The sequence below is a fragment of the Drosophila kikkawai genome, chromosome X, assembly GCF_030179895.1.
Source record: "Drosophila kikkawai strain 14028-0561.14 chromosome X, DkikHiC1v2, whole genome shotgun sequence".
NCBI classification, from domain to species: domain Eukaryota; kingdom Metazoa; phylum Arthropoda; class Insecta; order Diptera; family Drosophilidae; genus Drosophila; species Drosophila kikkawai.
In genome coordinates, this window is record NC_091733.1 from 22862093 (window position 1) to 22987201 (window position 125109).

The window sequence follows — 125109 nt, forward strand, 5'->3', positions numbered from 1 at the left end:
GAAATGATTTTTATTATTATTAGATAATAAAATTAATAGCTGATAAAGGGAAGTGAATTTATTAGTAAATTTTTATTTTAAATTGTTTAGGAACTTTATGAAATATTTTAAAAATATTGTGAAGCTCTTTTTTATATTAAAATTTAATAATTGGCTAAGTAAATTGGTTATTTATAAAAGAAAATTTAATTTATTAGCGAATTTTTATTTTAAATATATTAAAAACTTTATTAAATATTTTTAAAAAATTTTAAAAACTACAAATAAGCTAGTAAATTGATTTTTTATCAAAGGAAGAGAATTTATAACTTAATTTTTGATTTTAATATATTTAGAACTTTTTTTTTTTCATATTTTAAACAATTTTTTAAAGCATTTATGAGCTGACTTTTTGCATTTTCCAAATTTTTGCACTTTTTTAAATTTTAATTTTTTTTTTTTTAATAGTTTAGAGCTTTTTTAAAGCTCTTCCTATTCCTTAAGGAAATATGAAGTTAATAGTAATCAGCCAGCTGCTCTCCCCAAAATATTCACCAAAAACCCGCTATCAAAATCCCCTATCCAAAAACCTAGATAATCCAATTAAGTCACAGATCATAGCTTCGTTTTTTTTCTGCTCCGCCAACACTAATTGATCCTCATAATCAAATATCCAGCATCCGCAGGCATCCGATGTGATCAAGCGATCACTTAACAAGTGGCGACCAGCCTCCTCCTCCTCCTCCTGCTCCTCCTCCTAACGGAAATGAAAAACATTTTCAATTAAGTTAAATTTCCATCTCGCCTTCAATTGAATTGATGCATTCACACGCCCTTTTGCCACACGATCGAAGCGAAGGCGAAACAAAAAACAAATAAAGTTGAGATGCTGATGAGCTGCCGTTGATCATATTAAAAACACCAAGAGGAGTGGAAATGAGATGAGATGCGATGCGATGCGATGAGATGAGATGAGTTACTCCCTCCACAATAGTAGTCATATATCCATATGACAGAGTCCAGCAATTTATTGAAATGTCACTTTCAATTAAAGCCAACTGCTGAGCAAACATAATTCAGGCGTCGATCTTTTGCATTAATTGACGATATCAAACCGAAGTGTCTCCGGCGCATTGGCGCATTATCGCTTTTTGTAGAGGCACTGAGAGAAAAGTAGGGGAGTTTATTTGGGTTAATTAATTAATTAATTAATATTATTTTATAAATATATATTTAAAAATTTTAAATATATGTTTCTCCAATTATTTATTATTTTATTTATGTTTTATTAATTTTTTTAATTAGGCTTAAGACTTATCCCTATTTTGTACTTATATTTTAGTTAATATATTTTCCTTTTAAGCCTTATTTTCCACACAAAATGTATTTTATACATGTTTAAAAATAATATCATGTTATTTTCTTACACTTAAATATTTTTTTTATAACAAATTACCTCCTCAGTGCCTATGTGGCAGTTGCATTGACCTTATTTTTCTTACAAAAAATATTTAATAAATGTTTATAAATATTTTTATGTTGTTTTTCTATACTTAAGTATTTTTTAAATATTTATTTTATAACAAATTATCCCCTAATTGTCCCTTAGTGTTTCTGTGGTAGTTGCATTCGCCTTTTTTTTCACGCAAAATGTTTTTTAAGATATTTTTCTATACTTAAATACTTTTAAATATTTATAAAATATTTAAAAAATATTTTAAAAATATTTTTTTTTTATAATAAACTAACCCTCAATTTATCCTCAGTGCCTCTGTGGCAGCTGCATTGGTCCAAGCTTGACCCCAGCACAAAAAAGAGAGAGACAATGCCCGTCTTGGAACTCATTAAGCCCAGAAGACAGGGTCTTCTTCTCCGCTTCCCCTCTCTCCTCTAGTCCCTACCCTCTTCCCCTCCTATTTTCTGATATTGACTTATGGCATTTTTATTACCAGAAACCAACAGCAGCAGCAGAAGTTGGAGTTCCCCCGCCTCCTTTAAGCTGTGGTATTCCGGGAATTTTTCAGGCTTTGTATCGCTGCTGGTGTGGGCCGCAGGAGCCACCAAAAGGACATCATTATCATCATCAATAAAGCATAATTCCCGGCAAACAATTCTATTGAACAACGCACAGCCACGACATCGTCGTCGTCGTCGTTGTCGTTGGCCACCAAAAGTGCCATTATGAAGCCAAAACTGAGACTGAGAGACTGAGCTGGGCCTCTGGCTCGTGTTACAGCCAGAGTCCAAGTTCCAGGTTCCAAGTTCCAGGTTCTAGGTTCTAGGCTTTAGCTTCTATGATCAGCGATCGCCGGGCTGCATACACAATAGGGGTCACAATGAATGGCAATTTTTTTCAACTGTCAAAAATTTATAGTTCGAGGCTGCCGCGTGTCGCTGGCAGAGGCAGAAGTCAGAAAACAGGAGCGGTTTTGGATTTCGGAGGGGTGAAACAGCTTTTAAAATTTAATAATATTATTTTATTGTATTTTTAAGGGGTCTAAAATTTAATACTAATTTTTAAGTACCATTTTAAGACGTTTAAAATTTTATGAAATTATTTAAATACTTTTTAATGAGTTTAAATTGAAAAAATATTATTTAGTTGCTTTTTTTAAGTCTTAAAAAATTTAATAAAATTTAATAATATTTTTTAATTGCTTTTTTAAAGTGTTACAAATTTTATTATATTAATTAAATAGTTTTTTTAATTGGTTTAAATTTTAAAATATTATTTGATTGCCTTTTAAATGGGTTTTAAATTCAAGAATATTATTTAAATAGCATTTTTAAGTGATTTAAAACTTAATAATATTATTTAAATATTATTTTAAAGCGTTCAAAATTAAATAATATTATTTAATTGCATTTTCAAGGAATTAAAACCCCTTAATTATTATTTTTCAAAGTCCAGAATCTTGAAATATAGGTTACATATATATTTTTTAAGTTTAGTACCCTAAAATATAGCTTAAATAAAATAAAACTTAATATAACTTTACAAAAAATGTATTTTTAAAGTATTTTCAAGAAGAAATACAAAGAAAATCCATAAATTCAAGAAGATCCGCCACCTTTTTGATCTTTAAGTGGCCATCGGTAGTCCCAGGCCCACCTACTGAGGGCGTTTCTCGCCCAGAACCAGCTTGGAATTTTCCCCCAAGCCTGAATCTGAGCTCCTGGACCCACTCCCACCTCCCCAGTGGCAATAGACAAATAGACAGGAGAAGCGGGTGCGCTGGTCGATTTATAAAGGTGGCTTATTATTGCAATTTAGCCACTGGTTTTGATTTTTGCCCAGCAAAAGGAACAACAAACGGCCCAGCAAGGGGTCGCCCAGGGACGAGAGACACCAGAGACAAATGTCATTTGGCAGCCTTCGAGCGACTATATAGGCTGTCATGATCATTATCGCAATATATATTCGGCCTACCGAGAAACGGCAACGGCAACGGCACGCACTGTAATCCCAGCTCATCTCCAGATCGCCGTGGTTGGTCCAAAGAGATCCCAAACCGTCGCTCTATGGATGAATTGTTCGGAGGCGAAAGTGAGTTATGCCCGCGACGCGTGCACTGGGCCAATGTCCTGCTGTGTGTGTGTCTGTGTGTGTGTATGACGGGGTTCAGGTGGGTTCGATCCGATCGGGATCCTCCTCCGCCCTACCCCCTACCCCCTCTCTCTCTCTCTCTCTCATTTGTAATTTATACTTACCAGCCAAGCAGTCAATAAATGTCATGTTTGTGTTGTTGATTGTCCACACTATGGGCCTTGGAGTCGGAGTAAGCCAGAAAACCAGACTCGAAGACCCCGTCGGGAAGGAGGCGTTGCTCCAGTATTCGAAATCGCAGGCATTCCTCTTGGACCTGGCGGCTCTCCAGAGCTCACCAGCTCTGTGGCTCTGCGATTTGCATACGCAAGATCAATTGCAGGTGATTTGTTTAGCTGTCGAAATCGTCGTCTTATCGTAACTCATTACGAGATTTATTTTGTTCAACAAATGCAGAAGGTGTGATTTGTCTTTGTACCGATCACAGTCGCGGTCGCCGATCTTGGCATTTATTTTTTATTGAGTGAATCATGCATCAGCAAAGGCAGTTCCGTTGCACAGTGAGAAAAGAGGGGGTTACATTTTGTGATTAAAAGTAAATTTAATTGAAGGAAATTTTAGGTTATTTAAAGGGGAATTTTTAGGGAAATTATATTATTTTTAAGTAGGAATTTAGGGAATTTATTGTTTGCTAAAAATGCAACTACATTTTGGATAAACAGGAAATTAAATTAAAGGGGAAATTCTAGGTTATTTAAAGGGGAATTTAAATGAAAGTTATATTAATCCTTAAGTAAGAATTTAAGAAATTTATTAGTTAATAAAAATTAAACTACATTTTGGATCAAAGGGCAATTTAATGAAAGGGGAAATTCCACCTTTTTATAAAAAGGAATTTAGGAAGGAAGGAACTTAGGAAGTTAATTTTATATTATTTATCTATTTAATGTTCTATATATTTATTGGGAAATTTTAGAACAAAGGATTTATTTCTTAATTACGATTATGATTAAATTTATATAATTTAAGATTTTAGGATTTATTGAAAGTAGGAAATTTCTGAAGAAAATTTCACTAGAATTCCCAACTGGTTCTGCTTAGAAACAGTAACATTTTCGATTTAAATACACATATATCATAATTATAATTTAAATTAAATTCTATAAGAAATTATTTTATTTATTATTAAAGAATGAAATTTACTAACAAATACATTTTTATAATTATTATACATAATTTTAAAGTTTTCTTTTAACATTTTTGAACAGTGCCTATCTCTTTGTGGCTCTGGGCTTTCGGCTGGTGTCGGCTGAATGGACTTTTAGGCAATGGTTCAATAAATTCTCCTCGCTCCCAACGCACTTGGCAGCATCATTAACCGTCCGCGGACACAAACACGGACACGGACACGGACAGGGACAGGAACTGGGATCAGAGTGAGAGAGAGAGAGAGAGCAAGAGAGAGAGGGAAGCAGGTATTGGGAGCAGGAGAAGTGTACAGTGGACCGTGGCCGCCCACAAAGGCACGATGAGCAGCTTCTAAATGCGACCGCAGCCAGAGTTGGTCCACAAGCGAAGCGATAATGTGATTTATGCCGTCCATTAATCTGGTAATTCATTTAAGCCCAGGAAACTGAGCCGCTATCCTATGGAAGTATTCCAGCATCCAGTGCCAGTGCCAGTTCCAATCCCAGTCCAAAGAGCAGTCGTCGTCGCACATATTTTATGGCATTGTGCATATGAATCTTGGCCGGTTGCTGCCGCCTGGCATTGCATCGCATCGATTGCACTTCGACTGCTGTTCATCTTGCCACAGGTGGGGGCAGGAGGCAGCGGTGCAGGTGCAACAGGTGGGCAAGGGGGGTGGTATGTTCATGCTGGCCCCTTGCTGTCTCTCCCAGCGGAGGGCCAAAGCTCTCTGGCAGCGATCGCTTGTCGCTTGTATTAATAAAACATTAATTACACACTTGATACTCGCTCAAGTCGCTGGTTTCGGTGTTGCAGCGGCACTGAGAGAAATGAATGGGATAGAAAATAAAAGAGCGGGGGAAAGGGAGCTTAAAATGGGGTAAATATAAAATAAAATAGACTTTATGCTTAAAAGAATGCGCTAAAAATTGAAAAAGAAATAAAATCTTGTAGGTAAAATTAATTATTATTAGGGATTTCTTAAATTTTATTATTTAATAAGGTTTAATTTGATTTGATTTTAATATATTATTATTTTTACCAAATTATAATTTATTATTTGTTTAATAAATTATATGTTTATAATTTAAGGTATAATTTGATTATTTTAATATTTATTTACTTGAGAATTTAATAGTATATTTATTTTTTGATATTAAATATTTTATTTTATTTTATTTTTCCAATACATTTAGGCTTTTATTTGACCTATTTATTAATATTTATATATTGATAAATATCTTTATAGATTATAACCCTATTTTCTTGCTGTGTACCCTGCTTGAATGCTCTTCTGCCTGGTTGCCTTTCTGCTCGGATGCTGCGTCTATGAGGTGTCGTTGTAGGTGTTGCCTGGGCTTGGCTGGTGGTCCACACGTTAGAGGACGCGCCTGCTGATGCCGATGATGATGCGCAAAATTGATGGGCAACCAGCCACCGAATGCTGTCGCTTGTTTAGGAACAGGAAAAACAGGGGGTTCAAGGGTTCATAGAGAGGCCCAGGACTAAGGTCCTTGGGATCAACAAAAGCGTTTAAGAATCAAGAATGTATAGGAAAGATTATTTATTAGGTTTTTTTGGGAAAGTGTACTTAAAGGTATGTAATTTAAATGAATTTGTGGGTTTAGAAAATATTAAAAAAAATATTATGAGAGATTTAATAAAAAGTTATGTTGATTTTAAAATGTTCTAAAAATATAAAATATACATATTGTTTACTTTTAAGAATTTATTTTAATTTTTTTTAAGTATCCAAAAATAATTTAAAGTTTCTTGATAATATATACCAATAAGTTAAGCAAATAATTGTATTTATTTTGATAGTCAAAAGTCATTTTAAATTATTAGTATTAAAAAATGTACAAAATAATATATTTATAATAGTAAATATTTATTAATATATTAAATAAATATATAAAATAATATATACAATAATCCCCTTTTATTTCACTTACAATTTCCATCCATTAAACCATTCAATTCACTTTACCTGGCACTGTGCCACGTCCAAAGCTGCTCAGGAATCCCCACGAAATTGATGGGCACGTCGTCATGCTAATTGTACGTGTGATTATTTTGACAGGAGAGCAACTTCCGATGCCTGCGGAGGAGATGCAATCATGCGTCCAAAATGTCAAATTAAACAGCTCGGAACTGATTTCAGGCAACAGTTCCTCCATCCTCCATCCTCGAACCCCTATACCCCATTTCCCATTTCCCATTCCCAAAAGTCGCATGAGAGCGAACACCCACTTAACTAATCGCATGATTAATGATGTCAAGCTGACACTTGAGGCGAACTCCGGGCACATCCACATCCCCAATCCTCATTCCCATTCCCATTCCAAGCCAAGATCTCTCCAGTAGGTGCATGTCGGCCTGCCAATCGCAACGGCGACGCTTGAATGACAGGTGCTGACAGGTGATAGATTATTGCTGGCTGGCGTGCTGCCGCCGCTGTTCCTGGTCCTCGCGTGATTTATCCCGAAAAAGAAATCCAAGGCGGAGGCAGGAGGCTCGAAATTGTATGTGTGTTTCCCGATTATGCAGGGTACACGGCGATAAAATTTGGGAGGGTGAAAAGTGGGAAAGAATATGATGATCAATGGAATTGTATAAAATATAAATATTAAATATATTAAAAATGGTATATTTACATTTTATAAATTAATTAAGATGTAAAATAAAATTAATTAAGACGTCAAATAATTAATAATATTTAAAATATTAATTAAGAGGAATTAAAAAATAAATTAAGATGTAAAATTAAATTAATTAAGACAATAAATAATTAATAATTTAAAAACAATTAATAAGGATTAATTAGAAAATTAATTATGATGTTAATTTATATTAATTAAGACGTAAAACAAAAATTTATTTACGAAATAAAAGTATTTTACTCTTACGTGTTAATTATTTTATAAAATGCCAATTCATCATGTTTTATAATATTTATTTTTTATAATTAATAATTTACTCTATTATGGCTTTTATTTAAAATCTAAAATCATATAGGAATCATGGTTATTATAATAACATTTTTGTTATATATATATTTTAAGCTTTAATTTATAATTAAAAATAAATAAATTTAAAATAATAAATATATTGATTCCTGCATATAATGTCCCTTATTTTCTCTCAGTGTATTGACAGGCATCGCAGCATAAATGCCTAAAAGCAGGGAAGCAGAAAAGCAGAAAATCAGAGGAGCAGAAAGCTGGGAAGCAGCCAAGCATCATCCGGCAGGGGTAATTGATCTGTTCAATCCACGGCGATCGGCCACGCCGGACTGGGACTCCCCATCAGGTTATTGGTGGGCTGAAAATCCGGGTGTAATGTGTGTGTGTGTGTGTGTGTGTGTGTGCGTACTCCCCCCGTGAGCATTATTAATGATGGCATCGGTTGCCCTATTAGCCGATAACTCAATTCATTTCGGCTAATTGAATGTCGGGAAACAGGACGAAAGGATTACTCGAGGCAGGCTTCCGTTTCGGTTGACAAGGAGGAAGGGGGAACCACCACTGAAACTGATTGAAAAGGGCAAAGGTCATTGATTGACTTGTCCTTTTATTTTGGGGGTCTTTTAATGAGTGAAACATGGAATGTTTTACAAAGAAAATATTAAATAAATTATGAGGCCTGATAATACTAAGCAATTAATTTAAATATATTATTTCGGCTTATTAAAATTTAGAAAAAAATATATATTAAAAATTTCAAAGGAATATAAAATATATATAAACAATTTTCCTTTTCCTGCCATAATTCCAATCCGTTAAGAGGCATTCTCCAATCCGATCTCTGATCCCACGTAGCGACCGCAGGCGCTGACAATTGATTTGTCATCACAATTGGACGTGGCCCAGGCCTCGATCTGGCCCGAATCTCGTCCAGAGATTTGCCATAGTCGAATCAATCGGAGATCCCCCTCCACCCGTCCACTGGCCAGGCAAATCAAATTGCGCGGCCAAAGCAAATAAGAGCGTTCCGCCGATCGTGTCACGTACGTGGAATTGGGTTGAGGGGACCGAGAGACGACTGGTCTGGTCTGGTCTGGTCCACCGACGAGATGTCGAAGCCAAAAAAGCTTACCTAGAACGAATCCCCTCAGCGTCAACGTTAATTTTTATTGTGATTTCCTAGAACCGAACCAAAAAGAAGTCCGCCAGACAGAAGAGTCTTTGGGTTCGGTTCGGTTTCGGCCTGGTAAATCACGAAAAAGTGTCGGCGGACACGCGCCTCTAAAATCGAATCGAAATGCAAATTATGCAACGCCGCCAAATGAGGTGGAGGAGAGGTGCTCTGCAGTTAATTTTTAACGACGCCAGATTTGTGCATTCAGGCGCTGCAAATTGTTTATTGTCGGGGGAATGGGGATTCCCCCAGTGCCCTGCCAGAGCGACGACATCCATCAGCAAATCGAATTCGATGTGGTCAGTCCTTGTCCCAGTCGTCGTTGTCTTTTATCTTTTCCTCACTTTTTTCCTAGCAGTTTCCTAATATTTTCCGTTGCCTTTTCCTCACTCCTCCCCCTTCAACCGATCAACATTCGATTTGGAAATTGACAAAGTTTTTGGCTTGCGGGAAAAATGTTAAGGAAGTAGTATTTGCAAGTAAAGTTTTTTACCCAAGGTGAGCTACTCTTTCAAAGTGAGATCGGTTAAGAACCCCTTGTGGCAGCCACTCCTTAGGAGACCTCCGCCTCCTGCTCCATTGGAGTGGTAGATGAAGGAGGAGATGGAGAAGGAACCCTAACCAGCTCGTTTCTGGCGGCTGTTTAACCATGCAAATCACGGACGAGCTCGTGTTGAGGAACGCGCGTCAGCATCATAAAAATGTCACTCCAAAGTGGCCCAGGGATGTAGGGAAAGCCAGCCGATCACATATCGTTCTTAAGTCTCGTTTAAAATGAATCGAAAAAGGTTATCGAAGAGCGTAAAATAATGAAATTAAAGAGATATATGAATTAAAAATAAATTTAAATTTATTTAAAATTTAGAAGGTAAGTTTATATAATTTATATTTTCAGAAAACTAAAGAAATCGTTCGTAAATCGTGTTAAAAATGAATAGAAAAATGGTATCGAAAAGCGATAAATAATTAAATTAAGATGGATTTGTTATCGAAAGCTTGAATATTGAACAACATGTTATCGATATCATTTAATTTTGGTTCTCAAATTAAACTAATAGTAAAAAATTAAATAAAAATATTAAGGATATCCTAAATATCTTAGTTAAATCTATGTATTTTTATTTAATTGTTTACCACTAGCATAATTAAAAAAAATTGTTTATGCTTAATTTTATGGTAAAAAATGTAATACAAATATTTAAAATATTCAAAATATTTTTAATTTAATTTGTTACCATTAGTGGTACCAAATCTCTTCATTTTTGTGGGCTCTCTTCACCTATTTTGTCCACTGTGCCCAGATCGCAGCGAAGAAGCCGCAGAAGCAGGCAAAAGAATGAACGATTTGTGTGTTTTAGATTGAAATCAAAATAAAGCTCAAAGCCAAAGCCGCCAACAGCGATTTCATGCACTACCTTTTCACATATATATATTCTATATATGTGTGTATGTTTATATGTGATTTGTCAAAACTGTTACGATCGCCAAATTGCAGATAAGTCCCCTCAGTCCTTCTTCACAGATCCCAATTTAAGGCGGCAGGCCGTCTTTTATAATTATATTTTGTGCTTTTATTGTTGTTTTTTTGTTGTTTCACTCTGTTCTCTCGGTGTCATAAACTTATTGAATATCTTGATATCGTCGTGGTTGAGGTTTCCCCTCTCTCCCTTTTTCCCCCATATTTGCCTGGTTCGTGTTAATATGAATTAACTCTGCGCCGGCTAATTGGCAGCGGCCCTAAAAAAGCTGACTGCTGCGGCACCAAAGGGGCTCTGGAGACACTGAAAAATATGTATTATTGGTTAATGTACATGTGTATGTGCTTTAAGTGGCTGTCTGTTTTACATATATACATATATATGGCCTACGTGACCCTAGAAATGCTCCAATCCAGGTGCTCTCACCCACACTCACCTACTCTCACTCTCATTGTCCCTTACCCTCACCCTCTCCCTCTCCCTAAGCATCACTCACTCCATTACCCTCTCCCTCTCCCTTAGCATCTCTCACTACCTCACCCTCTCGCTCTCCCTTAGCATAGCTCACTAGCTAACCCTCTCCCTCTTCCTTATCACTACCCAATCCTCTCCTCTCCCACTAACTCTCACTCTCCCTTGACCCATGAACTTCCAGCCTGATAGAGCTTTCCAATGCGCTCTTCTTAACCTATGATCAAATTACCCGCAGTTAGTACCGATTAAAACGCCGAACCGATCAATACACCACCCGCACGTCGCGCAAAAAACCGAAAGTATGAAAGTATCTAGTTAAATTTCAAGTGCATCTTTCTCAAACATACAATATATAACGTGTACAATCGCGTTTCTCTCAGTGTTTTCTTTCGTTTTCAGTGCCTTTCTCCCACTTGCTTGACTCGTGTGTCAATAATGTCAAACGGAATGTCAACAGGCTGGATGGATGGCTATGGCCACGCGTCAATAGCAGTTCATATGGGACCCCCTCCCCCTTTCCCTGTCCATGACCATGGCCCGCCCACTTTTCCGACAAACGATCCGATACGAACACGGGCCTCGGGTTCGGCACTCATTAACATAACAAGTAAAGTCAACAATGGAAATTGTTGTCTAAACAAGACAACGTTTCAATAAACGAAGCCGGCCTCCCTTTCCCCTCTCTCTCTGATAATTTTTTTTCTGTGTATGTGTATATGTTGCATGTGCATTTTTGTTGGATTTTCGTGGGGCCCTGCAAGGCTGCAGAAATTTATTGAGGCTGCGGTAAATATTCGGGGCTCGTTCAAAAGAAATCAAACAAGTAATTTGTTTATTTGGCGGCGGCCATAAAATGAGTAAGCGGGCAGGAGAAAGCAACAATCAAAAGGGGAAGAAACTCTTAAAAAAAATTGGAAAAAAAATAATAAATATATAAATAAAGTGCAACCATAACAAAAGTGAGTGAAAATGAAGAAACAGAAATATTTGCAAGCTGTGCGAGAAATTAAAAGACTGCAGAAACGAACTTTGCGAGGTAAGTTTTTCTATTACACTATATATTTTAATATTTAAGAGCTCTGGGTTGAATTTAAATATTTTTAAAATATTTATGTAGATTATTGAAGAGTTCTGGTTTGATTTAAAATATTTTTTAAATATTTATAAATATTTTTTTCGATTTCCGATTGATTCAAAGGTAATTACCCAACTAATTGCTTGTTCACGATCACTTTATTTTTATTTTTTCTCTTTGTGATACTTTTTGTATCACGAAGTAACTCAAAAATTATCTTAAGACCAAGAAAACGATTCGTTATTTGGGGGAGAACCCAATGCTGAAAGATATTTATCTTCGATCTGCTGACTGGATCACGTCTCGGGTGCACTAAGGAGCCAAAGTTCATGGAATACATGGTAATACATATATGTGCTGAAGATGGATGGCGATAGGCCATGTCCGATGCTGACAAATCGCCTGTAATAAGTCAAAATGTGTTGCCACTATTTTAGTTTCCAATTTTCCTTTTTGAGCCATTTTCCTGTCCGTTGCTTATTGATGGCCCGGCCTGCCCAGCCTGCCTGCCTGCCTGACTAGCTTCTCCTGCGAGCGGCACTTTCACTTTTCTTCTTTCTAATGAGCATCCTTTACCTGTGCCTGGTCTGCACTGGGAGAAAATGTTAGCCATAGACTGAGTAGAGATATATTCTTCATTTTTAAGCTAATTTTGGGGTATTTTAAAGTATACATAAAAGGAAAACTGCAAAGATCTCAGAAAGAATTTATAAATAAATATTTGAGATATAAGTAAACATTCAAAATAATTAAGAAATTATTTTATAATACTTTTGTATTTTATATATTATATTTATTAAATGGTTTAATATTAGTTTTATATATATTTTTTTATATAAAAATGTAGTAAAAGTAAAGTAACCCCTTATATTTTTTTAGTGCCTATCTTTAGACTAGATTTTTCCTAACAAATTAGTTAGAAATTGCTGGCAAATCGATTTGATATCGATGGACTAGCCTCTCTAGTGTTTTCTTTGTTTATTTCTTTTTTTTTTTTTTTTGAGTTACGGTTTCGGAAATCGATCTGGGATCTGTGATGTGGCTACCTAACCCCCAGCCATCTATATATCCCTGGGTATTCCCATGCCCCTGTCCAATTCTGTGGTCGCTCATTCCCCCTCTTGTTTATCCCGACGCTCTGGTGGGTCCCCTCTTCTTTTCTTATTTTTCTTTGATTTTGTTTTGGTTTTTTGGTGCCTCAAATTTTGATTTATCTGGTGGATGCCTGCCTCTGCTGTGTGTCCTCCTATATTTAGACCCTGCTCGGTGTTCACACCTTCTGGCCAACAGCTACTAACTGGCCAACTGGCGGGCAAACAGACAGCGACAAATTCGTTACAAGTTGCTAGGGAGGAGGTGGAGGAGGAGCAGGAGAAGGTGAAGGCTAGAATGCTGGCCATTGTTCAACAAGAAAAGGCAATAATTGTAGCTGCACCTAGCAAAAGAAGAAAGAATGATTAATAATTATGGTTAAGCTAGGGAATAACATAAATTTAGGGTTTTTAAATAAGAAATATTTAAAAATATTTTATAAATATTAAATAAGATAATATTATATTATAAGTATATATTTTTTAGATCTGGCTTAATACTTGTTCTAATTTTTTTAAATTAATTCCTATAACAACCCAGTTTCCCAGGATCTTTTATAGAAATCCGACGTTTAATAAAACCTATTTAATAGATATTTTAAGATCTTAAGCCCCTTTCGACCAAAAGAGTGTCCTTCGATTTCGTGGTGCTTTCCCTTGCTTGATCCTTGGGGTGTTGCCCAATTCCCAACCCAATTCCCGTATCCTTTACGCTCCATATGCCACGTGCAGGCGCACAAAAGTCGTTTTAAAATTGAAGAAAAGAAAGCAAGTCAAATTCCTGGTATAAAATTCATTGACAAATTTTATGCAACATAAATTTTGCGTGCAGGATTTGCCCAAAAAAATAGGAAAATGGAAAAGGAAAGGCAGGACCAAGGACCGAGGGTTGAGGGCTGAGGAAAACTCAATCACATACAAGTGGACTGCCCTGTGTGTTGGTGTGTGTGTGTGTGTCTGGTTGCGTATCATTTCAATTTTAAAACCAAACGAGCGTCGACCCCGTGACCCTTCCACCACCCACAGAAAGAAAGGAAAAGAAAAAACCACAAGTACCAGAAATTTTGGAAAATATTTTCAAAAACGAATTTCGGTATACACTTTTTAGGGATGGGGTTTTACAAATTTAATTTGATATGTCTTTAGTTTCTCGGTAAATATTTTAATATAAAATTTAATTAAAAAATATTTTAAACTGCTTTTATATTAAAAAAAAACTTTAAAATATAATTGTAATTATTTATCTATAAAATAAATCCCAGTAATTTATTTTTTCTTTATTATTAAACATTTAACAACAGCCTTAAAAAAATATATACAAAATATATGAAAATAGTTTTGTTACTTTTCATGCCCGAAAATTTAATAAATATTTATTAAAAATTATGAATTTGTAAATTCCCCAAGTAACTATTTTTTAAATATTTAAAAACTTCAAACAAGTATTTATCAAATCTCCCTGAAAAAACCAACAACCTTTCGGGTAGGAAGAGTGCCACGAAACCCGCCCCCGTGTAACTGTTTCAAGGAGCTAAAGGAGGCACACGGCACACTCACAAACACAGGATTGAAGGACGACAAAACGGGACACTCGCCGGGTTGTCCGTTTTTTGGTTTTTCGGTCGTTTGTCGGTTTTTATGGCTTTTTGATTTGCCATTTCTGGTAGCAAATGATCAAAAATTGAATGAAATTGTTATTTTCAAGTGGAACATGTCCCTTTTTTCGAAGATTGAGGGCTTCGACATGGCCGCTTTGTTGCGGGTTGTTAGCCCTAATAAGAGTCCTGCTCACTCCCCTCTTTTTATACCCTTAAACATATATATATATGTTTATATATATATATATTCCGAGGGAGTCTGCCTAGCTGGCATTTAAATCTTCATTTCCATATCCATAGTCGTTTCATTTGAAAATTGAAAAATTTCCAAGCGATAAAATTTTATCCAAGACTCGCCCGAATTGTCACATGTGAGAGGGAGGATGTTGTGGGTGGCCAGGTGCCGTCGCCACCGCCGTCCTGACAATGACAATGCTGCGCTCTCTCTCTCCTTTGGACCGAAAACAATTAAAATATTTGCTTAAATTACATTTTGGTGCCTGGGGAAAGGGGTTAAGAGGGATTCCCGGGGAGAGCATTCATTATTACACCCACAGTCGCAGTCGTATTCGTTGTCTGTCCCAAGAATTCGCCCCACAATATTAATTATGAATTTATGATCCAATATTTATTAGCAATAAAGCCCAGCAGGCGCGCTCAAGAAAATCCCAGATAAAGAAAATCAACCCCTCACCGGATGTGTGTGTGCGTGTGTGTGCGGAGTCCAGCACTGCTTAACCCACTGAGGCGTCGCTAATGAACTTTTGTCATCACATGGCCAACATGTGGGTTAACTCGCCTCAGTGGCCAAAGTGCTCGTCGCTGGCCCTTGAAACTAATGAAAATCAATTGGAAGTTTCTGGCTGCAAGTGGGGGTCCCCTTTAAGTTGATATTTGCTAAAAAATAATACATAAATTACCCACATAATTTAAATAATTTAATAAGAGATCAAGGGAAAATTAAATATAGATCTTTGAGTAATTTTCTTTTGAAGTAAACTAGATTTAGTTAGGCTTTTAAGACTGTTAAACCATTTAAATTTAGCTTAAACCCAAAATTTTTGTGGTTATTAATATTTAATAATAGTAATAATAATTGTAATAATAATTATTAATATTTAAAAAATGAGTAAATCAAATTTTAAACCAGAAAAACCTGTTTAGTTTATTCAAATATTTTTAAAACTTTAAACTTTTTATTTTTAAGGGTAAGAAAATATTAATCAAAGCATACTCTTAATTTTAAAATAACATTAATTGTAAAAATAACAATTATTAATATTAAAAAAAGGGTTTAATTAATAAAAAACCGTTTAGATTATTCAAATAATTTTTAAAAATTTCAAACGATTATTTTTAATTTAAAATAATAATATTTGTAATAGTAATATTCGTGTATATTTTAAAAATCAAGAATTCAAATTTGTAATTAGAAAAGAATTTAAATAATTTTAAAAATTTCAAACTATTATTTTTTAAATTAAATTTAATTTTCAGTGTAATTTAATTCATATTTAGAATTATTTAGAAAAGAAGTCAAATAATTTTAAAATTTTCAAAGAAATAATTTTTAAGGGTCAGAAAAGGTCAATCAGAGCAATTAAAAAATTGCCTCGCAAGTGAATGATTTTTTTTTTCTACTTTTATACCCTTTTGGCATTCCGTCAGTTGGTCAGTTTGTACATCAGTCATTCGGTTTGGCTTTGGGCCGGTCTTGTTTGGCCATGTTTTATGTGTTTCGTTTCCATTGAAAACCCCAAAGAGCCGAAAATAAAAAAAAATACAACCAAACCACGCCGAGCAGCCACAGAAATTATTTGTTAACGGCGGCTGTGACAATTTTTTCAGCTTCTTTTTTTTTATTTCCGTGGAAGTTGCTGCTCGGCGGCCACTAAAAACCAAAACACAAGCCGGTGAACAAAAATTAATTGGAAATTTTTATGTCTCAAACATGTTGTAGCGGCAAGTTCGAGGTTAATTGTTTGATTTTCTAACAAAAAAAAATATATAAATAATTTTTAAGGCCAATCTCGGGAGAGCTACCTGGAGAGCACAGGAAATGTTTGAATTGTTTTATTTTTTTTTTGTTTTTCTGTTTCGGTTTCAGTTGTTATACATTTTTCTCTGTTGCTCGCGTTTCCGGAGAGTGTAAACATTAAATGGGAAAAATTTATGGTAAAAAAAAACTAAATAAAATGTTAAAAAAAAGAAAAGAAAAGCAAAAAGGTTTTGGCCTTATTCTTAAGGGAATTTTGTATAAAATAAGCAAAGGGTAACTTGAACTTGAATTTGGCAACTAAAACAAAATTATAATTTTCTATTAAAATTAAGGCAAGGTAGCTTGACTTTTACTTTATTTAATTTAGTAGTTAATTTCTTGTAATGTTAGTTAATTTTACAAGTCAAAAGCTTTTTCTTTTTAAGCCGTCTGACAACCCTTCCTACTCGATAATAAGCCACTGCATATCGATATTACTTAGATTGCAGCTTTGGCAAACGATTGCCAATCGATAAACCTCGGAAACCTCAGCTTTCAGTCCCCCCCAGTCAATCGAAGGCTTAAATCAAATAGAACGAAGGCGGCTTTGGCAACGACAAGTGTCCCAGTTTCAATCGCCAGTGAAGTGTATACAAATTTTAATTAAACTCCAAGAAAATAAACAACAGTGGCATTCGAATGGTGAGTGTTGAAATTCGATACCCAATAGAAGCACAGATTCCACGGAAGTCTGTTGCCCAGGCAATAGAATGTTCAAGTATTTCGCAAAATATATATATCACTAAATATTAGAGTATGAAAGGCGCCAGCTACCAGATCTAGCCACGTGCTTTGTTCAGGGGCATGGGTTGGGGTAGAGAACAGGTCAGGGGGGAACACAGGAACGACGAGATGGCGTCTACGATTTCCTGTCCCCATAAAAACCATAAAAAAAAACAAAAAACAGGCGACGAATACTCGATAGTTGAACAGGCGCTGATCAAACAATTCTAGCTACTTAGCATAATGCCAAAAAGGACCTACTCTAGGTAATCAAAGGTATATTGATTCGAAATGATTCAAATAAGCGGGGAAAAATATAATAAAGCTTGCGAATTTATAACTACATATTTTTAAAATGTTTATTATTGATTTATTTGGTTTTTTTATTTAATAATTTATTTATTCATTTATATATTCATTTATCTATTCATTTATATATTCATTTATTAATTCATTTACCTATTCATTTATTTCTTCATTTATCTATTTATTTATTTATTAATTTTTTTAAATTATTTATTTTCATTTGATTGCAGCTCAACCGAGGCATCTGTTCTTTGTGATCAAGAACCCACTGGGAAGTGAAGAAACCTCCTTGGATTTTTGGGTAAGTGAAGTCACCTTAAAACCTGGTGCGTAGCGCATTAGCCTCTCTTCTTTTTTGTGAATGACTCCCGAGAGTTGGGTCTCTGTTGTTTCGGTTTCGGATTGTTTATTTAACTCGCTGCTCTTCCGGCTGCTGCTGCTGCTGCTGCTGGCCACTGGCTCCTCTTTATGGTTATGGAGGAGAGCTGCAGCTCCAGCTTCAGCTCCATCGAGGAGCCACAGTAGCAATGAATTTGCATGTAGTACATGAAAACCGTGATCTCCAATTTGTTGTTTGCTTTGCCGGAGGATCGGTAGGATCGCAGATCGGTGGTGTTGGGGTTGCAGCTGGGGTTGGGGCTGGGGTTGGGGGTCTGGCATGGCGTTGCCTCGAATTGGTTACAGGGCCGTACTTGGCCAAAAATAAAAAATAAAAATAAACTGAAGTTTTGTAACATTATTTTAAGGTGCCGGCTTTAGCGACTGCATTTGCTGAGTTGCTTTCAAGCTTGCCTGCTTTTCTGCTTACGCTCTTCCCTGGTTTCCCTGCTTTTCTGCCTTGGAAATTCTTCTGCTTTTTGCACCGCAAACAATTTTTTTTATTTTTTAATTTTTTTAATTTTCTGTAATTTTATTTTTATTATTTTCTGATTTTTCTTTATTTTTTTAATATTTTCTGTAATTTTTTTTTTTATTATTTTTTGTAATTTTATTTTTTAATATTTTCTGTTTTATTTTTTTTTATTTTCTGTAAATTTTATATTACTATTTTCTCTACTTTTAGGCTAATTTTTTTTTGTATTTCCTTCTTTTATATTACCTAAATTACCTACAAATTTAGCTCAGTGTTTTTTGGGGCTGACTCCTTGCTAGTTGTCAAGCTTGCCAAGGCAAATTTGCGATCAAGCGACAACAACAGTGACAACAAGAGCCGGTGACGGGACGCCCGAAGACCCGATGTCCCGCTGTCTTAACCCCCTTCCCTCCCCTAAGCCTATATGCTCTTAACACCCTGCAGCCTGGAGCCTGAAGCCTGCAGCTTAACCCCCCACTTGCATATGCAAGGAGTGTGATCTGTGAGGCAGGCTTCTTGGGTTTCAGTTTCAGCGCTGTACATCACGTTGCCTTGTTCGACTCGAGGCAACCTCCCCCCTCCTGTACCCCCCTTGAGGAGCCAAAAAAAAACCCCCTATAGGCCTGAACTTTATTGACCATATTGATTGCTGCTGTATTGATCGCTTGTCGCTGATAACCCCTGGGTTCTGACTAGGTTTATGCCAGTCTAAAAGAATTTAAATATTCAAATAAGGCTTTTTTTCTTTAATACAATTATTTTTCCAGCATAAATAATACATATATAAAGTGGGAAACTTGAGCATCTTTTTCAAGTGATTTTCTTGACGCATAAACATGTATATATGGGACCCTGTCTAGGTGCTGGGCTACCGACGACGACGACAACCTGGCTTAAAGCCAGCGGGCGGTGTCGAGAGTCTTGGGAACTTTGGGGACTTTGGGCTGGAATCTCCATCTTCACCGGCACGTTTGCATATTCATAATTTCCAGTTTTCGGTGCCAGGATTTATCAATTGCACATCTCAGTCATGAAAAGGCATAAACATTTCAAAATCCTGGGCGCGGGTCAATAATTTGACATGAACGAAACAATATGCAGACACGTTCGGGTTTTGTGGGGGGGAAATAAAATTAAAAATAAAGAAAAAACACAACAAAATAAATAAAGAAGAGAGAAAAGTAGGTGCTAAAACTTGAATATATACAAATTTTTCTGTGTAGCCCATTGATGATGTGTGAATAATTGAAAGCGGCAGCAGGTTGTATGTAGTTTCTTTCTTTTACTAGTTATATATTTATATATATCTCTTTTTTTTTTTTTTTTTGGTTATAATACTTTCTGTAGGAGCTTTCAACTTTCAAGCCTAGTGGCTGAGTTGTCTGCCAACAACAGGCTAGCAAACACTTTATAAAAGACCCCTCAAGATCACCGCTGGCAGGGACTACTGCCCCCAGGCTTTGACTATCACCCAGGAAGAGGAACAGGCCCTTGTATAAAACACTGCAAAAAAAAAATCTCTTAAAATTAGAAACTAAATAACTTTACCCAGCAGACACAGAGACCGAAATTAGTGCGGATGGATCCGAATAATGTCCGCTAAAAATATTAAATACGGACAAAGAATCGGACGAATAGCGGACGAGTATCGCGAATTCTCAGGGTTATACCCCAAAATGATGTAGTAAAAGGTTAAGATTAACTTTATTATCGTTTATGAGCCTAAATCTTACGTTTTGTCCGCTTGAAACCCACAAAAATATCGTTTTAAATATCATAAACAAACGTTTTTATCTGCTGGGTAGTCACAGCAACATTAAGATTATTTTTCTCTGTGTGCCTTGAATTGTTCTGCGGTGTTAAAGAGCCAAAGAAAGAGATACGTGGACTGAGGGAAGACGCCCACACAGACACAGTGTTTTCTTTCTTTTCTTTTTTTTTCTTTGAGTGTGCACACACACACACGCCCACTGTAAAAATCTGGCAAAATCAGAAATCCGCCAAAATGCCTTTCAGGGCTTTCTCCGGGCTCTAAACATTTTTTTCTTTTCATTTTTTTTTTGCTGTAATTAATTTATTGCTGAAATTGTCGCCCGGACTTTGCTATGTGTCAAAACTATTTTTAATTGGTGTCGCTAGTCGCAAGTCGCATGTCTCCAGTTAGTCGATCTCTTTTTGCTGATTCTCGAGAAGATCGTAAACCAGGCAGAGAGATCAAAGCGCTAAGAATTCACTTTCTATTTTCTGCAATTTAATTGATATTTCGCGGCGTTGTGTCTGTCGCCTGCGGCCCACGGCTGGCCACGTGACTAATGTCCTGCTCAATAGACACTAAAGATGCATTACCCACTGGAGGGGGTAAAGGCACTGAAAGAAATATCTTAGCTACAAGTACATATATACTAACAAAATATAGGGTATATATTTATATATTTTGGTATTGACGTTTAAGAAAGGTTTTTGATATTCAATATTCTGAAAATGCTTTGAAATATGTAAGTGCAATTGCAATATGGATATAATTTTTTTTTGCAAATTTTGAAAAAATGTGTTATTTTTTTTAATACATTTAATTAGGAATTTAATGGCCAATCGGAATATAAATGTTTTTCTTTTGCAATCACTCTTTTTGTCCATTAAATTCCCTACAAAGGAACCCGAAAATTCGATTTTTTAGGAACTTTTAATAGAGATTTATCGGAAAAAATTGTATTTAAAAAAACCTTTCAAAGGGGCCTGAATATTGAAACTTTTTTTTTAGAATTTTTTAATATAAATTTATAATGTAAAATGTATAAAATAAATAAATATATTTGCATTTTAATGGCTTAAAATGTATTATAATCGATATAATCTTATATGCTTTCCAATTTGTTTGGAATTTCTCTCAGTGTATAATGGCAAAGCGAAGCAAACTGAGACGAGACTCGTCGCCTTGCGAGTTCACAATTGCATTTTAATGCAAATTTGGTGTCAACGCAATATCGACCATGACAGACGCAGTTCTTCGCTTCTCCAGTCTTCCAGTCTTCCAGTCTTCCAGACTCCCGGCCCTGTCTCTTTCTCCACGCTCACGCACTTCTCGCAGCCCCACTCTCTCTCTCTCTGTCTCTCTGTCGCGTCTTGGCTCTCCCTCGCTTACCTTTGGGGCACACAGCTGCTGTCAAAATAATAGCAGCTGATTTTTTAAATATTTTATATTTATTGTTTATAATTTTGCAAATTTTTTAAAATTTAAATTTAAGCAACTAATAAATTATCCATGATATAAGCATACTTTTTTACAGAGCTTTTAATTTGTATTTATTTTTTTTATGTAAATATCACTTGATTTTAAAACTAGCTTTGAATGTGCGTTTTATAATTAAAAAAAAATATTTTTAAACGTTTTTAAAGTTTATGTGAAGCTATAAATATACAAGCAATTTGTATTAGCTTTCTAAAATAAGTTGTTTTGTTAATATTAGCTAAAAACTTAATGTAAATTTGTTAAGCCTAAACTAAGATTTATTTTAAATGGAATTGCCTTAAAACTGATCTCTTAAGCACTATAAAAACATGAAACTTTAACAAAAATGTAATATTTTAATGAATAAAAAATAATATAAAATCATTACTATTCCCTTGACCGCGACTATACTTGTGCGTTGCAGTGTGCAAGTGGCGGCTGCTGGGTGTTAAAGTGACTGATTAAGTTTGTGTAGCCGTTGTTGTTGGCTGCCTTTTGACGCTAAACGAATTATACGCTTACGTAGGTGGCAGACACTCGCAGAAATCGGGGGGCAAAACCAAGGGGGGGTTAGGTACTCGAACACACGACAAATGAATTGAGACGCGCGCCGCAAAAAGTTATAAATATTGTCCCCCTGACCGAAGGCAGGGATCCGAAAGTAAAGTACAAAACTACGGCGAGATCCTTGTGTGGGCGAAAAAAATCTTTAAAAAAAAAGAAGATATATACATATATATAAATCCAGCAGGAGCAGCAAAATCAGGGGGCAGTAATGGGCTAAATATTGGAGGAGGAGGAGAGGGGAACAGGAAATTGGCTGAAGGGTATTATGATTTACAGCCAAGAGCCAGAGACTGAAGCTGAAAAAGGGGAAATGTACCTGGGATCTTAATTTTACTTAAATTTTATTGTAATTTCTTTAAATTATAATTTAAATTTATATATAATATTCTACTTGAATTTTATATATTTATATATTTATTATGTATTAAATTCCCAATCAAGTCTTTTTTATACTTTCCCTTCAATAGGCCTCACCTCTTTCTTCTCCATTTCCCATTTTCCCGAAAAAAAAACTATGACATCTAATAATAATAAAGTCGTAAATATATATATAAAGATATATCCCTAGCCCTCGTAAATGTTTCCCACGGATTTACGAGTCTCAAGCAGAGAGTTTTATGGCGCCGCGGCTACTGTCTGAGGATCAATGATACCTCTTTCTCCCCTCCCCCCACTCCTCTGGCACTTCTGTCTGGAGGTATCAATATACTCAGTAGTCCCCGAACTGGGTGTACTTGCTGCAATTGAAACCTTGCCTCAACAAACAGAGATCGGTTTTATGGCGATCGTAAAGCCAATGCTTAGAGATCGGTTTCGGGATCGAGTTACCTGCCAGCTCATTGATTTTTATCGGTAGTATCGGTGAAAGTTTTATGGCCAGTTACGCTCGTAACTGCTTATCCTGGGCGCTACCTATAAAATCCTATCCTGGATGGTATCTGTAATCTGGCCAAGGTCAAGAGCTACTGGAAGTCGTTCGGTATGGTACTTATAGAAGGAGTTACTTGTTTTTTATGATGATATTTTTATTATTTTCTAGTTTTTTTTATTATAATTTTTATATTATTTTATAGTTTATTTTTTATTATATTTATATTTTATTTTATTGAATGATTTATATATTTTTATGGGTTTCTTTTGCGTTAGGTAACCTTTTTTATAGATATTTTTCAAAGAGTTTAGGGAGCGATTATGTTTCTTAAAAATATTTTATATTTATAATATATTATTGTTACCTTTGTATTAAAATTTTTAAATTATTAATTAAATTTTTATATATTTTCTATACCTTATGTGAGTTGATTAATTCTCTTAAACTTATTTTTCTGGAATTTTAGTAACCGTTCCTTCTCCCAATAATATTTCAATCCTATAATATTTTCATTTTATATTTTTATCCTTAGCTAAAACCTTTTCTCCAGAATTTTACCTTCCCAAACCCGCCCATGTCATTGGCCCTATTGTTATTGGCACAGGAAGGCGGCTTTCAATATCTTGGCCATATTAGCTTGGACCAGTCATTTCCGATGGCTCCCTCGCCTTTTTTTTATTGCTTCCTGTCGCGCTTTTCCCAGCTTCCTGCGATTTGGTTTGTGATTTTCCCCCTCCAGCCCAGCATTTCCTTTGCCTTTTCCTTTTCGATTTTATTCAGCTTTATTTTTTTTTGTTGCTCTCCCCTTTCGTCTTGAATCGCATTTCAAAAGGCAACTTAATCGAGCAAAATAAACCGTTTTCATATGCTCGAATTGAGGCAAACACGTCGCATTACACAGAGGCGGAGGCCTGTTGTCATTCGGTTCGGTTTTTGGTTTGGTTTTGGTTCTTTGGGGAATTTCCAAACCTCCAAACCTCTGCCCTGGAATCGCTCGTTTTTTGCATGGATTTTCTTGTTCACTTCACGCGCAAAATCCTCAGGTTCTCCTTATTTTTTTTTTGCAGGCTTTTGTCAAAGGATTATCACTTCCTTTCAAAGGGATATATGTATATATATTCCGAGAGAAAGAGAGAGAGAGAGAGAGAGAGTGCGGATTCGCTGGTGCTAATGAGCTGTACCCGTAACTGACTCTCTTTGGCACTTGCAGAAAATAATAAGGGTAAATATTTAAATAAAATATATATTACAAATAAAATATTTAAAGTTCTTATTTTATCTTTAGGAATGTATAAAAGAATATATCTGGTAAAGAAAAAAAATATACATAAAACTAGGACAAGTTTGGGAGGTATTTTTTTATTTTTATTTTTTTATTCAAAAAATTTAAAGAAAATTTTAATTTTCGTTCTGGCTTAGGTATTTTATAGTTGGGATTTCAACTTTAAATTTTTAATAAATTTTAATTATTCATAAATATTATAAATATCATAAAATTTAAAACAAACACAAGAAATCGTGTAAGGTATTGTTAAAGAGAGTTTATACAGACCCTTTTTCATAAATTATTTAAAAAATGAAAGACATATTGCGGGACAGCCTCTTTTTAAAATATAAATATAAATTATAAATATTCTTAAAAATCTGCCGCACCCCCAAAATTTCTCTTAGTGCTGGTTTTCTCAGTACATGAGGCCAAGATGCTTTTTGGATTGACAGTGTGCAATATGCGTTGATTTTTTATGGCCTTCAATTCGCCGTGCCGAACTCCTCCGTCGGAGTCTTCCTCGGAGTCGGAGTCGGCGGAGTCGGTGCTCTGCCGATCTCAAAATGCAGATAATAATTATTTCAATATGTGTGACTGACTTGCTCGAATGACTGACGGGACTGAGGGACGGACTGGGATCGGGGCAGGGCAATGCCAATGCCATCATGATCTTCATTATCATTATGCGAGTGGATCAAAACGGCGACGCCGCCAAACAACATTTCAGTTTCAGTTCAGTCTCGAATGCTTATTTATTTATTTATTTATTTTGTGTTTTCTGTTTTTACTTGTGTTTTCTTCTTTTTTTTTTATTTTGCGAACTTTAAAGGGTATGGCGAATTTGAGAAGAGGCTTGTCAATGGAAGAAAGTGAGAAGTTGAGAAGTTCATGAAAGTGTTTTTAAAAAAATTGAATAAGCTTCAAATGGTTTCTAGGGAAATTGAAGAACAAACAGCAGATATTTTTTTACATTTTTATTTAAACATTTTTTAGACATTTTTCAGTAAAAGTTACAAATTTATACTTTTTTAAAAGCTTTGTTTTAATATAATTGAATATTTAATTAATTTTAATAAATTATAAACTAATTTAATTTAATATTTAAAAAATAATAATAAATTTAATATTTATATAAGAAAAATATTTAAATATTTGCCTATAAAAAAATTACGATGATATACTTTTAAAATATTTCTTAGATATTTTTAGTTCAAACTACAAATTTATAATTTTATAAAGGTTTTTTCAATATAATTTAATATTTAAATATATGAATTTCATGGGAAAAATATAAATATTTGCATATAAAATATTTAAATAATATAAAACTAAACAAATTATATAAAAATAATTATCAAAGAATTTTATTCACTCTGTTATAGTGTATTTCCCACATCGATCTCACTTGAGTTTTCTCTCCGTATCTTTTTTTTTGTTTTTGCTTTTCACTTAATCACTTGCTTCAGCTGTTTTTGTATTCCTTAAGTTGAAAATTGAATTTCTAAGAATTACAAAACAGCGGCAAGAGCAGCCCCCACAAAGTGCCGTTGGCATGTCAGTCCCCCGCCCCTCCAAGTCCGGGAAAACAAGGGACGCACTTGCCATATATATTCCCATTTGATCTGGATACTTTATCCCCATATCTGGCTTCGTTTCATTGCATTGCATTAATTTTGCCAATTAAAAAGTAAATAGAGCCTGCATCCTTTTTCGCCTGCGACTTTTTCGGGGGGCGCGCAAAACTTTTCAATACAATTTAATTCAATCTGCACACACACATATGGTGAGGCGGAGGGGGGGCGGATGGGCCTCAGGGCATGTGCCACGCCCCAGCCGCCCCCACGAATAAATTCTGGAATTATTGCCCCAAGTGCCTTGGCTCAATTCAATCAGTTTTTCCGGGGAAGCCGTATCATCTCTCAGTAGATGAAGAGATGGGTTATAGGTAGAAGGGATATAGGTGGAAGAGATATAGGTAGAAAGGATATAGAGAAATGATTATGAAGAGTTGGAGTAGGAGGCAAACCATGGTAACCGCAATAAACCAAAGGGCAGGCCACAGGTGCCCTTTCCACCTGATACAGGCAATCATTTTGGGTTTTATTTCAAAAGGGATGCTTCCGATTATAGGCTATAAAAAGTAGACTAGTATTTAGTTAAATATATGTTATATATCTATAAAATAAAATAATATTTATTAAGAATATTTATAATTTTATTTAAACTTTAATTAGGTCTTTCATTGCCTTACTTTTTCAACCAAAGACAAGTTCACTGAGTTCATTCTTTTCTATTCTTTTTATATTTTATTTTATTTTTCTTATTTTTACTTTAATTTTTTTTTGAGGGGGCGTTGGGTTCTTAGTCTCCCCACATTACTGTGGGGCATCCCAAAAAAAGGGGGGCAATCTTCTGGGGCATCCAGTCGCAACCGTTTTGTGGCGCAATTGTCTCAACCGTCGACGCGTCGCCTGCGTATCGCATATCGCACCTGATGGGCTGGTCCGAGGCAGGGCTAAAACAGCCAAGAGCCAAGAGCTAAGAGCCAACAGCCAAGAGCCAAACCAGCCAAGACCGCCCCACCCTTGGCCCCATCTCCATCTCCAAGTGGCAGCGGCAGCGGCAGCCAGCCATTCGTATAATTGTCGATGCGTTAAGGTAATTGTACACCGAGCCAACAGCTCTGGCGGCGGCTTGGTGGCTTGGCGGCTCAGGCGGACCTGGCCAAAAGCAGAGCGGAGCAAGGCCGAACCAAAGGCGGCACTGAGATAAATTTTTTTAAATTTAATTATATATTTTGTATGTAATGAAAATAATAAAAAGTATAAATATATATAATAATAATTTTTGGTTAAGCAATTTTTAAAAATAAAACTCCTTTTCCTCCATTTTCTACATTTAAATTTCTGTCCAAGCTTAGCTTTCAATAATTCCTTTCAGTGCACATGTGTATCTGTATCTGTTGGCTTAGTGTATCTGTATCTGTAACTAAAGCGGGAGGAGGGCCCTGTGTATCTCTCGGATAGATAGATAGCTTGCCTTCTGTTCAATGCCATCGTCGTCGATTCACTCAGTCGTTGCCAAGTTTGCGTTTGTCGTCGTTTGCCATATTGATGGCACGCTCCGCCGCCTGTCGCCTGTCTCTAGTCGCTAGTCGCCCGGCTTTTCCTCGACTTTCCTCCATTTCCCAAGCCAAAAAAACGCCACCCACCCCGCCCCCACAGTGTCTGGCCTGGAGAAGGCATTTAAAATTTTAGTTTCTGCTGACAACTAGCATTTAGCATTTAGCCAGAGAGACAGACATCGGTCTTAGTTTGGTTTTCGGTGTTTGGTTTTGGTCTGATTTGCTAGATTTGATTTCAGGAAATCCATCTCCAGCCACCTGCCTGAATGCACTCTCCTCGCATATACATATGTATGTATCTTGGTTTTGGATTCCGATTTTGCCTCGGCTTTAGCCTTTTGTCTCCGCCATTGTCTCTGTGTGGGGCCGCCTTTTGTTGCAATTGAAAAATTATAGCAATTAAATGCAATCCCCGAGACGAGTCTGATTTGACCAAGGTCCAGATTGGCTTCGGCTTGGATTCACCTGCCGACTCTGCCTCCTCCTCCTGTTGTTGTTGTTGTTGTTGTTGCTGCTGCGGTTATTGCGAAAACTCACAGGTTTTTCCTCTCTCTAAATTTCCGTCACTCGATAGGTTTTCAAGTGGCTTTCCAGTTGGTTTCCCTGGGAGCTGAAAACTTCTGATTAATTTGTGATTGTCAACGGAGAAGTTTAGACAGATTTTTTTTTAAATTATTTTTTTGTTTAATATTCAAATATTTTAAATATTTTTCAAGTAAAGTTTTAAGTCAGAAACCCCTTTAAGATACTTTTCAAACCAAGTTCTTAGCCTGAAACCCTTTTCCATATTTTTCAAGTTAAGTTCTTATGCAAAAGATATGTTTTAAAGCCAAGTTCCTTCACTATTAACCTTTTAAGATACTTCTTTTCATTCGCCATAAACCCAAATTCCCTGAACATTTTCGATCAGCTTGTTTCGGGAATTATTCAGAGGGCCTGTTCCAGGAGTTACCGACACACATATATCGCACATATCACATATATCACGCTATATCCGAGAGAGCCTTCGTTTTGTATCATTTTTATATGCAGTCATCAACAGCTCATATATATTTTTATTGCCCCGGCGCGAACAGCGATATGCATCTGAGGCCTCTCTGGAAACAAGAAAAAGATGCGATGCGATCCCGAGACCAAACCCAATCCCAATCCCAATCCCAATCCCAAACCGAACAGAATGATGATGATGATGATGACTATTTCTGCGTACAGATTTCCAATAAAAATTTTGTTTGAGCCCGGCTCTCTCTCCGTATTTCATCTGGATGTGAGCGAGATTTACACGCAGATACAGATACGGAATAACAGCAGCAGCAGCAGCAGCACCAGATACAACAACAGCTACAACAACATCCCAGCTCTCGACTTAGTCACTCTTTCGGGGTGTAAAGATTTATTTCTTTATTTTGGCAGCCAGTCTCTGGCTGGTCTCTGTTTTATTACCAGGAAATTTGTATTTAATACGTTTTTTCCGCGTTCTTTTTCTTATTTTTTTTTTCGGGTGCGACAATGTGGCCTTTCGAGAGTCGAGTTTAACCCACTAACCGGTGGTTCTTCGTCGACTAACCGCCGGTTATCTCAGCCCCCAATCGCAACACGAGTCTAGTTTAGGGGAAAGGGGAAAGGGTAAGGGAAAGGGCAAGGGGAAAGGGTAATGGTAATGGGTGTGATCTAGTTTGGCCAAGTTGGTAGCCGATTTTCAATGGAAGCCACACACAATCAATCGCTTCGCAGAAGTCAGCCTATATAGTCTCGATTTCTGGGTATTTTTTGGGCCAGAAGGTTTTTGGGGGGAATTATGAAATTAGATAAATAAAAAAAATATATAAAGCGAGAAAGGTCTAAAAAAAAAAATTACAATTTTTTAGACAAAGTTAAAGTAGGATGTCCCAGAAAATTAACTATCGATAAGCCTTAAGTTGTCCCAAAAAATAATGGGGAAACTACACAATAACTCTAAAGAGTTACTCTATAGGAACCCAACAGACATTCATTTATGATATTAAAAACGATACGGGCTTCAAGCGGACAAAACGTTCAATTTCGGCTCATAAACGATAATAAAGTTAATACCTTGTCTTGGGTTTTGTGCTATAATTTTCGGAAACCGAATAGGATTTCGATTGCGGACCTCTTACGACATCATTAGCGGCTATAATCCTCAGAATTCGCGTTACTCGTCCGCTATTTGTCCGTTTGTGCGTCCGTTTTTGAGCAATTAGCGAAACTAATACGGAAAGTCCCATAATTTATCCGTATTAAATATTTTTAGCAGACATTTTTCGAAACCATCCGCACTAAGTTTCGCTCTTTGCCTGCTGGGAAGTTCGCAAGATATAGGATAGACAACTTCTCGGACTATTAGAGAGTTTCTCAGGTTGTATACAAGTTTTCCAAAGATATATTCATATAAATATAAATACAAAAATTAATAAAAATTCACAGTTAATTAGTAAACGACCCCCATACCGGTAGATTTCACGCAATTAAAATAAAGACCAGCAGTTGGAATTAGGGTAAAATGAAATTGTAACAGGCGGCGGCAGGCCCATCGATCAGTTGATATTAATAAAATACTCAATAAATGCGCTCACAAAAACGTGTGCAGGCAATCGATCAATCAGCATTTGACAGGCACGCCAAATCGAGTCCGAAACTGGGATTGGGTTTGGGATTGGGATTGGGTCTGGGGGGCTCCGAGTTGGCTGACAGCCAGTCTGCTACCAATCTGCGAGCAGAGAGACTTCAAAACAATTACACAGCAACATTTCCCAGAGCGGCGGCACTCGAGTATCTCCAGCCACCGGTCTGAGTCTGAGTTGGAGTTGGAGTTCGAGTCTTGAGTCTTGAGTCTGCGAATCTGTATTCAAATACGACTCGCAGCTTGGTGCTGTTGATTCAAGCGATTAATCGATAACAAATAAAAACATTTCGACAACTACTTCCAGTGAACGCAAAACAGCAGTGCCAACTGCAGAACAAAACAGAGAAGAGGTCCCAGCACCAGCTCCATTTGGGTACACTGGGAGAAACTAGGGGTTAAGAAGTGTTAAATATAAAGGAAGAAATAAAAAGGTATTTAAAAGCATATAAAATTGATTAAATAATAATTATCAAATGAAAATAAATAAATATTGACTATATTTTCTACTTAAAATTAATTAATTTAGTTTTTTTTCCAACTTAAATTAAATAATTTTTAGTAGAAAATAAAGATTATTTAATAAATGTATAAAAATGTAAATTGAAGTTTCCGGATTATAAAATTTTTAATATAGTTTCTTAATAGAAAAGCCCACATTTTTTTTAAAATACATAATAATTATAAAATAATTTAATAAGAAATTAAAAAAATATATATAATAAAATAAAATAGTAATAAAATACAGTTTTTAATTTAAATGTAAATGTAAATGTAAAAAAATATATAGCAACATTTTGGTAAAATAAAAAACTTCCAATGAAAGAGGGCAAGGTCACACTTTTTAATTTCATTTTTTAATTATTTTTTAATTTTTAAATTATTAAATACTTCTTTTTTTGCCTTTTAAATGATAAGTGTTAGCTCTACCCTTCCTGCCTGTACATAATATATTTCATTTTCCAAAAGCTCAGCAAAACTTATTTCTCTCAGTGCACCCCCAACTCCTTTGGAGGCTGTCAACAACTCGACATTGTGTGTATGAGTGGCGTGGTACGCATAAATGCCATGGAAATTTTCTTTTTAATCAATTATGAGTATTAAGCCGAGAGGGGCTGCCGCTGGCCATTGGGGGATTTTCGGAGGGACCTCTTTGGGGCCGTATATATCTGCGTATCTTGTAGTTTGTATCTGCGATCTGCCGAATGCGAAAGGGCGAGAGTGCGCAAGAGAGCGCGCGCGCGGCGTTTTGCGAGATAAAAATCGCAAACATTCTTTATTGAATGCTGTGGATGCCAACGCCAGATGGGGATGTGTGTGTGTGTATAATCCCCAGGCCCAAGTAGCACTTCGAGTGCCACTCCAGCTGAAGGAGGTGGAGCAGGAGGAATAGATCTACGCCGAAAAGGGGGGCCTGGATTATTGGGAATTCTCGTAACTTCAAGTAGCTCTCCGAAGATCATACAAGAGAAATGAAAGAAAGATATGGTATATTCATGAAATTTTTATAACGAAATATTAATTTAAGAATTTAAATTTAAATTTAATTTTTTTTAAATAATTTAAAAACTAAAAGAAAATATCTATCCTTAAAATGTAGTTTAAAATTTGTTGCCTGTAATATTTATTTTAAATTCTTATTTTATATAGCCTACTTTTTGGTCTAATTTTTTAAGTAATTCGAAATCTTCCAGTTTTTTTATTTTTATTTTTTTGGGAGAATCTAAACTCCCTTTTCTTCCTGGGAAAGCGCACAGCCACAAATCATAATCGGTGGCTGGTAGACAGTAGCTGCAAACGCTTCAAACGGTCGACAGTTTGTCTGTCAAATTGACATTACGCGCTGCGACGCGACTGCGACGCTGGCAGAGGGCAAGTCAAGTGTCGGCAGAGCCACCAACAAGTTGCATTTACATGAGCTGGTCACACTGAAATAAAAAATTTTTTAATTCAAAGCGGATTTGTAACCTGAAGTGTAAAGAATATTAGAAACTGTTAAATATATATTTATATTTGTTAAATAAATATTTGTTTTTGTTAAATTAATATTAATAGTTATAAAATAAATATTTATATTTGTTAAATAAATATTTTAAATAATTTTTCAATAAAAATTATCAAATTAACTATTAATAATTAGTAAATAAACTTTTTATATGGGTTAATAAATATTAATAATATTTAAATAAATATTTATATTTGTTAAATAAATATTAATAATTTTTAAATAAATATTTATGATTATTAAATAAATATTTATAATGAGCAAGGCTTAAATCAAGGTTTTGGCTTCTGTTAAAGGCTTCTCTTCAGTGAAAGTTTTTGTAAATTGGTACAAATTTATTTATTTATTTAAATAAATATATTTTATTTATTTTTAAATTTATTTATAAATTTACGTATATTTTTTTCTGTTTTCTGGGAGCCTTGCCCGGGATTTGGACTTGGTTTTGAACCTGGTCTTGGCCGAGGTCTTGGAGTCTGGGTCTGGGTCTCGGCCCGCGTCTGAGCCTTCTCCTGGGTCCGGGCGTAGGCCGCTTGACTGACTGACTGAAGGGACTTGGCTGTTGGCTTCTGTTTGCGGCGCTGACTCAGCTGAATCTGCATCTGGATCCGCCGCAGATGGAGCCAGGAACTGGGAGCTGGGAGCTTCAAGCTTCAAGCTGAACCCAAGCCCGAGGACGAAGCCGAAGCTGATGATTTTCCGCTTGGCTTGGCAAAGCCTGTTGGCAACCTGTTGGCAACTCATTAAATAATGCCGATGACTGGACAAATTTATATATATATATATATATATATATGATTTTTTTTTTGCTTGAAACTCGAATGAAAAGTGATTAAACAAGCGCAGCGTAATCCTTGTTGGTGCTGGGGAATTGCATTTGGTGGAACGTTGGCGTTATAATTCAGAGCCAGAGCTGGAGCTGAAGCTGAAGCCGGTGCCCCATCTCCAATCTCGATCTCCTCCAGCTGACAGATTCTCCTCTGCCGTCTGGCTTCTGTTCCCTGGTTTCCCCTTTACCCTGGTCTCCCTGTTTGTGCCAAAGTGACACTTGTACAGATTTTCTTAATGCGCCAAAGTGCCACTTGTCGTCTGTTGAGGCTCCTCGTTCTCGTCCTCGTGCTCGTGCTCGTCCTCTATACCAAATCGAAGCCGTTTTGTACGTGTCTCTGCTGTGAAATTCTGTTAAATCAGCGCTCTCCTCGAAAACTTGTTCTAATTGCTGGCCAACGCACAATTTGTCACATGCCAAATTAATAAGCGACTTTGTCCAAGTTATTTGCATCTGATTTTTGGGGATGATGATCCTCGAGATCATCATCATCCTCATCCATTGGTAGCCACCTTGATTGAGTGGATGAGTTGTTGTAAATTTTCGCACAAGTGTGGGCTTTGAAGTTGAAAGTAGTTTCTCAGGGACACTTGACACTTGAAATGTGTGAGGTCCCAAGGAACTCTGCTTAAAATATTCATAAGAAAAGCCTGTTAAATAAGATTTTTATTTATTTGTATTATTTAATTACCTGTTTTCAATCTCTAAACATTTAATATAAATCCCAAAAGCGGGGGGCGTAGGCTCTTTAAGAAGCCTCAGCGAATCAGCGAATTACTCTTAATTGCCGCTAGTTGGTAATAATTATTCCCTTGGGTATTATCGGGGCTATTAAGGTATATGGGTTTCGGGGAATCATTTGTATTTTCCCCACACCATTATAGCGATAATATTTGTATTTATAATTTGGAGAGTCCGATATAATAATTATATTTTACCCTTGGGAAAAATCAATGTTTAATGCGATTTGTTTGAGTGATTGGGAAAAATTCAGACTTGCTTTATTTTTTTCTTTGAAGTTTTAATTAAAATATATATGGTGTTTTGGTTATTATTTTTAAATATTTAAAAGAATATATCTAAAAAATCTTGTGAAAGTTAAAGACTGCCTGTGACCAACATTTGCTGAATTCTGCTTATAATTCTCAAGTTGCTTTTTAGGCAACTCTAATTCTCCTTCGAGAATTAATTCTTTTAATTTTATTTTATTAATTTCTTAAATTTATTATTCTCTTATTTTTTATAATAAGTATTTTATAGTCCTTTCCCTTTCTTAGCCAATATTCGCACTTGTTGCTGTTGCCTTAATAGGGCCAAGCCCTGGGGCAGTCTTCATTTCTTCACATTTCTTGTCTTAGCTTTTTCCCTTGTTTTTTATGCTTGTTTTTTTTTTATATTATTTGTTATGTTTTTTTTTTGCTCGAAGCTGACTGGCTTCCCTCTCTGGTTGAGGCTGCCACTTAATTTATTTGTCACCGAACCGAAGCGCAAATGAAGTTCGAAAAAAGCGACATGCAAAGGCAACGCCGAGAAGAGTCCACGGAATCGTTTGAATCGCTGAGGGGAAGCGAAGGCAGCTGAGGAAATAATTACAAATTAAAATGAAACACGGAATGGGACAGACACACACACATACATACACATATGAGGAAGAAGTTTTTACCAAGTTTTACCAAGTTTATAAATAGCTGCGTTGACGACGATGGCGATGCCGCTGGCCACGCATGCGCAAAGATTTGTCATAATTGATAAACGACAACGGACACAGAGGAAAATTAAGAAAAAATACACAAGTAAATACTCCTCCATTTGGAAAAATCAAAAAAAAAAAAAAAAAAAACAAGAAGACTAGTTTTAAGGGGTGGACCCAGCGGCGATCTCAAGAACCTCCCAGCCGCTCTGAACACGCCTCGTCGAGCACACAAATCGAAGAACAGAGGGCCAGTATTTAGATATAAATCGGAATGGAAAACAAAGGGAGAATGCAATTTAAAGTTCATTGAGATTTAAAAATTAAAAAATAAAAGGTTTAGTTTAATAATAAAATTAAAAATTGAAGGGGAAATATATTTAGGGAAATTAAAGGTGAATTGAATTGGTTCAGGTGTCACCTACTAAATGAAGATATAAATGTTTAAGTAAAAGCTAAAATATTTGTTTAGATTTTGGTAATCATTATAATTTCAATTTTAATCTATTTTAAATTGTTATAAGCATTTTTAAAATATTTTAAAATATTTCTTTATAAATTCTTTTTAGAGTTAAAGTCTTAGAATTTTTTAATATTGTAAATAATTACTTATTATTATTTGTTTGATTTTTTCCCATTTTTTCTTAAATTGTAATAAATATTTTAAAATATTTTAAAATATATTTTACATTTTGGTAAATTTTTTAAATATTTATTTATAATTTATTTTTAGTGTTAAAGTGTCTTCGAATTTTTTAGCTTGTTAATAATTATTTATTAATATTTTCCTTTTGCATTCTTGCACAAAATCATTTCAAATTAAAATTTTTAATTACGGCTAAAATATTTTAACGTGATGCCCTTTTTCAATATAATTTAAATTTTTATTTATTTAAAATTGTTATAAATATTTTAAAATATTTTAGAATACATTTTACATTTGAATAAATTTTTAAAATATTTTAAAATATTTATTTAGAATTTTTTTTAGAGATAAATTGTCTTGGAACTTGTTAACTTTGTTAAAAAATAGTTATTATTATTTTCCATTTGCATTCTTCCATTATAAATATTTCAAAATTATAAGTTTTAAGAGTTTATAATTTTTTTAATTTTATTTTTATGCGTTTTTCTTTCCGCAAAGGATTAAAATTTAATATTAATATTTATCAATTGTTATATATATTTATATATAAGAATAATATATATTTTAGTGTTTTGTTTGTATATATCCCCCTTTTTATTCTCCCCTTTCAACCTTTTGCAAATTAATTGACTTTCAATCTGTGCATCCAGCAGATTCGCAGATAGCAGATATCCAGATACAGCAGCTGCTGCTGCTGCTGCTGCTGCTGCTGCAAAAAATAAATCTGAAAATCTGTAAAAAGGCACAGGTGACGATGACAATGACAATGACAACTTCAGCAGTTCAGCCTTAACTGCAACTTTAACTTCAACTCCAACTCCGACTTCGACTCCGACTTCAGCTCAAACGATGACGCCAAATTGGCAACGCGTTTCTGGTCGCTGGTCGTTGGCCAAGTTGGTATCTGGCGTTGGCTTCTTCTTTTTATTTTTTTCAATGCTTTTTTTTGTGGCCCGAACGTGAGAACCAATTGCTATGTATGGTCATTACAAGCCGACCAGTTAGAGCGAGAGGTAACCCATAAATATTTTAATGATGATTACATTTTAAAAACGAGCAACGGCGACGGCACAAAATCGAATGGGAAATCACACAAACGAGGGGGGCAGGGCCGATTCGGGATCGGATCTGGATCCCTGAATCCCCGGATCCCTGGATCCTCATGTGTGTATGATGAGCTACTACTCCCTGGACTGGGCGACACTGACGACATTTTTCGAATCGCATTGACAGGCCCCGGACTGGGGCTAAAAGCGATAATTATTGGCCTTAGCTGAGCGAGAGCCTGTAAGTGTCGGCGATCGTGTTCAGCGGCAGCTGTTCTTATATATATATATATCCCCCGACCCGGAATGCCCCCTCAAGTACCCCTAATGCCGATCGACGGCGTCTTGCCAATGTAATTTCAATAATTTTATCTGCCGCCGCTCGCGTCTGCCGTGATTCGATTGGCGAGCGGTGACAGATCAAAGACGTTAAGTGCACTCAGAGAAAATGCATAGTCTTAAAAGAAAATTTGTAAATTTTAACATTTTAAATTTCATAAGAAAACGAAATTTAAATGAAGAATAAAGGGCAGATATGGTAAGGGGTAAAATTTTTAAAATTTCTTTGCCAAAAAGGGTTTGATATTTGTATTTTTAGAGTTGCCACAGAACCAACTTGGGAATTATAAGGTAAAATGTATAAAACTTCTTCCAACTTGGGAATTATAGGGCAAACATTGATCAAGCACAGCAACCAAGGTATTTCGGACTTTTAGAAAAGCTTAAGGATATATAGAAAACACTGAAAATATCAAGTTGTCTAAAATTTCTCTCTCTGTACATGGCGGCAAAAGATCAGTGATCGGCCAACCGATGGGTGGAGCTGCCTTTCGGCCTGCTCCAGATGTTTAGCCGCTGAGGAGAAGCTCCAGCTTCAGCTCCAGCTCCAGCGATTGCAATCAGATCCGAGAGGCTTCAAGCTCCAGGTTGTTCCGAGTTCCAAGTCACCAAGGTTCGAGGTTCGAATCCCAGGACAGCCAGCGATGTGCAATCATCAACTTCAGAGCGAGCGTCATCAGCCGAAAGCACTGCCAATTACTCGCCAGCATTGTTGACATGCCTTTAGCCATTTGCATCGTTTTGTGTATTTTGTGTATTTTGTAGTTTGTATTTCTTATTTTGTATTTTGTATTTCTTATTGATTTGTTTAACTCTGCACGGTTTTCTTTCTCCTTTTTTTGGGCCAAGATCCAATCGAACTTGCTGCATTTTTCTCCCACGGAGCGTGTGAATGGCAGGGAGTTCAATGTGCACTGTCGATCCACACAAGTGAAAATATGTCAAAAATCTATCGAAGAGCGACGGCTTCGATTTTCGATACAGGTCGTCGTGGTAGCCCCCTTCTTACAAAACGATTGCATTCCTGGGCTTGCGTTCTCTGTAGGTCAGTTATCGACCCAGTTTACGTGAGGCAATCAATCGGGTGATTCTTTTAGGGCCTTGTTTATGTGGATTTAATGTTTATTTACTTAGGGTTTTAATAAATATATATATATTAATTAAAAATATAATAATTATTATTCATTTAATACCAAAAATAGTAAGGCTAAGCTGGGTAGATATTCAAGGTTTTTAATTTATTTTAAATTTATTTCTATATATTTAAGGTATTTTTTCTTTTAGAAAATTAATTTAGAGACCTGTAAAAAAATGTTTAAAAATTTATGGGAGAGTTTTAATTAAATTCTTAAATATTTTACGGCATTTCTGGGGGAATTGTTACGCTTTTAATTTAGAAAACAATTGCCAGGAAAGAAACATTAAATGGAGTTCAGAAATATTCATGAGTCTTAATTTATTTTAAATTTATTTCTAATTAATTTAAAGATCTGTTAAAATTTTTTAATATTTATGGGATAGTTCTAATCAGCTTCTTAAATATTTTTTCGAATTTTTGGGAAGATTGTTTCGCTTAAAATAATTTAAATAAAACATACGTTCTATTTTAAGTTACTTTCTATTAATCTATATTTATTTTTTTCTGAATTCATTTAAAGACCTTTTAAGAAATATTTTTTGGAGACTCTTAAATTGTTAATTGTTAAAAATATTCCTTTGTTTGACAAAATTTTTTATGTTTTTTTGCGAGTTAAAAAATATTTTATAATAGTTTTTATGAATTATAAAAAATATAAGAAAATTATAAATCTATTTAATTCACATTTCTGATATTTTTAATATTTCTTAATTTAAAAGAATTAATTTTCTAACTAAAAACAAGCCCGAAAAACACTCTACCAATCAGTTAGATCCACTTTCGGGCAATTAAAATTCGATTGAAATCGCCACGAGGTGAACACGCCACGCCTTTGCCTTTAATTTTTCCCACACCAATTTCAATGGAGGAAGGGAGGGGGGCTATGAACCCCAATATCGGTTTACCCCTCCTAAAACGCAGTCGCAGTCGCATTTAATTTGGGATTCCATGAGCGTTTCGGTTCAAACATAAAATAAATAAAAATCAGTACAATTCGAAGAGCTGGTGTGCTCGTCGCCTTTGAGCTTTTGCGACAATCACTCACGTTGCCATTTGGTTCCGTCTCAGGTCCCCTTTGGAGTCCCCTCTCTCCCGCCTTAACCCTTGGCTGGCCAAACCCTTCCTCGAGCGTTCAATCATCGGCAGATCGCCTTTGAGTTCGTTTCGTTAAGTTAAACGTTCTGCGTATTGAAATGAAATTTGTGCCGCTCGACACGATGACTTATTCAATTATTCGATACGAATACCACGTGATTGAATTATTGAAATCCCCAACAGTTTGGAGGAGACAGACCGAGTCGGAGAGCTAGGCCCTGTTGAAAACCAAGGGTTCAGAGAGGGAAATGTATTGCTTTAAAGGGGAATTTACTCGCAATTAACTAGATTTTTAGCTTAAAATAAAATATAAAAAATATAATAACCCAATAGAAAAATCAAACCAAGTTGGCCTTCTCACAGCTTTTACTTTAAAAAATAAACCCTAAATACCAACTCACCAAAAAATAAACTCAGGCCACTTTTGCTCGTTTTTGGTTTATTTTATTTTTTAATTTTAATGGACCCTCCACCATCTACTCCTCCTTTTCCTCCTACCAAAAACAAGGATGAGTTCCAGCGTAGAAGCACTGAGGAGGAGCAGGCCCAGAGCCGAGATCGCCGGGCCTCTGTGCACTATGCCACAATCGGAGAGTTCCTGGCCAGCCTCAAGAATGTCCAGGACAAGGCTCTGGGCCTGGAGGACTATCTGAGGGCTGTCAGGTGTCCGGAGCAACAGCCACTTGGGGATGGAGATCCCGTTAGGGAGAGTCAGGAGCAGGGCAAGAACTAGGCGGGCATTCTCTGAGCTCGCATTTTACTTTCATGATGAATAATGCTTAATTTTAATTAAAATTTTCAAGTTTATTAAGGTTTTTATTTGGGAAATCTATATATTAGAAATTGAATATCAATCTAAAATATGAGAATATAAAATTAATTAAAGATCCGAGAAGTTTCAGTAGATTATATAAAAATAACAAATTTGTTTTCTTCTTTAAATTTAAATTTTAAAAAAATTTATTTAAATTTAAATAATTAGTGCAATCTTTTCCTGGTCAATTTTGTATAAAAACCTTGGCGAAATGGGCATGGACGTTTGCACTTATAATTCCCAACTGGTTCTAGCATCCCTGGAATGAAGTGTTGGTTGTATACATGTTTTTAATCTATAAACGTGCTATTTTCTGGGACTTATTAAAGTTACACTGCCTAAAATAAATTTTTAAAATTTCTTAAACTTCCTAAACTATTCTAAACTCTCTCTTTTTTTTTATTTTTGTTCCACGGTCAAGTGTCATAACCCCTTAATTTTGATATTAAGTAACTCCAAGAGCTCCTGTGGCTTACTTGTAAATTAAATAAATTAAAAATGAAGCCAACACGTGTACGAACAAGTAATAAACATTGTGGCTTTTTCCTATTTTTTTTTTATATATATATATATTTTTTTTTTTAGATCAAAGTCAAGGGGGGAATGGGCTTGGGGCATAAAAACTCACTCGTTTGACAGCTCATTTTGCATAATTGTGCGGAGCGACGGGCAGTGCATACGAATTGATTATTGAACCGAATTGAATTCCCCCTGCCACACGATATACCCCAAACATGTATATGTATATTTTTTATGGTTTGATTTATGATCGGAGTCGGGAGTTCCTTAACGATTGAGCATCAAAAATGCTAATTGAGCTGTTTATCGATTTGTCAACAACAATAAGTCGTAAGTCGGCGCAACAATTTCGAACAATGGCCACATTGGCGGCGAAAATTATTTCATTTCATTGTTGTTGGGTCCCCCTTTAACCCCCCTTTAACCACCCCTCCCCTTAGTTTTCTTCACGCTCTCCATTGAGTTTTATTGCCTATTAAAATTGTGTCAAAATGTGTTTGAAATTTTTTATTGTTAATTATACGCGGCGGGCGTAATGTGGAACCAATAAACAATATCGCCATCGCAATTGGAATTCGGTGTTAATCTTTTGTTGTTATCCGTTTGGTTTTTTTGTTTTTTTTTTTAATATTTTTTTTTTTTTTGGGTTCATTGGAATACGGGGAATTAATTTTGGCCAACTTATTAAAGTATCAGTAAAGGCGGCCAAGCGTGAAACCGAAACCAAATCAAAATCGAATTCCAAAAAAAAAGCAAAAGAAAAACGAAAATCGCTCAAATGAATAGACAGCCGGATCGGACAGGCATCAAGAAAAAGTTTTGCACAGATGCAGGGCTATACACTGTTAGAATAATTCGGGTAACTCGAGGTAGCTTTTCAGTTTAAATTTAGGTAAGGAAATTAGAGACTGGAAATTATTGGAGCTTGAAATGTAGTTCAGAAACAGATTTCTACTATTTTGCATATTTTCTAGGTATTTTTTCTGTAAAAATTTTTTTTTTAATATTTTAATTGAAATATATTAAAGAGATTTAAATATTTTATGGAATTTCGGGGTAATTTTTATAACCCTTTAAATTAGTTTAAGTATCAATTGTCAGAAAAAGTAAAATAAATTGAGTTTAGAATCAAACTTACTTGTAATTTTGGGTTATTTTGTATATTTAATAAGTCTATTTTCTATGAAAATAATTTAGAGACCCTTAAAAAATAAGAAATATTTTCTATATATATTTTCTTAAATATTTTATTGTAAGATTTTCCCCTTAAGAGAAAGCAAAGAAATAATTGCAAATTCATTAATTAATTATCTTTCAAGTCCATTTTCTAGGCAAAAAAAACTTGATTCAGAGGCTCTTAAAAATTCTGAAATATTTTTTGGATATTTTCTAATAAGACTCTTAATCATTTGCTTGTAAAATTTGCGACAGTGTCTGCACCAAGTGGAAAGGGACTTTGCTCCGAGTTTGAGTAATGAGCTCTGGAGTTCCACTGACCGTCCTGACTGAATGACTGACTAAATGACCAAATGACTGACTGAATGACTGAGCGAGTAACTGACTGAATGGCTGACTGACTGACTGACTGACTGACAGAACCCCGAAAGAGATCGCGGAGCTTGCTCCTGACTGACATTTGATTATTGGCTTCCAATTTGTTGCAGATTCTGTTTTCTTTTTTTTTTGTTGTATTTTTTTGTTGTTCCTCCCCATTCAAGCGCAAATTGCGTGCCTGGCAATCACGGTTCGCAAATTTGCAAATTTGCTGGAAAAAAAAAGAAGAATAAGCTACCAGAAAGAGATGGCACGAGGCCCACAGAAAGAGACAGCGCCAGAGAGGGCCGAACAGAAGTCAAATTGTGGCCAACATGGAAATTAATGGAGCAATGGAGCGATCGGAGATCGCGGATCACGGATCACGGCTGCTGTCGTTGCTACCTTTGGCTGCTGATTTTTTAGAGTTGCCAAGGGACTTTTCCAAAAAGTAAAAAATAATAATAAAAAATTGGAGTTAATGAATAAAGGGATGGATGAGTGGCAGGCGTGGAGATATTTCCCTAAATAAATACAAAAGTATAAAATTAAAAACAAGTAATGAATTTTATAAGCTTTTATAAAATGTAATAAACTAATTAAATTATATTTTAATTAAATAAATTTTAATAAATTAAATATTAATAAATTAAATATTAATAAAAGGAAGCACAAGTAAACAAATTTATTACTGATAATAATTTACTAAACTAATAATTTATATATTACATTTTTATTAAAGTTATGATATTAAATTTAACTTTTCAGCCAATTTCGAAATATGCTTTTAATATTAATTAAAATTAAATTTATTTTTTTTTTAAAGAAGGAAAAAAATAAAAAAAATTAATTTATGTTATATATCTTCTTAAAAATAAATTCGATATTTTCATATATATTTTGAAAAATAATTTTTTACTTATAAAATCATTTATTTAACGAATATTTATGCCTGAGGAAAACATAAAATTAAATTTTAGCTTCTAAACTAATTAAAATTTGTCCAAAAATATTTTTTAAATTTAAGTATAGTTCTTTTATTGTTTTTAAAATATATAATTTATTTATAGATATATTTTAAAATGTCAGCACTGACCATGCTCTTGGCTTCTGCTGGCAAATCGGCGGCAGGAAAGGAGTTATTAAGACGAAGCGGGATGGCCATAGCCGCCATAGAGGTTGCCTTGGTCCACCTTTATTTTTATTTTCCTTTTTATTTTACTTGACTTTTTCTTGTTCGTACTTTTCGCTCTGTTTTCTGTTTAATGAAGGCAGTTCGATCGATTTGGCTGGCAGCGAATCGTGGCAGCCCCAGACGCCCCGATTTCCAGTTTCAGTTTGCAGATCAAGGAGTTAGGGATGGGAGTTCTTAAATGTTTTTTAAGGTTAAATATATTTTATAATATATGTTCTTGATTTTAGAAAATATTTGGGTAATTAAATGTTAGTTAAAAACTTTTTAAATATTTATTTAAGTAACAAAATGTTGATTTAATATTTTTTAAAAATTGGTTATTGATTTTAGAAAATACATGGGTAATAAAAAGGTTTCTTAAATATTTTTTAAATATTAGTTATTGGTTTTAGAAAATATTAAGGCAATAAAATATAGGTTAAATATTTTTTAAATATTAGTTAGATTTTAGATTTTAGAGCATGAGAACATGATTTATTCTGGGCTCCAAAATAAGTTCTTTTGCCTAAGAAATAATTTTTAAACCTTATAAAATATGTTTAAAATAAATTTAAATATTAGTTCTTAATCTTTAAACATGACTAACTTAATTTTTTTTGATTATTTAAACCTTAAAAAATATTTATAAAATATCTTCAAATACCTTTGATTCTTGAATAACTTTTCTTACGATTTTTCTATAGTTTAACTTTATTTTCTTAATTATTTATTGTTATTTTTTGTATTATTGTTTCCTCCTACGTGCCACGCTGCCATCGCTGGCTGCTGGCCAATTTCAGTTAGCCGCCACAGTTGCTGTTGGTAGCAGCAGCCTCAGCTTTAGCAGCAGCAGCCACAGCCGCAGCCAGTTGTTGTTGGCCAGGCCAAGAGCCCTGGGTCCGCGCTGGCGAACAGCATTTTCGATCTGTCTGTCAGTCAGCTGCCATTTTTGCTTGGCTCGAGACCCGCCAAGGGAACCCGGGAGTCTGGGGCCAGCGAAACTGGCCAACCAAGTTGGCGAACCAATTGATTGACATTGCCCACAACGCCCTTTTTTTTTGCCGAAGTCAAAGTGGAAGTCTCTCTGAGCTCGACTCTATTTTCGCTTGGCCAACTGTACCGGAAGTGTGTGAAAATGCTGGCATTCATTCAGCAGCACTTCTTGTGAATTATTATGAGCAGCCAACTACAAATTATACAACAATAATTAATTAAGCCCCAGAAGAGACAGAAAACCAGTTGGCCCAGAGCCGAAGTTCATTCAGGAAAAACTGACAATGACAAAAACCGAAACAGTTACCACAAAAAATAAAGAAAAAACACAAAGAAATACAGGCACGTTGAGCGGTCAAAGCCGTGTAATTATGAAATTCAAAGAAATGAAGCATTAAACCGAAACAAGAAATATGGCATGATATATGGCCAAGAGTTGAGTGCGGGCTAAAATATGTTTATAACTAAATTAGCATGAAGCTGAGACGGAGACGGAGGCTAAGACTGAGGCTCCATTGATAACTCTGGCTTGGTCTTTACATTTATATATATGCATATATTTTTTATATATTTTTTACATTTCTTTATTTTCTTGTTGTTGTCAAGTTGACAAATTAATACACAAAACTAGCCCTTTTTGAAGTCAACCGACTGGATTTCTAATTGGGAAGAGCCATAAAAAAACTAAAAAAAAAAACCAAAAACCAACTACATATTTTGATGGCCGCTTTTCTCACCATTTTCGGGGTTTGACTTTTTGCTTTACGATTATTTTTACAACTATTATTATTATTATCTTTTGTTGTTTTTGTATATTTTTAACAATTTCCAGTGAATGAAGCAATGAATTTAGAGTCTTTAAAGCCTAAGTTGTGTCTTTATAAACATTCCTGTGCGAAGAGCTCTCTCAGGGAAGGCTTAAAGGGTGCTTGAAGCTTAACTCTTTTTAGATATTTTTCCCCCGATTTGTTACAGATAATTTCCACCGACAATTAGACCATCTTTTCCTGACACTTTTCTTTTGGTTCTCATTGCTTCAATTGAGCAGCAGCAGCAGCAGCAGCAGCATCAGCAGTCGCTGGAGATTTTCCATTTGCCTGTTTTCCCAGGCCCCGCAAGACGTGTACGTGTACACATTTCTAATTAAATTTTCAAAGTTACTTTGCCATTCTGTGCGATTTTTGATTGACATTTTACATTAAATGCTCTCTGGAGTCCCGGGATCTCTAGTCGGTGCTCTGAGGCAACGTTGAAATTGATCAATTTCACATAATTTCAAGGCAAGTCGGAGACGGCGGTAATGCAAATCCGACAGATGCGATTCCAGCTCTCCACGACTGTTAGAAGATCTTAGAACGTTTTTCCTGTTTCTTTTTCTTCTACTCTGTATTTTCCCTGGATTTTTCCCGACTCTAGTTGGGTTTTTTTTTTGGGGTGGAGAAGGACCGGACCTCCTCGCTTATGATTGACAATGCCGGGAATTGAGTCAAAACCCAAAACACCAATTCTGATCTCTTGAAAAACTGAACTGAAAAGCGATTCGAGATCCAAGATCCGCGAATCCCAATCCGTATCCCTGACAGCTTGACGGCCTTTGGGCGCTTTAAACGTTTCGGTTGCCTCCCTCGCCACTCCATCTCCATGCTCCCTGCGCTCGAAAATACATTTAAGAAAAATATATAAAAATAAGATAAATATATTTAAATATAAGTAAAATTAATAACTAAAATATTTGAAAGCTTAAATAATTTATTTTCAATTTAGTTATTAAATTTACAAAGTTTTCTGGTAAGAAGAAAATATTTTATAGACTAAACAAGCGAAATTTTGAGTTCTTTTTACTTTATTCTCATTAAAATAATTTTAAAAATATATTTTAAATACATATATACATATATATAAAAGAAAAAGTTTCCCTAATTATTTACGTATTTTTTATATTTATTGTATATTAAAATATATTTATTACAACAAATAAAAGGGTTTATTGCTTATTTTATATTTTATAAATTAAATTGTAGAGTTTTAAGCTGAGAAAAAAACGTCTCAAAACCGAATTGAAAATAGTTTCTAAATCTTTAATTTGTCTTTTCTAAATTTTTATATTTTTTTTCTTTTTGTAATATTTTTTAGTGTCTCCTTTATATTTATATTATTAATTAATATGATTAAATATTAATTTATATTTAAATTGTTGTTAAAAAAGGCTTGAAATGTTTCCTATATTATCCCAGACTTTATTTTATTTATTATTAAGAAATATCAAATATTTTTCGCCAGTGCATGGCCAGCTCACCTGAGCTACGCTTCCGCCCCGCGCCTTTTAATTGCTCGCCGTCTGCTGGATTTCTTCAGCTTCGTTCAGAATTCTCATTGATCTTTTTTCGAATGTGCGCAACTGTCGGATTTTGTGAGCTGTCAGTGAGCGAGACTGTGGATCCTCCTGTGGTGCCTCCATACCCCTCCTGGTCCCCCTTTAGCCCCCCTTCCTCTGGCTGCTCGGATGTGTGTCTGTGGCGTGGCATATCTTTGATTTGCTAATTAACGGTTTGTCGGTTCAGTTTGACATTTGAACATGAGTTCTTGACATTTCTCTCTTTCTTTCGTTTTGTGGGTCGTCAAGGGGTTAAGACGGGATCTGTTTTTTCAAGGGGGTGGTGGGGGGTGGGTGAGGAGCATATTGATTTGATTTGACCTTGTGTCTGTTATCCCTGATCCTTGAAGAATAATATTAAGAATATTTCAAGATAAGCTTAACTTTTTCTAGGAAAATTTTAAGAAATCTAGGCTTAAGTTGTGGTAATTTTAACTTTAATTTATGCTTCTATTTTAAATATTAAAAATAACTTTTAGAGTTAAGAACTAATTACCATAAATAAATTTAAAAAATGTATATTTGAACTCTTTCATCTTTGTTTATATTTTTACACTTTAACCAATTAAACTTTTTCGTTCTTCACCACTTTTATTTATTTATTTTATTTCGCAAACCAAAAGCCAAGTACAAATCGCTGTTGGTGCGACCAAATTGATGGTCAACTGGGATCTCCGACACGGCCCAAACGGTGTTAACACCTTGGCCGTGTCCCATTCCAACCGGTTAATATTAATGATGATGTGGTGTTGATGTTAAGTGCAGTTTAATAAATGAATTGTCTCCCATTCCAAGCCTCCGCAGAATTTTTTTAGCATGCAAAAAAAAATTTGAAAAGAATAAAAAATATACAAAAGAGGCACTGGGCACTTCCCGTTGCCTAAAGGCAGCTCGTAATCCATCACCAGATTTCGTTTTGCTTTGGCTTTCGGCTGGGTTTCTGTTGCATTTGCATTCCCAGTTGAAAGCACTGGCAGAAAAAAAGTAATAAAATGTAATAAAATAATTTAAACTCTGAGAAATTAGCTAGGAATTTGTATTATATCAATTAAATAATTTTCTTTGATTCCTAAAATTCCTAAAATTGTAATTATTTTCTATATTGTTCCACTGTTTCACTGCTGTCTTTGCCCAACTGTGGCAAAGGCTCTTGGTTACAACTTCTTCGACTGACAACTGCAACAACTGATGTATCTTAGACAAAAACAGCAACATCGAGATGTCTGGCACTTGCAACTGGCAAGCTGCACTGAAAGAAAAAATGTTAATATTTTAAGATTTATTTTAAATTATATTATAATACTTTAATAGAATTTATTATAATTTTTTTATACTTTTTCTATAATTTTTTTATATATTTACAAGGTTTCTTTTGTTCAAGTTAAACATTCTTTTACATTCTTACCTAAATGACTCTTATTTTCTCACTGTGCAGTGACTGCTCTGTGGAACCTTTAGCCAAGTGTTGGGGAATCCCTCCTCATTGCTCTTCAACCCGTTTTTGTTTCGTTTCGGTTGCTAACGTCTAACAAGGCTAAGAAAAATGGGCCCAACGCCAACTTTTGGCTAAGGCGCAAGCACATTAAAAATTGCTTCTTCCTTCGTCTTCTTCTGGTTTCGTCTTCAAAACTGCCTTAAATTGTTTTTGTTTTCATTCTTGATGCTATTGTTGTTGTTGTTGCTATTGGTGTTTGGCATTATACTCTAGGATCGTAGGGAAAATGAAGCTTAATAAGAACTCTACAACCTTTAAAATGTAAATTTTAGAAAAAATATATTAAGCTAAGCTATCTATTAAATTATATTTTTTATAATTAAAAATATATATAAAGACATATACAACAAAATATTATAGGGTATTATTGTTTCGTTAGTTTCGGTAATCAGTCATTTTGCCATTGAGCCTCAAGCCGCAAATGCACTTTGCGAAAAAAGCATTTCCTCCAAAAACTTGTCTCGATTTTTGTGCCGCCCGCCCCGCGGCGATTTTAGTGCGAAATTTAGTGAAATATCTAGCAAGTTTGCCAGTTTTGTTCACCAGGTGCACTGAGAGAAACAAAGGAAGAAGAATATTTTAGAACGTATTTAAATTTAAATTTAAAAATTTCATTGAAATTCTGGAAATAATAATTAGCGGAATATACCAAAATTATAAAATAATTATAATAAAAAAATAATAATAAAAATAAATTGTCAATGAAAAATATATAAAAAAAAATAAAAAATATATATAAAAAAAATTACTATTGCTAATTTTTGGAACTTTACCTTCTGTCTAAGCTAGAACCCGTTGGGAATCCTAAGCATCGATGCGAAAGCAAAAGGCAAACTTCGAAAATAAACATTTATTTCTTTCTTCTTCTGTATTTATAAATTTAACCCAAGAAACAAGCAACTAAAACCTTGCCAAAATCTTACTAAACCCCTAAACATTAGAAATTATATTTTACAAAGACTCAAGAACCCTTTCAGAGTTTCTTTCTCTCAGTGTAATTTGCTGGTGCAGCAACAATTTGCAGCCTGGCCATGCGATTTATCTTTTTGGGCTGGCAAGTTAATGTGGCAATTGTATGCTAAGCAGCAAATGCAATGCTTTTCCTCCGCTCAGGTGGACCCCGTGGAGAGGGGGGCTGTGGCCAAGGAGGCCTTGGAAAATAGGGGGCGGGGCCGGGGCAACGGTTTTTCATGAATGAATTAGGCGGTGGGCAAAGTTTGGCTCTCGGTGGCGAAAGGGCAACAACTCAATTTACAGTTGTTATATATTTTTTTTGCTAGCGGTTTCCTTGTCTTTTTCTTACTGCTAATTTTTCTTGTGCCTATTTTTGTGTTTTTTTTTTTTATTTTCTATTTCTTATATACATATATATATTTTCCTTTTGACCAAAAGGCATTCCAGGGCCCACGAGCCGACGCATTCTTGTATAATTTTCTTTTTTTTTTGTATTTTTTTGGGACATCTCATGGGTGTGATTTTAATTTCATACACAAATGAACGCGAATCCCAACTATGGGTGGGAATGATGGCCGGAGAAGAGCAATAACTCCCACGAAGATTAATAACATAGAGCGCCGCACACACACACACACACACACACTCGTAAATAAATAACAAAAGGAAATACAAAATGCACAAAAAGTGAACAATAAGCGCGTGGGGGGGGGGGGAGGGGGGCGATAGAGAGAAAATGAAATTTATGCATAATGCCAAAAAGCGAGCAGGCGAATGGGCCATCAAAAGAGCGCCCAATAAAAGCAACAAACTGAAGAGGAATACTCAAAAAAAATATAAGAAAAAAAGCAAAAGAAAAGCTAAAAAAAATGCGAGAAAAGCAGCAAGAAAATTCCAAACTAGAAAGAGCAATTGGTATGAATTGATGGGTGGCAAGGACTGTTCCCCTCGAAGAGAGCCCTTGACTTCGAGAGGCGGCAGAGCAGTTGAAAATTAAAAACGAATCCAGAAATGCCTTGGGACTGAGGGAAATAGAAAGAAAATATATTAAATATTATTTAGAAAATGTAGAAAAATATATATTATTCATAATTTATAATAATAATAATAAGTAAGGCCTGAAATATATTCATCTCTTTTAAAGAAGTTTTTTTGAACCACAAAATTTAAATAAAAAATATTAAATATTATCTAGAAAATATAGAAAATGTTATATACTATCTTAAAAAATATAGAAAAATATATATATTTTACATTAAGCCAAAACAATTAAGGCTTAAAATATATAAACCTTTTTTTATAGAATTTTTTTTGTTAACCAAAAATATTTAAATAGAAAATATTATATATTCCCTTTACAAGTCCAGGCATTATCTCCCCGTCCTAGGCAATACCCTCTCTCAGATATATAGGCAGCTCGAAATGGGCCACATCCTGGGCTCGTACATCAAGGATCAATGGCACGTAGCGGCACTAAAGTTATTAAAGCCATAAGAAGCACAGCCAGGCGGACGGGCGCCCGCAATCCAATCTCAATGCCCAACCAGCCGGGCGTCCATATGCAAAAAAAAAAATATGAAAAAAATTATATACACATATATATTATCATATATATGTATATAGCATATATGGGTGTATATATTCCAACATGTACGATACATTTTTGACGCACACCCCCTCGCCAAAAGCGAAGCTACACGACTTTAAACCCATCAAACCATTAACAACAATGGGGACGGGGGACAGTTCTTCCACCTTACACAGGGTTACACTGAGGGGAAAATAAGGGGAAAATAGAAAAATGTCTAGAATGTGTAGATAAAAATATACACAGAAATAAGAAAGAATTTATGCAGTAAGTCTAACCAATTTCACAGTCAAAGTTCGCCAACCCAAATCTTGGGTTGATTTTACCGTAAACTATAGTATAACGATGAAACTAATTAAGTCTTATGACTGCTAACAGTAAATCCAACCAAGATTCTACGGTAAAATGGCCTAGGAAAATTGTGAAATACAGTAACTTACAGTTTCACTGTGAAAAACTGCAGATTGACTTACGATCACAGTATACAGTTCCGTTAAATAACTTTATTATCCCTATTATTATTTTTAAATATTTTCCCATATAATATACCCATATTTTCTCTCAGTATACCCCACCCCCTCCACCGAGTCGTGTGAGTAAAAATTTGCGTATGAGTCAACGGCAACGACGTTTATCTTTCAACCACCGCCCATCGGAGAGAGAAGACAGGTATATGTATATGCATATATAGAGGCAAGGCAGCCACCCCGCCACCGGGCAAATCTGTCTCCACCCCCACCCTTATGCCAGATATGTATCGCCCTTGTCGTCTACAGTTATAAAATATATATGAGTAGAAGCGACAAACGACAAAACGACAAACGCTTGGCTCAAGAAAAATCGACATGGCAAACGTGTCGGAAACGTGTCGCAAATTTGTCCGCCGGAATCGGAATGGCAGCGCGTACGGCTTGCCCACTTTCCGGGATTACGGAGCGGGTCCATTACGGTCACATACGTATTATATATATATATATCTACACCTATCTGTATGCATAAACCAGGTCTCTAAAAATCAAGAAAGAAAAGAAAACAAAGCCAGGGAAAAAAAGCAGCCACAGATTGCCTTGGCTTAGTTTTAAAATAGTGCGGGATTATCCTTGGGATATGCGGCGATTTCAGGGAATTAACCTTTTGGATATCGAAGATGAAATGTTGGGGATTAATGGGGGTTTTTTGAGAATTATTTCGGGAATTTTTAAAGGTGCAGAATATTTTTAAAAATATATTATATATATAAATGTTAAGGTATATATAAAACACTACCTACAATATTACGTTAAAATATTTTTTCTTTATATTTAGGATAATATTTAAGGTGAAATTTGTTAAATATAAGTTCATTATATTGAAATTTACATAAAATTTATATATTGAAGTTTATATGAAATTTATATAAATATTGAAAAATTAATACAAATATAAAATAACAAAATCAAAAAAAAAAAAAAGAAATATTTTTAGATATTTTAAAATATTTTTTATAAGATTTTCACAGCAAAAAAAACTCTACAAAAATCTATTCCAGATAAGAAAAATATTTAAAAAGTTATATTNATATAAATAGAATATCAAAAAATATTTTTAAATATTTTTTTAAAGATTTTCAAAGCGAAAAATATCCAGGAAAATCAATTCCTAATAAGAAAAATATAAAAAAATGAGTATAAATATATTTAAAAATATTTTTAAAAATATCTTTTACGATTTTCAAAGCGAAAAAAAAATCCAGGAAAATCTATTCCTGTTAAGAAAACATTATCCGCATAAAAACCCTCCCTATTTATTTATTAGCTTTTACAATGTTTCAAAAAGGCAAATAAATATGGCCATAACTTTGCCAGCTCTTCTATAAAAAACAAAACAAAAAAAAACAAAAACCTGTTATTCAATTAAGAGAAAGTCCTGTGGAAATTAATGCGGTTCTGGTTAAAGTTGGGAAAAGTCGGCTCTGGCCTGGACGAGAGCTGCTGCTGCTGCTGCTGGTGTGTGCTCTCCGCACATTAACGCCCGTAACGTAATTAAACAAAAATAATGGTCTCAATAATCAAGGAAGAGCATCCAGCCAGAGCCATTAAAGCCAGGAGAGCTACCCCTTTTGTCGGTTTTTCAACGCTCCCTCCCCCTTCTTTTTTTTTTTTTTGTAGATTTACACACACATGGAGATTTATGGGGCGGCTGTATCAAAAATCAATTAATGACAATAATTTTAAAATTAAAACAGAGAAAACAATTCCGCCGGCATGTGTGAAATTTAATGACTTTGAAGATATTTATGGAAATAGAGCAAGGAAAGCGCTCTCGTTTCCATTTCCATTTCCATTTCGTTGGCAATTATCGAGTATATTGCATAGCCTTGGCTCGTCCTGCCTCGAAGGATATGCCCCCCCCAACTTGCGTTGTAATTAGATGAGCAAGCTAGCATCGCATCGCAAGGGTTTAATTACATTTTGAATGGGAAATTTATGAAACAAGTTTTTCGCTTTTCCAGAATCTCTCTCTCTATCTCTCTCTCTCTCTCTCTGGTTGGGTTCCAGTTACCATCTGGCATTGCCGGCATGTGTGCCCGATTGTCTCCGTTTCTATAAAGTCCTGGTTTTGGTCCTTTGTGTATATATCCTCCGCCTTTTTTGGGGGCCCTCCGATTATCCCTTTCTGGCTGGCCTTCTGTGGCCCTGCGGCAAATTGCGGAAAAATCCTTTGTTTTTGTATTGGATTGCAAAAGGCAACTACTTATAATTAGTGCCGGAGTAAAGGATCATCAAGGATGCTGATAATTATATACAAATAAACGAAGGGATACAAAAATTCATTTCAAATTTTAGGTAGTGACTTTCTGTAGGATTTATGGCCATATCCTTTGAAATTTCATTGCTCTAAATGGCGGCTGAAAGTCATTTAGTCGCCTAAAAGTAGGCAGCACGAGGGTCTGGTTGAGAGGGGATTTCCCTCACACACACACACACACACACGCAGGATCTGTGTGTATGTGTCGATTCTGAAAATGGATGCCGCAGGCTAGCAGTCGCGGCATTTTCAGTACCAAAAGAGCAGCTGGATGGCAGGACCTCCTCTCATGGCCGAAAAATGTTAATTGATTTATGTTTATATTTGTGCAACATGTTGATGGCGCACACCACACACACACACACACACAATCGCTCGCGGTTGTCGGGGGGGAGGGCGTGGCCGGGACAGAGACAACAGCAAAAACAAACAACAAGGCGGGAGAGGCAGGCCACGTTAATTGAACAACATTCGACGCGCAAAACTGAAACCGAAACCGAAACTGAACCGAAACGCCCAAACAGACGCGCGGAAACTCAATTTGAGGTGAGTTTTCCCAGCATATTTGCTTGTAATTACATCTATCGAAAATATGTGATGTGTGTGCGAGTGTGCGGGGTAAATCGGGCGGAAAAAGTAGCGAAAACGTTTCCGCCGTGGGCACTTTCAATATGCCAGCACATTTCCCTTTCCTTCGTTTGTTTGTTTTTATTTTTGTTGTTGTTTTTTATTTTTTTTTTAAGGGAAAGCATCAAATTATAAACACAAACAGAGCTTGAAAAAAGAAAGGTAGGGGTGAAAATATAAGTATTGTATGGGGAAAAGGAAACTTCAAACTTCAAATCGATATTTATCGATATACCTACGATTTTTTATAAACATATATGTTTTAGGGGATAAAAAGATATTGAATTATATAAACAACAAAGCTGAAGAAATGGAAGAGGTTAAAAAAATATGTTATATGGAATATAGACGTAAAAAAAAAAATGTTATTCGGAAAAAAATAAGTAGCTTCAAATCGATATTTATCGATAAAATGTAATGCTCTTTTAATATACATATATCTTTTAAGGGAAAAAAGATATTAAATTATATAAACAACAAAGCTGAAGAAATGGAAGAGGGTAAAAAAATATGTTATATGGAATATAGACGTATCTTTAAAACGATATTTATCGATATAATTTGTTTATGTTTTATTTATAGGATATTTATTTCTATAACATAATAAAATATATAAAAAAATAAAATATAAATAAGATTTATTAAACAGTTTAATAAATATAAAAAAATTAAAACAATATAAATTAAATATTACTTATTAAACACTTAAATAAATATCAAAACCTCAAGATACCTCCTAATCTTGATTCCCCTCAATCCAATCCCCAAAGAACATCAATTAAAAATCGAAGTTTGGCCACATTTGAAAGGCCCCTAAATCAGCAGTCAGACTCAATTTAACTGGCAATTAATGTGGGTCCAAGTCGAAGTCTCACCCATTCCCAGCTCCAAATTTCCCCCCCACCAAGCCTCCGAGGGACTGGGTCCGGCATTCGATCCATTGCCGAAAGTGGCAATCAGCAAAAACAACACGAATAAAGGACACACGCTCTCTCTGTCTCTTTGGGTGTGTGTTTGTGTGTGAGAAGGCCATGTCGACACCTATTACCATTCATTGACTTTCGGCCATGTCCCTGGGGTGTCATCTATGCAGGTTGCTTTGGTTTATCCTTCCTGTGCCCATGCCCGGTGCCAGTGATTGCATTTGCAGGCGAAAACCCAACGACCGTTTGCTAATGTCCTTCGATAAAGCCGGCAAAATCAACACCAGCCGCCAAAGGACACACACTCACACTGCCAGTACAGTGGAAGCTCACAAAAAGGGTTATCTATTAGAATATAAAAATAATAGAATTTAAATGTATATTTATTTTAATTTTAATTTATAAAGAATTATCTGTTGAGGGAATTTGTCCTTTTACTTTGATCCTGTGACAAGGGTTTACTGTATCGAGTTTAGACTGTTGTATAGGCTATGGGATATGGATATGGGCAATGTTTTGGTGGCCAGGCTTCCGGCCTCCGTTTTCATTTGGTGTTTGATTGGATTTTCAATTATTCATTATTATTGGTTGCAATTTACCTGGCGGCGGCCTCTGTCCTCGTGTATCCTCGCCGCCAGCAAGTGTCCCTCTGCATTGATTGCATTTCATCTGAGTGAGAGAGAGATGTGAGAGCTTCAGTTTTCCAACTCATCAAATTCGAATTGCATCATTAAACGGAATTTTTGATGGCTTCCCTTTTTCAGCTTTTCATTTGCATTCCCGGTTGAGTTTTCTTCTTTTCCCTTTGATTGATATTGGTAGAGCGAGTGTTTTGGCAATTTTTCAAGGCCTTTTGAATACAGTTCATTGAATTTATAATATATTATATATATACATATATATCAGATCAGATCTGATCAATTTGCCAAAAAAAAAAAAAATCAAGCAAATCGGTTTTACAAATTCCAACTGGAGAGCTTTTAAAGGGGTTTACCCTGGGGTTACAAAGTGTTTCTAATGGTTTATAAGCTTTAAAAATACTAAAAAATATATTTAATTTTAATTTCTATTAAATTAGGAAAATTAAAATTCGTTAAAAAATAATTTAAATATTTTTAAACATTTACAAAAAACATTAAAAATAATTTTCTTTAAATATTTTAGTCCCCAAATACATAAGAAAAATTTATTATTTCTTAGAGGGTATTTTGTTTTAATTTTATTAAATATAATTTTTTAATATCTCTTCAATAAAGAAAATTAAAATTTATTTAGCAGGCCTTAAAGTGACTTCTCTTCTATACAAATTAATATTTTTTATATATTTTTAAAGCAACTACAAATAAATATTTTTTAAAAATATGTCAGCCCCTAAATACCCTAAATATTTCAATATTTTTTAGAGGGTATCTCTCCACCCTTACTCTAAACTTGTTCAAAATTCTCCCTAGCAGATATATGTATATATACCTATATATACCGATATATATATATTTTTTATCTCTTGTTTCGGCCTTGTTTGCTTTGGCAAAACGGATTCCGATTCCCGTTGGACAATTACCTACTCGACAATGCCTCAAAAAAAGCCGAAAGAAAGACGGCAAGAAAGAGAGGGAGGGAGGGAGGGTTAAAGCCCGAGACCAGATCGAGCCATAAAGATAACTCAAGACCGAACAGAAAAAATAAAACCAATAACAAAGCCAAAACAAGCGAGAGAAGCCACACCGACAAAGTGTTTCCGACTTTTTCGTAGATTTTGCAGTCAGATTTATATTGGCAGAAAGAGAGAGATAGACTGATAGCTAAAGAAAGAGAGGGAGATAAAGAACAATTTGATTTTTATGAGCCTGCTGGCTGAATATCGTTTTAACATCGTTTGTACACAGAAATTTAAGGTAGCTTAAATGATATTTAATATTTATTTAATTAATATATAAATTTATAAATGTTAAAATATATATTTATTATTATGATAAATAAATTAAGGTAATTTTACGTATATCATTAATTTATTTATAATTTTTTCTTTTTAAATAATTTACATTTATTTAAAAAGTGGGTTTAAACCCTTAAATTTGCATTATAAATTACAATTTAATGTTTAAAATATATTTAAAATTATAATAAATAAATTAAGGTCTTTTTAGGTATATATATTAATTTTTTTATAATTTTTTATAAAATAATTTTACATCTAATTAAAAATCTAAGAAAGTTGCCAGAAAATTGCACATTAATTTCTTTTGCGCCTCCAAAATTTCTTAAGAAATTCCCCTTATTAAGTACAATTTTCCTCAGTGTACCTACATGACTTGACCAGCTACTTGTCTACGCAACTAAAAACCAAAACTGAAACCGAAAACCCAAACCCCAGCGACTACTCTCCTCTTAAAGTCTTGTCTGATTTTCGGTCAGCGACAATAAATTAAGTCAAGTGTAGCATTTAATTGATTTTAATCATAGATTAAATATCGTAAAACAACAGGGCACCCCAGACCCCGGCTAAGGCCAAAGAACAACACCCGAAAAGGCCGCCGTTGACCAATAAAGTCAACAATCAAATCAAATAAACCCCCCCAGAATCGGGCAAACAAACCAATTTGTAGAACAATAAGTTGTCGTTACCCCCCGAAAATCGGTGGGAGGGGCCGGGGGCCTTTGGTTGTTGTAATCGTTGTTTACCAATATGTAATCCTTAGAAACAACAAGACTGCTGTCCTTCGCCACTGTCCTGTGTCCTGAGTCTCCCGAGTTCTGCGTCCTGTGTGCGTATCCTTGTTGTCGGTGTCGTGCCTGGGCTTGGGGGGCTTTGGACGCCGCCTTGAATTTCAACTACCCCTGGAAATAGGGGTATTGGCAGGGGCATTAGCCTTAAACCCCTGTCCGCTGATATATCCAGGATATCCAAAGAGAAAGGCAGCTAAAGGAAAGAAGAGGGTTTATTTCAAATATTTTTTGAGGTCTTTAAATATTGAAATATTTTTAAAATATATTTTCTCTCAATACGCTACTAATATATTCTGAAAAATAAAATAAAATAAATTTCCAATTTTACATTAATTTCAAAGAAAATTTTGCCCAAAGTTCCTTAGCCATTTCAAGGAGCTCTCATATACCATATATTTTCTAAATTTTAATTATTCCAAAAGAAGGTTGGCAGCTTTAAAGTTTTAAAGTGGTAGGACCAAAGCTTAAAAACAAGTTGGCAGCGCCAAACGGATTCAGATCCTTGAAAAGCTAACACGTGTTAGCCATATAAGAAAATTTTCACTTTTTCACTACTAATAAATATTAAATATTGACTTCCAATTTTATTTCAATTTAAAATAAAAATAATCTTAAAAGTTCCTTTGCCATTTCAAGGAGCCCTCCCCTCATATATCCTCCTTTTGTCTGCTGAAACCCATGGACGTGGGTTATAAATTCAAGGGGGCTTTTGGGATACGGAAAGGTGAGAGCCATGGCAGTGGAAGAATATATATTCGCGTTGCTAACGAATCAAATAAATTTGTTGGTCAATTAAAAAACTGCAAAACGCGCACAATTTCCACATGTGTGGTGCGGCAGCAAGAACTACGTATGCCCGTCGCGCTTTTCCACCTAGCTTTTCCCCAACCCCTTTGGATCCTACGGCTGCTCCTGCTCCTGTTGTTGCTGCTGATTTTTGCTCTAATGGCTGCCAGCGCCAAATGAAAAGCTTGGCGTGAAAAAAAATGCATTGCAAACCAATTTTTTTCCTCTCACTGCGCTTTTTCTTTCCAATCTCTCTTTTTTTTTGGTACAGCTTTTCCCATGATTTTCCTGCATGGTTCCTGACTAGCTTTTGACCGAAAAATTTCGCTCCCTCTTTTGGTTTTTTCTTGTTTTTTTTTGCACACAATTTTTTATGATATCCTTTTTTCGTAATTTTTTTCGGTACCGATTTTTTGTTAAATTTTTTTTTAACATTTTTTTTTACAATTTTGTACCATTTTTTACCATTTTTTTTAGTATGTTAAACTTTGGCCGTAAACTAACTTTGTCGGGTGGGCTTGATAGTGTCTAGGGAGAATTGATGTTGAGCAGGGGCGGTGGGAGGTAAAAATAAAGGGGGGTTACTAGCCGAGCTGGCCACGTTAGTTATTAGTCCGAGGAGGGGGCCAGGGGCTGCTCTGCGGGTTGAGTGAACACGAGAGCGGCGATAAATGTCTAGTTCAGCACTTGAAAAAAATATATATATAAAAGTATTCCCCAAAAACAGGGGAAGCGGAAGCACTGATAAACGAAGAGAGAGAGAGAGGAGAAGAGCAAAAAGAAAGCTGTCACCTCTAAAAAAGCTAGTTATAAATCATTAAAGTCACGCAGAAAAAAGCAAATAAAATCAATTTAGATCCTTAATTTTATATAAATCAAAAGAACAATGTGACTGTATTCACAATAAAGCTAACCCTACAATGTGGTCACACTGCATAGGGAAAACTATCCAGGAATTGCCAAGCCAAAATTGACATCGGCTGGTTGACCCCGGAAAACGGAAACTAAATAAAAATGTAAAGCAATTTTTTAGGGGGGTTAATGGGAGGCAAAAGGTGGGTAGCAGGCACTGCCAATTTCATGCTATGCTCTCCCTCTTTTGTTCACATTGCGCTCTCATCTCGCAGAACAATCTTCTCCTGACTTCTCCTATTTTTTCTATATTTTCTCCTCTATTTTCCCCATTGAGTTGTTTGAATACCCTGTGTCTGTGGGGTGTATTAGCTACTTAATACAAGCTCTTAAAATTAAATTAATTAATCAAAATTAAAAGGTATTTTTATCTTTTCCTTGTAATTATAAAATAAAAATTTTATAAATTTTATAATTTCGGTTAAAGGGTATCAAATAGTTGAATTTGTAGCAAATTTTTCTTCACTTTTCTCCCTTGTGATGTACAACCCAATGTACAAGCTGATGTACTGGCTCCTTTGGGTGTTTGATTAAATTTACAGGCCAGAGAGAACGCAGGATTCGGACTCTCTGCTGGTAGGGAACCGCCTTCGGGCTGCTACTGCGCCTGTCCAGCGAATCAATCGATACCCAATACTCAATAGCCAATAGCCAATACCCAATAAGCAATATACATTTTAGCATATATCTGGTAGGTGGAGCAATGCCGTATACCGAGCCATCGTCATCATCCTTATCACGAGCCCAGCGGAAGATCCAGACCAAGGCTAGGATTCAGGCCAGGCCCTCCACGCCGGAAATGCAACGGGAGCAACTGGGTACGGTGCTGGAGGAGGAGCAGCAGGATATGACCAGGACACCCTTGTCCACTGAAGAGGATCAAGGCGAGGAGAGTGGCTACGATCCGGATCCGGAGGATTGTGATCAGGAGCAGGATACGGATGTGTACACGGATATAGACGCGCTGAAGGTGAGTTTAATTTAAATTTAACTTTAAATTAGTTGTAAAATTGGTAATAACTATATATAAAATAGTTTCTTTATATTCTTTTCAATTTTAATAATTCCAAAAGAATGTTGGCATCATCAAAGTTTATACTAAGTTTTCAAAAAAAGGTTGGCATCTTCAAAGTTTCCGGTAGGACCAGAGCCTAAAAACAAGTTGGCAGCTCCAAACGAGTTCAGTTTCTTGAAAAGCCAACACGTGTTGGCCGTATAAGAAAGTTTTCACTACTCGAAACCATTGGCCAACTTAAATATCTGTTAAATCCGCTCCCAAACTTAGTTTCTATAACTAATTTTTGGTGATTTTCTCCTGGTTCAGGTCGAGAACCCGCAGGCAGAGTGTTGTCCCAGACACGTGAGTTTTTCCGGGAAAAACTTGTCTCCACCACAGCCAGCGCCATCAACGCCACCGCCGCCAGTGCAGTCACCGTCGCTGAAGCCTTCGTTGGTGGAGCAACTGCCTCCACCGATCCTGCCACCACGCAGGTGCCCGCACCTCAGCAGCAACAACAACAACTGCAACCACAACACCAGCAATTACGGCACCTATCCCCGAGCAGCTAGCGCTGTGCCGCAGGCACCGCGATTGGGCAAGTGCACGACCCCAAAGACCTTTGGCCAGGGCTACGATCCGCCCTTCCTCTACCCGGAGTTCATAGCCAAGAGTCAGCAGAGTCGCGTCAACTGTGAGTAACCTGGCCACACTAAAGGGTGCTCCATAACCTAGAAATTTACTCCAACTTTGAACTAATTTCATTTTATTTAATTAATTTTTTAAAATTTTATTTTCTGGTATTTATTCCTTGTCTAGACATTTTGACATTGGTGGACAGTTTGGTACTGCAGATGGAGCGTTTTGGGCAGCTCACCCTAAAGACCGAGGAGGACTCCGCCGGCTCAGCAAAGTCCTCCTCCACAGGGGCCATACCCAAGGTGAGGCCGACGAATAGCGAAAACCGAGGGGCTTCCAAGGCAAATAGCAACAGGTCCAGCTCCAGAACGAGCAGCCAGTCCAGTAAGTAGTTTTTAATATTTAAAAATAATTTTAAATTATATATTTAAATAATAAATATAAATATAAATCGCTACAAAATAATAAAAAATAATAATAATAATATTTATAAATAATTAAAAATTATAATTATAAATATTAAATATTATTATTATAATTTTAATTTTTTTAAAATTATTTTTTGTTATTTATTTTTATTGTTTTTATTTTTATTAATATTATGATTTATTATTGTTATCATTATTATTATGTATTATTATTATCATTTATTATTATTATTATTTTTTTTTATTTTTTTATTATTTATTTTTTTTTATTATTTTATTATTTTTTTTATTATTTTTAAATTATTATTATTTTGTATTTTTTATTATTATTATTGTTATTTTTTCGTATTATTATTATTATTATAATTCATCAGAGGGCAAGAAGAAGACCCACGCGGAGCAGGAGGTGGAGTACGACATGGACTACGAGTTGTGCATGGACCAGATCGAGGAGTTTCGTGCCAACAGAGTTCGAGGTGGGTCCCATTACTATTTCGATCACAAGGATCCTAAGCCAGAAGAGCCTCGGGAGAAGAAGAAAGCCAAAAAAACGTACACTACTTTCAGAGAATGGCTGTTCTACAAGGGCGGCTAAAGTCCTAAAGTCCCAAAAAAAGATGAAATTGAGAAGAATTAAGAGGAAAAAGAACAGATTAATGAATATGAAAGAAAAGAAGGAGAAGAAAAGAATTTGAAGTCATATTTCTTATTTACTTTGTACTAATTTTTATTTGAAAAAATGTAAAACTTAAAACAAAACACGAAATTAAGTTAAAAAAGTTAAAATAATTAATTTTGACTAAAATGAAATTGCATTAAATTGAAAAAAAAAAAAATAAGAAATAGCAAAAAAAAAAAAACTGAACATCGCTGTAAAAGAATTAAAAATCAATTTTCTTTATTCATTTTGTACTAATTTTTATTTGAAAATTAAAGTAAAATTTCAAAAATATTATTTTGCAACCTGAAAATACACAAAATAAAATTTGAAAAAATATATACATATTTTGACTAAAATTTAAATGTATAATAATTTTTGATTCAAACGTTTTATGGCTCACAAATGAAATATTAAGGCTTCTTGTGCCAGAAAATATTTTTTTAAAATATAATAAAAACTTGTGTTACTACAGTGAGTGGGTTTTATTTGTTAACAAGGCTTATTTTCCTCAAAAAAACTCGTTAGAGTTGAGGTAACGCTGGGAAAACCGCCTTCTTGGAAATCTATAAATGTAGAAACAATAAATAAATAAATAAAATACAAAAAATAATTTTAATAAATTTGTTTATTTTTTCCATATGGTTTCCTTCACAGCCTGTGGATCCTGTGGCACTGGGCGCGCCTTGGACGTGATTAGGGGACACCTGTCCCGTGCCGACTACTCCGATGCCTCCAAATTGCCCATGCCCAAGCGTCGGGGCAACAGCTCCTCGTCCTCCTCCGGCACGGCAACGGTGACGCCAAATACACGCCCCTGTTCGCCCGAGGGTCACCGCCAGCCGAAGAACAACAGGCCACCCAGGGATCTGGAGCAGCTGCTGGACCCCACCACCGATTGGCCGGCGAACCTGAAAAAGGATAAAAAGCATCAGAGGAGCACGTTGGAGAATCTCTTTAACATGACGCAGTTGTCGCGTGAGTATTTCTTTTATGAAAAGTGTCTTGGGATGAGTCTTTCGATTGATGATTTTTCCAGCTCCCACGCGCCTAACGATTGTGGCGGGAAAGCGCCAGCATCAGCAGGGAAGAGGAGGAGAAGGAGGAGCGGGAGGAGGTGGAGAAGCAGGAGGGGCAGGAGGAGGAGGAGCCACTACTGTCCATCGCAGGAAACTACGAGAGACGAGTCAGATACCCTGCCTGAAAAAGAGGAATAAATAGGAGAGGATTGTGACAAGGTTTGAATTTAATTTAATACATTTTTAATTTAATTTAATTTCTATACAAATTATAATAATAATATTTATGAATTTATATATTTAAATTAATATTTATGGTCTTTTGTTTCTTTTTAGAGCCTTTTGATGGGAAAGCATAAATTTCCCAAGGATTTTATATTATTTTGTATATGTTAATCTCTTTGAAATGAAATAAATAATAAAGAAAAATATATAAAAATATAGCTTAGAGTTTTTTAAATATTATAAATACCCTAGTTTTATTTTTTAGTGTAAGAAAATATAAAAAATAAAAAGAAACTGCAGTTATAAACACCCTGAAAGTAAGCTTTTAAAATATAATTCTCAACTAATTACTTTATTTATAATATTTATTTACAGTGTAAGACCTCTTCTGGCTATCGCTCGGGAAAACAATCAACGGAAAATGGAAAATGGAAAATGGAAAATTTCAAGTAAGCAAAGCGAGGCATCAAATCAAAAAACAATTACGCGGCAAATGACATTATCAAATATCAAATGTCATGTTCGGTGAGTTGCTCATGCCCACCCCAACCACCAAGGCCCCCTTTTATTTATATATATATTTTTTTGTTGTTGTAATTTATTTTATTTTATTTCGTTGTCTTGTTTTGTTTTGTTGTGGGGTATCTCTAAAAAATACAAACGAAATACTGGAAATGCAAAGCAGCCGAGAGTGAGCGCATCAAATTTGTTCGAGGCAATTTTTCAATTCATTGAAGTGGAATTCATAGGAAGCCCCGGACTTGAGAGACTCCTGGACACGGTCTCTGGCCTGGACTTGGTCTCCGTCTCCGTCTCGGTCTCGGATGCGGATACTAAGCGCCACTTGATTTGTGCCCCGTCCCCAGGTCCCCGAGGGGGGTTGGGAGTTGGAGTATCTGAAATCAAAATCTAGATTTTTGATTCTCTTATGCACGCGTATTGCCACGGTTAAGGGGCTCCTTTCACCCCGGAGATAAAATTGGGAATTGGGGGATTGGAGAGTGGGAGGTGGGAGGTGGGAGGTGGGGTGCTTGGACCGGAGGACGATGGGCTGGCTCTATTTGTTTGCCATCCGCTGGGGGGCTTCCTTTTATTCTTTGAAATTGGCTTTAAGCCCGTTGCTTGTAAATAAATCTGTGACGCTTTTGTATGGCCGGGATTTTTATTTTCATCTTTTATACATTATTATGGGCTAAAGGCACTGAAAGAAAAAGTGAGCTATTCTTAATTTTTAATAAGCCTAAGCTTTGCTTGTTCATTTTATTCACCTTCAAAGGGCAACTTTCTCAACTCTAAATATAATATTAAAATTCTTTTAAAAATTCCTTCTAAATAGTATTTATATTCAGGATATTTCACCTGGGCTCTGGCAGGACCTTCCATATGCATTCGTTGACTTATTTCCCCTCCATATTGATGACCTCGCATTTGTCTTCGGTAGGTTGAGTCTTTGAGGTTGAGAAATTGCCCTGACAATGACCCTGGACGGTGGCTTCTAATGAAAGTCAACACGCAGGACCTGGGTCCTTAATGACTCCCTGGGACGGGTGGCTTCTGCCTGCCTGCCATCAATCGCAATGGAAATCGAAATCGAAATGGAAATGGACATGGCACCGTAGAGGACCCCGGGTCACTTTTAAATATATGTCGATTAGACATATACGCCGCCGCGCCACGCCGCCGCCGCCGCCGATTTTTGCCTTATTTGACGCGCCGCCGCCAAATTATGAAAATAACGGCGCGCCGCGGCGCGCCGCTGGTGCGGCATCGGCGCAGCTTCAGCGCGGCCTTCAGTGTCATTGTTCTTTATAAAACTTAAAAAAAAAAAAAATAACTCATTAAAATGGCCTTTTTGCCTTATTTGACGCGCCGCCGCCGCCGGTTCTTTCTGACTACTACGCCGCCGCCGCCGAGTCATTTTGACCTCTACGCCGCCGCCGATGCCTTTAACCATCGGCGTAAACCTCTAATGTCGATTACCGAGCGACGTTTATTGATAGTGAGTGAGCTTTGGGCCAGGACTCACACCTCCGGTTGTATCTCCGCATAAAGGAAAACTATTAGCAGTAAGCCTCTGGCTCTCTGCGGGGCAAGGACAACTCGCATATGTCACAGTCAACCCGGTGAGGTGGGGGGGAAAAAAAATGAAAAATGATCTCATATGGGTGTGGGGGAGGAGGGAGAGCAGGCAGGACATGCCAAGGGATGCAAGTTCTATGTGTTCAAGAGATATATTAATGAGAGCTCTAGGTAATATTTTTATATAGAGGAAAATATAACATAGATAAGTAATAAAAAATATAAATAAATAATATAATGTATAAATAAATATTAGAAAAAATAAATAAATACTTTAAAATATAAATAAATATTTTAAAATATAAATTAATATTATAAATAATATAAATAAATATTTTAAAATATTTAATATTATAAAAAATATTATAAAATAATATAAAGTATAAATAAATAGCATAAAATTTAAATAAATAATATCAAATATAAATTAATTAAAATAACAATTTATTATCTTGCTAAAGTTACCAAAAAACTATAAAAAATAAATGTTTGGAAAGAAAAACTTATTAAATATTGTTAAAATTTTTTAAAATAATGAAGGATCTAAAATAAATAATAATTTAATGATTGATATCAATACTTTAATAATTGTTAAATAGATTAAAATAATGGGGGTAATCTCTTAAATATCGATAACATATCGAAATAATTCTAAAAAATTATTAATTAATTAGCCAAATGTAAAACTAGATGAAACTATTATTTAAAACAATATATATTCCTTTGAAATATAGTAAGATTACCCAGATAAATATATAAATATCTCTAAAATATCGAAATACTAGCAAAATCCATCTCCATGCACATCTCTAAGGTAGGTGTGTCTCGGCGGCATTCGTCCAATTGCCATAATTTATCTGTCACATGTCGAATGTGTGTCAACGTCAACGCTGAGTAGCAAAAGTAGTAGCATCCCTCCCAGGCACACACCCACCCACCCACACACACACACACCACCCATCATCATCAGTGGGAGATCTGCTGTCATTAATATTTATTATGTCACATGCATACACGGACTCGGACTTGGACTCCGGATGCGGATGCGGCTGCGGAGGCGGCCTCGGATCCGGTTACTAGGTTCGTGGTTAGCAGGGTCCTCGGAAGAAGTTTGGGGCCCACTGTTTTTTTAATATTTTAAGAGGCCAACTTTGACTCCTAATTTTCATTTAGAAAGAGATTGGTTTTATTTTTTATTTAATATTTTGTTTATTATAAATACGAGAACCTAAAGCCTAAGGATACTGGCTTCAATCCCACCCCGATTTGTGGTGCTTCCTTTGATCTCCTGGTCACCTGGTCATCGCATCCCGCCCACAATTCCGATTCTGGCACAATGGGCTCATTAGTCGTTTAATGGAATATGTAATGTGTGCGCCTGGGCAGGAGTTGATAAAGTGACGAGAGTGGGTGGTTGGGTGGCACAGAGCCAGACCCAAGCCCAGCTGGTGCTGCCAGCGGTGGTTGATGATGCCTGGACAAAACTAACAAACTAATCCAATATTTTTATTACGAAATGCCATTAAGGGTCATTGAATATTGTGGCATAATAAATAAATGGTGCCCAACTATAGGGCTACATATATGTATAATATATATATATATAATCCGGGCTATCAACGGGATCATTATTCAAAGAGGGATTTAGTGGGGAATGGTTTTGGATTCACAGAGACTCTGACACACATACATCAAAGCGTCTTAAGTGCACACAGTTTTTCCCCGGACTGCTCAAAAAGCGATTTTTCTCGGTCTCGGCTTGGGCATCATTTTCATTAATAGGAAAATTCTGTTGGGTAGAGTAGAGCAAAGCAACGAATATCCTTTAGCCAATTGAGTGTCTCGTCTTTTCAACTCTCGCCATTAATAAGCCAGTTCACACCCAAAAAACACACACCTGACGCCCTTGGCTGCCAGCCCATCGCCAGAGAGGCAACCTACCTGAAGGACCTCCGCCCAACACGATGAACGTGCGCTTAATTAGTCCGTTTTGTTTAAAACGATTCTGATGACCATGGAGCTGATGATGATTCTCATGTTCTTCGCCTGAAGAACGTGTGCATATTCAGATAAATGCATACACAGGGGGTCCTGTCAGAGTCCTGCGGAATTTTAGATACCTCTTAGAGGGTGGTTCATTTTTGGGGAATATTTGTTTATTTTGATTGAAAAAATGAGTAAAATATTTAAAAATTGATTAAAAATATATAAATAAATAATGTAGAATATTTAATTAATTCTCAGGGAATATCTTTTTATGGAAATTTGATTTAATTTCATTTAAAAAATATAAATAAATAATATATAATATTTGTAATTAAATATATTTAACAATTTCATTAATTTTCTGAGAATATCTACAATTATTTTGATTAAAGAAATTATTAAAATAATTAAAAATTGATTAAAAAATATAAATAAATAATGTAAATTATTTATAACTTAAAATTTTTACATTTTTTCAATATGATTTACCATTTCATTATTTTTCTGAGAATATCTGTAATTATTTTGATTGAAAAAATGAATTAAATAATACAAATAAATTTTAAAAAATATAAATAATTAATCTAAAATATTTATATTTTAATATATTTATATTTTAACATTTTTCTGTCTAAAAAAACCTTTTTACTGGTCATACCTGATCTCGTGGCTACCCTTTCTGTGTGTCCTGTATATATACATTTTTTTTTTGCACTTCCTGCAGGAGCTGCTTGTTTGCGAGCAATTCAATTTGCCGGCTTTCCCCCTGTTCATTTTCCTTTTTTTTCTTCACCCACCCAGCCTCACACTGCTTTTACCACGTTTTCCACCGCCGCGCTTTTCTTTCGCTCGCTCGCTCGCTCGGACCCCCGTGTGTTTGCGTATGTTAATCGAAATGTTTGGCGGCCCGAATGGGGGGCGTATCTACGTCCATGTCCATACATATATGGGAATTATTTCGCAGCATTTTTTATGCTCTCATTTATGTGTGCTTTCTCCTCGTTTTTATATTTTTTTTTTTTATATTTTGTGGCCCGTGTAACGCGGCTTTGTTTTACATTAAATGGAGGTTAATACCTGGCAGCACGTCCAGCAGGGAGCAGGAGGAGCACGGGGCTCCTGCGAGTGCAGCATCGCAGCCAAAGGGTTAAATTGGGGTTGCCATCTGCATCGGAAAGGGAGGGGAAGGAGGGGGAAGGGGTGGCTAATGTTATTGCCACCGCATTGAATTGTTGTCCACTTTGGGCCCGCGGGACCTTTGCCCCAACCCCCAACCCCTCGATAGGCGAATGATTTTACGGTTAATTGATTTTAAAGCGATTTCGCTTAAATGTTATCGCTGCATTGTTGTCCTTCGCAGGACACAGGACTTTGGTGGATTTTCGCGGGGGATTTGCCTTTTTGTGAATGACGGACGAAAATGTGATTACCTTTACAGGGCTTTTCCAGTTTTTCAGGTTTATATTTTGGTAATTATTAAATAATAATTGAACGCAAAAGAATGGGGGAGAAAGTGAGTAAAAGCCAGTTGTTGGTAATTTATTGATAAATATTTAAAAAATAAACCTTACAAGTGTTATTTTATTTGTTTGTATAGTTCCTTAATTTGTATGTCCCTGTTTAAGTTAGTTATTTATAATTTTTGCTGTCAACCCTCGCAGCTGTTAATTATTTGTGCCGAGACAAAGCCGTTTTCGTGTCTCAAATTGTTTCATATCGACACGGCGACTTGGGGATAAATGTAGAAATATATATGCTATTCGTGGACAACCCCCTTCTGGAGAAGTCCGGCTGGAAAAGGCAAAGATTGCACTCGTGTGTTCATTAAAACAATAAAAGGAAGACCCACACACAAGCTGATACAGAGACAGATACCGATATAGACCCAAAAATACATAGATACAAATACATAGATACAAATACATAGATACAAATACGTAGATACATAGATACAGATACATAGATACAGATACAACTAGCAGATACAAATACGGTTAAGGTTACGGGCTAATTATGATTTCTCCAAACTGACAGCGGTCAAAACAGCCTTGGGAGGTTATTATCGAGGGGTGGTGTGCTCCCCCGTTACGTCCTGGGTGGGAGGAGGGACTTACCCCCCCACCCACCAAGTGTCCTTCCGCCTATCTGTGCGTAACGCAACGTAATTACACAACATTCTTAGTTTTTGGGCATTTCGCCAGTGGCTATTTGCCCATTGGTTTTACGAGCGTGCTGCACTTTTGCGGCCATCATCGGGACTCAGGACATCAGGACATCAGAGCATCCTGAACAGGGAGCTAGCTGGCTCATCAGCAACCCCGAAAAACTATCCCACAATAACCGAATGGACGAACGGCCGAATAACCGAAGCGGTAACTGTAACTGTTTACTGGAGGCTGTGCCACCTGTCCACCAAAGCGATTGTGTGGGCGTGCACTGAGAGAAATTGTTATGAAATATATATACAAATAATAAGAAGAAAGAAGGAAGATCTTAAACAGGTTAACAGGTTTGTCTACTTATTGATTTGAGTAAATAAATGTTTTTTATTAAAAATAAAAATATTTAAAATTACTTTTTGCTGTTTTCCAAATTCTAAAAATATTAATTAATTTTTATTGCATATTTAATATATTTTTTACCATATTTATTAGTTGATTTTCAAGTCACTCAGCTTGAGAATTGGTTTCTGCTTCTTAGAGGAATTTGTTTCCCTTTTTTCTACCAGTGCCTGTCCCTGTCCCAAGAATGTTATTAGCAGCTTGCGTGCAAAAACATTTATGAAATTCCCACCCCACAGGACATACACACACACGCGCTGCCAGGACATGGACATGGACATGGACATGGACATGGACATGGGCCTCTGGCCACTCTGTCTTTATGTGACGACGCAGAATGATACGAAAACGTTTCGTCATAAACTTCAATAATCGTAAATATAGATTTCTCCCCCCTCGGGTTTGTTGTACGTTGAAATTAATAGTTTTAGGCTTTCGTCCCAGCAGCAGCAGCATCGCATTTCATTTTCTTGGTTTTTCCTGGTTTTTCCTGGTTTGCTCCTCTTCCTGCCGTAATGCACATTTATGTGTCTAACAGTTTTATCGTTTCGTCAATGTCATAAATTCTGATCTCTGGTTGCCGAAATTGAACTTAATGCGACATAGACGCAGCCACCAAAATGGCCAAAGGATGTAACAGTTGCTTTGTTATTGGAAGAAAAATATACAAAAAATATATATATAAAGGTAGAAGAAAGGTTTAAAAATATTAGAAAAATATTTAAGCATTTCCTGAAACTAACTTAAGGAAAAATAAACATAAAAAATAAATATAAAGTTAAAAGAAAGGTTTAACAATATTTTAAAAAATATATAAGGCTAATTCAAGGAAAAAAATACACAACAAAATAAATATTTAGTTACAAGAAAGGCTTAAAAAAATATATAAGGTTTCCCTGAAACTAACTTAAGGAGAATATATACAAATAAATAAATATTTAGTTAGAATAAAGGCTTAAAAAATATTGAAAAAAATATACAAGGCTTCCCCGAAGCCAATTCAAGGACCTTGTCCATAATTACTTGACCAGACATCGATAATCTCGGCTCGATAAATTATAATGGGTATCCCTCCCGCCACTTTCGATGAATTCCTCGGACTTGGTCTCTGATTTCTCCGATTGAGATCCTGGTTTGGGCTTATTATTTATGTGGCAATTAGCGGTGGCGGGCAAAGGCGAGCGATTTTAATGACCATTTGAAGCGCATTTCGTTGTTGGCACTTTATTTTTATTTATTTTATGGGGAGTCCCTGTCCCCCTTCGCCTAAGTTCCTTATCAAGATGTTTGGTCGCCAGTTCTAATTGATAGGGCGGGCACGCCCATCCAAAGCGTTCGATATATTCGCGTGCTCATAATTTGAGCAGGGAAAAAATACAAGAAAAATGAAATGGAAGGAAGGGGAAAATCCACAAACACATTGTGTGCTAAATTACTAAATCAAAGGGGTTGCTACTTCGAGGGTCAGTTCACCCTCTCTCTCCATCTTTCCTGTAACATATTTGTATATATTTTTGTATATTTTTACCCAGAATTTTTGCACTGGTTCTGTGTGTTGGCGTGTCGATCGCTCATAATTCGCTTTCGGCTTTCGCAGGACATGCAAGCAAACAAAATCGAAAATTCAGCACGAACATTATCGATAAAATTGCCATTAAAGCAGCGCGCGCCACAGTCCGCGTTTCCTTATCGATAGTTTGCATCGCGTCGCGTCGGAACGGAACAGGAACGGAAGTCGATTTGGATGATGAATGAAGCGCGATGAAACGGGGCAGATATAGTCCCCATTCTACTATATTCCAAAATCCCCGACAAGGGTTAAGAGCCAAGTGGTGGAAATCAGGCCACAACAAGGGGGCTTTTTGGACAAAACTTAAATTCTAAATAACCTCTAGACCTTTTATTTTTTTGGTAATTAGTTGGAATCATGTTTAGAGATATTTTAAAATGACTTTACAGTCCATTTTGAAGCCTATAAATTGTAAATTTCCTCTGCGATCTGAATGACTCCATCGAATCCCCTTCATCTGCTCTATTTTCCGCTCTCACACATTTTTTTTGCTGCCTTATAAGCCGCTGCAAATCATACAATTAAATAAATTTACGTGCGCCACGCAATCAGCATACATAACTCGGCCCTAGAAGACCCCTTCTTCAGAAGGACTCCAAGGACTCCAAGGACGGGGGGCCGCAGCGCCTGAGAGTATGCAAGGATTCATAAAAACGAGTGAAGAAATCAAAATGAGAGTTCGCTTCGGTTGGGTTCAATCATGCAAAGTGGCAAAGGAACTGAAAACGAATAAATATACACACTATATACTATATATATATATATGAGGAAAAATATGAGGGGGAAATGAAAAATATAGCCAACAAATGAAGTCATTTGCATGCATGACAATTGTTATTGCATATTTTCTGGCGCACGCGCTAATATCGAAATTGACAAAAAACAAAAAAAAAAAAAATAAACCGAAAGTTATCAGCAAAAGATATCCCCCCCATAAACTACCCCTTTGTGCTGCCGCCGCCGCCACTGACAATGAAATTTATGCCACATAAAGAACTATAAACGTCTATAAAAAATATAAAGAAATACCCGGCGGCAAGGCAATAAAAATGAATTGGCGACAACTCCGGATATATGAGGATATGGAGAATATGCTATCTACATAAAGCCGGAAATCGCCGAAAAGAGCGAGAGATTTAACAGCATTTTGCGGCTTGTCTGGATGTAAATATATATATATAAATATATATAGATGTGTGTGTATGGAAATGGGTCCCTTTTGGGTATCGGAAAGGGTTGGGCATTCGACAATCTGCTCCAGATTGATTGCATATTTAAGTCGAGATGAAGTCATCTCCGAGGATATTACAAGGGGGTGGCAGATGGGGTAGGTAGTTGGGAACTGGATTTGTAGGAAGAAGGGGAAGTTTTTAAGGAGTTTTTATATTAACTAATTGATTTTGTATCATAGTAATTACCAGAATTATCTTAGAATATAAGCTATAATTCGAAAAAACTTTAAAAATGTCTTATAAATATATAAATATATTTTTTAACACTTTTACTTAGATATAAATTTCTAATTAATATTATTTTATTACAAGATTATTTATTTCTATTTTCAATTATTTTTTAAGATTCTAGGTAATAAACAAAGTGGATTTTGTATGATAATAATTAAAGAATTACCCCAAAATTTAAGCAATAATTCAAGGAAATTTTTAAAATTATCTTATAAATATATTTTTTTTTATTAATTTTTATATTAAATAAATTTACATTTATTGTTATTTTATTACAATCATATTTTTAAATATTTAATTCGATTTTTTGATATATAGTTGTTTATTAATTATAAAAAATTTAAGCAATAATTCAATAAAATATTTTAAAAATATAGAAATGTAATGAATATATTTTTTAAAATTTTTTGTAATATTTATATATATACTTTCTTTTTATTTATATTTTTTTTACAATATTATATATTTATTTTAATTAATTTATTTATCAAAATTCCAGGTAGTAAACAAACTTATTCCTTGTTAATAAATAATTCACTAACCCCTCCAATTTGCTCAGAAAACAACACATGTTCAACTCGAACCCTTAACATATTCTATTTATTTCACAAACTAAAACCCATTAAAGACGCACACAATTTCGTTAATTCCGTGTGTCATTTTACCAATTTTGGTTAGGTGAAAATTAGAGGGGCTATCGGGTTGGTAATAATAAAAAAAAAAAACGAAAAAAAACAACACACACGCCCAAAAGGTGCAGTCGATGTCAGTTGGCTTTTGGCTTTGACATTTGATGAATTACACGCATTCAACTACACATCTAATTAGACTGGGGACACACTTTTATTGCACACTGTGTGTATGTGTATGTGTGTGTGTGTGTGTGCTCGAGGTGTGTCCAAGTGCCGGCGATTTTTCACACCACTTGCGCTGCGCTGGCTGCTAATTAATTAATTAGCCTGATGACAAAACAAACTCGCCGCTGATGAGCTCGAACCGAAAGCCAACTAATGGAAATTGAGAAAATGACAAGTTTAAAGCTTAAATTCAGGCAAGTCAAGGTTGAATAATACATAAATTGCTAGGCACATAAGGTGATATTTTTAAAACACTAAAAACATATTTAAGAAAATATAAAAAAATCAATAACCCAACTTCTTGTTTAAAATATATTTCAAATATTTTCTTAGCCAGAAAATCAATAATTTCTCCCCTCATTTATTTTATTAATACTTTTTTTTTATACACCCACCACATTTTCCGGGGGCGGAAAACTCTCTCAAGGCCGTTTATCATTCGCGGCTCATAACTTTGTGCAATATGCAGAAGGCGGCCCCCTGCGGCGCCTGTGAAAATGCAAAGCTGTCAATGAGTTATGTTTGGCGCTATCATAAAATTTGACAGGCCTCCTACCGATTTCCGATTTTCCCGCCCGCGGAAAATGCAAATGTCAGCAGTCGAAGCGGAAGCGGAAGCGCACATTTAAGAAAGGGCTCCCCCGTCTTAGAGTTGCTATCGGAGTGTCTTCTTTGGAGTTTTGAGGCTACACTGGGCGGAAAATATATTAATTATTCAATTATATTATATTATTTAGTACATGGAATATTTTAAGAAATATTTAAAATAGCACAAAATATTTTAAACACAAATTAAAAGGTAAACAAGACTTTTACTTGCCTTAAAATTTGTTTAAACATTTTAATTAGTTACTTAAATATTTTATTATTACTTAAAATATTTTGTACTTTTAAAATTAAAAATAAAAAATATATATTTGGGTCAGGGAATATTTTAAAGTATTTTTAAGAAATATTTAAAATAGCAGAAAATATTTTAAACGCAAATTAAAAGGTAAAGAGAAAGGCTTTTGCTTGCCTTAAAATTAGCTTATATTTCATTCGTTTTAAATATTTATTTAAATATTTTATATTCTATCTAAAAATCTGTAAACTCTCCAATTTGTTTTTGCCTGTGCATCCCAGTGAAAGTGTTGAGGGATTATTGGTTAAATGGAAGGAAGCTCGAAAGGGGGTAAGGATGTGCGCCACTCGACGACTTACAGCATCCTTATTGAAAATCAATGACGTCATGTGGCGCAGTTGTCTGCCAAAAATTGTGAAAAGGGTTTAGCCAAAGAAAGCCTTAAATATATAGAAATATAAGTAATATATTTCTGACATTTTCCATTAGAACTTTAAATACAACAAGTTGCAGTTTTTGGCCAGAGTTTCATTTGAGTTTCGTCTTTTAAATTTTAAATATAAATTTTATTTAAAAAGTAATATATATAATTATTCCGTGTATATATATTCAACTTGCTATCTTTAAGTCCTGCTGTGTGTGTGTGTTTAATGGATGAAAACAAAGGGAAAAGCCATCCTGTGTTTGTGTTTGCATTTTGCAATGTGCAATATTCAACAATTTTCGCACTTATTTTTGAGTATTATCGAAAAAGTTTTCCCATCATCGAAGCGCAAAGTGGCAATTGGCCAAACAACGCACGTTCCTGCCACCCCTTACGTGTTACGTGTTACGTGTCCGATTGTGAATGGGAATATATACATTATAAATACAGAGACTACCTAAAACTAGAAGTGTGTGTGTGTGTGTGATTTTGGCCAAAAGTTTATTGGCCATTTTTGAGAGCATTTCTGGCAAGCGTTGCAACGTGATGTTTGTGAGTTATTGTTTATGTTTCTTTTTTTAAGGGAATATATTTTAAATAAAATAAAGTTTAAATAGTAAATTGTAGAATATATAACATATTATATTAATTATATATTTAAGTTAAATTATAGATCGATTTTTGAAGAGTTTATGAGGTTTTTATGTAGATAACTTTACGATTTAATGTAGTAAATCTCTATAAATTTTTATTATATTAAATATATTATTAATTCTAATTTAATTTCAATTTCTAAAACCCAAAACTCTGGCCCAATGAAGACATTTCATTGATACATTCACTTTACTTTCAAAGGGAAGACTTTTTCCAGGGGATTTGAATAATCACTTCTGGTGGCTTCACCCTCCCTTCCTGTCTCTCACCTGAAAAATCCGCCCAATCACTCAGCCAACTGTTCATTTTGCAGCTTCCCCCTTTTGTATATATTTTACATTTTTTTTTAGCTTCGGTTTAACGCTTAAATTAGTCGAAAAAACACCAAGGATCAGAAGATATCCCAACCCCCGGAAAAGTGGCTGCCGCCACCACCACCAGCGACGCCTGCAACTACCTATGAAAATATTTTAAACATTTTCCGGCGGCGCGTTCTTGACAGCCGCAAACTGAGGATGGAAAATGGTAGAGAAATTACCAGAAAAAAAAATATTCATTTCACTTTTTTTTCTGATAATTTTTCCTCTCTTTTTGCCTCTTCGTTTGTTAATTTATAAAAAACGCTTGAGGCGGTGGGGTGTTGGGGGTGCCAAGGTGAGGCCAAGTGTCGCCTGGCGGGGGTAGGAGGAGGGGTAGGAGGAGGCGGTGAAGGTGCGAGACATGAGCGGTGCAACATTGGTGGTGGAACGAGGCAAACTTCAAACGAGATAAATACAATTTCCATTAGGCCTCGCGGAAAATCCCCTCGAACCACATTCATACTTTTTCTTATCCATAAAAAGATGCACTGTGAGAAAAATAGAAATAATAAAATGTAAATTTCTTGGGTTTTTTGATTAAAATTTAAATAAAATTAAGAAAGAACATATTTTTTTGAAAAGAAATTTTTTTTTAATTATTTATAATATTTTTTATTAATTTATAAAAATATAAAAATCTATTTTAAAATAAAATTAAATTTATAAAATTTTTAAAAAACTTAATTAAAAATTAATAATGATTATAATTAATTACAAATGTATTAAAAATCAGGCTTTATTCCCCATCCTTCACTCCTTTCTCTCAGTGTTTATATGCAGAAATTTCACATTGTCAGTTTTTTCCACCGCCCCCTTTCCACTTGAGGTTTTTTCCTATTGATTTTAGGGCTTTTTCACAGTTTTTTCCCAGAAAAAAAAAATTAAAAAACAGGAAAAATAGAAAGGAAAACCCAAACCCTCCATCTCCTCCTCCTCCGCCTCCTTCGAACCTTCTTCGCTCTGTTTTACGTTAATTTTTTAATTGTAAATATTGCCCAGGGTCGAATTTTTCATCTGGGGCCCCCGAGTTGTCCCTGCTGCTGCTGCCGCTGCTGCTGTCCTTCAATCCCGCCTCAAGGTTCATAATTTTCCACCCACCCCCACCACCCGAACCCCCGTCGATGTTTACATAATTTTGTACGTTACAACGCGCTCACCGAAACATAGCCCTGTTTTTTGGGCTACTTTTACTCCCAAAAAAAAAGAAGAAATTTTTAATAGATTTCCACATTTTCCGCGTTTTTCTGGTTGGGCCTGGGAAATGTGCGCAGTTGTTGTTGAATTAAAACCCAAAATTGGGAGTGAGGCCGATTTTCCTCGATTATTTTTATGTTGATTGCCGCCAGCTAATTGCAAACTATTGGATCGCACACACACACACACAGGATATACACAGGACACCCCCCTTTATGGTGCCATAAAGTAGGGTTATGGTGATGTCCGATTTCGGTTCTTGCGGGGGTATTAGAAATTATGACAGGACCGCCGGGGCCAGGGGCCAGTAAATCCTGGAATTTATTGAGAGAGACATCTTCGGAGAGGCGGCAACTTTGTGCCAAATAGCTGTATATATATGTTTATATTTATATATATGGGTGTGTGTTTGTGTGTGTGTGTGTGTGTGTATGTGTGTGTATCTCCGGAAGTCACAAATAGGCGGTCGTAAAGTGCACAATAAAAGAGCGGTGGTCCAGGCGAGATGGGAGTCCTGGGGAGCAGCAGGAGCAGGTCCCGGAAATCGGTCTTTGAATGTATATATATACTCGATTTACGTAGTTAATTTCTATATAATTATATATTCTATATATTTTATATATTTTTGTTTTATTTGTATTTATTTCCTAATGGAAATTTTATTTTTATATATTTATTTTTCTATATATTTTATTTCTGCATATATTTTTTTATATTTTCTCAATTTCTCTTTATGAATATTTTATTTATGTATATATATATTTTATTTATATATTTTTTATTTTTTATTGATTATTTTTATATTTTATATTCCAATATATCTTATTTATATTCATTGTATTTGCTTTTAGCAAAATAATCCTTGTTAGTGATAGTTTTTTTGTAAATAAAAATAATACTTAATAATTATTTATTATTATTATATTTTATATATATTATATATATCTTTAGTAAATCTTTTAGATATTTAACAGATATTTTTGGGATGTTTTTGATAGTCTCCCTGAATTCTATAGATTTTATGCATCTAAATTTACATATATTTTATGCTCCTGTTTGCTGGCCTTAAAGCATTACCTTTTTAGGGAATTATTTATATTATTATTAATATTTTACTGAACCTACAAACATATTTTTAAGCACTCCACATTTTTATTTATATTATTTTTTACTCATCAAAACGTATAATTTACACTCAAATCTCCTGTTTATGTTGCCTCCCTCTCCCTAATTTGTAAGCTTAAAAATTTCCCCTTTTAATTATTATTTTTTACTTATTACTTTAATTATATATTCCACACTTTATATATATTCCCAAAACCCTCTATATGTTCTCCAGATATCAATATATATATGTTTTTTCCTGGGGGTTGCTTTCATGTGAAGGTCAGGCTGCCAAAGGTCGTTGAGGGAAAGTCCTCGCTTTTTGGCTAATGAAAAAGAAATAAAAGTGTCGAGTGCATTATTGCCACACACACACCAACACACACACACCATACACACACATATGCTCATATCATCTTCCCCGGTAATTGTTGAAACATTTTTAGTGCCAGTCTGCGTGCTACGTGTCTCGGGCTCCCTCCTTCGACCAGTGGCTATTATTTTGCACTTACTATAACATGCACATAAATATTTTTCCCCATTTATACCCATACGTGTGTGTGGCTATTTTATTGATACTAACACACACACACACACACGCATACACACACACACTTACGCCCCCATTAAAAGGACATGGAGTGAATTTTTCGTGGGGATTTTGCCTCGTTTTTATTGTCGCCTTGGCGAATCTCTGTCAAAAAGCAATAATCATCAATTCTGATTCCTTTTCTCTGTTTCTCCATGTGTGTTTGTGTTTATTTTTTTTGTGCTTTCGGCAAGGACATTGCCGATTTGATATCAAATTGATTATTATTTATGTCGGCAAGGCACTGCCTTCTGCATTATCCTGGCTAATTGCCTGGGTTCCTTGGCAGAGGCAGGAGGAGAGTAACATTTTTGGGAGGAAGAAATGTTGAAGAAACGATTTAAATAAGTTTTTACTTGGTGGAAATATTTATTTTAAAAAAATCGTATTAATTTATATTTTTAAAGATTTTGTATACATTTATTTATATATATTTCTTCTTCAAAATGATATCAAATTTATGTTTTAATTATTGTTATGAAACCCTTAGTGTTAATATATAGTTTTTTATATATTTATTGTTTATTTTAAAATATTTTAAGCAGCTTCTGTTTACTTACAGGGTATTCAAATTTCAGTCAAAAGCTAAAAACGCAGTGAAGGAGGCATTTCTCACCCCATAAACCATATATATTCTTGATCAGCATCAACAGGTGAGTCTTTCTGGCCATTTTGGGAAGAAAAAAAATTTTGATCCATTTTTTCAAAATTTGATAAGGGGTTACATCATTAAAATTTGCAAAAATTAACCAAAATTTTAATTTTAAAAAATTTATAATAAAGTATGCAGATTTATTAACCTTTTAAAAACTAAGAAAAACCCGCTTTCCAAATTGATTTTAATAGATTTTTGGCGGAGTTATAGATTTTTTAAGCTTTTGATTTTCTTAAAAATTATATAAAATTTTTCATAAATATTTAAATAAAATTATGTAGATTTATTAACATTATGAAAACTAATTCAGAATGAACTCCAAATTGAAATGAATAAGTTTTAAAGTTTTTCTCTTTCCTAAAATGTATTTAATTAATTAAATTATTTAATATTATATAGTTTAGTTCATTTAGAAGCGCCTTAAAATATTTTAAATAAAAATCTAGAAAGATTTCTTTAACCAAAAAAAAATATGAAAATAATTTTCAAGGGAAAAATGTTTTGCTTGGTGTCATTTTAGTTGAGTTTAAAAACCAGTTTACTTGGCCTCATCTTCGTCTGAGGTCTGCCTGCCTGCCCACTTAAATTACTTAATTTTAATTTCCGTAGGCGCTCTGCTTAATCAGCAACTATTAATGCTGCTTTTTGGCTTATTTACGAGCTGCAAATGATGGCCATTGAGTGACCAGCGTGGGCAGCAGTCCAGCTCCTCTAGAGAGGCTCCTCTTGGAAACTGGTTCCTTTTATATAAAATTTATAAAATTTATTTCAAGTTAAAATTTGACTCGAAGTAAAATGCTAATCACTCGTCAATTTTTACCCTTATTTTGCCCACAGTTTGTCACACTTAATTAAAGAAAATTTCAAGCACTTTAGATGTCAATTTGTGCCCACTTTCCAGCAGGTCCGATGACAGTCCTGTCGAGATCCCATCAAAAGCCAGGCAAAAAAATATAAGAAAAATCAAAAAAAAGCAAAAGGAGAAAAAGGAGAAAACGAAAACGAAATGGTTTAATTAAGTTGAAACCCTTTCGTGCGTGCCACCAGATCCTGGTCCTGGTCCTGCTCGGGGTCCTTCAAGTGGCCCAGTCGAGTCCAACTCTGGGCGCGTGTTAATTTCCAAGGTGTTTGCTATTCCAAGCTGTTTCCGTTCTAATATAAAAAATCAGCGTAATTAAAAATCAAATGATTTTTTCTTGCAGCCGTCGTCGTCGTCGACGACAGTGAAATATCTTCATTAATTTTGCTCTTTTGCTGCGGGACATCCTTCCTTCCCTTGTCCTTTCCAATTCATTCAATGCTGCACAATTTTTAACTCATTAATTGGTGTGGGCGCAACCCTTTTCTCTCGAGTTTCCTTTTTTTTTTGGTTTTTTCTGAAGTCCTGAAGTGATTTATTTGTTTAATCCTTTTCATTTTCAACCGATTTCTTTTTATTTATCCTCCCGCCTTGAGCCTGGCCACTTGAAATGTTGCTGATTAGAGAAAGGCAGCCGGAAAGGAGTGTGGGAGTGGCTCTGAAATTAGATGAGCTTCGTTTTATTTTTTTATTAATTTTTTGGGAAATTCTAGAAATTACAGAAGACTCTTTATCTTCACTGGGATGCTGGGAAATGTATAGAAATTCTATACGAAATTCTCTCAAAAATTCCCTCTGAATTTCCCTCCGAAATGATCTTAAATTCCCTCCGAATTTCCCTCCGAAACTTCCTCCGAAATGTTCTACGAAATTTCCTCCGAAATGCCCTCCGAAATTTTCTACGAAATGCTCTACGAAATTCTCTCAGAAATTATTTAAAATCTCCTCCGAATTTCCCTCCGAATTTCTCTACGAAATTCTCTACGAAATTCTCTACGAAATTCTCTCAGAAATGATCAGAAATTCCCTCCGAATTTTCCTCCGAAATTCCCTCAGATATTTCCTTCTAAATTCCCTCCGAAATTCTCTCCAAAACTCCCTCCCAAATTCCCACCAAAATTCCTTCCCAAATTCCCTCCGAAACTCCCTCCGAATTTCCTCCCTTTTAATTGATTCGTTATCGATTTGCTGTGAGATCATAAAACCATGGCAAACCCCTTCGGAACTTACAAATCCAACAGCAGCAGGAGGATCGACAGACAGCGACTGGCAACTTGTTTAGCTGATTTTAATCCGCATTCGATACGGTAACAATTTTCTTACCTCATCACTCTGGCCATCTCGCCAGGCATCTCTTCTCCTCGGTCTTGGCCCGGTGTGCTGGCCAAGACTACACCCCCTCCACCCCCCCACCTGCCCTCCGCACCAATCAAGAGACGAGAGCTTTTGACATTCGCATAACTTCCGATTTAATCCCAGCGCGTGAACGTTGTCGTTGTCGTCGATCCTCATCCTTATGTCCCAATCCCAGCGACTGAGGCACTGGGATTTATTATTTTTTTGGGGGTTTTTTAATGGGAAAAGAGAGTTGAAAATATAAATTAAATATATAAAAAATATATAAATAATACAAATTAAATTAAATAATATTTTCAAATAATATTCTTAATATTTTAACCATTTCCTTGAATTTCCTTTGAACGTTTCTTTATTAGTAATATATTTTCCATATAATTAAACACCATATTTCTTGCTCTTAATTGTTTTTTTTAATTTCTTAAATTTCTTAAATTAAAACACCCACAATTTCTGTCAGTGCCTGGCCTCCTTGGTCCATCTGCTGAGTTATGCGCTTCTGTGCGTTGTCGTATTTTGTAAGCTTTTACGCGCCGGCTACCAGAGGCGGCTCAAGGAACCCATTCCCGTTCCCGTTCCCTCTATCCCCTCCCTCTATCCCCTCCCTGATAACCCCCCTCCAATCCAATCCAATCCGATACCCCCTGAGCATCGAGCAGCGTCGTCGTTGAAGCGATAAAAGATCAATTTAGTTGCGCCAGAGAGCCAGAGTCGCCGCTGATTTAAATCCGATCATTGGGCGGCGATTTGATGCGAACTGAAACATGCACAAGGAATTTGCAATTATCGAACATCAAAGGACCCTCCTCTCCAGCCTGGGAATCTCTGCCTGATTATTGGTTGTATAAAAATAGGGGAGAGGTGGGAGATGAGATGGTGATGTTTATTTTGGGTTTATACGTCGTTAATATTATATTTTTAAATGTGTAAATGTATATATATCAAATTAAAATATATAATAAATATTTTAAAGAAGAGTAGATTTTATTTAAAATATTTTTAAATATTTAATATATGTTAAAGAATTTTAAATCCTAAAAAAACGTAAAGTTAAAGGCAAAGACATTCTGGAAATTAATCAAAAAGCTAAGTTTTTCACTTGTTTAATTTTTTTAATTTATTTAAATGCATTATTTAATGAATAAATACATTAAACAAATATTTTATATATTTATTTAAGAAATTTAAATCTAAAAACAATGTAAAGTTTAGGGAAAAGCCATGCTGGAATAAATCCAAAATCAAAGTTTTTCACTTGTTTAATTTTTTATATTTTTTAAGACATATTTAAATGAATAAATATATAATAAATATTTTAAAGACAAGAAAATAATATTCAAAATATTTATTATATATATTTAAGAATTTTAAATCTAAAAACAAAGTAAACTTAAAGAAAACCAAGGATGACAAAAATCAAATCACAAAGAACTACAACAAATTACATGCCGAAATGCACTTCAATACAAAGCACTTCGGTAAACACACAACCCAGAAAAGAGAAGGGGCTACGCGGCACACCTGTGGACCTGCCCCGAATTTTCCCATTTTCCTCTGTGGGCTACTCTCCTCCCCTCCTCCCCTTTCGACGATGTAAACCTTAAGGTATTTTGCGATAATTGCACTTTGCTGTTGTTGGCTCCTCGGCTTCCGTTGCTGCTCCTTGGCAGCGTCCTTGCTGAAGGGGGGAAAAGAAAGAGTTGGCAACTACCCCTAACCACCCACTCACCTCCCCCTTTGCGTGTGTGTGTGTCTGTGCCGAAGATAAACAAAAGGCGACTCCACGTGTGTGCCCGTGTGTTGTCGTCTGGCACATGTCTTTGCAGAAGCAGAAGCAGTTTTCCAGCAGAGTTGTCCCCTTCCAAGTGCACTTAATAAGTAGGAAAAAGAGTGAAACTTCCAGGCGGTGGGTTTCCATATCAACTTTGTGTGTTGTTTGCCCTTGTAGCCGGTGACGACTGTACTTACTACTTAATTAATTCAAATCCTGCTAATTGCATTTTATTTGCTTTCTCGGCGCAGATTTCAAGTTTTTAATTGCAAATCTTTGCAGTTTCTAAATATAAATAAATATGTCTATATCTATTATGTGTTGTAAGTAATTTTAACACTTTTCGAGGGATATATTGGAGCTCCTCCCAAAGGATCCTTGTATCTTAGGACCACAAATGACATGCCGTTTTCGTTTAATTCTGTTTTCTATTCAATAAACTGGTTGTATCTAATGTTAGAGGAGAGATCCTGTGGCCAGCTGTCGCTGTGGCTGCCCGCCTAATGGCCATCGAAGGGGGGTCCTGCCACAGGACATGGGGCAGTATGGTGCACACACACACACCACACACACAGACGACTTCTATTTTATTAAACTCGAATTTATGCCTTTACTTGAATGTCAAATATCGCAAATGTAGGAGGAATTCAGAGGAGGCACTGTTGGACAATAGTGTCCTGCCATCAAGGCTGCTGTGGCAGAGGAGGAGGAGGAGGAGGAGAAGGAGGAGGAGCAGGCGATGGCCCATCGACGAACCCTGTGTCTCTGTTGGTTTTTATGCGTTGTTCGTTTTGTAATTAAGCGACGCACTTGGCTGGATTTGGATGGTAAAGGACATGGGAATGGGTTTGGGAATGGGAAAGGATATAGGCGGATGTGAGATGGGCAACTGATGGACTGAGCGAGTGACTGACTGGTCATGAATATATTTGCCTGACCCCCGGATGCCGGACATCGATATATATATGTATGTATGGACACAGTTTGCGGTCAAAGTTGGCGCTTGACATTTATGCCGGATGTCAAGTCCAAGGATGTTTGCTGTGTGACCCCCCCCCCCCCAAAAAAGTAAGTGTCCAAGGAGCAGAGAGAGTCTCCGGTCCCGGGACCCATTGTCATCATCCAGTGGTGTCCATTTTGTGCTTGTTATTGTCACTTTTCAACTCTTCTGTGTTGGCTTTTTGCACTATCAATATCGAGGGGGGGTCCTGGGAGGGAATCGGGAGTCCGGGAGTCCAGGAGTTGACCTTTTCCGGACCCTTTTTGCCCAGTTATTGTTTGTCTCGTTATAGTTTTCTATTCAATCGAGTCGGCACAGCAAATGCACCCCGGAGGGCATTTCCATTTTCATTTTCATTTTCATTTACGTTTACGTTTCCATTTCCACAACTATATTCTCTGTGTTCTATGTTATTTGTGTATTTGACATTTGGCTCAAGTGTTGCTGACTTTTCGGTCAGTTCTTTCTTTGTTTTAGGGGGGTTTGTTCTGCTCTTAATTAAAGTTTGGCCAACTGTTTAATGCTCAATGGATTGGTCAGCCTGGGGTCATAACGAAAGGCAGACCAGTTTAAACCTTTCTCTGGCATTTGAAACTACATTTTCCCGCCAGCTAATGATTAATATATATTTTCCCAGTTTTTTGGTATAGTTTTTTGCTCCAGTATATCCTCGATTTTTCACTCCACTTTCCTGGGTACCCAAAAAAAAAAAGAGCATCACGTAGCGAATCACTTAACTTGATTCCATGACCGCTCTCCATTTGAGGCCCCTGATGAGGCTGAGATGGCACAATGGGGAATCCCCGGGACGCAACAAACAAAGGGAGAGAGCCACTGGAAATAATTTGCAGTTATTCGGGGCAAGCACGCAAATGCGTTCGAATCAATTGTCCGATTGCTCCGATTGTTCAGATTGTTCCCCATCTATACTCGTTTTTTTTTTAGCCTTGTCTCTGGCCGCAAAAAAATGCGTTCAAATTGAAATGAAAAGCTCAGCGTGCATCGCATCCCAAATGAGGCAGAGTTATAGGGGGGGTGGTGTTGTTGTTGTTGCTGGAATTTCCCTGCCACTTCCGTTTTCCTTTGGTTTATATTTTTTAACAGGGTATATTGAGTGGGAAATGTGATGGGAATGTATGTGTTAATATCTGTGTCCTTTAATTCTTTTTATTTATTAATTAATAATTATTTATTTTAATCTATAATTACAATAAATAGAGATTAAAGATTGATTAAAAATTAAAATTAATAAATATTAAGCCACTTTTATTACTATTCTAACGGATTTCTATTATTTTAATTTGTAAACAGAATAAATCTAAAGTATTTATTTTATAAATGTCAATTTAAAAAATAAATATATTTTTAAAATTTGTCAAAAAGCTGTTCTAAGTTATTTAAATATTTATTAAATTATTTAATATTTATCCATCATTTTATATATATTTTTTTATATAAACAAAACCAAAAAAATCTATAGCTCAGCCAAAAATGCATTAAATTTAATTCGAAATTATAATTATTAATTATACAGTTCATAAATATTTAATTTTTAATAATATAATATTTAATTTTTATTCTAATTCACAGTATAAACAAAATTCTGACTTAAATTATAATATAAATAATTAATATTAATCTATTAAATATATATTAATATTAATTATAATAATTTTAAATTATTAATTTTAATATTTGAACTACCAATTTTAATTATAATATTTCTAAATTATTTATTTAAATATTTTAATTACCTATATTATTTGTAATAAATTCTAAATAATTATTATCAATATTCAAATGACCTTGTTAATTTTTAAGGGGTATTCCCAGGTCCTTACACTCTCTGTTAAGCCTCCTTCTGGCTTCTGTTTTTTCTCCACCATTTCTTTTTTTGTTGCTGCTTTTTTTGGGTGCGTGCCGTGTGCGGTTAGAGGGTTTCACTTTCACTTCCTCGGCCACTTTCCCTGGCGGCAGTGTGCAACTTTCACCCGCAACGAAAAGGGGGCGTGGCCCAAGAGGCTGGTCAACCGGTGGCACGTGCCCTAATTTTTGGTGTTCCCTGGATATCTTTTTTTTTCTATTTTTTTTTTAAGGAGGCATCTCGATGCCTTCTGCCTTTTTGTGTTGTATTTGTTGTAGTTGTTGTAGTTGTTGTTGGCCTATAAATAATTTGCGGCAGACGCTGCTCAATGAGTTTGCTTTTTGTCAGTGATGTCATTTGTAAATGGCATGTTATCAATTTTCGAGATGATTGAATCAAGTGATTTGTGTGCGTGCCAAAAGGGAGTCCAGCCAGGGAATCAGGGAATGGGGGTGGAGTCCACACTGGACACTGGACACACAGGACATAGACACACTCCTTTTGATGTCTGTTGGTCTTTGGGCTAAGAAAAATATCCATACTTAGACGGAGTTTGCCGGCCGGCTTATTAAGAGATTATCAATTTCTTTTGATGCCACAGGATGTGTGTGTGTGTGTGTGTGTGTGTGTCTGTCTGGTGGAAATATGGAAGGTAATGAGGGAAATTGAGCCGGGATAACGAGGCTAATGGCAAGAGGAAACCTCTCCATCACAGCTTCTTTTCTAGCTTTTATTATTATTTGTATATATATTTTTTTTTTGGGGCAAAAATTGACTTGCAGCTGCGACCGTTGTCTCATTGCGAATGCACAAAGACAAAGTTCAGTCCAGGCGCCGTTTAACCCTTCATCCCACTCCAGCTTAACCCCCTCATGCCTGCTCCTTTGCTGCATGTCCTTTCTGCATTAAGAAATTAAAATCTGCCCTAGAAAAAAAAAATAAGTGCAGGGAAAGCAGCGTTTGGCTCTGCACATGTGGTGCCTGGTGCCGGCTTTTCCACCATGTCATCACCCACCACCCACTTTTCCCTACCCCCCGCGTCCCCCTGCACCCAGATTTTCCAGCAGCGGTGTTTTGCCGCGCAAGTGTTTTGTTATTTTTGCGGAAGTTTTGTAATTGCGGAAACGGCAACTGCTTCAGTTGCAGCCTCAGCCAGAGTCTTGGTCCCAAGTTCCACCTTCAGCTAGTGCACTGAACGAAAAACGAGAGGTGTTTAAAAATGAATTGAAGAGGGAACTAGATTTTACAGATTTTTTTGTAGCTTAATTATAATATTTTAAGTAATTATAAACCAATTAAAAAAATATATTTCGGTGCTTATCTATAACGTTTATGTTTTTTATACCCTTGCAGGGTATTATAATTTCAGTCAGAAGTTTGCAACGCAGTGAAGGAGACGTTTCCGACCCTATAAAGTATATATTTTCTTGATCAGCATCAACAGCCGAGTCGATCTAGCCATGTCCGTCTGTCCGTCTGTCCGTCTGTCCGTCTGTCCGTCTGTCCGTCCGTCTGTCCGTTTCTACGCAAACTAGTCCCTCAGTTTTAAAGCTATCTGAATGAAACTTTGCATATAGTCTTCTATATACTCTCACTGCTATATATGTCGGAACGGGCCGGATCGGACGACTATATCATATAACTGCGATACAAATGTTCGATAAATTTTTAGAAAACAAATTTTAACTTGGCTGTTTTTCAATATTATTCCATCATTTTTGAGATATAGCCTTTTTATGATATTCCAGAATTTTGGTAAAAATTTTATGAAAATCGGACCACTATATCTTATAGCTGCCATAGGAACGATCGGGAAATCAATCAAAAAAATTATAACTTCGCTGTTTTTCAACGTATTTTAATCTACTTTGACACATGAGCTTCTGGTATTATTTCAAAATTTTGGTAAAAATTTTATGAAAATCGGACGACTATATCTTATAGCTGCCATAGGAACGATAGGGAAAGTAATAGAAAAAATTATAACTTCGTTGTTTTTCAACGTATTTTCATCTACTCTGAGATATGAGCTTTACTTATTATTATAGAATTTTGGTATACATTTTATGAAAGTCGGACAACTATATCATATAGCAGCCATAGAAGCGATCCGCAGATGTAGAGAAAATGTAAAGCTGGGAATGTATAACTGTAACTGTCAAACTGTAAACATAATAAGTATAGGTAAAATGGTATGTAACTCAGTTTAGTGTCTGTTTTCGGCATTATAATTTATGACATAAATATGAAAAGCAATCTGCAAGGGTATACAAACTTCGGCGTGCCGAAGTTAGCTTCCTATCTTGTTTTAAATTAATATATGTTATTAATGACGTTTCTTGATCACAATTAAATTAAAAATAAATATATATATATATTTAATAAAAAAAATAAAGCTTTAATATAGCTTTATTTATATATTTTTTAGATATATTTTTTGGCTTTGTTTAAACATTTTAAAGGATTAAAAAATAGAATTTGGTGTTTTTCTAGGACATTCCTTAGTTTTCATATTTTAAATATGTTATTAATGTTACATTTTAATTACAACTAAATTGAAAAAATATATTTAAGCTTGATTTATGTTATTTAAGTATATTTTTTGGCTTAATTGAAACCTTTTAGAGGGCTAAAAAATATAATTCGGTCTTTTTCTGGGACATACCTTTTTTTTCATCTAATTTAAATATTTTATTAATGTAAAATATTTATTAGAACTAAATTTAAAAAATACATTTAAGCTTTATTAATTTATTTTAATAATAAATTGAATTTATTATATTTAATTTTATAAGATTTCCTTTTACCTTTCAACATTTGCCTCTGTTTTTTGTCTTTAAAATGTTTTTTCAGGTTTTAAATGTATATTTTTTTGTACTTTAAATAATTTAAAAATTAAAATAAATTTCTGTTTAAATATCTTTTCATATTTAATTTGTTAAATATATTTTTTTTTATTTTTTAAATATTTTTAAATCCGTTAAACGCACTTACTCTCTTTTCTTTTCCTTTTTACCGTGTAAATCCCTTGTTGGCTCAGCTTCATTCTCAGCTCCGATTTCAGCTGCAGCACCATAAACATGAATAAATATATATAAACCCAAGCATGTATATATATATATATACATGTTTATATATATAGCTCGAGTGTTCGATATGCGGCCCGTCGACAACTTGCTCCTTCGGGTGTTTGGGCTGCTCGGCTTGCTCGTAGGTAGGTAAACTTGCAGAACTTGAAGTTATGGACGCGTAAATTGAAAATACACATGAGAATGCACACACTCATACACACACATATACATATAGCGATTTTTCCGGCTTTCCTCGCGCATTTTCCTGCCCTTTCCCTCCTCCCGCTGGGAGGCATTGCAACGGTTCGTGAAACGCGGTCGCCACATTATTGAAACTATAAATTTCTAAAAGCAATCTTTTGCGGGCAGACAACAGGCGATGCAGGGGGGGGAGGGGCTAGTGTGTGTGTTTGTATTTGTTTTTGCCCTGTGCATCGCCAGTTGTAGTTGTTAGCCCGCCGGCTGTTAACGCTTTTGCCACCGCGTCGATGTTGTGGTCGAAAAGTTTTCTCATTTCGCATGTGCAGGCGCGTGTTTCTTGGCCCTCCAGCCTCAAGTTGCCACCGCCTCCCCTCGTGACCCTCTTAGCTGGGGCCAACACACCGCCCCTCTCCTCCTGGCCCCCTCCAGTGGGAGCCCTCGACGTGGCCCCGAATATCGCGGGGTAATTGGCTTGCTCTGGAATTGGCCAAGAAGCCAACTCTCGGCCTCACTCTTGCTCGATTGATTAATGCAGGATAAACAGGGTGTGTTTTTTTTACAGTGTTGTGGAATATGGAAATAACTGAATGATGTGTGGAAAATATAATGAAAAAAATAGTATTTTGGAGAGGATTTTATAGTTTTTGAAAGAGTTTTTAAGACAGAAATAATTTTAATAAATTAAGAATATATATTTTTTATGTAAATAAATTTTTAAAATTTTGTAAAGTGTGTTTACATAATTTATATATATTTTATATATATATTTCTTTATATAAATTAATTTTTATAATGAAAAAAGTAAAGAGAAAATGGTAAATCTAAGGAAAAATTATAAACAATTTTAGTTCAATTTCCCCAAACTAATTATATATCCTTTTAAAGTATTTTAAGTAACTAAACAAATAAATAAAATTTTAAATAAATTTAATTTAATTTAACTACACTATAAACCCGATTTTTCCTTTGCTTTTCCCTACAATTACTCCCTTTTCCCGCCCAGAAACCGCTGCAATTTGCCTGCCAATTAATTCGGGATTGATTTGGCGTGGGCCCAATTGCCATTTCCAATTCCGCCATTAATCAAATCTCGGGCAATTTCCCACTGCCAACCATTTTCCATTTTCCCGGCGACTCCCGCGGAATCAAATTATAGCAGATTTCCCATTAGTTTTAATGGAGGAGCAGCGGAGCGGCTATCAAAGCGCTGCAGGTGAAATGCGGCCAGCGTTCTCGATAGAAGACAATTTTCCGCCACCCCCCGGGAAATCCTGCACCCCCCTCCCCCACCTTGCTGCTGGTCATTTTTATGTTCGAGCTGCCTCGCTTTTTTTTTCTCATTTTCCATTTATTTACTTTTTATTATTATGTGGGGAGGGGGAGGGAGAGAGGAAATATCTTTCGGTCTTATAAATGACAACGCCTCATCGCGCAATTTGTTTACCTTACATTTCCTTTTGCTTTTCCTTCTATATATATATATATTTTCTTTTTTTTTTCATCAATTCCAAAATTGCTACATTAGTGTTGCCCACTTAACAAGGTTTTCCCGAGCCAAAGAAGAGCTTTCCCTGCTCCCTTCGGGCCAAGAATATTTTTTTTGTTTCCCGATTTTCCTACGCTTTTCCTTTGCTGCGTTTTTTTTTTGAGTTACTTTCTCCCCGCTGCGTATTAAAATTAGTGATTAATTTTTACGCTCAAAATATGCAAATGCGTTGCATTGATGAATACATTCAAAGTGGGCAAAGTGGGCAAAGTGGGCGTGGCGCTACTTCATTTTCTACTTCATTGCCAAAGTTCGTCGTCCGCTGGGAATACGCTTCGCTTCGCTCTTCCTTGAAGGAAATGAAAAATTTTTATGTCATATTTTTCAGCGTTGCTTTTCTTCTTTTTTTTTTCTCCTTTTTCCTTCTACTATATATTTTGTATATATATATTTCTTTTTTGGTGGGGCCTTTGGCTAAAATTGATTATGGATGAACGCAGCCGCCTTGGACTTGTGGACCGTGGGCGCAATTAACATTACTTTTAATTCGCCGAGCGCCTTGGACCGCGCTAATGAAGCATGCAAATGGAAAAGCCGGGGAAAAGCTGTGAGGGGGGAGTCCCCAGATAAGTTGATGTCCTGCTTAACTTGATTTCTCCCTATTAGTGTCTAATTTTTAATGTATTTTCTGGGCGGCAATTGATATGCAAATTGAGAGAAATGCAAATAAAATGATTGTGTTTAGTATTTTGGGGTGGATTTTATAGTTTTTAGAAAGAGTTTTAAAGGCAGAAAAATTTTAAGTAAAATAAATATATATATTTCTTTAAATTAATCATTTTTGTACATGTGTTAAGTGCCTTTAAATATTTTATAAATATTTTATATATATTTTTTTTTATACAAATAATTTTTAAAAATATGTTAGATGCCTTTAAATATTTTATAAATATTTAAATAATATATTTGTTTATAGAAATATTTTTTTAAATGTGTTAAGTGCCATTTAATACTTAAAATATTTTTTAATATATACATTTCTGTGTAGAAATATTTTTTTTAATTGTTTAAAAGCCTTTAAATATTTTATTAATTTTAAATATATATATTCCTTCATATAAATAATTTTTAAAAATATTTCAAGTGCCTTCAAATATTTTATTATATATTTCTTTCGTTAAATAATTATTTTAAAATTTGCCTTTACCTTTAAAAATTAAATAAAAATCAGCCAAGACAAGCACACTTCGTAGAAGTTGATTTGAATATTCCAGTAGATGAATTCACAGCTCGACAGGACTCAGGACACGCACACACACAGGCTATTATCGCACAGTAGACACACATATTCGCTTTGGGATATTTATTATGTTATCGAAATAAATCACAAATAAACATAAATAAACAAACCAAAACCCTAAGAAATGCCTAAGTAGATTTGTCAAAAAGTAGTCGGCAAAAGGAGCATCCTTGCAGGGACACACACACATGCCACACACGCACACACACACACACACACACACTCTGGCAGACAGACGTGCTCTAGATGCGCCGTAAAGTATGCAAAAATGTTACACAAATGAAAATAACTTGAACAAAGTTGATGTTTTCCTCCCCTGACAAGAATTTATGGGCCTCGTCTTGCCTGCAAAATGTCAATGCCGAGTCCTGCGCCTGCTCCTGCTCCTGCTCCTGCCTTTTTCCCATATTTATTTGGTCACATATCAAAATAAGTCTGATGATCCAATAAAGTGCTTATATCGCAACGGTGGCTTAGCCCACACCACCCAAGGGTTTTCCTTCCCCCTTTTTTGTTGTTTTTTTTTCTGCTGTCACATTAGCGACGCATCCTTACATTTTTGCATAGCATACTTTGGCGGGGCCCGAGGCTTGTAATGAAAATAAATGCGTTACATTTCAATACATTCCTGGCCAGGCTTTCCCCTTTTTTTGTTTCGTTCTTTTTCGTTTTTTTTTTTTTGGTAAATTTTGATTTATGTTTTGTTAGACAAGCCAAAGTCCTTCTGTGTGCATTTGACATTTGTTCAGGACACGTGAAAATATTTCGATTTGGAAACCAAATCCAAAACTACTTTAGACATTCAGCAACCCATTTTTTTCTAGCTTACAGTTGAAAACAATTGGGGTTACGGGAATAGTAAGACATTTTTTAAGACTTGAAAAAGTTAAAATATAAATAAAATTTATGTTTACATTTTTTAAAGATTTTTTTAAATGATTTTGAAAAATATTTAAGGGTTTCTTGGAATAAAAATAATATTTAAATATTTTTTTAAGCTGCTTTTAGCCTAAAATTACATAATTTTTATGTTTATAAATCAAGAATTAATATATAAAAACTTAAAAAATAATACAAATTTATTAATTAAACATTTTAAAATAATTTTAGAAGGAAATCTAGATTATAAAAAATATATAAAAATTCCGAAATCTCAGTTCAAGTTTTTTTTTTTTTAATTCTTACTTAATATATCCTTAAAAAAAAATATAATAAAATAAAATTAAAATAAATAACAAATTCTTATACCTATTTTCTTGACCTCCTTTGTACATTTGTGTGCTATCTACACGCACACACCCACACACACTCATCTGAAGATGGCGAAAAAGAAATGATTTATTTGTGGCATTTCTAGGACTTCTTCTCGCAGCTGCTTTTAATACATTTTTGGCGCTCCATGCATGACAAATTGCTAAGAAAGCGCAGTGGAAAGCCCGACTTTTCCCGCTTTTCCCAACCCCCCTGCATGTGTGTGTGTGCTCCTTATCATCGAAATGTACTCGAGGAAATTCCGCAAATAACGCGATGCCAGCTCCACTTGCACTCGACTTTCCTTTTGGAAAAATGCGGGGCGTGGGTGTGCGAGGGTGTGGGTTCAGGGTTCAGTTCAGGCAACGAAAGGAAAGGGTCCTTGCATGCATGAGCAGTTCATTGAGTTGACATTGAGTGCTTGTGATTTATGTTGGATTTTTGCCACTTCTTACTGCCATTGCCTGCCAAAAACAAGCGCTAGAAATGCCAGGAGAATGGGGTTTGGAAGGGGTCTAGGCGGTGGGTCTTTATCGAGGGGGGGCTGAAGGTCTTGAAGGGTTACCGTTACCCCTGCGGACTGACAGAAGGTGCAACATTTCTCAGGCAAAAGGAAAATTTTGCTAGGAAAAAAGAGTCGGAAAACAAGGAGGATTTTTAAAGGAGTTCTTCTTAGGGGTTTAGGGATTTTTAAAATTAAAATTAAATTGTTAAGTGGAATATTTAGAAATCTAATATAAACTTAGCTTAATGCTATATATTTTCCCAAATTTCCCACTAAATTTTCCTACCATTTCCCTTTGATTTAAAAACCTCACCTGAGCTTCAGCACAGAAAAATTACAGAGAAACCATCGACATCTTCAGTTTTTGTGGCAGCTTTTTTTCGGTTGCCTCTTTCTTTTGTGTTTTGTAAACCAAATTGCGTTTACGTCATCAGCAGTCCCCCATTTTCCATTTTCCCCCCTCTCGCCCCCCGGAAAAGCATCGTCTGACTGACTGAGTTGCCATATATTCAAACTAAATGTGTCACGTCCAAACAACAAAAATTTCATTTATATTCGCATATATACGAAAAAAGTGACGAGAGGGGGAAAGGGGAACGAGGAACGAGGAACGGGGAAGGGGGAAAAAATATATTCAGAAGAAATGGCCAGAAGAAAGATGGCCAAAAGAGTGAGAGGAGACAAGGGGGAATGTGATAAAGTTTGAGGGAGAAGGAGTGCCTCCTAGCTGCCGTTTTGGTTTATTTTAAATTTGGAGCAATTTGGACAAGTCCCCAAAACCCCCCCCCCCCAAAAAAAAACTCACCTGCTTGAGGGGGGATGAGGAAATGCTGGGAAAATGGTTACAAATTATGTGCAGCATAAGCTGAGTTCTTACTCTTTTTTTTTAGTTTTTATTTTTCATTTTTTTGTGTGGAAAAGTATGAGGTTTTTGCTGCGTGCAGCGTTTTTAAGCAGCCACTTCCTGCCACGCCCCGCTACGCGGCTGGGGGCGGCGGCAACAAATCAACGGAAGCGGAAGTGGCAATGGAAATGGAAATGAAAATGCGACGGCGAATGAAGCGAAGCCGCAAAAGGTGTGAACAGCAGCGGAAAAACGCAAAAAGCAAACTGAGATGAAGTTGAAAAATGCACACTGAGAGAGAGAGAGAGGGAGAAGGGGGAAAAAGGGGAAAGCAGCACTCTGGATTTTCCAAGGCTGCATAAGAAAAAGTCTTAAAAACTCTTATAAAATTAATTGTTGTTTCTTTTAATTTAAAAATATTTTTTAATTTATTTTTAAAATATTTTGAAAATATTTAAAACTTGATAGGGCATCCCTGGATTTTCTTAGCATTTCCCTGACGGCTCTTCTTTTGCTTTTCTCTGCTGGGAAAAACTCTTTTGATTTATGTTAATAAGTGCGCACCATCTAGCATCGTTTTTTCTATGCAGCAACTTTTGTCACCCGTTTTTACTATTTTTTGTGACGGTTTTCCTTTAATTTTTTTAATTTTCTAAAGTTTTAACTTTAAAGCTAGAAAATTGGTTAATAAAATAATCAATTTATTAGCTAAATAACTAAATAAATAAATAATAAAAAGGGAAATTCCAGAAAATTCCCGAAAATTCCAAGAAAACCCCTTTTCCGGAAGCCAATAAGCCGGCCACTTTGCCCAGCCAGAAAAAGGGGTGTCGGCATGGGTTAAAAGGTATGCAGATGTGGCCAGAGGGGTTACAGGGGTTAAACGTCAAACGGAAATCAGATTTGTGTCTGGCATTTCTTGCGCTTGATTTGTTTGCATAACAAAAGGACGACCACGTCCAAGAAGTGGCTGAGGGACATGCGTGCAAGTCTATCAAAACTAATGTGGTTGCCCCCTTTTCCTTAAGGTTTTCCTTAAGCTTTTCCTTGGGAAATCTGATCTGGACTCTCTCTGCCGTTTTATTTATTTTATTACATTTCTTTTCTTGTCTCGCGGCAGACCGCAACTCGACCTTAAAGTGTGTCATTTTATGGGCAGCCCAGGGGCAGCCCTTTTCCCGGGGAAAGTCCTTCCCCCCCCCCTGCTTTTCCCCCCACACTATTTTCTTTTTGGGCCTGAAAAATGTACAATTTTTATTGTTCGTGTAGAGATTTTCTTGTATTTTTTTGAGGGTTTGCTTTTATGGCCAGCGGGTGGCGCCTCTTTTTGGGGAGAATAAACAAGGTTTTGTGGTTTTTAATATGAAATTTAAAATGTTTTAAAATATTTAAATATTTTAAATATTAAATTTAAAAGCTCTAAATATTTTTTCTTAATTTTTTTGATTAGTTTTTCTCAATAACTTCGAAGGGCTTTAACAGCTTCCTTTGACTTTTCAACTTTTCCCACATGTCGTATCAGCGGCTTTTCCCGCGTGGCTTTTGCCCAGTGTCCCCCTCAGGCCGCCTTTCTCAGTTTCCTCGACCCCTTTGCCACCTTTTTCTCTACCCCCTATGTCCTTTGTATATTTTTTTGGATTTTATTCAACGCTTGGCCCTTGGGGGTTGTCTTCTGCTTCTGTCTTCCTTCGCCGTATTATTTCGCATTTAAAAATAGATTTGCATTTGTTTGCTTTGTTTGTCTGTGTGTGTGTGCGGCGTGTCCAATTGATTTATGGTTTTTGTAAATAACAAAAAAATAAATAAATACAACAAAAAAAATACAAAAAAAAAAGGGAGAAGGAAAGGTTGCTGGCGAAAGGGAAAAGGCTTGAAGGGCGTAAAGCTCTCCGCCAGAATGTTGTTTACTTTTTTGCGGTTATTTTGCGGTCTCGCTTTTTCCCCATTTTCCCCACTTTTCCCACTTTTCCAATACATCCTGTCCGCGGCGGCAGTTTATTGACTTTTCAACTGATCCTTTGGGTGTAATTGTTGTTATTGTTTGCATTTTAAAAGCCCGAAAGCTACACTGGCCAATGGAGAAAGAGGAGAAAATGTATTTGGAAATGGGAACTTGTGGGTTGTTTAGTTAAAGAAAATAGTACAACAAAATTAGATAAGGAATAAATGCTTAAAGTTTTGTTTTTACATAAGAATAGTCCAAAGATTACCTTTTTAGAAGAGTTTTTTGAGGAAAGATCTAAATGCAAAACTCTTTACCTTTAAAGAAATATAGAAATTATGAAACAATAAATAATTGATTAAATAAGAAATGTTTATACGAATTCATAATACATTTAGTTTATATTTATATTTAAAATGAAATATCCACGCTTATTCAATATATATTTCCCTATTTAAATAAAATTTATTTAACTGCAAGTCACAATTCTAAGGTTAAAGTTAAGAAAAAAATATAATTTATATTAAAAATATTTTATACAAGTACTAAAATATATTTTAGAAATATTATTTATAAAATATATATTTTATACAAGTTTTAAAATATATGAAAAATATTATTTATGTAACTTATATTTTAAATAACTACTAAAATATATTATAAAATTTTATTTATATAAAATATATTTTATAAAAGTTCTAAAATACATTATCTTCTCAATAAGAATGTATAATTAGTAATACTTATATTTATACCCTTGCAGGGTATTATAATTTCAGTCAGAAGTTTGCAACGCAGTGAAGGATACGTTTCCGACCCTATAAAGTATATATATTCTTGATCAGCATCAACAGCCGAGTCGATCTAGCCATGTCCGTCTGTCCGTCTGTCCGTCTGTCCATCTGTCCGTCTGTCCGTCTGTCTGTTTCTACGCAAACTAGTCCCTCAGTTTTAAAGCTATCTGAATGTAACTTTGCATATAGTCTTCTATATACTCTCACTGCTATATATGTCGGAACGGGCCGGATCGGACGACTATATCATATAGCTGCCATACAAATGTTCGATAAATTTTTCGAAAAAAAATTATAACTTTGCTGTTTTTTAACATTTTTGCACCATTTTTTAGATATGGCCATTCTATATTATTTCTGAATTTTGGTAAAAATTTTATGAAAATCGGACGACTATATCTTATAGCTGCCATAGAAACGATCGGGAAATTAATAGGAAACAAATTATAACTTCGTTGTTTTTCAACGTATTTTCATCTACTCCGGGATATAAGCTTATTTTATTATTCTAGAATTTTGGTATAAATTTCATGAAAATCGGACAACTATATCATATAGCGGCCATAGGAGCGATCGGTAGATGTAGAGAAAATGTAAAGGTGTGAATGTAAAACTGTAACTGTCAAACTGTAAACATAATAAGTATAGTTGAAATGTAATGAAATAATATCTGCAAGGGTATACAAACTTCGGCGTGCCGAAGTTAGCTTCCTTTCTTGTTTTATTTGAAATTTGTACACAAATAATAGAAAAAATAGACCTACTTTCTATTCACTTTTCCTATTCACTTTTTTAATAATTTATTTATTTAGAGAGACTCCTTAACTGGCTACCTTGTCCTCCCAAGTCTATACATCCTCTCCCACCTCTCCATATATATTTTGTATATATTTTTCCTCTAGGGAAACACAATTAACTGACTTTGGCAAACAATTGGAAAAACGAGGAAGGTAATAAGTGTACCCTCCTCTTTTTTTATGCGACGCCCCTCAAGATATTGTCACCAAGAAAATGAAAAGCCGAGGGCGGTCCTGGCCAATGAAAAGCGGAAGGCAGGGAAAGCCGAAGGAGGAAGATGTAAACAACAATACACAAATAAATTGATGTCATTTTCGTTTTCGTTACGTCTCAAATGGAATTAGTGGAAAGCTCAAAAAAAAAGAAACAGAAAACGAAGGCGGCAAAGACATGCAGAAAGGACAAATCCAAATGAAAACCCCGCGGAAATATACAAAAAAAAAAACCCAGAGAGAGAGCGGGGGAAAAATTCGACGGGCAGACGGCAATGAAAACGCAGATAAACATATTCGCGAATTTGTTATTATCAGAAAAATATTGCGCAAATAAAGCCAGCGGCCGGGGGAGGGTGTGTCTTGGGCGATGGGCCGTGCTCCTGGCTGGGATTTCCACCAGCTTAAGCGGGGCAAAACGTATGCAAAATATTTCAAGGGAGAGCTAAACAGAGGAAAATCAGCAGTGGAAAGTCTAAAAATAAACTATTTCTTCTAAAAAAAGCATTTTTAAACTAAGATAATTTAGAAATATAACAAAATAAATTAGAAAAATTAATTTTAAAAATAAATATATTAATTTCACATAATATATACCAATTAGATTTTCTTTCTCTGAGTGTAGGAGGGTGTGTGTGTGGGGCGTTAATTCCCTAGTGACTGCATGTGACGCGTTTTGCATGCGGTTTGAGCGCGTTTTCCAAGCATTTGAGCTGCTGTGTGTGGGTGTGTGGGGTGTGTGTGGGGTGTGGGTATGTGCGGAGTGTGTGTGTGTGGTGTGTGTGTGTCAAGGTGTCTTCCTTGGTGCCGCAAATTAGTTAAAAAGCCAAGCCAGACAATCAAAGATCAAAACTTTTTGATAGGCAAATGCTTTCTTACAATGCCAAAGAGAGGGGTGTGTGTGTGTCCCTGGGTGTGAGTGTGTGTAAATGGGTGTGGGTGTGTGTGTGTATGGGTTTTCCTTAATACTTTTATTACGCTGGTTTTTCTGCAATTTTTTCTCCCCCTCTGCCTTACTGTCAGGACGTTAAATGGCAGCTGACTTTTGATTCGAAACGGAATTGATCGCTTTATCTGCGTGGAAACTTTGGCTGGCGGGGGTTAATTGATGGGTTAATGGGGGTGGGGCGAAAGGTAAGGAATATAAGGGGAAAAGCCTAGGGAAAGTATAGGATTTAAATAGGAAAAGCATATGTGGTGTGAGAGGTTGTATTGCGATCTTTTTAAAGGTTTTTTAATGTAAACTTTTTATTACATTTTTAGTAGCTTATTTTAGGTATTTATTATTTCATATTTTTATTATATATGTAACTTTAATTTAACCAAAAACTAACCTATACAATTTTGGTTAAATATTGAATTTATATTTAAATTAAAAGCCCTTTTGAGGGTCTTTAAATTTCATTCAAAAGCTAAAAACTCAGTGAAGGAGTCATTTCCCACCCCATAAACCATATATATTCTTGATCAGCATGAACAGGCGAGTATTTCTAGTTATTTTGAGAAGAATAAAAATATTAAGCGATTTTTTCAAAATTTCATAAGGGGTTACATCATTAAAATAATCAAAAATTGGCTAAAAATTAATTTTAGAAAATCCTAAAAATTAATAAACAGATTTATTAACCTTTTTAAAACTAAGAAAGAACCCTTTTCCGAATTGAATTTTAAGCAGTTTTGGCTGAGTTATAGATTTTTTAAATTTTAAAATATCCAACAAATTCACAAATTCATCTTTTAAAAAATTAACAAAATTGTTAACTGTTGTAAATTCTTAATTTAATTTGAAGATTCGTTAGCCTTTTTAGGTAAGTTATTATTATTTTTCTGTTTCAATTATTCCCACAAAAAATCATTTAAAATATGTCTATTCTTATAATTTATATTATCAATTTTATTCTTTTACATTTCATATTTACAACATTTTCCCAGAGTTTAAATTCAATTAAACTAAATTCCTAATTGCCAAAACGATCCATTTTCCTTACCCACCCCAGCCAGTCGCGCGTGTTTGTCTAGAAAAAAAATAGATATAAATTTAAGGCGCAAGTGGAAAGCGGAAAACACAACACAAATTTCGGTGTAAAAATTATCAAAAGAAAATGTAGACAAACCGCCCAGGAAAACAGCACTGATAACGCCCCCTCCACCGCCTCCCTCACCTTTTCCCCAGCGAAACGTGTAAATGGACTTTCGGGTGCGTTGACTGACTGACTTACCACCACTCACAGGGACTCACTGGGACTCACAGGACCTCACTGGGACTCACAAATACTCAAAATACTCAAATGCAAAATGGCGATTATTCATAAATCATTAAACACCATTTGGCAGGCGCTGGCGGGGGTTGGGCCTTTCAAATTTTTATCGCTTTTCCAACAAAAAAACTGGCGAAGAAAAATTCCTAATGAGCCAAAAAAATAAAAAAAGACAACTAGACAAGGCGTTTGATTAAAGAACTCGACTAGGGAATACCTTCTATATAGATTTTGGCAAGTAATTATAGGTATTTATATTTTTATATAATTTTTTATATTGTTTTACATATTTTTATAATTTCATTTACTTTTTATATATTTTTAAAATATTTGTTATTCCTGACCACAGCTTTTTTTTTTCCATCGTTTACTTTGTGTTTTAAATATTTTATCACTTTTTATATTTTAATTTCTGTTGTTAAATTTTATAAAATTAAATATTTAATATATATTTAATATTAATCAGCGTCGGGTTGGTTATTTTCTTAGAATTGAATTAATTTTTTGCTATTTTTTTATTCTAGAAATTAAAATTTGAGCTTTAAATATTTTTTTTATTCATTTAATTAATTACTTCCTGTATTTTTTTTTTATTTTATAAATTAAAACTGAAGCTTTGAATAATTTTTTATATAAATAATTAATTATTTTCTATATTATTTTATTTTAGAAATTATAATTTAAGCTCTAAATAATATTTTTATTTATTTAATTCTTTGTTTCCTGTATTTTCTTATTTAAAAAATTAAAATTTTAATTCTAAATAATATTTTTATTTATTTAATTAATTCTTTGTTATTTTCTTTTATTTTTTAGATTTCAAATTGAGGCTCTTCCCGTATACCCTTCTCCCCAGCGAGGACTTCGCGTTGTAAGAACACCAAAAATGCCCACCGAAAAAAGTGAAAAAACTTCGGAAAAAATCAAAGGCCGTTTCCCGAGGAGGTGGGATGGCTTGGGTCAAGGTTTGAGGGGGTGGATGGGTGGTGGGTGCTTTTGGGTGGTGTGTATGCCCGCTCGATGGATTGGGAAACAAGGAAATGGGCAGGCGGGGGTGGAATTTCGCGGGCTTTTTAACAAGGCGCCCAGGCAGAAGACACCAAAAACGAGACTCGGACGAAGAAGACATTAAAAATTTTGTTTGATACTTTGGTCCTAGAACCCCCGCCCCACCGACACCGATTCCCCCCAACTCCAACTCTGACTTCTTCTGGACTTTTTTTTTTTTGCTTTTTCGGCCGCTGTTCTGGTCGTTTGATTTCCGCTTCCGTTTGCCGTTGAGATTAAAAAACATTTTCGTGCGTTTTTTCCCTCATTTCCCTGATGTTTTTCCATCGTGCTTTTACCACGGATACGGATACGGCGATGGCGGTGGCGGTGGCCAACGGCTGAGCGTCTCTATCTGCGAGATACATTAAATTAAAAATTCATCTTTAATCAAAAATTATTGTTGGCATGCACAAGACAAAGTAGCGGCAAAATCGGGGGGATGGACGATGTCCTAAGCCCTGGGCAAACATAGTTGACAATATATCAAAGTTTTCTGGCATCTTTTGGCGGTCCTGGGGGGTGGGAGTCCCGGAGATAGATGCCTTATGGTAATTGCTCTGGCCAGGGCCAGGAAGTACAGTTTAACCAAAAATGTAAATACAGATTTATAGAAAATATTAAAACAAAAAAAGAAAATTGAACAAGTTGTCACAGAGATATGGGAAACCTAAGTTTGAAGACGTCTTTGGTCTCCTCCTGATTACCTGGCCAAAAGGAAACTTGGCTGATTGTTTAACCACCACAAACGCCGCCCTGGAAGCCGCCTCAGCCAACAATTTCAACTTAATTAAATGCGTCTTTAATACTTTTTCAGCCAGCAGCCAGGATAGAGGATAGAGAGCGAGGCGACGGCATATCCTGGCATCCTGCGTCGCACATTTACATTAATGTTCATGTGTGTTTGTTTGCTTGCCAAAAATAAGGCAGGAAAAAAATACATAAGGAAAGGATGAGAGAAGAGAAGCCAACAAAGTTTCAACTGGGGCTGCTGTGTCTGGGCTAAAAATAAAGTTGATTAAAATTTGAAAGATTTTTGACAGTTATTATGCGCCAGCGGGTGGATAAACTGAAGCCGGAGCGCCGAAACTTGTGTCAATATTGAAAGTTAAGCTCGCTGTCTTCCCATTTCCATCACTCGGATGGGTCTTTTTCTGTTTGAATCGAGGATGTGTAGCGAACCAGTTGGGAATTATAGTTGGAATTTGAATTTATAGAGGTGCCACAGTATCTAAAGTAAGTATTTTCTGGGCTTTTCGAAATAATAATAAATAAAAATAATAATTAAGAATTATGAATAAAATAAAATACATAAATAAAAATAGTAAATAATAATAATTAATAAATATAATAAATAAATAAAAATAGTAAATAAAACTAATAAATAAAAATAATGTATAGAAATAATAAATACAAATAATAAATAAAAAAAAATATATATAAAAATAATAAATAAAATATATGTTAAGATAATTATTTTGTTATTACATATGTACTTGCAGTTATTAATTAAAATAATTTATGAAAATAAATAATAACCAGAACTAGTTGGGAATTATAGTTGAAATTTGGATTTATTGAGGTTCCACAGTATCTAAAGTAAGTATTTTCTGGGCCTTGATAAAATATAACTTGTAAAATGATTGTAAAGTTATTTATTTAATAAAAAAATACCCGCAGCTAATTATTAAAATAATTTATTAAAATAAAATTCAAATATTTGCATACTTTACTATGCTATATTATCGATGTGGTAATTAAATGCAAGACTACCATATTTTTTCTCCGTGCAAACTGGACTGTACTTGATCGCCTCGACGGCCATAAAAACCGCATACGGCCAGGAAGACCAGGGAGCTGCCGATGAAGTAGCCCTGCTCAATATAAAATTACATTTTATAGCGCTCAACGAGGGGCAACGCCGGCAAGGACATTCAAACTAATAAGGCCGGTTCAATTTAATGAGCAGACGTCGCAACTTTCCGCTACGTTGGACGCGTTAAACTAATCAACGCGGCAGGCAGGCAGGCAGGCAGGCAGACCACCACCACCTCCCCCAGTTGTGTCCTGCCAGGTCCTGGCCCCCAACCCATACCAAAATGCCTGCAATTTTCCACCCATACCGGAGGGCAACAGTTGTTTGTTTGTCTGCTCAATTGCTTGTTAACATTTTGCGCAATTTGGCCAACAAAGGCCACCACCACCGGCGGGGGGAGTGAGAATGGGGCTTAAACTACCTGCAAACATGGAAAAAACCAGAAACCAATTGAGCGTGAGTGTGTGCCCGTGCCAGTGTGGCCAGCCTGTAGAAAGTCATAAAATTTTATAGTTTCAGGGGGGAGCAGAGCGACTGCGAATGCGAATCAGCCGTGTGTTATGACTGTGAACTAATCGCCGCAGCGTTTTCGGTTCGCCATTTGGCCAGTTAATGAAATGGCCAAGGCTCAAATGAATTCTGCTCTTCTTTTTTTTCGAAAAGGGAAGTGAGTGAGCGAGGGGAATGAGAAAATTGAAGTAGAAGGCCAGGGAGGGGGTCCAGTGGCCATCGTTGAATCCCTTGGCAGCCTGGTTGTTTCCATTTATCAACTGCATCAACAGGAACAGCGAGGCAGCGGCAATCTCCGAGGGCCTGTAGCTGGCCAGATCGTAATCCATGGAAGCCAACTCGATAAAGTACTTGGCCATGGCATGGTGCTCATCCTCTGCGACGGCAGCCTTCGAGTAGCTGCGCAAGAAACGAAACGGCAGCGGTCGCGACAAGTTGCAGCCGATGACCTTAAGGATCTGCAGCTCCATTTGGCAGATCTGGCGGACCGTGTCGGTGATATTTTTATCATTGATGATAAAGGCAAAACATTCGATTGCCGGCGGAATGGACTCCTTGTACTTGGTGGCCATAAAGAGGGCTGTGATGCCAACCAACTCCAATTGGGTGCGTTTGACCACCTGCAGGTAGCGATCAATGATGGCCACTGCCAGCTGGAAGATCTTTGCGGCCAGGTTGAAGTTTTGGTGAACGTCGTTGATGCAGTCGATCAACACCGCTCGCATTTCGTGCGATACCTCCTTCTGGCCCGCCAAGTGATCCCTGAAGATGGGCTGCTCCTCCTCCATCTGGAACAGATCAAAAAGAATTCATTTGCGTCGATACCCTCGACCCCTTCCCATGGCTTGGTGGTGGTGGCAGCAGGAGCGTTGGTTGAGATGAAAAAGGCCAGCACCTCCGAATCCTTTTTAACCTCCGGCTCCTTTTGAACGACAGCAGCTGCCACAGGCTTCGGACGAATCCCAGCAACACCCATCACGGGCTTGGGCACATCCTTGACGGTAATGTCGCGATTTTGTAGGTCACCTAAAGCGGCCTCCTGGGAAGGTGCTGTAAATTTCTTTAATTGCACTTGGTTTAAGTTCTCCCAGGAATTCTCTTCGTTCATAGATGTGGCCATCATCTTGATTGGTATTTTTAACTATACAAACAATATGTAAACACAAAGAAGCAGAGGCTTGATCGATTTTTTACTTGTTTTTGTTGAGCGCGTTTTTATTTTGCTGCAAAACGCGTGGTTTTTGCTTCGATATGTAATTGTTTTAAACTAAGCTGCTCCGATTTAAGTAAAGTACACTTTAAAAATCGAATGTTGCTGAGATTGGTATTGCTTAAACGAAAATCGAAATGGCAGTAAACTAACAATTTTCATAGATTTTAAATATAAATTTGGTATTTTTCGGGTTTTTGCGGAGGCCATCTGTGGGCCGAAACGCGAACTATAACATTGCAAACTGTTCCCAGTATAAACTCAGCTCAAAAGTATGCCATGAATTGGTACCTGCGGTTCTTGCAAATGTATTCAGCCCAAAAGATGCTCAAGCATCGCGATCTTTTTGCGGAGGCCATCTGTCGGCCGATACGCGAACTATAACATTACAAATTGTTCCCAGTATAAGCTCAGCATTACAAACTGTTCCCAGTATATACTCAGCGCAAAAGTATGCCTTGAACTGGCACCTCCCGGTTCTTGCAAATTTATTCAGCCCAAAAGATGCTGAATCATCGCAAAGATCAGCGCGATCGGCGCGTGTTGTTGTACAATTGTTGTTGTTATATAGAGGATGTGGTTGTTGTTGTTGTAGGCAAAATTAAGAACCCAAATCTGGCCAAATTCAGTACAATTCATAAATTTTTCGATTTAAAGTAACAGGCGAACAGAAACAGCAGAAGGTGGATTTTATTTATGCAAAGCAATATTTTTTCACTCAATTCCTATACTTCCACTCATTATTTTCACTCTTCGCCACAGATTAGCTCATCTGAGCTTTCGGCCACTGTGTTCGAAAGTTGTTCGAAACTAAGAGAGTGAGAGAGCTTGAGAGCAGCGGTTACCATAACTCTTTGACTCAATGGATTTCCAGAGCTGCACGTCAGCTACGGTCGCCGCACTCCTGTTCTTTGCTCGGCACTTACGGCCTTTGGGGATTTGGAGAGCCGAAATGAGTGCACAGCATTGTTTTCACTCAAATTCAACATTTCTCACTCATTGCACAGATCAGGTCGCTAATTCTTTGAGAGAAACGATTAAAGTTACTCAAAGACGTAATGAAAACGAACAACTGTTGTTGTTGTTAAATGCATTTATTGTAAAAATATTGTGTTTATTGTTGTAGCAACAACAAGGTTTTAATTTGAACATTTTCAGTACAAATTCATACATTTCTGGGAGTCAAGTAACAGGCGAACAGAATCAGCAGGAGGTGGATTTACATTGGTGCAAATCAATATTGTCACTCAATGTTAATACTTCCACTCACTGTTTTCACTCTTCGCCACAGATCAGCTCATCTGAGCTTTCGGCCTCTGTGTTCGAAAGTTGTTCGAAACGAAGAGAGAGAGAGCATGAGAGCAGCGGTTACCATAACTCTTTGACTCAATGGCTCTTTAGGAGCAACGATTAAAACAACTCAAGTTACCGTATTGCTCAGAGCTGCCGTCACCTACGGTCTTCGCTCTACTGCTCTTGAGTGCACACCATTATTTTTACTCAAATTTAACATTTCTACTCATTATCTCACTGATTGCATAGATCAGCTCGATGACTTTTGAGAGCAACAATTAAAATAACTCAAAGACCCAATGGAACCGAACAACTGTTGTTGTTGTTAAATGTTTTTATTGTACAAATATTGTTTTTATTGTTGTAGCAAAAACAAGACTTCAATTTGTACATTATCAGTACAAATGCATACATTTCTGGGAGTCAAGTAACAGGCGAACAGAAACAGTAGAAGGTGGATTTACGTTAGAGCAAACGAATATTTTCACTCAAATTACGATATTTCCCTTGGCTGCGCATCTCAGATACGGTCTTCGCAAGTAATGGGATGCACTCATCTTTACTCTTTAATTTGCGTAAGACCGTAACTGGCGAACACAGAGCAGGAGAGCGAAGGTCAGCTCTCGCAGCGCTAAGCGGAATCGTAATTAAGAGAATAAATAACGTGCTCTTAAGTTTGCTGCTTAATTCCCCGAAGATCGTAACTAACGAACAAAGAGAAGGAGAGCGAAGACGAGCTGATACGTAGCTCTGAGAGATATGGTTAATTGAGTGGAAATAATATCGTAATTTGAGTGAAAATAATATCGTAATTTGAGTGAAAATATTCGTTTGCACTAACGCAAATCCACCTCCTGCTGATTCTGTTCGCCTGTTACTTAACTCCCAGAAATGTATGAATTTGTACTGAAAATGGCCAGATTGATGTCGGGATTTTGCTACAACAATAAAAACAATACTCTTACAATAAATGCATTTTACAATAACAACAGTTGTTCTTTTTCATTGGGTCTTTGAGAGTATTTTAGTCGTTGCTCTCAAAGAATCAGTGAGCTGATCTGTGCAATGAGTTATATAATGAGAAGAAATGTTAAAATTTCAATTGTTCATAAGTCAGCCAAAAATGCATGAAATTCAATTTGGAAAACTGTTCTGAGTTGCTAAAATGCTTACCTATAATTACAAAAAAGTTAAATAGTTTAATTTAATTTTACATAACTTTATTTATTATGCTCTTATTATGCGCAGCGATCTGCGAAGCACAAGTTCATCCTAGTCATCATTGTAATTGTTGATTAATGATCATCGGATCGGCAGAGGTGAAGCTGGAGGAGCAAGCAGATGGGATGGCGGAGCTCAAGCGGATGGCAGTGATCGGATCTTGGCTCCGGGCTAGTTGAAGCCCAGCAGGCGTAAAGTATTGGAATATTTATAAATACATTTTAAATGTGTAAATGTAATTCATGGAACATACAAATATGAATCAATAAAAAAAGGGAAATCAATGTGGAATTGTGTGGTTTAAGCGGCATTTATTTGGGGGCCTTGGGATTGTTTGGGAAAAAATCTGTTGAAAGCCAAATCTAATTTTTTTTCTGATTTTTTAAAATAACTTTTTTTAATTTTTAAAATTTTGTTCTACATTTTTAAAAGTTTTTTTCTGAATTTTAAAATTTTTTTTCTAAATTTTAAACATTTTTTTCAGATTTTTTACATTTTTTAGAATTTGTTACATTTTTTAAATTATTTTAACTGACAAATTTGAATTTGAATTTAACTGCCAAATTTGAATTTGAATTTAACTGCCAAATTTGAATTTGAATTTAACGACGATCAGTGATGCTCATCTGCATCAGTGATGCTCATCTAGCTATTTTGCATTATTGGGACAAAATGGCATCTCACTAACTGCCAGTGATGCTCATCTAGCTATTTTGCATTATTGGGACAAAATGGCATCTCACTAACTGTCAGTGATGCTCATCTAGCTATTTTGCATTATTGGGACAAAATGGCATCACACTAACTGTCAGTGATGCTCATCTAGCTATTTTGCATTATTGGGACAAAATGGCATCGCACTAACTGCCAGTGATGCTCATCTAGCTATTTTGCATTATTGGGACAAAATGGCATCGCACTAACTGCCAGTGATGCTCATCTAGCTATTTTGCATTATTGGGACAAAATGGCATCGCACTAACTGCCAGTGATGTTCATCTAGCTATTTTCTCCCAGTATTGAAATATAGCTGAATGAGCATCACTGATGCAAAGCCCAATTTCTAGCCTTCCAATATTGCAATATAGCTAGATGAGCATCACTGATACAGTTGAGCATCACTGATGCAAGTGAGCAAAAATTTCCATCCAATTTGGCCGTTTCCCAAACTGGGGTAACAGGCGAACAGAAACCAGCAGCAAGCAACTGAAAACTGGTATAAACTGTTATAAAAACTTTTGTCCAAAAATAATAATTGGTATAAACTGTTATATTTCCTATTATTCATTTATACCTATTTGTTGCCGACAACAACAGCTTGATGGCAACAACAACCTTTTTACAACAACATCCCTACAGCAGCCCATCCAAATTTCCGAACATTTCCATGCAAATTGCCCGTTTCCCAAATTGGGGTAACAGGCGAACAGAAACCAGCAGCAAGCAACTGAAAACTGGTATAAACTGTTATAAAAACTTTGGGCCACGAAAAACGTGCCAGTGTGACCATATTGTAAATTTTGTCCAGGTTTCAAACCATTTCGGAGCCTGCGCACGTTAGCGGAGACTCAAACCTTTTGAATCCAAATTTAGGATTTATTTTACAACTGCACCTGGGCACACTGAAACTGATCGTCGTTAAATTCAAATTCAAATTTGGCAGTTAAATTCAAATTCAAATTTGGCAGTTAAAATAATTTAAAAAACAGTTAGATTTTTCCCCAAAACAATCCCAAGGCCCCCAAATGAATGCCGCCTTTAACAAACCTTTCTACATTGATTTCACGTTCTTTTATTGATTCATATTTGTGTCTTAAATCAATTACATTTACATATTTAAATTGTCTTTATAAATATTTGAATTATTTACGCCTGCTGCAGGGTTTCGGAGCCAAGATCCGATCACCGTCTCTCTCTACTGCCATCCGGTTGAGGTCTGTCCTGCCAGCTGCTCGCTCCTCCAGCTTCATTTCTGGCGATCCTAAAATTATATAAAATTATTGGTAGGTATTTATATTAAATTAAGTATGCAGTTTTGTTAAGCTTATAAAAACTAATTCCGAACAGCTTTCCAAATTGAATTTCATGAATTTTTGGTTGAATTATGAACCATTGAAAATTAATTTTTGGCTCATTTTTGTTTAAATAATTATTTATTAATATTGTTGTAAAAAGATTGTTTTTATTGTTGTAACAAAAACAAGGCTGAAATCAAGACATTTTCAGTACAATTTCATACATTTCTGGGAGTGAAGTACCAGGCGCACAGAATCAGCAGAAGGTGGATTTTATTTAGTGCAAACGAATATTTTCACTCAAATTACGATATTATTTTTGCTCAATTAACGATATCTCTCAGATCTACGCATCAGCTCATCTTCGCTCTCCTTCTCTTTGTTCGTTAGTTACGATCTTCGGGGCATTAAGCAGCAAAGTTAAGAGCACGTTATTTATTCTCTTAATTACGATTCCGCTTAGCGCTGCGAGAGCTGACCTTCGCTCTCCTGCTCTGTGTTCGCCAGTTACGGTCTTACGCAAATTAAAGAGTAAAGATGAGTGCATCCCATTACTTGCGAAGACCGTATCTGAGATGCGCAGCCAAGGGAAATATCGTAATTTGAGTGAAAATATTCGTTTGCACTAACGTAAATCCACCTTCTACTGTTTCTGTTCGCCTGTTACTTGACTCCCAGAAATGTATGCATTTGTACTGATAATGTACAAATTGAAGTCTTGTTTTTGCTACAACAATAAAAACAATATTTGTACAATAAAAACATTTAACAACAACAACAGTTGTTCGGTTCCATTGGGTCTTTGAGTTATTTTAATTGTTGCTCTCAAAAGTCATCGAGCTGATCTATGCAATCAGTGAGATAATGAGTAGAAATGTTAAATTTGAGTAAAAATAATGGTGTGCACTCAAGAGCAGTAGAGCGAAGACCGTAGGTGACGGCAGCTCTGAGCAATACGGTAACTTGAGTTGTTTTAATCGTTGCTCCTAAAGAGCCATTGAGTCAAAGAGTTATGGTAACCGCTGCTCTCATGCTCTCTCTCTCTTCGTTTCGAACAACTTTCGAACACAGAGGCCGAAAGCTCAGATGAGCTGATCTGTGGCGAAGAGTGAAAACAGTGAGTGGAAGTATTAACATTGAGTGACAATATTGATTTGCACCAATGTAAATCCACCTCCTGCTGATTCTGTTCGCCTGTTACTTGACTCCCAGAAATGTATGAATTTGTACTGAAAATGTTCAAATTAAAACCTTGTTGTTGCTACAACAATAAACACAATATTTTTACAATAAATGCATTTAACAACAACAACAGTTGTTCGTTTTCATTACGTCTTTGAGTAACTTTAATCGTTTCTCTCAAAGAATTAGCGACCTGATCTGTGCAATGAGTGAGAAATGTTGAATTTGAGTGAAAACAATGCTGTGCACTCATTTCGGCTCTCCAAATCCCCAAAGGCCGTAAGTGCCGAGCAAAGAACAGGAGTGCGGCGACCGTAGCTGACGTGCAGCTCTGGAAATCCATTGAGTCAAAGAGTTATGGTAACCGCTGCTCTCAAGCTCTCTCACTCTCTTAGTTTCGAACAACTTTCGAACACAGTGGCCGAAAGCTCAGATGAGCTAATCTGTGGCGAAGAGTGAAAATAATGAGTGGAAGTATAGGAATTGAGTGAAAAAATATTGCTTTGCATAAATAAAATCCACCTTCTGCTGTTTCTGTTCGCCTGTTACTTTAAATCGAAAAATTTATGAATTGTACTGAATTTGGCCAGATTTGGGTTCTTAATTTTGCCTACAACAACAACAACCACATCCTCTATATAACAACAACAATTGTACAACAACAACACGCGCCGATCGCGCTGATCTTTGCGATGATTCAGCATCTTTTGGGCTGAATAAATTTGCAAGAACCGGGAGGTGCCAGTTCAAGGCATACTTTTGCGCTGAGTATATACTGGGAACAGTTTGTAATGCTGAGTTTATACTGGGAACAGTTTGTAATGTTATAGTTCGCGTTTCGGCCCACAGATGGCCTCCGCAAAAACCCCAAAAATACCAAATTTATATTTAAAATCTAAGAAAAATCTAGTTTACTATAGAAAAAATATTATTTTAAGCAGGAACACACAAGAAATTACATTTTAACGGGGACTTCAATCCAATTAAAATAATTTGTATGCCAAAATACTGCGTCTACGGGGATTGTAGATTGTACTTACAAAAACAAAAAAAAAAAAGAAGACAATCTACAAATATCCCTTCCTTAACCCTAACAATTTTCAATCCATTCAATAGCTTCCAGATTGCTTCAGTGAAATCAGAACATCAGTTCACTTTACTTGGCACAATCAAATGGAATCAAATCACACAAATCAGGGCAAATCGCTGTAGCAATTTGCCCCAGGATATGGCATATATATATGGGGAATATATGGCATGTATGAACAGGGGCCAACAACCCCGGACAAATCGTGGGCATAAAGCATAACTCACGCTTATGATTTTTAAGGGCACATCAAAGACCAGGACGGACCCCGAACCCCGTTCCTTGGAGGACACTATATAACCAATAAACATTGTTGCAGGATTGCTTGTTTTTGCAGCTAATAAAATCATAAAAAATAAGCAAATAGCCGGGGCATAAGTGGCCAAAAAAAAAAATAAAAGAAGAGGGAAAGGCTGGGGGCAGGCAGGGGTTAAGGGTGGTGGCGCAGCCATGACAAGTGGATTTTTTATCACTGGCCTCTCTCGGTGAGATGGAATAAAATGGAATGTATGGATGAATGGCTTGCTCGTTTTTCTTTGGATTTTTCTTAGGCTAGATACGGTTTGCACTGAGAGAAAAAATAATTGAAGCAAGGAAAATAGTAATATTTATTATTTTACATTACAATTTTAATATTTATTGTATTTTCTGATGGGTAAAGTCTACTTTCTTATCTTAAAATAGTTGAAAAATGTATTTTATATTAAATAAGTATATAAATGAATTATAAAATATATTTAACATTAATAAAATATAAAAAAAAATTAAGTAACATATTTAAAATTAATTTTCTTTGATCAATTTAATAAATAAGCCTCAATTTTATTTCAATAAAATCCCACAGCTTATCTTCGATTTTTCTTAATTTTCTAGGATCCGAATTTCTTTCCCCTGCATAGAAAAGAACTTCAGGGGGGTGTGGCTCACCCAATGGCACCACAATGCATGCAAATTGTAACAAGGATAATGGCAAACTCTCAAAAGACCACCGCAAACAGGACGACAAAGTAGCACGCGGCAGCAGCAGGCAACCCCCGAAAAAATATACAAGAAAATATCCACACAAAAAAAAAGTGACGTAGACGCAGACGCAACCCCGCTTTTAGTGCCACTTGACAAATTGGTCAAGTGATTTTGCACAAAAAAAAATAAAGGAGAAGAAGGAGAAAGGGACCCAGGACCAAAGGATGTGGGAGAAGGCAAAGGTCAGGCGAAGAAAATTTGTAGAAGGGCAGCAGGTCAAGCGGCAAAGGAAGAGAATAATAAATACAATTTGTATTATTTTATGAAAGAATTAGATCAGTTTCAAGATTAAGAAGATCCTGCAGGATCTGCCAAGGAATAACCTGGAGAATTTTAAGAAAGCTAAGACTAAGACTATGCACTATGATTTTTCTTAGTCTTTTCCTTTAGAATATACCCCAAAATATATATTTCAAGGCTCAGATATATCCTTTTTCCGGCACATCTCTAATCCATCTCTATAGAAATCCCCTAAAATCGCTTATGGTTAAATTTCCACCCAACTCTTTGCCCTTTTTTATTGCCACTCGCGGGGGTTGTGATATAACTTATATACATACTTACATATATATCCACCGATTGACAAATTGCTTGTCTACGTGTGTGTCCTTCCAGGGGGGGATGATGATGGCTATATATCCTGGCGAATTCCCTCAGAATGTATCGCTTGTAATTGTCTGTTTGATGGACCAAACAATTTTGATTGAATTCAATTACGACGCCAACCCCTTTTCGGATTTCTTTTTTGTATTTCTTCCTTCCAGCGTTGTTCGTTGTGGGTTTTAGTGATTTGCAATAATTTCGATGCCCATATATGTGAAATATGCCGTTGTCATGGTTTGTTTATTCAGTGCGGATGTCCTTCGGCCAAGTCCCTTCCCGCCCTGCCCCCTGGGTGGCCTTAACCCACTCAGGGAAAGGTACTGGAAGAAATCGAAGCCTGAAAAATAAGAATATTTATTATTTCACATTACAATTTTATTATTTATGAGTTTTTTTATGTGTAAAGTCTACTTTTAGTCCTCTTTCTTGTCTTGAAATAGTTTAAAAATATTTTTAAAATTAATTAAACTTCTAAAATAGATATATAATATTTTTAAAATTAATAAATTAATTACAAATAGTTAAGTAATATATATTTAAAATTAATTAAGTATTTCAAATTGTTAAATAACATATTTAAAATTAATAAATATTATTATACAGGGATTTCGTAATAGTTTTTAAAATGTTTTAAATTAATTAAATGCGATTTTGTATTTATTTATTTATTTTTATAAAATCTCAGGTAGCCTAAAATCTTATAAAAATATGTAAATAGGTTTTGGGTAGCGTAAAAATGTATAAAAATTAAAAATAAATAAAAAATCCCTTCAGTTTAATATAAAACAAATCAAAATGTATTTTTTCTTTAGCTAAGATCTCTTTAAAAATGTTCTAAAAAATGCTTAAAAAAAAAAACTAATTAAATTTCCTCTTTTAAAAATATTTCCAGTCAGAGTTCAAGTCACTACTTACTTACATTTCCCAGTGCAGGCCCGCATGTGTCTGCCTTTTTAGCCTTTTTTCTTGGCCTTTTCTTGGTGGGTAACCGGCAGCAAGGACCCTCAAGTCGAAAGGGTTTCGGTTTCGGTTTCACTTTCTTTGTTTGTCCTGGCCAAGTAGATTAAGTGATTTCCAAGTCATGTCCTTTTTTCCATCGCCGTTTGCTGTTTGCACCCTGATGGACTGCTGCCAAAAAAAGGAGAAAAAAGAAGTCATGTCATGGCGATTCCATGTGGGCTTTGTGTTTATATTACAAGGGTTATTGAGCAAATCACCGGGCGACCAGGGAACGGAACGCATAAAGAGGAGCTACGAAATCTAGTTTGTGTTGGCATAATTTGTTTGATTTTTATTGGACGAAGATAGTATAGTAGTATGTGACCGTGACCGGGCCCTGGCAACCCTTCTCTCCGTTATTATTATTATTATTTTTTTTGTTTGCCGTTTGTGCCAAGTCATATTAGTCGCTTTTTTCGGCCCCGACACGTTTTCGTTATTAATTTTTATTACGAGTCCAGGCGTTTTTGGGCATTTGGCAAATTGAATTTATTTCCAGGCAAAAAACAAAGATCCTAAAAAACTGCAGGGAGGGGGAGGTGAGGCCCTAACAAGGCCATTAATGAATGGGGTTGGGGATGGTGGGTGGTGGGTGGTTGGTTTGTTGGTTGGGGTTTGGCATATCGAGCCCTGGTCTCCAAGGACCTCTCACGAAGAAGACGCATAAATATCAGAGCGACCATAAATTCCGCCAAGTGCCATTAATTTCCTGACATTCTATATGCATATGTGGGGGCAGGGCAGGGAGGGGAGGCCTTCGAACCCGGAAAAACAAATATAACCATTGTTCCAGGACCCCCAGATCCCAGGATCCCAGATCCTGCCGGAAATAATGATTTACTCGCTGCGAAAAGTTTCGCTGGCATACATTTTTAATATCAAACAATTTGTAATAAATAAATGGCAGCAGCACAAATGTCAGCCGCGACAGGATGCTAAAACTTGAGATGAGCAAAGGGGGGGAAAGTGGGTGGGGGAAATATATAAAAAAAAGTGTCTGATAAGTGTAGGTTTTCAAGGGGAACCTCTTGTAAATATTGGCATTATTATTATAAATTTATTAAATTAATATAAATTAAATTTAAGCATTTACTAAGTTCCTTTTTTATTTAAAATTATTTTTATTCGAACATTTTTTGAATGAAAATCTATTAAAAAATGTTCTAAGCTTACAAAAAATGCTTAAAAAATTAGCTTCCAATTTTAATATTAATTTTAAAATGTATAATAAATTTAAGGTATATTTTTATGTTATTAAAGTACTTTAAAGACTTTTGAGCCCGATTAAAAATAGTTTAAAGCTTAAAAATTATATACGTAAGTCGAAAATTACTAGCTTCTTAACTTTAATGTTATTTTTTAAATTTATAAAAGTTTTAGATATTTTTTGTATTATTAAATTTCCTCAAATCCCTTTAAATTTGTATCATAAAAGTATTTTAAATAAAGTCCTATTAATTATAGTTTTAAGCTTTAAATAAATCTATATTTTGGTTTCAAATAATTGTTTTCAAACTTAAATATGTTTTTTTAAATTCATAATACAAATTAAAGGTATATTTCTAGGTTACTTAAATTTAATATAAATATATTTTAAGGCTTTAGGGGTTTTGTATTAGCCCGGTTTTAATATTGGGTTTTAATATTCAGCTTCAACCAGCCTCCTTTCTTGTTACTAATTTTATTTTATTAAAATATTATACTAGTTATATAATTTATAATAATATTTTACCTTTTCTTCCCCTCCTCTTCTTCCTTCTTTTTTTATTCTTGATATATTTTCTATTTTATTTTTCTCATTTTTTTATGAATCCTCTGCTTTCTATAGCTCTGCTCGCCAAGATTTAGCCATATTGTTATTTTAATTTGGAAAATTGCGACAATCACAATGCAGCGCCTTCAACAATAACAAATACACACTGAGACACACACACACACACTGATACACACACACACAGCATGCATATGTATGCAGTTCTTCTGCCAAAGAAAGAGATGGACTCGGTGAGCTGACTGTGTATTTGTCTACATGACAAGTAGGCAATATTTGCATACTCAATTGCATTGTAAATTTTTCTATGCAGCACACACACACACACACACACACAGACACACATAGCTAGCACACACACTCACACACTCGTCGCGCCTAAGTGTATGCAATGCAAAAAGATGCAGAAACTGAAACAGAGAAAAGGAATTGTGAGCGAAATAAGAAATAAGGAAAAAAAATGCGCTGAACAAAGCAATCAGAGCAGGTGCCTCTGTGTGTGTTGGTGTGTGTGTGTGAGGTATAGGTGTGTGCACTGCCTCTCTCTGTATGTGTGTTGATGATGACTGTGACGACAAAGAATCCGAGAACGATGACGACAACGTATGTACAGTTTTCATTTGAATGACAAAAAGTCAGGTGGGCCAACACTCAAGCACCTGTATGTGTGTGTGCGAGTGTGTGTGTGTATGTGTGTATATATATATACAATATGCGGTGCTAGGCCGCCGCCGCCACCCACCAAACACTTAACATATTCTAATTATTCATGCTTATTTTATATTGTGTATGGGCGCTGCTTTGTCGTTAAAAAAATACAAAAAAATATATATAAAAACAAGCTGGAAAGGGGCTAAAAAACAGAGCAAAACCCTTGGCTGTCTTATTAAAAATTACAAATAGTCAACGCTTAATTATGGTAGAGAGTGTGTGAGCTTAGGACGGACCGAAGATAAAAGCTAAGCCCTAGAGACAACTATCAAGAGCTGTCCCTTGGCTCTGGTAAAAGTAATAAATAAATTTGGAAAAAATATAAATTAAATAAAGAAAACCACAAATCGCTTTTTAGTTTTTATTTTTTAATATTTACATTTTTTTTTATAATTATTTTCTTTGTTTTATGTGCTCACATCACTCATACGCCCTGTTGTAGCCTTGGGAAAATTCATGTTTTCTATGAAATATTTTTGTTATTTAATAAATTATTAGTTTTAATTTAATGATATATTTTTAAAGATTTTTTTAGTATTAGAAAATATTTATATTTTCCTTTTTTTGTGGGTTCACTTTAAGCATAGCCTACTTTTGTTTTGCTACCAATAAATAGTGCAAAGACGTAAAACAAGCCAAGATGGCCAAGAAACACTGAGAAAAAAGCCTGTAAAGCTTAGCCATATTTTTAAAATAATATTAATTGTATAAATACTTTAAAATACAAAGTAAGTTAGATAAAAACATAAAAATAAAATGTCTTAAAAATGTTTTCCTACCTAAAAAACATTCTTTAAGCTTTTCTAAATATGTAATTATATTTAATACCATTTTTGGGCCAGTGTAGCAAAGTACAAACCAGCAGCAGACTGAAGCCTTTTGCACCAATTTTTGTGACGATGTCAACAGCAGCAAAGGCAAGAGCGTGCCAAACGGGGTTTCCCCTCTGCCATTCCACGCACTCCACACACACACGCACGCACACCAGCACTCACACACACACACACACAGACACAGGCAGAGGGAAAACTAATGTTGATGACAATGTTATGGGCGTCATGACAGCCATAAGCGCACTCGACAGTCCGGACTGGGCGTGACACCTGCACCAGCGTTGATGATGCAACCACCTCACCTGGCACTTGTCTCCCTGCCTGCCCCTTACCCCACACGTTTCACCCTTCCTTGACTGCGCAGTAAGACGGGCAAAAAATGATTATTATAAAAAATATTGCAGAAAGTCTAAGGAATTATAGAGAGAGAGGCCGGAGATGTAGTAAGTTTCTAACAGCAGCTAATGAGCTTTTCTCAGGAATATCCTTAGGAAAATCTTAAATGTGAGGCCTTAGAAATTGATATATAATATTTATATACTCATATCTATGGTTTAATAGTATTTATTTGATTTTATTTATTTAAATAAATCAATATTTTAGACTGAATAGAAAGTTATATGAATTTTAAAATTATAAAAGCTTCTTCCATAAGGCTTTCTTTGATTTAAAATTGTAATAAAATATTTATAAATATAAAAAACATACATATTGATTTATAAATATATATTAAACAATAATTGTAAAGAGTGAGATAGAAATAAAAGAGAGAGAGAGAGAGCTAGAAATAATAGAACCTTTCCCCGACTTTTCTGTTGATTTCATCTTGGAAGGCCCTCGAAAGTATGCAGCGACAAGTGCCGAGCCGAAAGGGGAGGGGAAAATAAAGTGGGCGGGGCAAGTGACAGAATGGGAATAGGAATGGCTAGGAAAAATGGCTAGGAGAAGCTGCCATTCTGGCCATGGCTATGTGATATCAAGCGTTGAAGTAGCGTCAGAGGGAAATTGTTGCTGGGGTGCCAGGAGGGAGGCGTTGTAAAAAAGGGCCATCCCTGCCAACCATTTGGCGATTCTCGAATCGCCGGTCGCCAGAAAGAGCCTTCTGGGAGTCGCTTTGGCGATTGCTGGAGGACTTATTTACGAAAATCGCCAAGAAGAGTCTTACGCGAGTCGCGGTGGCGATCATTGGTGAAATAATTTTCGGGAATCCCGAAGAAGAGTCTTCTGGGAATCGCGGTGGCGTTTGCTGGAGGACTTATTTACGAAAATCCCCAAGAAGAGTCTTCTGGGAGTCGCGGTCGCGATCATTGGTGAAATAATTTTTAGGAATCCCGAAGAAGAGTCTTCTGGGAATCGCGGTGGCGATTGCTGGAGGACTTACTTACGAAAATCCCCAAGAAGAGTCTTCTGAGAGTCGTGGTGGCGATTATTTGGCGACTCTTAAAGCAGCGTTAAAAACTAGGAAATGAAGGAATCAGGGATTAAAGTACCGTACATAGATGCAAAGCAGAGAATGCGTCCAAAAGCAAAAGAGTTTTACAAAAACAAATTGCATTACATTTGAGTGAGAATAGGAGTGCCAACCGAACGTCTTTCAATATTTCTATGTTCATTTAGTTTGACTTCGTTCTTTTGTCTTTGCGGTCGATCTGTATTTTAATTCTTCGGTTAACGATTTTTGTTTTATTAATTTGTTTTTGTTTTATATTATTTTAAACTAAAATGAGTTCATCATCGAGGCAATTGAAAATCGTAGTAATCGCGAAGCAAAGCGACCCCAAAAACGTTTTAAATTTTATGAAACTTCCGAAACAGGACAACAAGAAACATGTGAAACAAGTGAAATAAGTGAAAGAAGTGAAAAAAATATTAAAACTTTTGTTATTAGTTGTGAAGAATATTATAGCGTTGAAAGCTATGATTCATTGGCACCCTTACTATCTGACGAAGAGACGATGGAATAAGTGGTATGGATTAACTTTATCTTTCTTTTTTATTTATCTAAGAGTACCAAACTAAATATATATATTTTTGTTTCAGAAAAACAAACTGGAACAAATATGTGGGAGCGATGTGCCAACATTTGTACGGAACTCATTAAAGCTATACTAAGGTATTATTGAAAATAGTATAATAAATAAATACAAATAATTTAATTTTAATTTTCTTTTGTATAGGTGTTGGTTAACGAAAGTTCCCGAATTCTTACGAACAAGATATGAACAAAATTTATCAGCAACCCCTGGTTGGAAATAAAATAAATATGTTAAATTTAAGATGATGTAAATGTAATAAAGAAAATTATGAAGTTATATAAATACAAAAAAAATAAATTAATTAAAAAAACTCTTATACTCTCTTAAGGCGACACTTCCGCGACTCTTTCACAAGACTCTTCCGCGACTCTTCCACAAGACTCTTCCGCGACTCTTCCAGAAGACTCTTCCGCGAGTCTTCCAAAAGACTCCTCTGGGACTCCTTCAGAAGAGCCCCCCGCGACTCCCTTAGAAGAGTCGCATTCTTAGGTACACTTTCTCCCAACAGAAGATCGGAAAGCGATCAGAATGCGATGTCGCGGGCGATCAAATTAATCTTCTAGAAGAGTCGCAGGCGACTCTTCCGCGATTGAAATGGTTGGCTGGGATGTGCCATGTGTGTGTGTGTGTACAGGAGATTTGCAAACTAAAGCCTCATCACAATGTCCTCAAAATTCAAATAGCAACAACAACAACAACAACAACATGAAGAACGGCATCTATAGTTGGGCACGAAATGCATACCCCTTCCTCCTCCTAGGCTCAAGATTCTGGCCGGGGTCTGAGGCTCGGCAATTGTCACACGACGCTACTTTTGCAAATTATTTTTTATGCTGCGTGTGTATATGTTTGTTGGTGTTCTGTTGTATTAGTATGTGTGCGTGTGTGCAACGTCTGCCGTATATGAATTGCAAATAACCCAAGCCCAGGCCCCTACGAAAACGAAGCCAACCCAGGCTTCTTTATTTTTTTTTTTTTGGTAGCCTACACAGCAAGAAAAGTGTGGGTGAAATTTTAAAATTAATTTTTGTAAAATTGTAATATGTTAAATAATTATTTTGAATATTTAAAAGTACAGGTTTTTCTATAAAAAACAGCTTAAATTCTAGATTTTTCAAAGTAGGTACTAATTTATTTTGATTTTTCTAAAAATTAAATTTTTGTTATAGAAAATATTTGTTATATTATTCATTTTGTATAATATTTCTTTTATAGCTAAAATTAACAATTTTTACTTTAATCATTTTTAAATATATTTTTTGTTATATTTAAAATTACAATTGTTTATATTATTTAATTTTATAAATATTTCTTTTGTAATTAAAATTAAAATTGTTTATAATATTCTTTTTTAATAATATTTATTTTATAATTAAAATTAAAATTAATTCAAAGTTTCCACTTTCATTTCTCCAAGTGCCTGCCGAGTTGCTTCTTAACAAGCGGCACCTGTGAGCTGGCACCTACCCCGCCCCCTCTTAACCCCACAGTGCCCCCCGGACTCACTCTCTCTCTCTCTCTGTGTGTGTGTGTGTGTGTGTAAGTGGAATATGTTTTATTTAGCATTTTTAAGTGTTTGCTGGCTCTCCGACACCCGGACCCCTGCCAACGTCCTGCATTTTCTGTTTTTTTTTTTTTTTTCTTTTTGCCCAGAGAGCATTCTGATTGTTCGGGCCGACTCCCCCTGAAACCCCCCTTTTGGGTGTTGGGTGCTGGGTGCTGGGTGCTGGGTCCTTAGTCCTTGGTCCTGGCTGTAGCTGTAGCTGTAGCTGATGCTTGAAGCAAAATAATAATTATTGTTATAGAAAGGACAAAGTATAATTTCAGATATGTGTAGTAGCACGAGCCCAAGAGGAGGCAAAGGAGGCAGAGCCAGAGGTGGAGGTTGGACCCTTAAAGAAAGGGGTTGGGCTAGGGTTTAGAGGGGCCAGAGCTCGTTGCACTCGCTCTCTCACACAGAAGACAAACAGAAATAGAAATTAATGAGTTGATACAAGGAAAAAAAGCCAAGCTCCTTGCAGGCACTATGGTATATCTTACATATAGAATACGAACATCCCCGCATCGACTAATTAAAGGCTCTTCTCAGCCCTGACAAATGGTTCAGCTGTCAGTCCTGACGTTTGGCTGTCAAAATATCAGCCAATCGCCGGCAGTAGGGGGTTAATACATTACCAGAAAATGCTGAGCTCCCCAAAAAGGGGGTTTAAATTAAAATATTCCCGAAGCTGCTGCTGCTGCTGCTGCTCCTGGGGACTCATGTGTGTGTGTCAAGCTGTCAAAGTTGCCATTTTTCATAGGCCCAGCAGAGACACAGCCTGTGTGTGTGTGTGTGTGTGTTGTGTGTAACTGGAACACTGTCAAATATTGAAAACTGTCGAGGAGAGGAGCTTAGTGGCCAGGACATGTGTGTCCGTGTGTGTGTGTGTGCCTGCCTTCGACACTTAAGCCTTCGTGGGCCTTGGCTAAATCATAAAAATGATGACACAACCTCGCTGATGAGTTTCAGTTATAAAAAAAAATATAAAAGATATATATAAATAGTGGCTGGCAACCCCCGGCTAATAACCCCATGAACACCGCATGCTTAACCCATGACCACCCCATTCCCCCTATCCTTGGGAAATTCCACTCCAGTCGCCGCACAGCTGCAGCTACTTTAAATTCCATGTGTGACATTTGATCATTTGTCATCTTGGATTCGGTTTCAGTTTCAGTTTCGGTTTTGGATACGGAATCACAATCAGCGGTGCCCAGGGGTGGAGGCTGTTGGCTCAATTTCGGGTTTCGCTCATTACTAATGATGATGATGACCAATGGCCAGGAGGAAAGGCAAACAAACAAAAGGTTACAGCTAATGATGGCCACTGATATATCCTCCCAGGATATATAATTGTATATATGAGTGTATATAGAGGGGTAAAGGGGATACCTTTCAGGGGGGGACTTAAGAATTTATGAAGGCTAAACTTGACTATTTATCATTGAATTGTTTTGGTGACAGATATAAAATTAAATATAATTATTTATGTATATATATAAATGATTCTATAAATGTTTATATGTTTATATATATTTTGTTTTTAAGTGGATTATAGTCTTTTACTTATTTATTATGCATCACTGATAAATGATTGTCGATCGGCCAACAATTTGTGGCGAAACTGGTATAAACTGTCATATTTACAACAACATCTCTACAGCAGCCTATTCAAATTTCCGAAAATTTCCATGCAATTTGCACGTTTTCCAAAGTTGAATATCAAAAAAACAGAAATTAGCAGCAACCAACTGAATACTGTTATAAACTGTTATAAAATTTAAATAAATAATCTAAAAAAATATATTTATATATTTAATTATCGAACTTTAAATAATTATAATTATTTTCTATATTTTTATTTGTATTCATTAAATACTTATTGACACTTTAAATATATTTTTACATTTATAATAAAATTTAAAAAAATTTTTAGCTTATATATACTTTCAAAAAACAATAATATTAATTACCAAGAAACCCTCAGCCTTTTCCCCTATACTTACCAGGTGTGTTTTTGGGATCTGTGGCCTGTTGCCTTGAAAGTTTTCCGCCTTCGGGGCTTTTCCATTTCCCCCTGCCGCTGCTCAAAAAACTCTGATGGCGCTGGTGGTGGTGGCCCGCTTAAAACCATTTACAGTTGTAAATTAAATTTCCAACTCAAACAAATCAGCCAAAATACCTTTCAATATCTCCGCCCCCGGCGATTTTCCGTTTCCGTTCTGTCGTCGTCATCGTCGAAGGTGAAACTTCCACTGAAAAGGAAGTGCCCTGCGGGTCCCAAGGAGCAAATATGTACGGGATAAAGGGACTGGGCACAGGGCACAGGGATACTCATGGTGGCGACGACGACGACGACATCGACAACGGCAACGACTGGGGTAACATTTTTTAAGCTTGGTAATAAATTTTTAATAAGCTCGCTTGTTGTTTTCGTCCGTGCCAAAGATATTTTTTAATAAATCGTTTTCGAGTACATTGGGAAATGCTAAGACGCCTCCCCACACCCACATCCAAACCCGAAGCCAATCCCAATCCCAATCCATATGAAATATACATGCGACAGATAGACGCACGGCGGATGAATGGCTGCATGGATGGATGGATGGATGGATGGGTGGATATATCCTTAATGGATACCCCCGGTGACTCTGGTGACTCCGTGTCTAAGGGTGTCTTCCGATTGTCGTCAACGTTGTCCTTGCCATGTCTCCCACAGCACTCCAGCTTCCTCTTGAACTTGGCCAATTCCAGGGTATCCAAATTATTGGCTGAAAAAAAATATTAAAATCAAAAATTATCTAAAAATAATTTGAAGAAATATTATTCTAATATTGTATTATTCTAGTTTTGTATTAAGTCTAAATTTTACAGGGTATTAAGCCACCCCATTACACCCCTTAAATATCATCAAAAATCCTTGGCTTTCATTGACTGGGCTCGCCTTTGTCTTTGCACATTAACAGAGCGATATGATATGGAAATGATGTGGAATATATGTACATATATACCGTCAGGTATTCAGTTCGGGGTTGGATTTTTCAATTTTAAATATTGACAGGCCAGCGAGCGAGGGTGGCTGCTGCTGCTGCTGCTGCTGCTGCTGCTGCTCAAGGTATAATTTGACAACTTGTCGATGCCACGGACATTGTACGGGGTGCAAGTCAACAGGAATTCATCTCTTATCCTTGGCTGGCCTCGCGGCCATATCC

At 35.7% G+C, this 125109-nt stretch overlaps 3 protein-coding genes and 1 long non-coding RNA gene across 5 annotated transcripts; 2 read left to right on the forward strand and 2 right to left on the reverse strand.

Annotated features, from left to right (window-relative positions):
- The first annotated feature begins 17115 nt into the window (after positions 1-17115).
- On the forward strand, positions 17116-63143 carry LOC138929263 (uncharacterized). 2 transcript variants are annotated; one of them, XM_070288631.1, is made up of 8 exons: positions 17116-17250; positions 17868-17938; positions 59865-60153; positions 60508-60874; positions 61000-61203; positions 61622-61723; positions 62563-62883; positions 62945-63143. In XM_070288631.1, exons 3-8 carry the CDS (start codon positions 59887-59889, stop codon positions 63124-63126), a joined length of 1443 nt encoding a protein of 480 aa, XP_070144732.1. In that variant the 5' UTR covers positions 17116-17250; positions 17868-17938; positions 59865-59886; the 3' UTR covers positions 63127-63143. The 2 variants fall into 2 exon arrangements, with proteins under 2 accessions (XP_070144732.1, XP_070144733.1); XM_070288632.1 differs by having other exon boundaries at positions 59879-60153.
- Positions 39330-39784, forward strand: LOC108074929 (uncharacterized). The gene has a single exon (XM_017167158.2). It carries the CDS (start codon positions 39438-39440, stop codon positions 39708-39710), a length of 273 nt encoding a protein of 90 aa, XP_017022647.1. The 5' UTR covers positions 39330-39437; the 3' UTR covers positions 39711-39784.
- A 39199-nt stretch (positions 63144-102342) lies between the features above and the next one.
- LOC108074904 (G2/mitotic-specific cyclin-B-like) lies at positions 102343-105496 on the reverse strand. Its single transcript, XM_017167132.1, has 4 exons — positions 105206-105496; positions 104436-105161; positions 103853-103921; positions 102343-102402 (listed from the first exon to the last, which is right to left on the reverse strand). The coding sequence occupies exons 1-4, from the start codon at positions 105494-105496 to the stop codon at positions 102343-102345; spliced, it is 1146 nt and encodes a 381-aa protein (XP_017022621.1).
- Positions 105497-109947: 4451 nt separating this feature from the next.
- LOC138929275 (uncharacterized) lies at positions 109948-115127 on the reverse strand. The gene is made up of 3 exons (XR_011445692.1): positions 114927-115127; positions 113969-114344; positions 109948-110078 (listed from the first exon to the last, which is right to left on the reverse strand). It is a non-coding gene; the product is annotated as an uncharacterized lncRNA (long non-coding RNA).
- Positions 115128-125109: the final 9982 nt, after the last annotated feature.

Coding starts and splice junctions, on each gene's coding strand:
- LOC108074929 (XM_017167158.2), top strand. CDS start 39,438: ATGGACCCTCCACCATCTACTCCTCCTTTTCCTCCTACCAAAAACAAG.
- LOC138929263 (XM_070288631.1), top strand. CDS start 59,887: ATGCCGTATACCGAGCCATCGTCATCATCCTTATCACGAGCCCAGCGG. Junction 61,204..61,621: donor CAGAACGAGCAGCCAGTCCA/GTAAGTAGTTTT, acceptor ATAATTCATCAG/AGGGCAAGAAGAAGACCCAC. Junction 61,724..62,562: donor TCGTGCCAACAGAGTTCGAG/GTGGGTCCCATT, acceptor TTTCCTTCACAG/CCTGTGGATCCTGTGGCACT.
- LOC108074904 (XM_017167132.1), bottom strand. CDS start 105,496: ATGATGGCCACATCTATGAACGAAGAGAATTCCTGGGAGAACTTAAAC. Junction 103,922..104,435: donor CGAAAACGCTGCGGCGATTA/GTTCACAGTCAT, acceptor TATATTGAGCAG/GGCTACTTCATCGGCAGCTC. Junction 102,403..103,852: donor ATGGCCGTCGAGGCGATCAA/GTACAGTCCAGT, acceptor TGTATCTCGCAG/ATAGAGACGCTCAGCCGTTG.